General features: G+C 44.1%; 4 protein-coding genes across 4 annotated transcripts in view; all 4 read left to right on the top strand.

Moving 5' to 3' along the window:
- LOC129457087 (uncharacterized) overlaps window positions 1-2,331 on the top strand; it is a 6,271-nt gene extending 3,940 nt beyond the window's left edge. The window contains exons 4-5 of the mRNA XM_055228914.1: window positions 1-119; window positions 2,030-2,331. The exon at window positions 1-119 is cut by the window's left edge and continues 33 nt beyond it. Of these exons, the coding sequence (XP_055084889.1) occupies window positions 1-119; window positions 2,030-2,331 (421 nt within the window). The remainder of the gene's footprint in view (window positions 120-2,029) is intronic.
- A 77-nt stretch (window positions 2,332-2,408) lies between these two features.
- LOC129457119 (snaclec bitiscetin subunit alpha) lies at window positions 2,409-5,593 on the top strand. Its single transcript, XM_055229160.1, has 4 exons — window positions 2,409-2,536; window positions 3,394-3,640; window positions 4,404-4,573; window positions 5,524-5,593. Exons 1-4 carry the CDS (start codon window positions 2,452-2,454, stop codon window positions 5,580-5,582), a joined length of 561 nt encoding a protein of 186 aa, XP_055085135.1. The 5' UTR covers window positions 2,409-2,451; the 3' UTR covers window positions 5,583-5,593.
- Window positions 5,594-25,682: 20,089 nt separating this feature from the next.
- On the top strand, window positions 25,683-91,377 carry arhgef40 (Rho guanine nucleotide exchange factor (GEF) 40). Its single transcript, XM_055229135.1, has 27 exons — window positions 25,683-25,863; window positions 43,353-43,442; window positions 46,599-46,706; window positions 49,480-49,765; window positions 53,475-54,579; window positions 55,336-55,514; window positions 56,684-56,869; window positions 57,134-57,248; window positions 57,612-57,705; window positions 57,784-57,870; window positions 59,535-59,651; window positions 60,659-60,757; window positions 61,247-61,398; window positions 61,939-62,077; window positions 62,418-62,537; window positions 62,892-63,083; window positions 64,043-64,513; window positions 65,122-65,495; window positions 66,197-66,446; window positions 66,688-66,777; window positions 70,817-71,023; window positions 73,027-73,206; window positions 75,730-75,910; window positions 78,870-78,980; window positions 84,952-85,052; window positions 86,783-86,820; window positions 87,846-91,377. The coding sequence occupies exons 1-26, from the start codon at window positions 25,861-25,863 to the stop codon at window positions 86,801-86,803; spliced, it is 5,058 nt and encodes a 1,685-aa protein (XP_055085110.1). The 5' UTR covers window positions 25,683-25,860; the 3' UTR covers window positions 86,804-86,820; window positions 87,846-91,377.
- A 12,139-nt stretch (window positions 91,378-103,516) lies between these two features.
- On the top strand, window positions 103,517-137,682 carry znf219 (zinc finger protein 219). Its single transcript, XM_055229137.1, has 6 exons — window positions 103,517-103,637; window positions 128,130-128,205; window positions 128,945-131,174; window positions 131,931-132,074; window positions 135,771-135,951; window positions 136,375-137,682. The coding sequence occupies exons 3-6, from the start codon at window positions 128,948-128,950 to the stop codon at window positions 137,270-137,272; spliced, it is 3,450 nt and encodes a 1,149-aa protein (XP_055085112.1). The 5' UTR covers window positions 103,517-103,637; window positions 128,130-128,205; window positions 128,945-128,947; the 3' UTR covers window positions 137,273-137,682.
- Window positions 137,683-144,179: the final 6,497 nt, after the last annotated feature.

Raw genomic sequence — 144,179 nt, 5'->3', positions numbered from 1 at the left:
CACCTTTTCGTTTACCTGTGAGTCTGGCAAAATGACAGGCCGTTATGTGAACCTGGTCCTTCCTGGAGACAAGAAGATTCTGACCCTCTGCGAGGTGGAGGTGTACGCCAAGCCACCAGGTGAACGAAGAAAATATGAGCGAAAATACAGTCAGAGCTACTTTGAAAAGTTGGCCAAACACCTGCCCTGAACATTGATTAATAGACTAAAATTGGGAGAGAAGTTATGCTAGCAAAAGCTCTGAAAATGATTAGGCTATTGAGCACATTTGATCGACCAAGATTCCATCCCCATCCTAGGACTGCAGCCCTAGTAGTTATGAAACCTTTTTTCAATTCACTTCAGAATATAAATATATGTAAAGACCAAAATCAGAGCAGTTCCTCTTAGAGCTGAATGGCCTCACTGATTTAACCAACACACAGGGTGAATTGGTCAAACACAGACAGATTAACCAGCATTCATAGAAAACAATCGTTTGCAGATAAAGTTCAAATCTGTAGGGCCAGAGCCCGCTCAAGTCTAAGGGACAGAGTGAGGCTCATCCAGGATAGATAGGGCTCACCCAGGTGAGGGAAGGGAGGATCTGGGTCCACAGAACAGGATCAGGGCATCCTAAGGCAGTTTAGCTAAAACTGTGGGTTTATCAAGTTCATCTACTCAATCAGTCTGATCTGGTTTAATTGATAACAGATGTGTGTCATCAGCATAGCAATAGAAGCTAATGCCATGTTTTCTGATGATATTACCTTACGGCAACATATAAAGTGTGAACAGGATTGGACCAAGTACAGAACCCTGTGGTACACCATAGGCTACCTTAGAACACGGAGAGGAGCTCTGATTTACATTAACAAACTGGTGCCTATCAGATAAGTAGGATTTAAAACAGCTGAGGGCTGCCCCTCAGACACCGGTCACATTCTAACCTCTGCAGTAGAATGTTGTGATCGATGGTACTCTGAGGTCCAACAGAACCAGGACTGAGACCTGCTCTGAGGTCCAACAGAACCAGGACTGAGACCTGCTCTGAGGTCCAACAGAACCAGGACTGAGACCTGCTCTGAGGTCCAACAGAACCAGGATTGAGACCAGTCCATTGTCAGCAGCTACTAACAGGTCATGTGTGACCTTAAGTAGTGCAGTTTCTGTGGTGAGCTCTGAATCCTGATTGAAAACCTTCAAATAAATTATTAGCCTGTAAGTGGTGACAAAACTGCTTAACTAAAACTTTTTCAAGGATTTTTGAGAGAAAGGGAAGATCACAGATGGGTCTATAGTTGAAGGTCACAGATGGGTCTGTAGTTGAAGGTCACAGATGGGTCTACAGTTTGCTAAAAGATCATATTCAAGATTAGTTTTTTTCAGAAGCAGTTTAATCACTGCATATTTGAAAGACTGGGTGACAGAGCCAGTTTCTAATGAGGTATTTATTATAATAAGGATAGGATCTATAAGGATCTATAATTAGAGGGAGGATTTCTTTAAGAGTCTACTTGCAATAGGGTCTAAAATACAAGTTGATGTTTTTGAGGACATTATCACTTGATCGACAGCAGTAAATCTGTCTAGTATCACTGGCTTTTTGTGACAAAGACATAACTACACTTTTTTCTCCACACCATGGCCACACTAGTTGTCTGTATATGATAAAACTCATTCCACCTTATTCTAAAACCAGTTCAACATAAAACCAAATACTACATCTGTTTATCACCAATATCATCATCCAGTTATAAAAGTAGGATGAGCACAACTGACAAAAGCCTATTTGGACGTTATTTTGCATTATTTCAATAAAAACTGCATTTTAACAGCACTTCAGTGATGTACTAAAATGTTCTTGTAAAAATCTTGGTTGAGGTTCAAGTATCGCATGAAATGACCATGGACCATGAACTTGACCTCAAAATATCACTTTATACACATTATACTGTGTTTCTGTTCATTGTATTTGTAATCAGCTGTTATCTCTCGCCCCGTCTACTCCCCTGCTCCTATGTCTAAATTTAAGATATTGTTTTCATAGTGGTACCTCTGAAAGACGTGGCCAAATGGAAAACAGCGCATCAGTCGAGCAGCTGGGAGCCTGATGGGACTCCCGCAGGAGCATATAAAGCTGTGAAAAACTGTAATCGGTACAAGTTTACTCAGTACTGCTGCAGTCGGACTGAGGAGGAGTGGGACCCCTGGTGGAGAGTGGACCTGGGCGCTGTGTACAGAATCAGCGCCGTCGTCATCTACAATCGAAAAGACTGCTGCTCGGATTACATCACTGGAGCAAAGATCAAAATCGGAAAAAGTCTAAGTCACAAAGACAATCCGGTGTAATGTAAAGTTTCATTTTCTCTCATAAGTTCTGGTCTACTTTAGAAAATAACATTTATTTGTTCCACCAGGTGTGCCACAGTCCATTCTGCAGACCTTGACCAGGCCTTTTACTGCTCTGAGATGGAGGGCCAATATGTGTCTCTCAACATCCCCCAAAAAATAAATTTAACCATTTGTGGAGTGGAGGTGTTTGGTTCTCAAGTTGGTATGTCTTTCCAACACATTTAAAAATGACATATTTTATAACATGATGATCATTTTCCATTTAGTTCATTGTAATGGCCGATGTCGATTGAAAACTGCTAAATAACAGAAACGGATCTATTGACTTCCAGCAGAACTTTATAGTGGCATTTTAACACGGTTTATTTACATGTTTTCATTATTGAAAAAAAGGCTTTTAACCCAACATGTATGACCCAGAGTTGAATGTAAATAAAGCAGTGGGTGGAGATAGGAGGTAGGTGAAAACAGAAATTTTGTAGTGCTACACCAATCCAGCTTTTACTGTTCCAACACCGATGTCAGTACTTTGGCTTCAACTATCTGCCAACACCCGATATCAAACGATACCAGTGTAGAGACTGAATATATAATTTATTTACTTTAAACACAAAAAGCATGTGTAAAAATGATCCAAATGTGTTTTGTAACATTTATCATTTATAGCAACTACAGAACAGGTTTGTAAAACACGTTTTGGGGGTAACATTGTCCAGTAAATAGTCTTTTAAAAAAAAAAATAAACCAAAACGGGATATCGACTGAACCAATATCTTAGATAACATTTTGGTGTGTATTGCCTTCTATCTCATTTCACCTTCACGCTGGTGCATCCCTAAAATTTTCTGAGCATTCAAGCCGTAAATACCGGACAATACATAATTCGTCTTACATATGTGAATTAATTAAAATATCAGCTTATGGTCATGAAGCATTATAACATGGTGGAAAGCTCATTAAAGTTGATTTTATTGTGTCCTTTAAGCAAATATGACACAAAATCCAGCTGTTTACATTCTATAGAAACAAACTTATATTTTTTCATTTTTATGGAACCAGAGTCAGCTCCAGTCCCTCCACCAGCCCCCCGTTATAATTTTCCCAACGCGAGCGCACAGATTGGGGGCCGCACGGTGTGGTTGTTGGGGGGCCGGTTGTGCTGGTCGGATGCTCTGCTCTACTGCAGACGGCATCACTGGGACCTCCTCAGCATCCACAGCCAGGACGAGCAGATGCAGGTGGAGCAGCTGATCGCACACACCTCTCTCTCTCCTCTTTCTGACCATGTGTGGCTGGGACTGCGCAGGTACTTTAGCATGTCTGAATGATTTGGTTTTTGTTTTGTTTTTTTGGAAATGCTGTACGCATCTAAAAACACGATAAACAGAACTAGTTAATTTTAAATGGTTTGCACCAAAGTTACACCTCACTTATGCAATCTGAGGATCCTTATTATTCACCTGGTTTGGCGGTCCTAGTAGCATTAAGAAGCTTATCGATCTGTCCAATCGCAAAGCTGACATCCCTTAGAAAAACAAGAGAAAACCCTTCCTTTTTCCATTGCTAGAGCATGTTTATATCTATTAAATATGGGACAACACCATAGACTGTACAAAGAAGTGGACTAAGTGAGCGTGTCGTCACCCACAGCTCATCGAGGCTAGAGCAGGTATAGGGGCCAATACGGAGTTGAGTTTCGTATTTGGAATTCCGACTACGAGTATCACAGCAACTAAAGAGCCAATCAGAGCAAGGCTGTGAACATTTTAAGACCAAAATGACGAGTCTGACAGCAGCAGTTACAAAAAGAGGGGACACAGTTTTTCAATACAAAATGAGAGTCGAAGACCACAGCATAATTCATATAATTTTCAGGGACACTGCGTAATCAGTTTTCTCGTATTTGGCTGCTGACGAAGAGGAGAAACAAGCCCACACGGATTATTCAAATTTTAGTTTTTAAATTTACATCTCTGCCCTTCCAAAGTAGCATGTTGACAGTATTTTGCAAAGCCTAGGATTTAAATAGCAAACTACTGAATTATGAAGACTCTGTATGTGTTTGACAGAGAAGTGATGGGTATGCGGTGGTTCTGGATGTCAGGGGAAGCGGTGACTTTTGACAATTGGAGGATGCACCCCCCTGTGTTCCCAAACCCGTGTGGTGGCATGGAGAGGGACACTAGCCTGTGGAGCCCGCTGCCCTGTGGGGAAAACAACAACTTTCTCTGCCAATCAGGTGAGCCAAACATTCTGGTTTTAGTGTTTAGTGTTGTTTTTCCATGAATCCGTCTGGTGCACTTAGGTGGAGTGTGCGGGACATGATTGTTTCCAAGGAGAGTCATGCATCCAGTAGGAATGTTTTTTTAAAGACGCTGAAAACAACTAGTTCATTTTGAACAGTTTGCAGCGGTCCAAAGTTATTCCTCACTTGCCATATGCATTCAGAGCGTCCTAATTATTCACTACAATGAGTTTAAACGCACTCTCTCACAACTCTCACAGAGTCTCACCATCATGGCAGCTGATGAACACACAGCAGACTTATTTTGACCAAGAGCTGCTTGTACTGGGGCAAGACACAGTTTGCCAAAATAAATGGGGTTAAAATAATGTATAGGGGCTTTAAATATTATAATGTAAAATAAAATTGTAATTCAAAGTAGATGGGTAAAGTTTAACACCACACTCCATATCATTCCAGGTAAAGCAAGAACATCAATAATAATATCTGTATGTTTGTTTTTTGTTGACTTTTATGTGAAGCACTTTGGTCAGCTGAAGTCGTTTCAAATGTGCTATAGAAATAAAAACAATTTTAGATAAGCAGATGGCAGACCTATTAACAGAAACAGTTCTAGTGCACCTTTAAATAAATGCAGTTTCAAGAAGACTGTTCATATTCTTGTGTTGAGAGATTGTACGTTATCATTAAAAAAACATTTTGAAGGGTTTTTGTAGCAAACTCTAAATATGCTGCTGTGCCTCTAGAGGAAGTCTGGCCTTGTACTTTGGTTTAAGGTCAACATGATCTTGTTTCAGGATTGAACCAAAGTAATAAGTCATCCTTTTATATCTGAATATTTCAAATGAAGTCACATTTTGAGTCAATGTATCTGTATTTACACTGCAGTTATAACATGGGATATGCATAGTGAGGTAAACTAAGATCTGTTTTGTTGTTTCTAGCTCCAGCACAGAACACTACAAAAGTGTATTACTACAGCAGCAAGGACCCGATGCCATAACCAGCACTGACCTCACTTTTCAATGTCATTATTGTGTGTCTGTACTTCTTATTCATTTGGTCAGATGTAGCTTTTCAACTTTGTGCGCAATGCGGAATAAACCCATTGAGTTTGAATGAATGTCGCGTGTTCTTGTCATTACGATGGATAATAATAATGTGAGTTCACCCAGACACACCGTGGTGTAACGTTCTGGAAAACCCCAAGTTAAATCACATTTTAATGAGTGTTAAAGGTGTGGCACAACAACCACACATAATGACAGAGTGAATCATACTAGCTCAAGCAGGGCTAATTAATATAATCAAAACGTTAATTATGCCTGACACGTTATTAGTGAGACATACATTAGATAACTTTGGCTTGAAATTCTTGTTCAATTGCAAAAAATGTGTGACAAAAGTTATATTTGGGTGTTGATTCTGAAGCCGATTATCCAGTCCAAAAGCAGGAAGGCCATCTCACTTTTGACAGACATATGACTCATCATATGACTAAAACCAGTTTGTAATAAACTAATAGGACAGATACTGACTCCAGGGACAGACCTGATATTTGGGCCTTTTAATGTCGGCTATCGGCCTTAAATCTCCAGCATATTTCCATATTTGTTATGGTTGATCTGCTGCCTTGAACATTCACACAAGAATTAGGGAAAAGATTTGCAGCTAAAATATAATATGATTTGTGGCTCATTTGTGTAAAACTCAACTTAACAAAATAACCAAAGCATTACTTAGGCTTGTGCTTTGGCCATTTTGTTATTTTGTAAACTAGATTAATTTAAAACTATATATTTTATGCTCCAGTTTTTGTTTCATACATATTACAGAGATATAAACCACGTCAATAACAGTTAAACACCATAGACTTCTGTCCTGTCCTCAATTTGAAACTATGGTGATTCAATAATATTATGATGGATGCAAATCAAATGTGCTGTGATCTCTCAGTAAACACGCCGCGTGTCCTGGATGTTCATATGATCTGTGGATATCCTGCTCCACCCGTACTTCGCTACTGTTGACCTAAACTGTTTGTCTTGGGTTGAGGAACTCACTCATCTGTAATATTGTTAAAAAAAAACTCTAGAACAAGTAAAATGCACTAAACTAAATGGAAAAACACTGGTGGGTGAATAGTGTGTGTGACACATGAAACAGTAGAATTGTAAAAATACTAAATATGAATAAGTCAACCAAACAATATGGCATTAAACTTAACTAGTACTTTCACTACACGTTTTATTGCCCAAACATGCCTCAATGCCACCTGCCTGTCTCCATGGTGACAACTATGTTTACATGATAAATGGCAATTTTTAGAACCAATGAACCACTCTCCCATTGACACACACATTCATACACCAGTTTACACAGAGACGGGGGGAGGGTTTAAGTGTTTCAATAATATTCATTCAATAGCATTCATCTGTGTGAGCTGGAATTGCACCGCCAGTGGACACAAACTACCAACTGAGCTACTGTCACACAAGTTTAATGTCACTAAAGTTTAATGCTATACTGTGCAACATTCCAGGGGACAAGCTGGTGGCAGACACTACCAGACTCTTCTACAGAAGTTTACTTCATCTACATCACTCCATGAAGCGTTAGTCAGATATTAGTAATGAAATTTAATCTACAAGTCAAATAACAAGGATAAACATGTGATATCCATTACACTGAAGGGTTAGGGTATATAAGAAAAGAGTTTAGTCCAAGTGTTGCCCAGTGACAGCCCCAAAACATCACTGCTCTAGAGGAGATCTGCAGGAGGAATGGGCCAAACTACAGCAACAGTGAAAACCTCTGGAGACAGAAAACGACCTGTCACTGCCAACAAAGGGAATATAACAAAGTATTGAGATGAACTTTTGTTATTGACAAAATACTTATTTTCCATCATCATTTGCAAATAAATTCTTTAAAAATCAGACAATGTGATTTTCTGGATTCTTGTCTCTCATAGTTGAAGTGAAACTATGATGAAAATTACAGGCCTCTCTCATCTTTTTAAGTGGGAGAACATGAACAATTGGTGGCTGAATAAATACTTTTTTGCCCCACTGTACATCGTATTGACACTAAGTTGAAGTTCGTCTGCTGGCATCGCCGTGTTTGTTTTGGTTTATTTGAGCACTTCACCTTTGGCTTCTGCACAAACCTCAATGCTACTCTGTGATCGGTCCATCCGGTCGATTAACACAACTCACAAATATGGCGAGAGTCTGTTGCTTTACCTGAAATGTTCCACTGCATGATATTAAACTTATCCATCTTGCTTGGCTTACTGCCCAAAAACATGAACAAAATATGCATTATAGAAGTTATGCACTGACATTTTATTCATAAAATGCTCATCATTCCAACTGAGTGGCACTGAGGCAGAACTATGGGCAAAAATTTGTTTCTTGGCTTTTTACTGTCTCATTTCCATGGCACTCATTTTCAACACAATGGCTCAGAAACATGTTCTTTAACCCTATAGCGTCGGATCCTATCGTCGCCCATAGAGCGCGGTTGCGGACTTTCCAGCAACGTAAATCCGCAACCAGTCGTGCTTTCATGTAAATTCAAACGGCGTCTCAAAACGGAGGCACGGGCTATTTAAATATTTTACCCTCATTACAGTAATCTGCCTCTGTTGTCCCTCGAAGGTGACGAATGAGAGCGCGGGGCTGCGGAGATTTTCAGAGTCACTTTATTCGATGTGTAAAAGAAAAAATACGGATGGATATGTAAAAGAGAGGTAGTTGTGTGGAAAAATGCACTAAATTATGATACTTCCTTTAATGTGATTTTTATGGCTAAAAAAAGAATAAAAGTCTAGGTGAGCTGTACCGGTCCATAGTGTGCTCAGTCCTTGAGTTAAGGAAAGGCTCAGTGTCTTAGCCAAAAGTCTGTCAGTGATAAATGTGAGTGAGCTGTGTCCTTTTGGTTTCACTGTTCTCTGATTTTAATACATTTACTTGATTTTCTTGTTTGTCAGAGCTGTAGAACTTCGGATTTATTTAACTGCAACAACTCTTACACATTTTGGATTTAGCATTTTGAGCTTTTTCAGGTGAATATATTACTCACCATGGACTCTCATGTACCTTTGTCACTCACTGATAAAGTTCCAAAGGTTCCAAGTTATCGTGAGCAAGGTGGCTTCTTCATAGACCTGTTCTGTAACATGGCCTTGTGGTGGCACCTGCTCATCTCAGTCAATATTCAGTTTTCTACAAGATTCAAGTTTAACTTTATTGTTCCACGAGTAGAAACAGGTCTTGGACTATCCGCCCATGCAGCAATCAATGCTGTGCAATGCCATACTGCGGAACATCCCAGGAAAAGCACTAACATCTCCATGGAGACAAGATGATGGTGAACGCTCCACCAGAAGTTCTATAAATCACAACCAAGCACAAAATCACCAGTAACAAGCTCTGCTAAAAGGAGGACAAATAACACAACCAAACTTAAAATGGGTACAACTGTAATGGATCATTTTAGAAGAAAATGTGGTGTAGTGGCCTTTAGTGCAGGTCTTAAGAATATGTGGTAGTTGACAGGTAGAACCAATACGTTTGGAAACAGGTAGAATGCAGGAATTATTTTTGTGCAACGCCACCGTGAGGCCACTCTAAGACCTGCAGGTAAGGACTGAATGGACAAAATGTACATTCTTCATTACAAGATAAAAAAAATTAACGTTAAGACATTTAATTTAACTGATGTATTAAGTTAAACTAGATCAGAAGCCATTTTCTCATTCACATAAAAGTGGCCAGTTTCAGAAATCCATAAGGCAATTACAGAAATACACAGGAGCACACAAAATGAGTGCACAACGGCATCAACCCAAATAGTCCACAGTGGACACAAAGAGGGAAGAAGGAGAGCCCCATGCCAGTCCTGTAGCAGCAAATTTGAAATCGTTCCCTAAACTAAAATCGGTTAAGGTTTTTAGAGAAATACTGACCTGCAGCACTTCAGAGACATAACGCAGCACAGGAGAGGCTGAGATGATCCAAACAGCGATACTTTTTTATTATTTTTAACTCTGGCTATTATCAGGGTGACTGGCTTATGGATAATTAGTGGGGAGTGCATTTTTGTTTTTGTTTTTTTTGTTTGCATAAAGCCAGTTGTTGTGCTCCATAACCTTCCATTACAAAATGCCTATTTTGACAATCCTTTTTAAAAGCCAAAAAACATTATTGCTGTTTAGTGTTTTTCTGTTGGAAACTACACACATGAAAGAAACATTTAAGAATGTGATTTTTTTTAAAAACTAAATTACCACATTTTCCATGACTGCTTAAATCCATAGCTCTATTATTGCCACATACTGGCATAAACCAACTCCAAAAATGAAAATAAACGTGACTTTCCCTGATGTCCTTGAGATGTCTCGCCCACATGAACACTCAGAGGGAACATGGAGTTTGTTGTATTTTTTGTTTTGGTAAACAGTACAGAACATGCTGATTTATCCCATAGACTCCCATTATAAATGTATCATTTAACTCTGGTACAACTTATGGAGAAAAATCTCATTTAATGCACATTTTTAAGCAGCGTTACATTTTGTGACATTAGAGATACAAAGATACTACAAAGGTTTTTTTTTCAGCTTTAAATCTAATATTTGCTGTGGGTAATTAAATGAGTGGTGAAGCATTACTGGTGTGTTTTCATTTGTCATTTACTGCTGTTGTGTTTTTTGTTTACAAAAACAAATAGATTTTTATGAAAATCATTGTAATAAAACAATGTGCTTTACCCTTTAAATACAACAATCTAAAAGTGCTACAGTTTAAAGCCACTTTTTCATAGAATGTTCTGTGGCGCCCTCAGGTGGTGCAGTAATACACTGCACAGACACAAGAGGGTAGAAGCATCAGTCTTCCATAGTGCATGAGCTAAAGTGTGAAAAGTTCACAATGACATGAGTCTACATCTGGTTCATGTCAGGAGTTGGAAACTACCAACATTTCATGAAATTTATTTTGTCAAAAGAAAGAATTATTCCCATAAAATACGATTCAGAATGTTTCAGTCCAAATTAACAGAGGTTATTTTAATATTTGGATTAGGCAAGAGTTTGTCATAATGGAACATCTGTCTCAGACAAGGAACCTACCTCCAAATCTAAATTTCATAGAATTTTTATTTATTATTACTTTTGAAAGATTCAAGTTATTCCTGTGACCATTGTGAGTTTTTCTTTCATTAGCCAACAGGTACCAACATTTTGTGCACATGTATAAATGTTTATTTTTTTCACTGTTCTGATTACTCGTGAGGGGGCAATCCCTTTACTTAAATAAGGGGAGGGTGTCCTCATACCTGAGGAAGGTCAGAGGGGCCGAAACATCAACCAAGAGGTGATGAGACAGTGTGCAGGAGTTTTCTTAACCTTTCAGTCAGCCCTGTCAGGTGTGCAGAGTCTGCACAGAAACTAATATTAACATGATTAACATGATGATTAACATATTAACATGAGTTCGCCCAGGCAAATTGTGGTATAACGTTCAAAAATCCAAGTTAAATCACATTTTCATGAGCGTTAAAGGTGTGGCACAATAACCACCCATGTGAGTGAATGAATCATGCTAGCTAAAGCAGGGCTAATGTAAACTGACACACCCATACACATTATGAGACATACATCAGCTAACTCTGGCTTAAGTTTATATCAACTCTTCCTCAAAGGAAGCAGGAAGGCCACTTCACTTTTGCTTGACATCCCATGACTAAAACCAGTTTGTAATAAAACAATATCCAACATGACAGATACTGACTCCAGGGACAGACCTGATATTTGGGCCTTTTAGTGTCGGCTATATTTCCATATTTTGTTTTGGTCGATCTGCTGCCTTGAACATTCACACAAAATCTTATTTTAACACTTTGATAAGAAAGGAAAACTGCACTAAATGCAACACATAGTTCTCTTAACGCTTTGTGTAAAAAGGGTTTGGGGGTAGTTTGTAGTACATTTAACCCACAATATGGACCAGTACAGCTCACCTAGACTTCAATTCTTTTTTGTAGCCATAAAAATCATATTAAAGGAACTATCAGAATTTAGTGCATTTTGTCACACAACTACCTCTATTTTACACATCCATCCATATTTTTTCTTTTACGCATCGAGTAAGTGATTCTGAAAATCCCTGCAGCACCCGCGCTCTCATTTGTCACCTTCGAGGGACAAAAGAGGCAGATTACTGTAATGACGGTAGAATATTTAAGTAGCCCCATGCCTCCGCTTTGAGACGCCATTTGAATTTACATGAGAGCACGACTGGTCGCGGAGTTACGCTACTGGAAAGTCTATCGGCGACGATAGCATCTGACGCTATAGGGTTAAATGACGTAATTTGAGGAAAAGAACAAAAATCTGTCCAAAAATATTGTCAGAGCTTATCGGCCATCGGTTGGTCTGGGTTCTAAACAATCGGTATCAGCATCAGCCATGAAAAAAAAGTCAGTCGATCTCTAATGCATTTCGAAGTTCAGGTTCAGTTTTAAAACAGTTAAGGGTGTGGTAAAACGGTCATGGGCACTTACCACAAATACAACAGCTAAAGCCGGTCTAATATAAACTATGAACAGAGTCAGTAACACACACACACACACACACACACAGCATTACTGAGCCATTTCTCTAGTTCCTGTCCATGCTCTAGTTTTTACAAACACAAAACTAGCACTAAGCACTGGTGTCAAACTGTGGGGAGATATTTATTAAGTTCAAACCATAAACTGTATAAAGAAGTGGACTAAGGGAGAGTGACGTCACCCACAGCGCCCGACTCCAGTCAAATGAAGCTCCTGGAGGGTGGCAATTATACGGGAAGATTCTGGAGTCGAGTCTCATATCTGGAATTCAGACTGCGGGTATCATAGCAACCAAAGAGCCAATCCAGAGGGAGGCTGATGAAGGTAACGCCCCTTCCCACCTGCATTGATGTTTTTAGCGCGGAGCAGGTGTTTACAAACACTTGGGGAGAGAATTTACCTGATTCGTCTGTTAACGTTCATGACCTTAACTGGTCCCACCCATTTTTATTGTAAATGTGACTAACCCTCGCTTTCTTTGTGGTGGCACTTCCGTTTAGGTGGAAATCCTGTTCCTTTCAATAGAGAATTAGGGAAAAGTTTTGCAGCTAAAATATGATTTGTGTAAAATGTTCAATGTTCATGTGCAACAATAAGTCCACACTGCACCGATTCCCTGTGCAGCTTTAAAACGGATCTGTAGTCCATATAGAACTTATTCACTGTCAAGATCTGCCCCGTACAAAATAATACAACGTAGAGCGGGTTAATATGAGCCAATGATTGATATGGTTATGGATATGGTTAAAACAAGTCAATGGAGCCAGAGTAATGCAAATTATCACCTCTTATTTGGAACAAGCAGGTTAGTTATGTCCATTTATATATACAAGTCTATAGTTTAAACAAACACATTTTAATTAACTGTCCTGTGTCAGCCTTAGACCAGTTGTCTGAATATATTACGTTTTTTGGAAAAACACAAAATTAAACTGCCCGTGTTCATAAAATTAATAAAATGGATAATTAAATGATTGGAAGAGGACAGACCCAAAGGCATAGAGTGTGGAGAGTAGACAAACAGAAAACTCAACCAAACCATTACTTAGACTTGTGCTTTGGCTAATATGCTGCTATGTTATTAATTTGTATGCCAATTTAATTTTTTGAAATATTCTGGACGTTCATATGACCTGTGGATATCCTGCTCCACCCGGACTTTGCTACTGTTGAGCTAAACTGTCTTGGGTTAGATTGCTGAATTCTCTTGTTCTAGATTTTATTTTTAAGAAAACTATAGACAAACAAAAGACACTAAACGAAATGGAACAACACTGATGGGTTAAGAAATTAACAATTAGCTTTGCAAATAACCGCTTTATTTACAAACAATATGAATAGTGACTGACACAAACAGCAGAATAGTTGTAAAAATACAGAATATGAATGATAAATCAGCAAAACAATATGGCATTAAACTTAACTAGTACTTTCACTACACATTTTATTGCCCAAACATACCTCAATGTCACCTGCCTGTCTCCATGGCGACTGCACAAGCAGGAAACACACAATTGCTTCTGCAGCAGTTTACCTAATCTACATCACGCCATGGAACGTATTAATTAAAATATTAGTCAGATATTAGTAATGAAATTTAATCTACATGTCAAATAACAGGATAAACTTGTATCAGTTAAATGGAAGGGCTAGAGTATATAAGAAGAGAGTGTGGTCCAAGTCAGTACCACAGACGAGAAAGTGAAGGTTGGTCATTCTTATGTTCGAATACTGTAGATTTTATATATATATAATGTGTGTGTGTTTATCTGTTATTTCAGGATTTCATCTTTAGACTTCTGCAGCTTAAACTTCACCATGAAACTGCTGGTGCTGTTTCTCTTATGTGCCACAATGGCCCATGGAAAAGGTGAGTTTTTAGTCAAGATACTGTAACTGTAAAACTGAGAAAGATGTTTTTGATATGGAAGTTGACTGGTCAGAGACTTTTTATTGTACATGACGAGATAAAAGGTAAAATGTGCTGATTGTAGGCCTCTAGATATAGATTATTTGCGTATAATTGATCAATTTTTTTGCCATTTTGTTTTTTTTGTCTCTGGTGAAGTTTAACAAAATAAATGTCAATCTTTCATTTTTACATTGCAAACCTTTTATACAGAAGATCCCGAGGTGGAGGTGACTTCTGAAAAACTTGAAAAGCACAGTGAGTTGGGTGAGAGAGCGGCCAACATAACAGGTTTGCAAATGTATACTTTATCGTTTATGTACAGACCTATTTATGTCATACCATGAGTTTCCGCTGCACTCTGCCGCCTGCCTCGAAAGTGTCACATGATGTTGCTATGATGTGTCTACTCAGCTGAGTTTGAACAGAACAGTCTTCTTACCTGGAGTAGGATGACATCTGCAGTCCGACTTCTGACAAGTAGGAAAACTGCACCAAAATATGTTAAAATCAGCTGAGCCACCACGTCACAGAAACATCATGTGACACTTCTGAGGAAGGCAGCAGAATGCAGCCGAAACAAACAAGGTATGAAACAACTACAGGTTTGTAAGTAAGAATCTTAAGTACAATCAATACAGAAAACCTCATGAACCTAACCAGACTTTTGCAAATATAGTCCTAATAATAATTAATAATTTAACAGTCAATCTATAATTGTTGCATCATAAATGAGACTTAGAGTATTATGCAAAATCAACCTTTTGGAGGTTCTGTAATGTTCCCTCATCAAAAACATGCCTGGACAGGGTTTAGATGTCATCCATGTATGTTTGAGGAACCTAGCGATCTCTGCCCTATTCAAACCCTCCTTATGGTGACCAGTACCATTCTATCCAATGCTCAGCCCAAAAGCCTGCATTACCCACGCTCCCACACGACAATTCTCCATAAATATATAAAAGTACGAGACAAAAAAAAAAAAAAAAACCCAATACATTATGACTTCACAAATCTGATGAGATGTGCAGTTGTTCCTTTAACAGGATGCACGCCGATTGTAATATGATAGCGCTCTGAAGGAGGAGTGACTAAGTGAGGGGGGATTAAAAAACATGTTCATACGTTGTTTTTGGTGAATATAGCATTTTCAATAAAAGTAACCTGGTGATCTACATATGTAATGTTTTCAGTTAATACTCCATAGAAGTATAACACCCCCTCTTTCAATAACACTTTACAAAATGTCTTAAAATCCCGAGTTTCAGCAATCAGTCCCTAGCGACCATCATAAAACAAGAGAATGTTGCAAATACAGAAACCAAAAGAACAAGATTAACATGTTTATTTTACAGCTTTACGCAGACCAGAAGAAATGGATGACACTGAACTCTTTACAGGTCAGTTTCCAGATCAACACACATCTTCAAGACTTTTCAGCCACGTTAGCTTTGTTTTCCCTTAAGTGTCCCTCGTGACCATCATAAAACAAGAGGATTTTGCAAATACAGAAACCAAAACAAGATTAACGTGTTTATTTTACACTTTTAGTCAGACCAGAAGTAATGGATGACACTGAAGGCATTGAAGGTCAGTTTCCAGATCAACACACAACTTCGACTTTTCAGCCACGTCAGCTTTGTTTTCCCTTAAGTGTCCCTCGTGACCATCATAAAACAAGAGGATTTTGCAAATACAGAAGCCAAAACAAGAAGATTAACGTGTTTATTTTACAGTTTTAGGCAGACCAGAAGTAATGGATGACATTGAAGGCAGACCTATTGAAATAGATGACATTGAAATCTTTGAAGGTCAGTTTCCAGATCAACACACAACTTCAAGACATTTCAGCCACATTAGCTTTGTTTTCCCTTAACCCTTTAGGTGACCTATACTGGCCCATAATGTGCTCAGTCCTTAGACTTTTATATTTTTGTTAGCCATAAAAATCATATTAAAGGAAGTATCAGAATTTACAGCATTTTTTCACACATCTACTTCTATTTTACACATCCATCCGTATTTTTTCTTTTACGCATCAAATAAATGGCTCTCATTCGTCACCTTCAGGACAACAGAGGCAGATTACCGTAACTGACGGAAAAAAATATTTAAATAGTTCCGTGCCTTCGCTTTGAGACGCCGTTTGAATTTACTTGAGAGCACGACTGGTTGCGGAGTTACGCTGCTGGAAAGTCCGCATCCGCGCTCTATAGGCGACGATATCCTTCGACGCTATAGGGTTAAGTGTCATAGATTATAGCTCCATAACAGACAAAAGCATAATATACATTTAAACCAATCTGCACTTCGGCCTCTAGGGGTTTGGTCACAACACACATGCCAGGCTCTGTGAATGAATGTCTCTCCTTACTCTTCACACACCCCAATATCGGTCTTTTAGGTCCAATCCGTGTTCCAGTTCCTGAAGATGATTGCGGTAGGCTTTATTTCTGTACATATTTTGGTCTGCTGTAAAATCAACCACTGACCGATTTTCTTTTTAATTGTCAGCCAGTAAATGTCCTCCGCGAACATGGTGCACCAACAGGGGGATAAATTACATGTATGTGCCCACTGCTATGCACTGGGCTCAAGCTCAGGTAAAGTCAGTTTCATGTGATTGGTTTTATTATATGAAGTTTAATAATCTGATTTACTGTGGTCTTCCTCAGCGCTACTGCCAGGGCTATGGTGGAACTCTCGCCACAGTTCCTGACAGCCAAGTGAATCATTTTTTGAGCCTACTTAGCCAAGGAGCAGTGGCTTGGATTGGATTCTCTGATGCTCAATATGTTAGTAATAGCAACCTCAAAACTTTTTGGTTAAACATTCACCATGGGACTTTTCTGGTGTAGGAGTGTTGCACAATATGGCAATAAACATTTTTTCAATTACAGGTGTTTATACTATCAAATTATACATTTCTATGAGCGAGGTCACATCTGTAACTTGAGACATGCATGCAGATACACTACCCTCCACCAGAAAAGTTACATAGTACAACTTTGAAGTCAATCAATTATATTTTAACTTATTAATTCCTAATCCTAACCCCCAACCCTAATGTCTTTTATATTTTTAGGATAGGTTTTGGCTCTGGATAAATGGTCAACGTCTGGGCTATACAAACTGGTGCCGTGGAGAACCCAGCAACGCTGGTCGAAATGAGGCGTGCGCACTCATCAACTGGTCGGGTAAATATTCTTAACACAGCTGTAGGTTTGAAATGTTTGGGTCATTATTATAATACACAACTTTATCATTTACAGAGGCTAAGTGCTGGAACGACGGGAGATGCACCGACAGGTTCCCTTTTGTTTGTGAAAGAAACTACATTAGACGTCCTAACATAAGGCCCATGGTGTGACTCAAGAGCAGAGTGAATCGATCAGAAAGATGCTTTGACTTCACTGTTCTTTTCTGTAAAACATGATTAAAACGCTTAAGCATTTAAACATGGCTATACAACTGTAATGGATCATTTTAGAAGAAAATGTGGTGTAGTGGCCTTTAGTGCAGGTCTTAAGAATATGTGGTAGTTGACAGGTAGGATCGATATAACATTTGGAAACTAATACTTCCCCCCTAACCCACGTAGGATACAGGAATATTTTTTGTGCAACTCCGTGAGGCCACTCTAAGAACTACAGATAAGGACTGAATGAACAAGACATAGGAACTATAGGAAAATGTACATTCTTTAGTACAACATAAAAACCAAAGCATTAAGACATTTAATTTAACTGATGTATCAAGTTAAACTAGATCAAAACCCATGCATTCTCTCATTCACATAAAAGTGGCCAGTTTCAGAAATCCATAAGGCAATTACAGAAATACTGACCTGCAGCACTTCAGAGACATAACGCAGCACAGGAGAGGCTGAGATGATCCAAACAGCGATACTTTTTTATTTTTTAACTAGCTATTATCAGTGTGACTGACCTATCAGTGTATAATTAGTGGGGAGTGCTTTTTTTTTTTTTTTTTGCATAAAGCCAGTTGTGTTGTGCTCCATAAATTTCCATTACAAAATATGCCTATTTCGACAATCCTCTTTATTAAAAGCCTAAAATCTTTTTCTTTTTTTTTTGTTGTTGCCATTTTATTGTTTCCTTTTGAAAACTATATACATTTATCTAACATTTGAGAATTTATAGTTTTCTCCACTAAATTACCACATTTTCCATGAGTCCTTAAATCCATAGCTCTATTATTGCCACATACTGGCATAAACCAACTCCAAAAATGAAAATAAACGTGACTTTCCCTGATGTCCTTGTGATGTCTCACCCACATGAACACTCAGAGGGAACATGGAGTTTGTTGTATTTTTTGTTTTGGTAAACAGTACAGAACATTCTGATTTATCCCATAATAAATATATCGTTTAACTCTGGTACAACTTATGGAGAAAAATCTCATTTAATGCACATTTTCAAGCAGCATTAGATTTTGTGAGATTAGGAGATACAACAAAGATACTACAAAGTTTTTTTCTAATATTTGCTGTGGGTAATTAAATGAGTGGTGAAGCATTACTGGTGTGTTTTCATTTGTCATTTTACTTACTGCTGTTGTGATTTTGTTTACAAAAACAAATTGAATTTTATTAAAATCATTGTAATAAAACAATGTGCTTTACCCTTTTAATACAACAATCTAAAAGTGCTATAGTTTAAAGCCACTTTTTCATAGAATGTTCTGTGGCGCCCTCAGGTGGTGCAGTAATACACTGCACAGACACAAGAGGGTAGAAGCATCAGTCTTCCATAGTGCATGAGCTAAAGTATGAAAAGTTCACAATGACATGAGTCTACATCTGGTTCATGTCAGGAGTTGGAAACTACCAACATTTCATGAAATTTATTTTGTCAAAAGAAAGAATTATTCCCATAAAATACGATTCAGAATGTTTCAGTCCAAATTAACAGAGGTCATTTTAATATTTGGATTAGGCAAGAGTTTGTCATTATGGAACATCTGTCTCAGACAAGCAAAAAGGAACCTACCTCCAAATCTAAACCAGGTCAATAACTAGACTGTTCCAGGTCTAATTATAACTGAATCAGGTCTATAATTAGAATATGTTACATATTACACCAAGAAAAGCAAAAATGCAGCTCTCTTCATTGATATGAACAGGAGACTGAAGTCAGTCTGAGAGAAGGATTTGGAGACCACTGTCGCTGTGGACGAATGGGGTACAGTCATTAGATATATGTAGAAAACTATTACAGACACACGTTCAAAACCTATTCAATCTAAGATATTGAAGAGACAGTACTGGACACCTGAGAAGTTACACAGAGCAGGTGTCACTCAGTCTAACATCTGTTGGAGATGTAAATCAATTTGATCCAGTCTTGTATACGTATCCACTCTTTGTTTGTATACATGTACACGAGAATGTCTATGTTTTCATACTCTGGGATTGTGCAATCTACATGGATACATGTATGTAGAAGGAACAAATAAACATTTAAAAAAATAAAATGTCAAAACTAAAAGCAAACACCCAAACTGCAGTGCTGTCTCTTGACCACCAGAGGGAGGAGTCGTCCTAGTTTTGGACCTGCTGGTCTGTGCTGTCTCTGGGTCCCCTACAGGAGCAAACATACCTGTTAAGAAAAAAAGGTCTGGTGCCTCAATTGCCACCACTCCTTTAAAAAGGTCCTTTATTACACAAAATGGATTCTTGAGCGTTTAGTCATGTTATGTCGTTACTGCCTCCAAAGCTCAAAATGCTCATGAAGCATTAGTTTTCATGTTAACCTTTTACTTTTATTTCATTAAATTTTGTAAATTCCAGGGCTGAAATTATCCAAATGATTCTATTGAAGATTTAAAAATGCAGTGGAGCACTTCCTGAATTACTTGACATCACAAGGTGGAAAAAGCGTTTTCTGTTTGAGAGAAGAGCTCAGTGTAAATATGCAGGGTTAGTGTGTTAAACATTTGTAAATGAAACAAAACAACTTCATGGATCTAAACATAGATCAGAAAATAGTATAATATGGGCATTTTGTATAAGTCCCAAAACTCAAAAGCAAATGTCAGGGTTTAGCATGTTCATGTTTCAATGCAATAAAATGTTAATCATAATCAAAACTATTAATCGTGCAAAACTCAAACATAAATGCGTAGGCCTAATCATTCCCCATAAAAGCGATTGTTAACTCCTTTTAATTAATTTTTTACAACACAGAAATAGTGACCTAGGCCTAATGTTTAAGTACCTTAACAGTATGTAAATAGTAACACATTTGCCTACCTGAACGGACTTGGTACTTAAAACACAACAACACAATTATGTAATTAAATCAAACAATAGGGACAACTCATTTCTTTAATTGGCCAAGTATAAAAGTCTATCGAGTAAAACTCTTTAAAAGTAATACATTATTCCGTAGCCGAATAAATTAAGATCTAAAAGGAAAAATAACAATTGCGTTCATAGAGATATGGGGGTATTAGCACACACATTTAAAATAAAAGTACAAACAGACTAAACGAAAGCATGCAACGTCCCATAGAAATGAAAAAGTATTCTAAAAAGGTACAATACGAATCTGTTAGCGTTAGTGAGTTTATATAGCTTCACGTAGGCCCATGTGCACACTGAACGGACTTAAGAGTTGGTGTTAATTGATAGCTCTGATTACTCTATACCAGGGGTGTTCAGACTTTCAGTATGTGAGCTACTTCTAAAATGATCGTGTCTGAAAGATCTACCACCTAAAACAAAAATGTTAAACATTTATTTGTAAATGTATTATGAATTCTTACATGTACAGTGCATTTTCATGTACCTTGCACAACATCATGAGATAATACTGCACAACACAATTGAACTTCTTACATGTTCATAATTACTTGATTACTTTAGTTTGGGCAGTAGTTTCTGACAGCCAGCCTGGAGTAAAATTGCATTTTTCGTTTGAAAGCAATAACAAAGCTAATCATGTTGATTACGGTTTTGTCATTTTTTTATAGCCATAAAAATCATGTTCAACAAAGTATCAGAATTTACTGCATTTTTTCACACAACTACTTCTATTTTACACATCCATCCGTATTTTTTCTTTTACGCATCGAATAATTGATCCACAGCCCTCTCTCTCTCAGCCCCCGCGCTCTCATTCGTCGCCTTCGAGGGACAACAGAGGCAGATTTACCGTATTGACGGTAAAATATTTAGATAGCCCCATGTCTCCGCTTTGAGACGCCATTTGAATTTACATGAGAGCACGACTGGGCGCGGAGTTACGCTGCTGGAAAGTCCGCAACCCGCTCTATCAGCGACGATAGGATCCGACGCTATAGGGTTAAACTAACTCGTGCTTGTTTATGCGCGTGCAGCGCCCATGATGTGACCCAGGGTCAGGTGTAATCTGACTGTTGTCCTGTATATTAGTCATGTGACTGGATGGATGACGGGACGTGATCTACTCAAAATGCCTTCGCGATCGACTGGTAGATCGCGAGCGACGTAATGAACACCCCTGCTGTAGACACAATGTTTGTAATCGATTACAGTGATAATCATAATTGTAACTGAAATCAGATTAATTGCACAGCTCAACTTTGCGTACTGTCATACTTGGTGTTAATTCTACTACAAAGACATGACATATTCTCAAGTTTAAAAATTATTTAAGCCAATAAACCTACCTCTTACAGCGGCTTGATAAGAGAAATGAGAAAATACACTGCAAGTTCACATAAAACGAAAATATAACGCGCCAAAATGGTCGTGACGTCAGAAGACGGCCCCAAACATGTACCCAACAGCGCCACCTTAGGGTAATTGCATCACTATTTGTAGAGTCAAGTTATAAGTAAAACATGAAGCGTGATGCACTTTACCAGGAGGCAACAGAGAAGTGAGTAAAAAAAACGCAAAATACAACAAAAATAACCTTAGCTGTGACTTTTAGATTCTGGAAATAAAGAATCAACACGCATAGGTATCGGTTCAGTACGATCTTTTCCGGACAAGTTATTTACAAAAGACAATAAAAGCTAACTTACCTGGTTAGCATACTTACGCTAGCATGTTCGACGTAGCTGTAGCGTTGTCTCCGGTCTTTACACGGACAGCTCCACATCTTCGTCAATTTCAACACTTTATCTGTAAAATAACGAAACAAACACGACTGAAACAACGCAGATGACGTGTTTATGGACAAATGTGAAGATATGGACGTGTAAATTACGAGGATTATAGCGGATTTTCTGACCTTTTCCGAACCAGAAGCGGGAAATGGAGGATTCTACGGGAGCCGCACAGGTTCAAACCGCGGAGGCACAAAACCCGAGAGACGTTTAGCGCGACGTGAACAAACCACAACAGGTAAAAAAAACTATCAAATTAAACGACTATGTGCTCTGTTTAATGAGTTAAAGATAAATACATAGTGTAAACAAAACACTGCGGGTCAATTTCACTGTTTTTAACGACATGCTAAGCTAACTGGCTCTGAAGCTAGGCTAAAGCTGCGTTTGAGATGACGTCACAGCATTCTACACCAATCACATGAAGACACAGGAGACAGTTAAAATATTTGTTTTAAATGCAGATTTTTGTTGTAATACAGTGAGTTTTTTGGGGTCACTAAAGAAATGATCAGATTCAACATTTGTGAATTTACGTTTTGGATATTTTATGACAAAGTACAATGTAAAACAACAGAGAAGACTGGATGACGTTCAATTCTGTAATTTGAGTACAAGTACAGATACAGAGGTGACAAAATACTTAAGAAAAAGTAATCCATCACATGACAAAATCTACTTAGGTAAAAGTATTAAAAGTACTTTGTTGTCTATGCTCAGGGAAGTAACAAAAACAAGATGGAAAATGGTGAAATAAATAAGTAATTTTATGAACAGGGTTGTAAAAGGTCAAAGTAACAAAAGTGGACTAAAACATGTACGTAAATGTATAAAACAAAAGAATCTAACCTAAGAAACCAAAAGTAACACGACTACCAAATGACAAGTTTTGTGTCTTAAAAAATAAAATAAAATAAAAATTCACATGGTGTATTAAAAAACAAGTGACAAAACACAAGTCACAGGCTACAAACAGAATCAAATGACTAAATAAAAAGACACAAAACATACAGAATGGCAGACACACAGGCAGCAGCTCTGAACAGGTGAGCTGGATCTCGTTAAGTGGAGGAGGAGCTGCAGGTGAGACACAGGACTGACCCGGCAGGAAACAGTCGTCCAATCACCAGCGAGGGCTCACACAGACAGGATTTAAGGGGGAAAGGGACAGATTCAGCCACACGCACGAAAATAATATTCAAATACTAATAATGACAAGAACTGAAATACTTTTTACTCTTGAAGCAGTGACAATACAAACTGTTTTCTTAATTTTTCTTATGAGTTTTATGTATTTATTTAGCTGAAGCTTGAACTCAAATAATATGAAAACTACTTTTTACTTTTCAGTCCAGTTAAAAAATGTAGTGGAGTAGAACGTAAAATGTACTTAAGTAAAGTACAGATGCCTAAAAATACTACTTAACTACAATACTTTACTACTTGTACTTCGTTACCTTCCGCCCTTACTCTTGAACTCCATCTGGGAGTATGACATCATCACATTCCACGATCTGAAAACCACCAACAGGAAGTGGGTCACAAGTGGAAAAGGGGGAAATTAAACCTGCTCACTTATAACTTTCTCAAACTGTCAAACTAGAATGAACAACGTGACAGGATGAAGAGTCTAAATATGAACATGACAGTTATAATGTTCCTCTTATGTCCATCGTCCTCTCCTGTGTTGCCCTGTGAATGTTTATAGTATTCAAGGTTCAAGGTTCAAGGTTACTTTACCAACCACAAACTGTTTATATAAATGGACGTAGCTAACCTGCTAGCGCCACGTTATGAACAGGAAGTGGTCATTTTGCACTTCCTGCTCCATCGAACTCTGGCTCCAATTCACTTTCTGTGTATAAACTGTGTCCTCTCTCTGTACCTGCTGCTTCAGACTCATTTTGGTCTTAAATGTTCCAATGCGCTGGCTAGCAGGTTAGCTCTGTCCATTTATATATACAGTCTGTGCATGAGACGCTCAAAACTGGGACTGCCCCGGGTCAAAGGTGACGTCTGGTCACACTGGGCTCGTTAAATCTGCTTTATCTTTGGATGAAACCTCTTGGAAATCAGTGTTACAGCTGACAGAGTTTAACAGGCAGCATCCAGCGTTTTACATGATCAAACTCACATAAACACTGCGATATTTGAATGATCTTTTTACTCTTTTTCAGGTTTAAAGAGAAGAACATTTCAATGAATTTGCAACAAGAAGCGCACGACTGGACCAGGCACTGCCCTTCGCCCGAGATGTGGTCAGGACAATATTTATTTTATCACTGATGTCTAAGTTTGACTCACCAGGTATTTCACATTTTTATATAAGACTTTCCCACGTCAAGGCTCAAAGCGCCAAGGAACCACACACACATACACACACATGCATGCACGCACACACACATTTACACACATGCACGCACACACACACACCCCTACACACATGCACGCACACACACATTTACACACATACACACACATTTACACACATGCACACACATTTACACACATGCACACACATTTACACACATGAACATACACACATTTACACACATGCACGCACACACACATTTATGAACATACACACATTTACACACATGCACGCACACACACATTTACACACATACACACACATTTACACACATACACCTACACACATGCACACACACACACCTACACACATGCACACACACCCCCATGCACACACACCCCCACACACATTTACACACATGTTCTCACACACACATTCACACACACCCCCACACACATTCACTCACACATTCACACACATTCACTCACACCCACTCACACATTCACTCACACACCCCCACACACATTCACACACACATTCACACACATTCACTCACACCCACTCACACACATTCACACACACTCACACTCACACACAAACACTGGGGGTGAGTTGCCTAAGGACACAACAGCAGCCTTCATCTGTGGGAGAATCACACCTCCAACCTGTGGATCAGACGATCTAACAACTCGACCAGTGACATGATTTAAGTCGAGAGCAGGATTTGAACTGAACACTAATCATCCAAATACTGTGTTTAATCCGACTAAAACCCACAGGAACTGAGGAATATTTCTCTTTCTTTTCTTTCTTTTTTTCAAGTTTAAAAGACGAGAGCAACATTTGAATGAATTCGCAACAAGAAACGCAGAACTGGAGAAGCCTTGGCGCTGCTCTTCTCCCAGGGTGCGGTAAGTACGTTTTTATTGTGTATTCATTTATTCGACTCTGGGGGAAAAATGGAAAGTTTGAGAGTGCGAGCTGCAGCTAGACTCACTGTGGTGCTCTTGTTTGGGCCGTAGTGAGGGGAAGAGAAGAAGAGGAGGAGGAGGAGGAGGGGGAGAGCGGTAAGAGAGGAGGAGGGGCCGGGCAGAGAGAGGGGCAGAGGGTCGGAGTGTGTATGCAGGATTGTGTGCGTTCACTCGGAGGGAAAACACACCAGGAACGCAAAAAGTGTAGAGACGAGAAAAACTCTGCAGAGAAGTGGAAATGAAAGTGAGGACTGTGCGTTGGGACTATGTTTAGATTCAAGAATGAGGCGAGGAAGAAGCCAGCGCGCCAGCTTCAGTGACGACTATGTGAGAATCCCCGACTGAAGTCATGGTAAGACTTTTATCATGTGCCGTAGAAAAGGGAACGAGTTTGTGCGTTATGTTTTATGTGCGTTACGATCATCATACGGTCATTTAAAGAGCTGCACTAAGATACAAAAGGACATTGTGTTGAGCTGCACAGTTTAAATAAAAATGTGATATCAGTGGAAGGTAAAACGCCCACAAGTCAGAACTAAACCAGCCATTTAGCCACGTTAATCCATGTTACTGTTCAAGAAAAGTGACTGTTTTTTGTGATTTATGATTTAAAGATCTGATTTGTGTACTTTTTGTCACTTCTCTAGAGTTGTGCATTTGGCAGTTTTCACGTTTATTTTGTTTAGCGCATTTAAAACTTGATCAATGGACGAAAATGCTTCACGTAAAAGTCAACAATAACAAAAAACAAATATATAAAACTGTATAAATCGATTCAACCCTAACAGATGACGTTTAAGTTGACCTGCGTGTCCCGAAAGCCTCGTCAAGTTCAGATTAAAACTATTTTCTGATTGTGATTGGCGCCTCGATCAAAACAATACTGACTCTAGTATCAGAAACAAACTGAACAAGTGTTAATAAAAATACTTTTGACACATTTGAACCGAATATAATCACTGTTTTTTGTGTTGAAAGTTACATTCTTTGCTGCAAAAAGATGCAGATTTGTCTTTATTATTATTCTCGTGTATAAATTAGTGCAGAGAATCGAAATCGAGTTTGAAATTTGAACGTTGTGATTCTTCCCGAAGCCTCCGCTCCATATTCTGCTGTTAAAAGTACACATAGCGTCGTTTGCTAACCCCGCTCTGCTAACTCAGCTCTTACAAAGTCGTCAAATGCCATTAGCAGACAGATAATATGATTTATTCAGTGTGACGTCAGCGAGTTTAGTGGCTGGTTTGGAAAGACGCCCGGGGTCTGCAGGGGGGGGCGCTCTAGTGTGTGAACGGGCCGCTCTAGTGCGTGAACGGGCCGCTCTAGTGCGTGAACGGGCCGCTCTAGTGCGTGAACGGGCCGCTCTAGTGCGTGAACGGGCCGCTCTCTTGGGATGTTTACCCTCTGCCCCGCCCACAGTGTGAGCCTGATGTGCAGAGGCAGAGATTCAAGACCCGGGATGACACCAGCGCTCATTTACGACACATTCTCATGTTTTTGTAGATCTTTCTGTTCGGTGGGTCTGTACCTGTGGTGAATATCTGTTATAGTGTTAAATCAGTTAAGTGGCAGTTTGTGGGGGAAAAAGTTGAAAGGAAAAATACAAAAATATAAGAAATAGCAGAATCTCTACTTATGTCATCAGCACTGAAAATGAAAAAATCCAAACTCCAGACGGACATAATTCTGCAGATTAAACTAAATACTGATGTTTCCGTGTATTTTTATGTGTCTGATCATAACTACTGTGCAAGTTTTGGGCTTTGTTTACATTACTGTTGCTATTGGAAACAGAACAGAACAGGAACTAAATAACTTTACCAGAAAAAATAGACAAAACTGGGATATTTTTGTGTAAAATCTTAAATATGATGATGATGATGTTGTTTTCTTTCGCTGTATTAAGTAACAGAAGCAGATTTGAATCCTCTAAGTGTTTGTGGGCAGGGTGGGGCAGGCTGGCAGAGCGGGGCAGGCTGGCAGGACGGTTGTATAAAGACGAGGGTTGAGTTACTTTTATTTTAGGAGACTTGGAGCAGCAGCGTCGGCCGTGGTTTTGGTGATGCCGTATTTTCCATTTTGGACCAGGCAGAAAAGGGGAAAAAGAAATGATTGCAAGTAAAAGAGACAGAGGGATTGTTTTGCAGTCTGGGGTCTGTTCAAGACTTGAGAGTTGTGAGGTTTGTGAGGTTTGTGAGCGGGACTTCTGTTTTGTGATTGTTCTGTTTATCCTGATGTTATAAATCAGATGTTCGGTCCAGTTAAACCGCACACTGCAGGATAATCTGCCTCATTCAGGGCCTGATTTGCGTCTCTGGCTTCAGGGACTTTGTGACGCTGCAGATTAGAGACAGTGACTCTGCGTCCTGTGTGTTTATCTCCAGAATTCTGTGCATTAAAAACATTTATCTGAACCTTCACCACATTTCAGTAATAATAATAACACAGATTTGACTTTGAAACACTTTAGAGCACATATGTCAAACTCAGGCCCCGGGGACATATCTGGCCCGCAGTGTAATTATATTTGGCCCATGAGATCATTTCAGATGTGCATTAGAGCTGGCCCACTGTGTGTAGAGCGCGCATAATATCAAAGTTGAGTTGTTTCTATATGAAAAGGTTAAACATCACACATCAGGTGCACTCAGTTTTTTAGTAAACATGAAGTTTGGCCCATGAATTTGTCTCAGTTTTAATTTTGGCCCAGTGTAAGTTTGAGTTTGACACCACTACTTTAGAGTCTCAGAGTGAGTGGTTTTATGTCGAGAGAAAACAGCAGACACCAGGTGATCTGTGAGTTTAGCTTGTGGTGTGTGGGCTCTTCAGTCTTAAAACCTCCTCTGATTCTCCTCATGTCTGTGGTCTGATCTTTACTCTGACATCGCTCACACTGAAGTGGTAGTTTCTCCAAACACTTGGATCAATACTTTTATTTGTCCCTGATTATTGTTATTTTAAAGGTACAGTGACTTTGTGGAGGTGCACGTCACCTGCATGATTCTGTATAAACACTAAACTAAAACTCTACCTCTATAGAAATAGGTTTTATGTGATTATAGCCAAAGGAACATCATTTCCATGGAAACAAGCAGGATGAGGCCTCCTCTAGGCCAAATAAGAGTCGGGTTTGTGGGGAAGCAAGCCCGCTCAGAGTAAGGACACATGTTTATCAGAGCAAACCAAAATGAAAACAAAAAAAAACAAAACAGATGCTTTTATTTTAGTCACATTTTTGGCTAAAAGTTACATACTGTGGCTTTGAAATAATATTGCATAAACTCTGTCCACCTCTGATCATTTTAAAACAACAGTAACTCCACCTGAGACATGAACATCTCTGCTCTGAAAATGGACGTTTGTTTTGTGCCTTTTTTCAGAACCGTTTCTTTTATTCCAGAGAAGAATTCTTCATTTTTATTGTAATGTGAAATTATATGATGACATCAAACTGTACAGCTCCTTTAATGTGTGTACGTGTTTGTGTATCTGTGTGTCTATGTGTGTAGGTGTATCTGTGTGTGTATCTGTGTGCGTGTGCTGTTTGTGGTGAGCTCCAGTCCACTGCCGCTCCGTGCACTCAGGTGTGAGAATGTGTCATGGAGCAGATATGGGGATTCCACCCAGCGACCTCTGCTGGTAAACGGCTCAGGGTGTTTCCACTGACAGACACACACACACAGGCACACCCCCACAGACACACACACACACACAGACCCAGAGCCTGACGGAGCCGGAGTGAACTAAAGACTTTAAACTAAAAGGATGAGACTTTATCGTTTGCGTCGCTCTTGTTCTGACAGACACTTTGACCCTGAGCTGCTTTTACAGTCAGTTTATTATTATTTTTTTATTTATTACAAATACAACACATATAGACCAAATGTGTAATATTTCTAAAGCTTTTTATTGTCCACGAACCAGGAAGTAAGGCTGTTAGCATGCTAGTTATTGTCAAAAGTGTGAATAAACTCACTGAGGTGAAGAAACACATTTACAAACAGAGGAATAAATCTGCAAACTCAGACAAGACAGTTCTGTTTTTAAAAATCAGAACTTAGATCTTAAAGAGGAAATGATTTTTAGTCGTTGATAAATTTAAACCGTCGTCGCCGTGGAGATAAAGTGTTATTCAGAGGAGGGCTGTGGCTGTTAAACACACTGATTTAAATGACACTGGATTTATGTATTATTTATTTATTTATTTTGTATGTATTTTTGTATTTATTTATTTATTTTGTATTTATTTATTTTATATTTATTTACTTGTTTATTTTGTATTTATTAATTTATTTTATTTATTTATATATTTTTGTATTAATTTATTTATTCTGTATTTATTTTGTATTTATTTATTTCATATTTATTTTTTTATTCTGTATTTATTTATTTAATTATTTCGTATTTATTTTTTTATTTTGTATTATGTATTTTTTTTATTTTGTATTTATTTATTTATTTATTTTATTTATTTATTTTTGTATGAATTTATTTATTCTGTATTTATTTTGTATTTATTATGCATTTATTGATTGCAGGCATGTGCACATTGTCCCACAGAGCAGTTATATTAATATTCCAGAGTTAGAGACTTGTTTCCATCTGTTCCTCGATGTGCAGGAGACGCCCTGGAAAGACAAACCTCATATCTGTAGATCAGACATCAGCTTCGCTCCAGGTTTAGAGACGCTGACGGGTCGTCCACACTGAGGCTGTGCAAGTCACGGAATATTAATTAAGATTTAATAATAATCACTTAAACTGTCGGTGTTTTTCATGGAGAGGTTTAGAGTTCAGACTTTAGAGGAGGAAATGTGACTATTATTTTGTGTTAAATGGAAATGATTAAAAGTCTGTATTGTTTATATTCAGGAAACTAACACTGAGAGACATTTTAGTTGTGTTTAAGTATAAAATCTAATCATGATAAATTAGTGATTGAGTAAGAAGCATCGTAGACCAAAGACTAAAGGTCCTTTGCTCCTTTGCTCCTTTAATTCTTCACGTCTGTTTTTAAAATAGTTAGAAAGAGAAAACAGGTAAAACAGTAAAACCACAGACGTGTCCAGTCACAGGACACATGTATTTCCTGTGATTGTGGTGACGTCCGCATTGCTGTTTTTTTTCCCCACTGTGAAACTTATGAATCAGGAGTTCCTCTGAGCCGCGATGCGTTCAGGGACACGCTCTGACTCACCACCGCAGACCGTGTAAAGAGGTGGACCACAGCAGGGACGTCGCCCACAGCTTCAGCTCGAAATGAAGCTGATCCAGGTCAGAGCGGGTACAGCGGGAAAGAACACGCCTGATGTGTCTGTTATTCATGTTCATATGTTGATTTACAGACACAATTTAGTCAAAAAACCCCAGGATCATGTAGAGGGTTAATGCGATATCTTAAATTTATAGAAGGAAAACTCTTGTAAATATATAAAGCTGCACTATGTAACTTTTCTGGTGGCTCTTGATGAAAGGTTCAAACCCAGTATTTGCGTTGTGCTCTGGGGGAGGGGAGAGAGAGTGCATTCATCACTGACATGTTAACTCAATCTGCTCAATCAAATCAGACGTCTGAAGTGGGCCTCAGTGGTTCAGACCTCATCTGAAACTTCAGCCACCGTCTGCTCTCCGTCTGCTCTCTGTCTCCTCTCTGTCTGCTCCGTGTCTGCTCCGTGTCTGCTCCGTGTCTGCTCTATTTGCTCTCCGTCTCCTCCGTCAGCTCCTTCTGCCCCGTCTGCTCTGTCTGCTACGTCTGCTCTATTTGCTCTCTATCTCCTCTGTCTGCTCTGTGTCTGCTCTGCCTCCTATCTCTAATCCATCTCTTCCTTCTCCTCCGTCTCCTCCGTCTGCTGCATCTCGTCCGTCTGCTCCATCTTCTCCTCCTCCTCCGTCTGCTCTGTCAGCAGCGTCTCCTCCTTCTCCTCCACCTGCTCCGTCTGCTCTGTCTGCTCTGCCTCCTATCTCTAATCCATCTCTTCCTTCTCCTCCATCTGCTCCGTCTCCTCCGTCTGCTGCATCTCCTCCGTCTGCTCTGTCAGCTGCGTCTCCTCCGTCTGCTGCATCTCCTCCGTCTGCTCTGTCAGCTGCGTCTCCTCCGTCTGCTGCATCTCCTCCGTCTGCTGCGTCTCCTCCGCCTCCTCCGTCTGCTCTGTCTGACCGGCTGTATCTCAGGTCAGATTTAAGCCGTAGATCTCCTGGAGGAAGTGTGTGGTTCTTTTGTCTGTCTGTGTCTGGTCTGGGCCTCTTTTCCTCCTCCTCCTCTTCCTCCTCCTCCTCCTCCTCATCCTCCCATCTTCATGCATCTTTCTCATTCCCTCCTCCCTGACACTACAAACACATACAGTATTAGTAGTAGTATAGTAGTAGTAGTATTTTAGTTTAGTGGAGTTGTGTTCTTCTGTAGATGGTGGTGGCTCCGTGGCGTCTTCTCAAAGTCTTTTTTGAAGTTCAGCCCAAAACGGTGAAGAGTCTGAAGAGTCTGGTTCTTCAGACTCTTCACACCGAGTCGGGACGTCCTGATCTGATACTGAAACATTTACTGGATCAGATATCAGCTCCCAAATATCGGTTAATTCGATATCCTGGCTGGACACATAAACTGATGTAATAAGACGATTCACGGGTCGTACGGCCCAGAAAGTCTCAGAATGTTTGACCTTTTATTTACACAAAGTTGTTCTGTTGTTACTTCAGAGATAAGTAACAGAAACATAACATGTTTGGATCAGGTCACAGTGTCGGAATCGGTATCGGACCTGAAAAAGCTGGATCGGTGCACCCCTAACAGCGACTTAAACAGAACTATTCCACGTCTAAATATGACTCTACAGCTGCTGGAGTATTTCTAAACAAAGACAATCACAAAGAACAACACAAATGTGGATTAAACGGAAAATATTTGGAGTGCAGAGGAGTCGATGTACCTCCAGGGGGACGTGCACCTCAGTTTGAGAAGCACAGAGATAATTCTGCTCCTGACCAATCCCAGCTCCAGTACGATGACGTCCAGAGAGTACGATGATCAAAAACATTTCATTAAGTAATTTTCCGACAGACAGTGCACTTCTCTGATTGATTCACCTGTCAATCACACACCTGTCAATCACACACCTGTCAATCACACACCTGTCAATCACACACCTGTCAATCACATATTGGACATTTGAGACTTTGACACAGTCCCAGACTCTCTTGGCTGGTCTTGGCTGGTCAGAACATCTCAGAGCTGGTGTGGAGGGTTTATAAGGTGAACGGTTCTGTGTCGAATAACAAAGAACATTTAAAGCCGCCAAAAATGAAAATATTACAACAAGTGATTTTAAAGTGTAGATTTAGCCGTGTAGAGTTCCCCGTGTCTCATTTGGATTGTCTCCTTCCTCTGTCCTTCTGTCCTTCCTCTCACTGAGGTCTGCAAACATCTGGTTTCCATCCAGACTCTCCCTGCTCTACTTTCCCATCGATCCCACTCCTCCTCCTCCTCCTCCTCCTCCTCCTCCTCCTCCTGTGGCTTCCCCCTGTTCTCTGTTTTATAACGCCGCCTGCTCAGACCTCATGACTTACAACTGCAGCAGCGTTTGAGTCTGTAAAACATAAAATACAAAACTCTCCTTACATATTTCACAGGTTAAAGTGAAGCTGCTGCAGGTTTCAGTGTTTCCCAAAGGTTAAATCTACAACGTCAAATGTCCAAACACTGAACGTGGCACAAATCTGAATTTTTATGAATGTAACTCACTTTCTCGGGTGGAAGTTTTATATTTACTGAATAATATTCCTCTGGATAAACATTACAAAGTGAATTAAAAGTTGTAAACTGTAAAATGCAGCTCCATTCTGAACATCTTTATTATTCACTGTGATGAGTTTATAAGCACTTTTCACAACTCTCAGAGGCCACAACTACTAGCATGCTAACTACAGACTGTGGTAAGGTATAGCGGCTAATTTCTAACCGAGAGTATCATAGCAACCAAAGAGCCAATCAGGAGCGAGGCTGTGAATCAAACCTGTTGCTAATTATGTTTTCAATGTAAAGTGAATTGGAGCCAGAGTGGAGCCGTAGCCGCTAGCAGATTAGCGATGTCCTTATATATACAGTCTAAGATGCTAACGCAAACTTCCTGATTATCTGACAGTAAAACACTTAAACACATGTCTGGGACACGGCACATTTTGGTCAAATCCATGGAAACTTTGAGTTTTATAAGTTGTTGGGTAAGTCGTTTTCACACTGTAACCAGTTAACAAATGTAACTGTATTTGTGTGTGTTTGTGTGGTGTTTGTGTGTGTCTGTGTGTGTTTGTGTGTGTCCATGTGTGTCCATCTGCTTCACACGGGGCTCTGTGATTCAATAAAGTGCATAGTTGCTAAAGCAGAGGCCCTTAGAGCAGATAAGACGAGACAGAGGCTCAAACACACAATTATTTACAAACTGTGGAGTGTGGGAAAGCAGCCAGTGTCCAGAAGAAGATCTGTGTGTCCAGGTCACACAACAAGAAAGTCTGAGAGTAAAACACACAATAAAACACACACAACACAACAAGAAAGTCAGAGAATAAAACACACACACAACACAACAAGAAAGTCTGAGAATAAAACACACAATGAAACACACACAACACAACAAGAAAGTCAGAGAATAAAACACACAATAAAACACACACACAACACAACAAGAAAGTCAGAGAATAAAACACACAACACAACAACAAAGTCTGAGAATAGAACACATCTTATCAGACAGAGGTAATTCAGTTATTATTGTTGATGTCTTTTTGCTGTAGCATTGCTGTTGTTGCTGTGGTTGTTGATGTTGTGGTTGTTTCTGTTGTTATTGTTGCTGTTGTGGTTGGTGTTGTGGTTGTTTCTGTTGTGGCTGGCGTTGTTGGTGTGGTTCTTGTGGTTGTTGTTATGGTTGTTGTTGTTGTGGTTGATGTTTTAGTTGTTGCTGTTGTGGTTCTTGTTGTTGTAGTTGATGTTGTTGTGGTTATTATTATTGTTGTTGTTGTTGTTGGGGTTGATGTTGTTGTTGCGGTTGTTGTTGTTTTTGTTGTTTTTCTTGTACATTTACAGGTGAATAATTATTTGACCTCAGCCTCTTTTTGCTTTTCCTTTTTATTTTGAATATATTTTTACCATTTCCATTTTGCTTTGTTTGTTTTTTTATTTTATTGTGATGTGTGAAGCTGCTGTGTCCAAACCTTTTCCCTTTAGGATCAGTGAAGTTTGTGTAAGTTTAAGTGTAAGTCTGTGTCTGAATGTCTCCCCCAGCCCCTGACCTCTGACCCCTCGCTCACTCCACAGACCTGCTCTGTGTATCAGACTCTACAGGGACTCATTCAGAGATTCAGACTCATGTCATGTGACTCATGTCATGTGACTCATGTCATGTGACTCAGGTCATGTGACTCAGGTCATGTGACTCAGGTCATGTGACTCAGGTCATGTGACTCAGGTCATGTGACTCTGGGTGTAAAGTTTAAACTCTGATAAAAGTTGATTTGTGTGTTAAATTCTGATCAGACTGGACTTGTATGAATAAAAATGTCACGTGTTTATGTCAAACTCATGTAAACTGGATTTTTTCATTTTTGTCGTTCATTTTTTGTTTTTGTCTGAGATGTGGACATTCTCGCTCTTTTAACACTCGAGCTAAAGATACGCGGCTAATGCTAATGCTAATGCTAACACCTTTATACAGTAACGGTTTATTTCAAGTGTTTTATTCAGAATCAGATCCACAGCGACATAAACCAGAGCCTCAGCTTCAGTCGTGTTGTGTCCAGTTAAAGACCTGTCCCTGTCTCTGTCCCTGTCTCGGTCTTGGTCTCTGTCCCTGTCTCTGTCTCGGTCTTGGTCTCTGTCCCTGTCTCTGTCTCGGTCTCGGTCTTGGTCTCTGTCCCTGTCTCTGTCTCGGTCTTGGTCTCTGTCTCTGTCCCTGTCTCTGTCTCGGTCTCGGTCTTGGTCTCTGTCCCTGTCTCTGTCTCTGTCCCTGTCTCGGTCTTGGTCTCTGTCCCTGTCCCTGTCCCTGTCCCTGTCCACTGGGGTTTTCCAACTCTCCCAGTGCACTACTTTTCAAGATGCATTGTGGGAAATGTTTCGTGTTCTACTTTTTCACTCTTGGTCATTCAGACACCACCAAAATGACCTGTGTCTTAAACAGCGCCCCCTGTGGGCAGAGTGTGGTGACACAGTGTAAATCTGTTGGTTCATGTTCTTCTTTATTCCTTTTCTCTCTCTGGGTTGTGCTGTTTGTTTTTGGCAGAGTTTCATCTTTGATTCTCGAGGCTGTTGAACCAGGTGGGTCCAGATTCTTCACTTGTTCCACGGCTCAAACATTTTCCGTTCTCTGGTGTGGAACGTAAAGCTCTGACATTATCACACAAACATAATTTAAATGAGACGCTGCTCCTGAACCAAAGATCCTGAGAAAACACAGTAAAAGTCCTAATGTTTCTGTCACAGCTCGACTCACTGTACTCTGTAGTTCTGTAGTTTGTTCTGTAGTTTGTTCTGTAGTTTGTTCTGTAGTTTGTCCTTTAGTCTGTTCTGTAGTTTGTTTTGTAGTTTGTTCTGTAGTTTGTCCTTTAGTCTGTTCTGTAGTTTGTTTTGTAGTTTGTTCTGTAGTTTGTCCTTTAGTCTGTTCTGTAGTTTGTTTTGCAGTTTGTTCTGTAGTTTGTCCTTTAGTCTGTTCTGTAGTTTGTTCTGTAGTTTGTTCTGTAGTTTGTTCTGTAGTTTGTCCTTTGGTCTGTTCTGTAGTTTGTCCTTTAGTCTGTTCTGTAGTTTGCCCTTTAGTCTGTTCTGTAGTTTGTTTTGTAGTTTGTTCTGTAGTTTGTTTTGTAGTTTGTTCTGTAGTTTGTCCTTTAGTCTGTTCTGCAGTTTGTTCTGTAGTTTGTTCTGTAGTTTGTTCTGTAGTTTGTCCTTTAGTCTGTTCTGTAGTTTGTTCTGTAGTTTGTTCTGTAGTTTGTCCTTTAGTCTGTTCTGTAGTTTGTCCTTTAGTCTGTTCTGTAGTTTGCCCTTTAGTCTGTTCTGTAGTTTGTTTTGTAGTTTGTTCTGTAGTTTGTCCTTTAGTCTGTTCTGTAGTTTGTTCTGTAGTTTGTCCTTTAGTCTGTTCTGTAGTTTGTTCTGTAGTTTGCCCTTTAGTCTGTTCTGTAGTTTGTTCTGTAGTGCTAACTCTGGTCTTTAGTGAACCTTGGAGCTGTGGTTTGGTCCCAGAGGACGTCCCCGTCTGCTGTGGACCCTCCCGCTGTGAGGTGCAGTGTGTTCTGTCATTCAGCCACAGGGACTTTAAAGTATTTACAAGCACCACACCTTTAACTGCTCCGGGTCAGAGCCTTGTCACGATAATGAAATGAAAACTACAACAATGCATTCTGGGATTTTACTGTGAGCACTTGTATTTTGTAAAAGTGGGGGATTTCTGACATTTTTCTGTAATGAGGTAAGATTTGAGCTGTAGAGTAGAATAAACGTGTGTGATGACCAGGGGGCGTGGCTCTGAGGGCGTTTCAGACGACATCACCACATTCTACTGGCCAAACATGTTTAATACAGATGAAATTAATATTGTTCAGATGCAGATTTTTGGTGTAATAAAACAGACTTTATATATAAATGGACAGAGCTAACACGCTAACAGAGCTAACACGCTAACACGCTAACCACCCTGTTTCATGTAGCTCCATCGACTCACTTCACTTTCTGCTGCTTCAGACTTGACATTTTGGTCCTAAATGTTTGTGTTAAGTGTGAACTGTTTGACACTGATTCACACTGATGTTTGTTTTATATTTGTTTAGGATTTTTATGAAAAGAAACGAGAAACGAAAGACCCGTTTGTTTTCTTTTGTTTGTTGTTTTTACCTCTCCCTGCACCTGCTTGTGTTTGTTTTATCTGCTCTTGTCATAAAATACAATAAAATCATAAAATCAATCATAAAATATATATGTGTGTGTGTGTGTGTGTGTGTGTGTGCTGGGACTTAGCAAATGTACCTATTGTGCCTGTTTTTATCGTGTAATACGAAGCTTTTCACCATAAAATCAGTGAAAGTTCATGTGTTTTGCTGATCTGTAGGTGATGCTAGCAGCTGTCGTTAGCTTTGTAAACACTGTAAACTTTGGAAACACACCGCGTTCTATCGTCTAAACTGAGGCGTTCTATCTCACTCACTTAAATCCATCCTAATTTTTGACCCACATTAGTTTTTAATCTTCTCAAACTCTCAGACCAGTGGAGTTTTGCTGTGATGGTAAAGCTAACAACACCTGGCATGCTAACACACACTTCCTGATTCTCTGACAAGAAAATGCTTTACAATTCAACGCAGACGACCCCCTCAGCTCACACAGCTGACTTATTTTGACCTGAGCTGGACAATAACCCGGTGCAGGGCTTTAATGAGCTGCAGAAAAGGAAAAATCAAACTTGTTTAACTTGAGAGATTTACATTCTTTTCTATAGTTTCCCAAACAGACTGAAGTCATGGGTGAAGAATGCGTGTTAGCCTAGCCTAGCGTCAGGAGAGCAGATCGGAAACAGGAGCTAACGTCTCCTGTGAGTGACCCTGGGAGCCGGACCAGTAAAAACTCTAAAACGACCCAGTTTGGAGTTTTCATTTCGCCTTTTCCTGTGTTTTTTTCTGCACTTGTCTCAGATTTGACTTTGTGTTTTGAAAGTCCATGCATAACGTCTGTACATTCTTTCCTCTTTCTTTGCTCCGTGTGGTTAACCTCAAGCCCCCTCCTGCGCCTGAAAAACAAAACCAAAACTCATTTGAGTCAAACATTTGTCTCCTGGCCCCTCGTGTACTCGCCTTTTTCCTATTTCACTGTTCCACACGTTAATCTTTCTCCAGTCGTCCATCTTTGAGACAGAGCTGCGTCTTTATCACTACAGCGGCGCTCTGGTGTGAGGGAACGCGCCCAGGTTCTTCTAGATGTTTATTTTCTGAACACAAGGGGGTGCTGTACGCCGTAACCTGCGCCAAAACGAGAACGAAACAACAGCAGTGTCCACTCACTCGAGCCTCCACTTCCAACTTTCTACTAGCAAATAATAGAGAGCTGGGTCGGAGGCTGAGGTGTTCGTGCCGGTCGTGGAGAGCTGGGTCGGAGGCGGAGGTGCAGAGATGATGGAGGATAGACGGACGATCTGGAGGAGTTTGTAGGATCCTCAGTCCCTTCGTGCTCCCGAGGTGGAGGTCTGATCGCTCTTTGGCTGCAGGTGTGAAGTGGGCGGTACCAGAGTCTCCGTCCACCTCCAGACAAAGACGCAGAAGAAAGACAGAACAGAAACACAAGGACGAAGACGAAAGCGTGAATGTCGTTATGTGAAACTCTCGTGTGTGGAGCAGAGATAAGACGATAAATAATATAAAAGATAATAATCGTTTATGGGGCATTTTATTTAATCGTGAGAGTCGCCATCAAACATCAGCTCCATTATGTCTCCAGAATGAGCAGGACAAACTTCTCCTGATGATCTCCTCTGGATCTCTGCTGTACAGACCAGAAACATCAGAGTAACAGCTGCTCCAACATGGACCTGAGACTAAAATGATCATTATTCATGTCCAGAACATTTTAAACTGTGTATGTTTGGGTCTGAAGGTTGGTGGTTTGAATCCTGCTCTCGACATAAACATCATTAGTCGAGCGGTTTGACCCACAGGTTGGCGGTGCAGTTTCATTATCACGACCAAAATAACTGCGATTAATGGTTATATCATGATAATTATTGCTGCTGACAGTTTAAAAATGTTCTGGATATGAATAATTATTACAGTTTTAATATTAAAAATCAGCTCCATATTTAAAAAGCTGTTAAAGTTTTGTATTTTGTCATAAGTGAAAACAGCAGAGATCCAGAGGAGATCATCAGGAGAAGTCGTTTTTCTGCACGTTTTGGCGACACAACGGTGATTATCTTTGTTGGCGATTTCCACGATTATATAAAAAGTGCCGCGAATGATTATTATGAACCCTTTCACGATAAACGATATAATTATCTATCGTCTCTCGTGTGTGAGTTTGAGGTCGCTGCACTCGTCATGTTTGAGGTCTGTTGTAGTTCACACACGTCGTTTCGGTGGAAGCGTCTGGTGTAATTGTTGTCAGATGACATCGGAGGAGGCGGACGGATGAAAACAAAAGGAAAAAAAGGGAGAAAATGATGGAAGTTTTGGGGAAAAGACATCGTCATGACGACGGCTCATAACATAAACAGTGCGGCGCTGCATTGACCTGCTCTGGTGTCGACGCTTTTCACTCACTTTTTCCTTTGACTCGATTCAAAATGGAAGCTGCGGCTGCTCAATTAACCACAGTCGTCACAATCGAGATCAGAGCCGCAGTGATTAAACTAAATGAAAAAGATGTTTAAACCTAAAGGGACAAAAAAGTCAAATGTTTCCTACAAATAATAATAATAATAATAATCCTCTTTTATGTTTAAATCCTGTGTTGTGGAATTTTTAAATAGTAAACAGTAATAGTAAGTAGTAAAGAAGTAAAAATAATAAAAACCTTAAATATAAAATCAATAAAGTTGACTTGGATCAAAAAGTCTGATTTATTGAATCATTTGTGCAGTCGTCAAAGAGCTGAACATACAACATGAACGCACAACATGAACGCACAACATGAACGCACAACATGAACACACAACACCTGAAGAACGGCACAACACCCGAACAATAACATGACACCCGAACAATGTCACAACACCTGAAGAACGACACAACGTACAACATGAATGTACAACATGAACGTAGAACGACACAACACCTGAAGAACGACACAACACCTGAAGAACGACACAACACCTGAAGAACGACACAACACCTGAAGAACGACGTGTGTGACATGATCTGATGTGTGTGATTGTTGTTTTTAGTCATTCAGATTCCAGTTTGTCACACTCAGGCTCCTGTGTGTTTAAAATGTGAACTGTCACAATAAATCAGCTCAATTTTATTTTTCACAACGGTCAATGTAAGACACACACCCCCACTCGTTTATATACACACACACACACCCCCACTCGTTTACATACACACACACACACCCCCACTCGTTTACATACACACACACACACACACTCGTTTACATACACACACACACACACACTCGTTTACATACACACACACACACACACTCGTTTACATACACACACACACACACACTCGTTTACATACACACACACACACACACTCCTACATACACACGTGTGTACTCTACACATGTAACCTGTTCATACATATGGAGCTTTTGGTCTTGGTCCTCCAGACTCTTCTTCTGTGTTTTTTTCGTGTGATCTTCACCTTTGACCCTGGGATAAATTCTGGGTTTGACCTCTGCCTTTTCTCTTTACAGATCCAGTGTTGTCAGTCAGCTGTTGTGATCCAATATTTAAGTGTCATTATGTTTATTCTTTTATTTACATGTGTAATTGTATTTTACTTGTGTTAAATTGATATTGTGCTCATTTGTTGTTGTGTTGTTTTATTTTTTTCATGTAAACGAGTGGGAGGTCCTCACTTTGTCACATCTGTGTTTTCTCTCGACAAACTGAGGCTCATGTTCATACAGTTGTGTGTTTTTACTCCTAAAGTTCCCGCTGTGTCTTGTGGCTCTTTAGTGCCTTACAACACAACACAACACAACACAACGTCCACCGGTCACACACATATCTCTGTTTACACGTGTGTGCAGTTTATAAACGACACTGTGAAAAACATGGAACCTTAAGACGCTGCACAAGCTCCGCCCCCTGTGCAGAAAACACCTGTGAGGCTTTGGAGGTCGTTGTGTTTTACTTTTGTCATGAGAGTTTGACACTGTTTTATGAAAGCAGAATAAATAGACAAAAATAAAGTTATACAACAGGTCATCATTGACACATGACGGGACGATGGGCTTTGGGGTCGATATTAATCGTTTTCTGTCTGGACCAGTGAACATTTTTGGTTCTTCTTTTACGATACGATGAGATTCGAGCTTTTGAAGGTTGAATTATGAACTTTTATGACTCATTTTTGACACAAACTGAGTCCTTTTGCTCATTTCTGCTGTTTCTTTATATTTATATTTGTGTTTTATGCTTTATTTTCAGTGTTATCATTTATGGTGATGGCTCTTCAGATGTTTTTATCGTGGCAGATCCGCTGAATCCTCCCGTTGGAAGTACTTGCTGATCTAAACGCCTCACGTCGGGTCTGGATGTTTGAGTCCGAGCGCTGCCAGTCTCCTGTGACGTTTGGCTCTTTTGTTCTTTGCCCGTTCACATTCTCATGAGGAAATGTTTGGGCCTCTCCACTTTGTACAACAGGAAGTGAACTCGAGGCCTGTGTCAGCAAAAAGAGACGCAGATAAAATCACACGTGTCGTTTCATTTAAAGTGCGAGTGCGTCGGACGGATCAGGACGTCGTCTCACTGCGTCTTTTTATTTTACATCTTTATAGAAATCCTGTTTTTACAAGTTTGACTGTTTTTGGTGGTTTATAATTTGTCTTCCTGCTGGACACGAGCAGCAGATGTGACCGTGGATCTGTTAAAAAGAACAGGAGGGTCCTGCGGCTCAGAGCGCCTCGACACAGACTAGTGGTCAGTCACTGGTACTACGGCGAAAAAAAACCTCCTGCTCAGAAACGATTTTTATCAAAGAGCGAAGTGTGATCACAAACTGACAGAGACAAACGGGGACAGACAGAGACAGAGACAAACAGGGACAATCAGGGACAGACAGGGACAAACGGGGACAGACAGGGACAATCAGGGACAGACAGGGACAAACGGGGATAAACAAGGACAGACAGGGACAGACAGAGACCTACAACTTTCACAAAGGTACAATTTTGTGGCGATTTTGATCTAATTTCAGATCATAAACCTTTTCTCAGCACAGACTCTTTAATAAGTGCCTTCGTCTACGCTCTCTGTCGCTCTGGCTAATCTCCAGCTCTGATTGGCCAGAGCGGTCACATGGTACGACATGGACGAGCCGCAGGTTTAGAGCGTGGATCAGAAGCTCCTGAAGCACAAACATTAACATAAAAACAGACAAATCAGGTCCTTTATTCCCCGAGGTCGCTCCTGTTAGCATTAGCAACAGGTTTGATTGACAGCGTTGCTAAGCGCCCGCTCCCTGATAAACCAATGATGTGGGCGGGAAGGGGCGTTACCTTCAACAGCCTCTCTCCTGATTGGCTCTTTGGTTCTATGATACTCGCACTTGTCCACTTTAACTTCTAGCCTCATCCACGTCTTTACACAGAGGTAAATCTATAACTGTTACCTAGCAACCATAATGTACGCAACAATTATAACTGATAAATGTCTTTATCTTTATTTTAAGTTAAGGTTTAACCCTTTAATGACTGAGTACATTATAGACCAGTACTTTTGCATTTTTTCACACAACGTCCTCTATTTTACACATCCATCCTTATTTTTCCTTCGACACATCAAATAACTGCGCTCTGATTGGTCGTCTTTGAGGGCGACATGAGCACATCAGCGTAATAACAGTGACGTATTTAAAGAGACTCATGTCTCTGCTTTGAGACGACGTTTGAATTTACACCAGAGCGTGATTGGTCGCAGAGTTACAGTAATGAAAAGTCCACAACCGCGAGTCTATTAGCGACGATATCACCCGACGCTAAAGGAAACACAGAAAAATGTCTTCCTTGTTGCTTCTTTTTGGATGGAGTTTTCTGTTTTATTCAGCTCTACTTCCTGCGTTTTTGTTCTTCACTTTTCTTCACTGACACTTGACTCTGTCCTCTGAGTCATAAACCTGTCGTATCAAACTTTAACGTTCGTTTGTGTCCCACAGGGTTCAGAGGCCATGGAAGACTGTGTCCAGGGGGCGCTCTCGTCTCTGTACCCCCCGTTCGAGAGCACCGCCCCTCCTCTCCTCTCACAGGTAAAGAAAAAAACACTCGTATCTCCAGAAAGCAGCTACTGCAGATGCAATGAAACGATAAGGTGGGGTTGGGAGATGGCGATGGAGCGCGGCGGGAAAGTGACACTCCCAAGACGTAAACAACAGATAAAGCCAAAGAAAACAGAGTGGACCTGTAAACACACAGTCTGAGATGTTTAGGCTGGGAACAGGGCTGTGTCCTTCTGTACAATGACCCCCAAGTAAAACAGGCAAATATATTTAAGGCCACAACAACTGTTTCTGAGATCAGTTTGTTTTTTTACGGCTCTGATCTGATACTTGGCGTCATGAAGAAGTGAAGAAGAAACAGACAGACGCGTTTGTCACGGAGCAAAAATAACTGTGGTAAAAGTGTCTCTGAAGAACATCTGCAGAATACATGAGAGTAAATGTTTAACGCTCCTGATGATGAGCTGATTTAAGCACTTTCACTTTCACTTTCACTTTGTACCACAGAGCGAGGATCAAAACAGCAGTGAGGCCTGAAAAAAGACCTCATCCTCCGAGCACATGGTCCATTATGCAGAGGAAACAGAGTCTGTGTCAGCGCTGTTGTGGTGTTAGCGTTGTCGTTGTGTTAGCGCTGCTGTCATGTTAGCGCTCTGTCGTCGGGCTGCACTCTCCGTACTTATTTTCCTAAGCTCCTCGTCCGCTCCAGATGCTAAACAAACGGATCAAAGCGCTAACACACACGTCTTTTCTGTCATTATTCACGTGTTTAAGCGTCTGCAGAGCATAACTATATTCATGTATAAAGAAGCGGTTTATGGAGCTAAATTACTCCCTGATTGTGGGAAAGATGGACTGATGTGGGCAGAGTTGTGTTTTAGTTTTAGTTTTTGCTCGAGTGATGCATAAAAGATGGAGCTGCTGTCTGTGTGAATGTTCATGCGGGTTAGCAACGCCACTTATCCAAAACTCTAGGACAGAAGTTGAGTCTTTATGGTGGACAGTGCCTAGAATGTTGGTATAAACACAAAGCAATATTTATAGCATCTTTTCCACCTTATGCTTTAATACAACAAGAACGTAGCTCCAAACGTCCTCATGCAAAGAGTTGAGCCGAAAAACCATGAACTCTGCGTAAAACCGTAAACTTGACACTTAAAGTTGTTTAATTCCACCCGAACTTAAACGATAGATGTTCATAACTTAATAAAACCTGAGAAATTGCAGCCTCCACTGCCTCCCCATCCACACACAGTCTGTGTTTAACCTGCTCTGGGCGTTAGCGTTAGCATTAGCATTAGCATTAGCCACAGACGTAAACAGCAGCATCGCTCACATCTATGGATCCTCATTCTGGGAAATACAGAGCGGTATCAGATCGGTTTGGTCTGACAACTCACCGATACGATACCTCAAAAACGTGCGTAGCTTTTGTTGACTCCGGTATCGTATCAGAACAACGTAACAGCGACTCCAGATGCCCCGTCTCGTCTGATCTCTGAAGCAGATTTGAGGCTGGTTTGTTTGTTTGTTTTTGGGAAATCGCTGTAAACATCAGGAATCGTAGAAACTGTTGTTGTGTCGTTAGGCAAGACACTCCATCCTCTTTGTATGATTGTGCCGTGTGCGTGAGTGTTAGTGCTGGTTTCACGGATCAATGGCGCAGATTTGCAGCCTCGCTTTTGTCAGCGTGTCCCCGGGCAGCTCTGGCTACAACAGTATTTTACCATCATGAACAATTAGACCCAAAGCAAACAAATGGAGAGGAGACAAAGAGAACAATCACGCGAAACTGTAAACAAAAGCTGTTTACAGTTTTGGGGTCATTAGCGCCTCCTTCAGACAGATTTAAGGCAGTGTCCAGGAGTAATCTGACCAAAACTGAAGAAGCGTCTTGTAGCAGTGACTTTTTGTCCATTTGACAGATTTAACTTTGTTTTTTTCAGCGTTATAAAGCCGCTAAAAATGCTAATGTTGATTTTAGTCAGTGTCCAGTCAAAATGGCTCCAGCTTCTCGTCACAAACACGTCGTATTTTGCTGCGTTCTGCTCGTGCGACAGTTGACTTGCTCATTAATTCTCATCAGAATATTATAAACAAACCAGTGAAGTATTTTCTTTTTCGTTCTGATCACAATGGTCTGCACTGTACATTTTTCTGTGGAAGAGGAAGCATTTGTAAAACCTGCTGGACACGCTCAAAAATCTCCTGCCAGCTGCTAAACAATGGCTTCTTTTTGTTCACGCGAAAACACATTTTTATTGATAAAAGGTTTTCTCCGGCAGCAGAGAGAGCGAAAGGCGTCTGTGGTTAATTATCACAAACGCCTCATTTCACTGGTGTCGGTACAAGAAGTGTGTTTTATTTATTTTATTTATTTTTATATATTTATAAGTGTGTTTTTATTTATTTTTATACATTTATAAGTGTGGTTTTATTTATTTTTTACTTATTTTTATATATTTAAAAGTGTGTTTTTATTTATTTTTTATATATTTATAAGTCTGTTTTTATTTATTTATTTATTATTATTATTATTGGTTTTATTTTATTTTTGTTGTTGTATTATTATTTGTTTTATTTTTTGTTTTATTTTATTTTTTTCAATACAAACTAATATTTTCTTTAAAGGAGAGGGGTATTATGCAAATTGACTGATCTTTTAAATTCATTCATTCATGTTTCAGTTTTATTTATCCTCTTATCCAGATGTGATGAAAAATCCCGTTCCCCCTACCCCTCAGACACGCCCCCTGCTGCTGTTTAGCCTTTTTGAAATAGTTTTACATCAATATAATGATGAAAAATGGACTAAATTAAATATATTCATGTATTTTTCCAGTGTTGATGCAAAGTGGTGAAGGATTAATTTTGTTACTTGAGTAAAAGTACAGACACTGGAGCAAAAAATATATATACTTAAGTAAAAGTAAAAGTATTGCATGGTTAATTGTGTTTTTGTTTTGTTTTAATAAATGTGTTAAAATAAACCCTCAGCCTTTTCTGCAGGTCTCACTCCATGAGAAAAATACTTTTACTTTTCAGTCCAGTTCAAAAAAATGTAGTGGAGTAAAAGTACAAAGTACAGATACTGCTCTCAAATGTACTGAAGTAAAAGTAAAAGTACAGATACCCAAATATAAAGTGCAGTACTCTGTTTTCCTCTGACTCTGGTCTGTGCTTCAGGTTTTCTCGGTGCTGGAGTCGACGTATCAACACGACAGTCTGAGGTACCTCCTGGATTATTTTGTCCCGGCCAAACATCTATTAAACAAACTACAGCAGCACGCATGTGTAAGTCTCGCCCCCGCGCAGAGCTGACTGGGAACGACTGTGTGTGGAGGGTGTGTGGAGGGTCGGGTGTGTGGAGGGTCGGGTCTGTGGAGGGTCGGGTGTGTGTGTAGAGGGTCGGGTGTGTGTAGAGGGTCGGGTCTGTGGAGGGTCGGGTGTGTGTAGAGGGTCGGGTGTGTGTAGAGGGTCGGGTGTGTGTAGAGGGTCGGGTGTGTGTGTAAAGGGTCGGGTGTGTGTGTAAAGGGTCGGGTGTGTGTGTAGAGGGTCGTGTGTGTAGAGGGTTGTGTGTGTAAAGGGTCGGGTGTGTGTGTAAAGGGTCGGGTGTGTGTGTAGAGGGTCGGGTGTGTGATCCTCAGTGAAAGTGTCTGGTGAAACTTGAGATCCACTCGACCCCGTGACCCCAGACAGAAGAGGTGGTTTCCTGCCTCTGGAATGTGACACACAACATCTACACACAACATACACACACAACATCTACACACACATGAACATACACACAACATACACACACATGAACACACACAACATACACACACAACATCTACACACACATGAACATACACACACATGAACACACACAACATACACACACATGAACATACACACACAACATACACACAACATACACACACGTGACACGCTCCAGTTCACATGTTTAGACTCGTGTTTAACAGATGAACTGATCCAACTTTTTCAGGTCTGATCCTGATTCTGATACTGTGGATATGAACCGATATGAACCGATACCAGAGACTGAAACGGCTTCAATTTAATTTATACAAACAAAAATAAGACTAAACTGATCCAGATGTGTCTGTAAATGTGTTTATTTCTCAAATATCTACGGCTTTAGACAGAGTCAAAATTCAACGACCAGTAAAGTCTCAGATTATACAACCAGGATATCGACTGGACCGATATGTGCAACAGATATAAACCAGGACTAAACCAGGACTAAACCAGGACTAAACCAGGACTAAAACATGGATCCTCAGACTGGTCAATATGTTTTTTTATTTTTTAATATAAAGTATAAAGTTCTTAGAGTTCAGGGTCAGGACATTATTTAAAGCTCCAGTGTGTCACTTTGTGTCGTTGTCGTGTCTCCTGGACGACTCCATGCACATATTTTATTTTTTAAATGTTATTGCTCATATTTCCTCCTCGTCTCTCTCACGTCTCGTCGTCGTTGGTCAGGACATTCCTGACGTTTCTTGGAGTCATGTGACGTTTATCTCGCGCCGTGACGACAGACTCTTCTTTTCCCGCCGCCGCTCACGTGTCGACTCACGTGTCGACTCACGTGTCGACTCACGTGTCGACTCACGTGTCGACTCACGTGTCGACTCACGTGTCGACTCACGTGTCGACTCACGTGTCGACTCACGTGTCGACTCACGTGTCGACTCACGTGTCGACTCATCTGTGTTTTCATTGTCGCTGAGACTCAGGAGTCAGAATGTGAGTCACGATTCTGATTGGTTCCACATGTTTGTGATTTAAGTGTGAACACGTCTGTGGGCGGAGCTGAGTCCTGCACCAGAGCGACTCACCATGATGAGTTTATAAGCTCCTCACACACAACACACCAGAGTGACACAACTAGCATGCTAACGGACGCAAGGACTTAAGGAAAACATCCAAGTGTGACTCTTTTTTTAAAATAATACAATTCTTTTTAAAGGTTTGAGTGAAAAAAGACTTATGGACACACAGGGAGGGCATCTGACACACGGGGAGGGCATCTGACACACGGGGAGGGGATCTGACACACGGGGAGGGCATCTGACACACTTCAGATCATGTTTGCACAAATCTAAATCACAGAGTCAGTGTTTTTTTTGCAGAGTTTCATAAATTCTCGTGTTTGTGATTTGGATTGTGGCTCATTACAGCCTCATGCTAACGGAGCACTTCTGTATTTTCTCTTTTATCCGTGTTCTATCATTTAAATCGGCGCCGTGTTTGTGTCGAGTCGTGAGTCGGACTCTGAGTGGAACGATTGAGAAAGAACTGGCCAACGGAGGAGAGAACAGAGAACAGAGGAGAGTATTGAGAGAAGGAGGGAGGAGGAGAGAAAGAGGGAGGAGAGAGGAGAGAAAGAGGGAGGAGAGAGGAGAGAGAAAGAGAGAGGAGGGAGGAGAGAAAGAGGGAGGAGAGAGAGGAGTGACTCTTGGTTTTAGGCCAAACGTCACAAAAAAAGAGTTAAAATTAGAAAAGAAGAAACAGAATCAACAGGATCAGAAACTTAAAGAACAAAGTCACAACAAAACAAGAACTAGCACTGAACATGATATGATACGTGTGTGTTGTGTTTTATCTTGTGTGTTTGTGTGTGTGTTGTGTGTTTTATCGTGTGTGTTGTGTTTCATTGTGTGTTGTGTGTCATCTCTGGTTCCAGGCCCAGTATGTGTGTGTTGTGTGTTTAATCGTGTGTGTTGTGTGTTTCCAGGCCCAGTATGTGTTTGTGTGTGTTGTGTGTGTTGTGTGTTTCATTGTGTGTTGTGTGTTTCATTGTGTGTGTTGTGTGTTTTATCTTGTGTGTTTTATCGTGTGTTGTGTGTTTCATTGTGTTGTGTTGTGTGTTTCCAGGCCCAGTATGTGTTTGTGTGTGTTGTGTGTTTTATCTTGTGTGTTGTGTGTGTTGTGTGTTTAATCGTGTGTGTTGTGTGTTTGCAGGCCCAGTATGTGTTTGTGTGTGTTGTGTGTTGTGTGTTTTATCATGTGTGTTGTGTGTTTCACAGTGTGTTGTGTGTTGTGTGTTGTGTGTTTCCAGGCCCAGTACACCGGCTGCCTGTTCCTCCACTCGGGGTGGCCTCTGTGTCTGGGGGAGCAGGTTGTCGTCCAGTTGTCGACTCTGGACTGGAGGCTCCTGCGCAGTAACGACTTCTACCTGCAGGTGGTGCCGTTCTCCACCCGCTGCCCCCGACTGGCCCTGAAGTGTTTGGCCCCCGGGGGCCGCACGGTCCAGGAGATTCTGGTCCCCGAGTCGCAGCATCCGCTGGTTTTCACGTCCGAGTGGCTCCACAGCATCAACAAAGAACGAGGGCACAAGAGAGAAGGTACGGAACGAATAAAGAACGAGAGAAGGTACGGAACGAATAAAGAACGAGAGAAGGTACGGAACGAATAAAGAACGAGAGAGAAGGTACGGAACGAATAAAGAACGAGAGAAGGTACGGAACGAATAAAGAACGAGAGAGAAGGTACGGAACGAATAAAGAACAAGAGAAGGTACGGAACGAATAAAGAACGAGAGAAGGTACGGAACGAATAAAGAACGAGAGAGAAGGTACGGAACGAATAAAGAACGAGAGAAGGTACGGAACGAATAAAGAACGAGAGAGAAGGTACGGAACGAATAAAGAACGAGAGAAGGTACGGAACGAATAAAGAACGAGAGAGAAGGTACGGAACGAATAAAGAACGAGAGAGAAGGTACGGAACGAATAAAGAACGAGAGAAGGTACGGAACGAATAAAGAACGAGAGAGAAGGTACGGAACGAATAAAGAACGAGAGAGAAGGTACGGAACGAATAAAGAACGAGAGAGAAGGTACGGAACGAATAAAGAACGAGAGAGAAGGTACGGAACGAATAAAGAACGAGAGAGAAGGTACGGAACGAATAAAGAACGAGAGAGAAGGTACGGAACGAATAAAGAACGAGAGAGAAGGTACGGAACGAATAAAGAACGAGAGAGAAGGTACGGAACGAATAAAGAACGAGAGAGAAGGTACGGAACGAATAAAGAACGAGAGAGAGAAGGTACGGAACGAATAAAGAACGAGAGAAGGTACGGAACGAATAAAGAACGAGAGAGAAGGTACGGAACGAATAAAGAACGAGAGAACGAGAGAGAAGGTACGGAACGAATAAAGAACGAGAGAGAGAAGGTACGGAACGAATAAAGAACGAGAGAGAAGGTACGGAACGAATAAAGAACGAGAGAGAAGGTACAGAACGAATAAAGAACGAGAGAGAAGGTACAGAACGAATAAAGAACGAGAGAGAAGGTACGGAACGAATAAATAGCAGGTCAGTCTGAGCTCATGGTCGTGTTTAGAGTTTGATTTTAGACAAAAAGTTGAAAGTGACTCACTGAAAAACTGTTGGCTAATGCTAATGCTAATGCTAATGCTAATGCTAGCTCGTGACTGTAATGTGATTTGAGAGGGACTTGTTTCACCTGTTGGAGTTCAGATAAGTCAGTTCTTTATGTTCAGATTGTGTTAAAATAAAGCTAAAAAAAATGACTAACAAAAGCCTCAGACGGAGCAGTGCCTCCTGTTAGCATCAGCTGTAAAGTGTCAGTTGTTGTTTTCCAGACAGAGACAGAGATGAACATTCAGTGGAGATGGGAGCAGCTAAAATGTTCATATTAAAATGTCTCTTGTATGATTCTGTCTTATTTCCACAGTGATGGTTTTGTTTGGCTGAAATGTTACACAATACGTCTTTATATTTATAGAGACAATGAGGCAGAAGAGTCACATGACGCACGTTTAAGCGCACGGAGCAGTGTAGTTTTATAGTTTTAATTAGCTCAATCTGCTTCTATTTGTGCAACTCCCAAACCCCAAAACGACATTTACAGGATATTTATACAGAGGGTCAGACTTCCCACACACTATGGAAAGTTTGGGAAAAAATAGTCTGTTTTCATCCTGAACGCGTCACTGCCGTAGCAACCACTCGTCAAACGCTCGAGTAAAAAGTGTGAATCCTTTTAAGAGTTTGGCCCGAAGGTTCGAAACGCGGAGAAAACCCACAGGTGAAAATGTGTCGTTGAGTTTGTGCCAAAATGAAGAGTCTGAGAGTGAAGAGAAGGACGAGTGTGAGGAGAAGGACGAGTGTGAGGAGAAGGATGAGTGTGAGGAGAAGGACGAGTGTGAGGAGGACGAGTGTGAAGAGAAGGACGAGTGTGAAGAGAAGGACGAGTGTGAAGAGAAGGACGAGTGTGAAGAGAAGGATGAGTGTGAGGAGAAGGACGAGTGTGAAGAGAAGGACGAGTGTGAAGAGAAGGACGAGTGTGAAGAGAAGGACGAGTGTGAGGAGGACGAGTGTGAAGAGAAGGACGAGTGTGAAGAGAAGGACGAGTGTGAAGAGAAGGACGAGTGTGAAGAGAAGGACGAGTGTGAGGAGGACGAGTGTGAAGAGAAGGACGAGTGTGAAGAGAAGGACGAGTGTGAAGAGAAGGACGAGTGTGAAGAGAAGGACGAGTGTGAGGAGGACGAGTGTGAGGAGAAGGACGAGTGTGAAGAGAAGGACGAGTGTGAGGAGAAGGACGAGTGTGAGGAGAAGGACGAGTGTGAAGAGGACGAGTGTGAGGAGAAGGACGAGTGTGAGGAGAAGGACGAGTGTGAGGAGAAGGACGAGTGTGAGGAGAAGGACGAGTGTGAGGAGAAGGACGAGTGTGAGGAGAAGGATGAGTGTGAGGAGAAGGACGAGTGTGAGGAGGACGAGTGTGAAGAGAAGGACGAGTGTGAAGAGAAGGACGAGTGTGAAGAGAAGGACGAGTGTGAAGAGAAGGACGAGTGTGAAGAGAAGGACGAGTGTGAGGAGAAGGACGAGTGTGAGGAGAAGGATGAGTGTGAGGAGAAGGACGAGTGTGAGGAGGACGAGTGTGAAGAGAAGGACGAGTGTGAAGAGAAGGACGAGTGTGAAGAGAAGGACGAGTGTGAAGAGAAGGATGAGTGTGAGGAGAAGGACGAGTGTGAGGAGGACGAGTGTGAGGAGGAGGACGAGTGTGAAGAGAAGGATGAGTGTGAGGAGAAGGACGAGTGTGAAGAGAAGGACGAGTGTGAAGAGAAGGACGAGTGTGAAGAGAAGGACGAGTGTGAAGAGAAGGACGAGTGTGAGGAGGACGAGTGTGAAGAGAAGGACGAGTGTGAAGAGAAGGACGAGTGTGAAGAGAAGGACGAGTGTGAAGAGAAGGACGAGTGTGAGGAGGACGAGTGTGAAGAGAAGGACGAGTGTGAAGAGAAGGACGAGTGTGAAGAGAAGGACGAGTGTGAAGAGAAGGACGAGTGTGAGGAGAAGGACGAGTGTGAGGAGAAGGACGAGTGTGAGGAGAAGGATGAGTGTGAGGAGAAGGACGAGTGTGAGGAGGACGAGCGTGAGGAGGACGAGCGTGAGGAGAAGGACGAGCGTGAGGAGAAGGACGAGCGTGAGGAGAAGGACGAGTGTGAAGAGAAGGACGAGTGTGAGGAGAAGGACGAGTGTGAGGAGAAGGACGAGTGTGAAGAGGACGAGTGTGAGGAGAAGGACGAGTGTGAGGAGAAGGACGAGTGTGAGGAGAAGGACGAGTGTGAGGAGAAGGACGAGTGTGAAGAGAAGGACGAGTGTGAGGAGGACGAGTGTGAGGAGAAGGACGAGTGTGAAGAGAAGGACGAGTGTGAGGAGAAGGACGAGTGTGAGGAGAAGGACGAGTGTGAAGAGGACGAGTGTGAGGAGAAGGACGAGTGTGAGGAGAAGGACGAGTGTGAGGAGAAGGACGAGTGTGAAGAGAAGGACGAGTGTGAGGAGAAGGACGAGTGTGAGGAGAAGGACGAGTGTGAGGAGAAGGACGAGTGTGAGGAGAAGGACGAGTGTGAGGAGAAGGACGAGTGTGAGGAGAAGGACGAGGACGTAAAAATCTGCGAAACAACGAGATCACGAAATGAGAACCGCGATTCAGCGACGGACGACTCAACTTTTGAATCAAACTCATGTAAATGTTAAAATCTTGCACTTTTGTCTCTTCACTTTTACGTTTTGTCTGTTCCTCAGTTGGCGGCGGTCTGGACACATGCCTCGTCAGCACGTGCGACGGCGTGGTGCGTCTGCCTTGGAAGGAGGTCGTTTACCCCAAATTCATCCACGACCCCACCGCCGACCTCGTGTCCGACCCCGGCGCCTCCTTATCGGACCGACTCCCCAGCGACGGAGGCTGGGGCTGCTCCTCCTCCGGGGAAATCGACTCCTTCTCCTGGGACGAAGAGGACGACGACCACGCCTCCCTGGAGCTCGGGTCCGGCGTCGCGCGAAGACGGAGCAGCGAGGACGGACTCGGGAGAACGGCGAGGCCTCCGCACCTCGACGGGGACTACGTGGAACTGCTGGAGCCGAGACTAGGGCCGGACGGCGGGGTGGACAACAAACAGCGGTACCTGGAGATGCACGCCATTTCCAAAACCAAAACGCTGCCGTTGATCCGCAGAGGGAAAGCGATAAAACTGAAGAAAGGAAAAACGTACGGATCAGGGAGTTTTCGAGCGGCACGGAGTAAAGACACAACATCGTCTAAGGAAAATCTAACGCCGCGACTTCCGCTGCGACCGATTGAACACAGAGTTAAACCGTATTCGTCGTCCGTTCAGGATTCGGACGAGAGCGATCGAACGAGCAAAGACTCCGAAACTTTGGACAGAAACGGGATTAAGTTTGAAGCCGTTTATCGAGAAAGAAAACCAGGCGTCGGGAAAGAGAGAGACAGTAACGGAAGTGCGAACATGGACGGGAAAGACAAAACGAGCGAACTGCCAGACGTCAACGCCGCCGCAGAAGGACAATCGGACGTGTCGGACTCGGTGTTTGAGGAGACGGACAAACCGCTGACCGGAGAGAGCGACGCCACGACCACCACGACCACCACGCCCACGTCGGACACAACGGACGCCACGTTTACGACTCGCAACGACAAATCTACAAAGTGCAATAGTACAAAAACAAAAGGACTTTTACCGAAGAAACCTGGACTTAGCAGCAGCTCATGTGACGTGAAAGTGACAGAAGAAGAAGAGGAGGAGGAGGAGGAGGAGCAGAGGAGGAGGACAGAGGAGCGAGTGTGTCCGAGGGGGAAGGAGGTCAAAACGACAGGATTCAGAGCTCCGAGGTATTTATTATATTTGTTAACACATGTTTAAGAATGTCCAAGCGTCCTGAGCGAGACAACAGACTCACTGTGTCCTCATTTAAACGTCCACTCTGTCATTTTTCCTCTCGCTTGTCTCCATGGCGATGGAATGTTTCACAGTAAAACATTTACAGGTCACAAAAGGTAATACATAAAAAAGAGACTCGTGAGGGTTAATCCATGTCAATGTGATTAGTGCATCAAAAACACACTGGAGTTTTATGAGTCTGTGACATCTACAAAGATCAACATGGGACGTTCCACCTTGTGATGTCATCAAGTGGGAGTTTATAAGTGAACAGGTCAGACTAAAGAGGAGACAAGAGGAGGAGAGGAGACAAGAGGAGGAGAGGAGACAAGAGGAGGAGAGGAGACAAGAGGAGGAGAGGAGACAAGAGGAGGAGAGGAGACAAGAGGAGGAGAGGAGACAAGAGGAGGAGAGGAGACAAGAGGAGGAGAGGAGACAAGAGGAGGAGAGGAGTTTTCATGTTCCTCCTCCTTTTACCTTTAGTTCAGTCGAGATAAGTGACAACTCCAGGACTGAAATGATCCAAATGATTCTATAAATGAAGGTGTGTGGAGTTTAAAAACACAGTGGAGCACTTCCTGTATCACTTGATGACATCACAAGGTGGAACAGAGTGTTTCAGTTGTAAATGTGCAGACTTGTTTGTGTTAAACACGTCTAACTCTACAGAGACGTGGAGCTGAGGATTAACTCCTCTGTGTTTTTAGGAGGAAGAGGAGGGGCCGAGGGGCCAAAGCCCGGGGCCGGTCCGGGGGGCGGGGCCATCAGAGAGGAGTGAGAGCTCAGACTAGAGCCGCTGCTCGCTCCACTGCCCCGAGTGACAAGAACAGAACAGAGGAGAGGAAACCTGAGACAACAACAACAAACACGACTGAAACGAAGACGGGCAAGTCCACAAACACACAACACACACACAATCACAACACAAAGACACAATCACAACACACACAGAATCACAACACACACAGAGTTAAACCTGCAGAGGAGCCAGAGACAACAGCAACAAACACGACTGAAACGAAGACAGGCAAGTCCACAAACACACAACACACACACAATCACAACACAAAGACACAATCACAACACACACAGAATCACAACACACACAGAGTTAAACCTGCAGAGGAGCCAGAGACAACAGCAACAAACACGACTGAAACGAAGACAGGCAAGTCCACAAACACACAACACACACACAACACACAGAATCACAACACAAACACAATCACAACACAAAGACACAATCACAACACACACACACAATCACAACACACACACAGTCACAAACACACACACACACAATCACAACACACACACACAGAATCACAACACAAACACAATCACAACACAAAGACACAATCACAACACACACAGAATCACAACACAAACACAATCACAACACAAAGACACAATCACAACACACACACACAATCACAACACAAACACACACACAATCACAACACAAACACACACACACACAATCACAACACAAACACACACACACACAATCACAACACACACACATAGAATCACAACACAGGGACAAGGGGATTTTCTTGTGAAACATGACGTTGATCCAAGTTCACAAGTGGGAATTCCGAGTCCGAGCGGCGTTCCAGGCGGCGTTCCAGGGCTGTTTTTCCAGTTGGAGGTGGGAAATACTCCAGTTACACAGAGTCAGAAATGATGGAAACATGTAGAGGGTTAATACGAACATTTAAGACCAAAATGACGAGAGCGGATAGAACAGGAAGTGCGCTCATGATCACTTCCTGTTTATAACGTAGCGGCTAACAGGTTAGCTCTGTGCATTTATACAAACTGTGTGTGGTTATAACTCTCTTAGCTTTTATTTTCCATAGTATATTTTAATATTTTAGGTTGTGTTCGCTCTTCTCCAGGTTTGGTTCTAAATCTCAGCTCTGATGTGATGTAAACATGTTTATTTTTAATGTTTTATCTTCTGATTATGGTCTTTTTCTCCCTCTACTTTATCTCTTAAATGTCCTAAACACCTCAGCGCTCTCAGTGTCGCCCCCTTGTGTCTGTCCACAGATGACGAGGTTAAAGTTTTGTGTAATGGACAAGCTGCTTCTGTCTCGAGTCCTTCATCAAACCACTGCAAAGACGAGCACGGCCCGACCGACGCGGGGCAGATGAACGGCGTCTCGTCTAAAAACCCGCCCTCGCTTCAGGAGCTGGAGCCACAGCTGCTGCAGTCGGGAAAACTCAAACTCACAGGTACAAAGTCTGGAAGTGGAACTAACTTCATTTATCCTCCTGAGACCTGGCGTATATTCAATTTATATATATTTTTTAACTGTTTAGAATGTTTAGAATATAGTTATATATAAAATGATGTATGTAAAGGAGGTAATGTCATTTGGTGGCCTGCAGAGGGCGCATGATCTGTGTGAGACATGAGGGGACAGATCAGCAGAGACATGAGGGGACAGATCAGCAGACACGTCCTCATGTTTTTACTGTGTTTTGTCCATGGGGCAGGGACAGTGGACAGACTGGGACGAGCTCTGGTTTTCACCGACACAGAGACGTCAGAAGAAGGATTCACCGAAGAAGAGATGACCCGAGTCCTGCTCTGTTATCACCACATCACCAGGTGAGAGACAAGCCTTGGTTTAGTCCTGGTTCAGTCCTGGTTCAGTCCTGGTTCAGTCCTGGTTTAGTCCTGGTTCAGTCCCTGGTTTAGTCCTGGTTTAGTCCTGGTTTAGTTCTGGTTTAGTCCTGGTTTAGTCCTGGTCTTGTTCTTTGTTTTTGTGAACTGCACAGATTGCGTTTTCAGGACTTGCTCTTTAAATTGAATGATTCTTCAGTTTGTCTTAATGTTCCTTTGTTAATTAAAGATTCTTGTGTTTTCCTCTTCTTCTTCTTCTTCTTCTTCCTCTTCCTCTTCTTCCTCTTCTTCCTCTTCTTCTTTCTCTTCTTCCTCTTCTTCTTCTTCTGTGTTTCTTGTTGCTCTCAGCCCTGCAGCCAAAGAAAAGGGTCTCACGCTCATCATGGATAGCCGCCGCGCCCCGCCCTCCCCCGTCCTCCTCGCCGCGCTTAAACTCTTCCAGGTGACGAGCTAAACCGCTAAACGCTCGAGTCGTTAGCTTTAAGGTCAAAGTTCACAGTGATCCGCTTTATCGCCACAGGAGCAGGTTCCCGGGGGTCTGGGGTCGGTTCTGGTTTTGGTTGAGGAGAATCAGGAGCCGCTCGGTCTGAACCTGGAGGGAACGGAGGTGAGTTGAGTCTATATGGTTCTCATCTCTGTGATAATTTACACATTTTAAATCACAAAATTCATCTAAAACCACGTCATAAAATAAACTAAACGAAACTAAACGAAAACTGCGGTGTCCAATGGAGCTGACGTCGCCGTAAACGTCATCACGACAAAGCACCGTGTGGCTGTGGCGCCCCCTATGGACAGACGCACGTCACACTAGAGCAACACGTTTTTTAAAATTAATTTGCACCAAAATGACGACGCGACGCTGCAGAATCCTACGAGTATCAACGATTAAGAAAATAAAACTGGAGAAGGAAGAGCGGACGTCACAGTGGGCGTGTCACAGGGGGCGTGTCACAGTGGGCGTGTCAGAGTGAAGGTCGACAAAATGGCGTCTTGAAAATACATGGATAAACGTCGGAACAGATTGAACAGGGCCAATTTAAATATTTATTGAGTATTTTATCAGGGAAGTCACTTTTTCTCAATGGACGTTTTACACAACTGCAAATTACAGCGTCAGTATTTTTTTCTTTTCTGTATTAGTTTTTAAAAGTGAGGTCTGGGGCCCCCTGGTGGTAACAGTATTTTCAATCTAACGTCTCTCCAGGGCTGTAGCGCCACATTCTGGGCCTTTGGTAAAAATCACTTTAAGTAAAAAAAAAAGAGCATATTACAGAGTTTGTGCGGGGCCCCTCTGCGCTGGGCCCCTCTGCGCTGGGCCCCTCTGCACTGGGCCCCACTTCACCCCCCCGAGTGCGACGCCCCTGCTGCTTTCAGTTGTAAACCCCAAGTGTATCTTATCTCTGTAAATATGTTTATTTATAATCTGTGAATGAAACGATTTCGAGCAGAATTCCGACCGTGAGTATCATAGCAACCAAAGAGCCAATCAGGAGCGACCTCGGGGAAAGAAGGACCTGATTCGTCTGTTATTAATGTTCATATCTTGATTTACAGACACAATAGTGAAATAAAAACCCCAGGATCATGTAGAGGGTTAATACGAACATTTAAGAACAGAATTAAGTGATGTCGATGGAGCAGGAAGTGCGTCCGTGATCACTTCCTGTTTGGAGCGCGGCGCTAGCAGGTTAGCTCTGTCCATTTATATAAACAGTCTGTGATTTGGGTTTGCGTTTGGTTTCAGTGTCATGTGTCCAGTGGCTTCGCTCAAACATAATTACAGTCGTCGCAGCTGCTTCTTTCATTTAAACTCATGTTTCGAGTCGTTTTTTAACCACGTCGTCCTGTAATTTAATTTATCGTTTACCGTTAGCGCAATTTAGAAACAGTTTAAACGCGACTCTAAAAACCACTACTTTGATATTCCCATGTTTGGACTGAGACGTTTAAAGAAGCTCACGATGGACGAACAGAGCAGAAAAAAAGCGTCTGACGATTCCTTTAAACGCATGTATCTCCATGGAGACGAGCCGCGCTACAGCTCAGATCTGTGGAGATGACGCCCCACTCACAGTAAAGACATTTTAATTCAAAAGTCTCGGAACTGTTCTGTGTTTTATGTTGTACGTTTTTCCTGTAGGTCACACATTTGTTTGACATTTGTCGTTTCAACGCTGAAGCTGGGTTGCGTTGCAGTTGTGCGTCTGTTTTGCGTTGCAGTTGTGCGTCTGTTTTGCGTTGCAGTTGTGCGTCTGTTTTGCGTTGCAGCTCCACGCGGTCAGAGGCGTCGGCGTCCTGCAGCAGTACGTCGACAAACAGCAGCTCCTCAGAGAACTGCAGGGAGAGTTCACCCACAGCCACTCGGACTGGCTCAGCTTCAGACTGGTGAGCGCCGCTTCGACACTGAAACACACTCGTATTCTTTTGTTTTGTTGTGTTACTTAAACTCAGAAAAATAAATTGTGAAAATATCGACATCACAATATTTACTTGAGCAATAATCAGTTCAATTTTGGAACGTTAAAAGGACCAAACGTGTTAATTTGACTCGTCCCTGCTGCATTCTCACATCTCACCACTAGATGTGTCCTATGTTACTGCTGTCCACGAAAAATAAGTGTCTTGTTTTGATTCTAGTTTTAGTCTCGATTAATATCTGATTTTAGATACTTTTGACGACTCTAATTACCTCATAGTTTGGCCTGAAACGATATTGATTTTCTGTGTCAATTATCATCATCAAAATAATTAACAAACACAACACGACAATAATTAAAGTTTTTATGAATATGAATAATTATAATTTTAACTGAGAATATTCTTAATTAGCGGGGCCATCGACTGAATACATTTTGATTATAAGTGTCACATGGGCCCCCTGTAAATCAGATTAATATGAAGTGGGCCCCCTAAGACGCTGGGCCCCCGGACACAGGCCCCTTTGTCCCCCCCTGTTGACTCTCCCCTGGATGAGTCATTTTTTTCTGCTTTTTCTGGTGATTTGTTGAGCTGAAACACTTGAAAAGGTTTATTATAGCGGTAAATCTGTAGTTTTTCTCTCTGTTTTGGTGATTATGACTCTGTATAAAGGAGTTTACACAGGAGGAAGTGGAGATGAGGTGTTTTTGGCAGTGGTTTTTTTGATTAACTGTGTGAAAGATGCTTCTCTTTTATGAATGGCTCTGTTCACGTTCTCACCATAAATCTGATTATTATCTGATTTCCGGAGTAATCGGTTTATTGAAGTGTCACGTGGACAGTTCTGATCTGATTTATTTCTAATTGTCTGAGGGAAAATTATGCAAAAAAGAGCAAAGATTGGGTTTTCACACAAAGAACAGTGGAGGTCAGCGCTGCTCTGGACTCGTTTGTTTCTTCGGTTCGTTTTGCAGAGTCTGGAGAGTTTGACAGAGCGATGTGAGAGCGCCCTCGAGCTGCTGGGAGGAGCACTGCAGTCTATGGAAACACAGAGAATGCCCAATAACATTCAGGTACGAGTTTATACGGTGAAAATGTGAAAATGATCGACAGAAACGTTCAAATTAAAATGATTAAAGTGAAAGTTATAGAAAAAGAACATTTCAAATCTGTCAACTCCATTATCAGACGTAAACTTAAAGAAAGAAAACAATATTTGACCAGAGCTGAAGACGCCTCCTGGACGAGCAGCCAAACGTCTTCAATCTAAAACGTTTATTCCAGATTTGACAGATTTGGATTTTTCTTTTGCTGTGGATAATTTCTGGACGACTGAGAGACACCGACGTAAAGTAAAGCTCTAAAAGTCTGATCAAAACTGCACAAAAACAGTTTGAATGGTGCAAACAGCAGATTAGAGGCTGATTTAGGGGGTGATATTTACAAAAGTTTAGGTTCAAATATGAGTTACAGCTTCATATTCTGTGTAAAAGTTGTAGTTTAGACTCGACAAACTGGATTTAAAATGTAGCTAAGTCTGGTGTTTTAACATGTTCGTTCAGGCGGTTCCTCAGAGCATCTCTCAGCACAAGGAGCTCATGTCCAGCGTTCTGGCCGATCAGCGTCTCACAGAGCTGCAGCGGAGGGGCGGGGCTTGGCTCGCCGGGTTGGCCAATAGTTCGACGGGGATGGCACAGAGGTCACCAGACTGCAGGTTTGAGATTTAACACGGGGACTTTAGGGACGAGAAAAATCAGATACTAAAATATGAGGACACGGTGAAGGGCAGAGGCGCCAAACAGAGAAAACTGGGCTGATGTTTGATATTTATGTTATGGAGAAACTGACGGATATTTTAAGATTAGAAACAGAGAAATTTGAGAGTAAATGGAAAGACAGGCTGGATTTTGTAAAACCAGTAAGATCGGACTTCATTTAAATGTTATTGTTCCCCCATTTATTTATTTATTTATTTATTTTTTATTTTTTATTTATTTATTTTTATTTCTTTTATTATTTTTTTTTTATTATAATTTTTATAATTATTTTTTAATTAATTAATTTGATTTATATTTTATTTTAATATAAGAAATAAAAAGCATGTATGTCAGTTGTACACTATATGCATATTTTGTACTACTAAATTAATATAAATATAATAAAAATAAAATCAGATACTAAAGATGCTAAAACTAATATTAAACAGATATTGACGCTGAAAAAGTCCCGTTCTCTAATCTCTGTCCTGTTCTAGATCTGCTCTGGCGGCGACGTCCAAACTCTACGACAGCGTGGACGACGCCCTCCACCGCCTCGTCCAAGTGTCCAACCAGAGAGGCTGCGACCTGGACAAGCTGGGACGCCTCGCCGCGCTCGTCCACAAACTGGACAAAGTGTGTTTAGACTTTTATTAAACAGGAGTCAGTTTTACGTCGTGTTTAACAGTTTTATTCACACAGTCTCATTATTCTGACATTTAGCAAATACAAATAGTTTAGCTCTTTGAATCACATTATTTCAGACTCTGGACTCAAACCGTGTGTGTTTGTGTGTGTTTGTGTGTGTTGGGGTGTGTTTGTGTGTGTGTCTGTGTGTGTTTGTGTGTGTCTGTGTGTGTTCTGTGTGTGTTTGTGTGTGTCTGTGTGTGTTTGTGTGTGTTCTGTGTGTTCTGTGTGTGTCTGTGTGTGTTTGTGTGTGTTCTGTGTGTGTCTGTGTGTGTTTGTGTGTTCTCAGTGTGATAAGGACATCGAGAGTGTCCAGTCCCAGCTGCAGGACTTCAGAGACCCTCCTCTGTCCCTCAGCAGACTGTCCCTGAAGCAGCAGAAGTTCAAGACGTTCAGAGAGTCGGCCAACGTATGTCTCCACGAAACACACGTTTAAATGAACGGGTCACACTCTGTCTCACACTTTTGTTCGTCCCCTTTTCGTCCCTGTCTCATCCCTGTCCCTGTCCCCCTCTCATCCCTGTCTCACACTGTTCTCTTCTCGTCCCTGTCTTGTCCCTGTGTCCTTCCTGTCTCGTATCTGTCCCTGTCTCGTCCTCACCTCACACTCTTGTTCGTTCTCTTCTTGTCCCTGTTTTGTCCCTGTCTCATCCCCGTCCCCGTCCTCGTCTCACTCTCTTGTCCGTTCTCACCTCGTCCTCGTCTCACTCTCTTGTCCGTTCTCACTCTCTTGTCCCCGTCTCACTCTTGTCCCCTCCTCCAGGACCTGCACAGTGAGACTTTGTCCGTCCTGTCTGACCTGGAGACCTGGTCTGAGCTGGACTGGGCCGGACTGAACCAGGTCCAGATCCGACTGCCCCCGGTGCGAGAGAGACTGAGGGACATGTCCCACTGTCTGTCCGACTGTTGGACCACTCTGGACAACACTCAGAGGCTGCTGTCCACTCTGACCGAGGTACGAGACGCGAGACGTGTCCAGATAAAGTCCAGATGTCGGGACGTTTCTGTGGAGCTGGATTTAAGTCTGAGACGAATCAGAATCAAAATCTCAATTTAAACAAAGGCCTCGTGTGTCAGATGCCCTTCCTGTGTCTCCAGGGGGTTTTATTCTTATCTCCATGGAGACAATCAGGGGACAGGTCAGATCTGTGTAGAGGCGATCCCACTTAGTTTGTTTTTAGTCCAGTTTTAGTCCTGGTTTAGTCCAGTTTTAGTCCAGTTTTAGTCCAGTTTTAGTCCAGTTTTAGTCCTTGTTTAGTCCAGTTTTAGTCCTGGTTTAGTCCTGTTTTAGTCCAGTTTTAGTCCTGTTTTAGTCCAGTTTTATTCCTGTTTTAGTCCAGTTTTAGTCCTGGTTTAGTCCAGTTTTAGTCCAGTTTTAGTCCAGTTTTAGTCCAGTTTTAGTCCAGTTTTAGTCCAGTTTTAGTCCTGTTTTAGTCCAGTTTTAGTCCAGTTTTAGTCCAGTTTTAGTCCAGTTTTAGTCCAGTTTTAGTCCTTGTTTAGTCCAGTTTTAGTCCAGTTTTAGTCCAGTTTTAGTCCAGTTTTAGTCCAGTTTTAGTCCTTGTTTAGTCCAGTTTTAGTCCTGGTTTAGTCCTGTTTTAGTCCAGTTTTAGTCCAGTTTTAGTCCAGTTTTAGTCCAGTTTTAGTCCTGTTTTAGTCCAGTTTTAGTCCAGTTTTAGTCCAGTTTTAGTCCAGTTTTAGTCCAGTTTTAGTCCTTGTTTAGTCCAGTTTTAGTCCTGGTTTAGTCCTGTTTTAGTCCAGTTTTAGTCCAGTTTTAGTCCAGTTTTAGTCCTGTTTTAGTCCAGTTTTAGTCCAGTTTTAGTCCAGTTTTAGTCCTGTTTTAGTCCTGTTTTAGTCCCTTTATTCTGATCGTTTCTCTCGTCCCGTGGTTTGTACAAACTCTATTTTCTTCTCCAGGCGACTCAATGGTGCGACGCCGTGTCCTCGCCGTCCGCCGCCACCTGCCCCCTGGCGTCCCTGCCGCCGATCCCGCCCTCTCGTTTCCAGGACGCCCGCGCTCTGGCCCTGGAGCTGGGCGGGGGGCAGCTGCTCGACCTCTGGACCCAAACCGTGGAGCGATACCAGAGAACCGTCGCCCATGTCAAACCGCGCTTCCTCCAGTCGGACCGGAGCCACCACCAGAACCAGGGGAAGCCCAAGACGCCGTCGGCGAGCAGCGCGTGGGACCTGCTGGGGCCGGAGGGCGAGGGCGAGTGGGGCGGGGGCGACGGCGGGCTGCAGTCCTGGGGGTCCCTGGCGTCGCTCTTCAGGCCCCAGACGTGTTCGACGCTGAAGATCGGAGACGAGAAAGGAAACAGGAAAGAAGCGACGAACGCCGGAGCAGGAGGCGGGAACTTTCTGCACAATCTACTCAACCCGAAGAAGAGCGTGAGTCTGATCAGAGGAGGGGGAGGGGCCTGAAGAAGAGCGTGAGTCTGATCAGAGGAGGGGGAGGGGCCTGAAGAAGAGCGTGAGTCTGATCAGAGGAGGGGGAGGGGCCTGAAGAAGAGCGTGAGTCTGATCAGAGGAGGGGGAGGGGCCTGAAGAAGAGCGTGAGTCTGATCAGAGGAGGGGGAGGGGCCTGAAGAAGAGCGTGAGTCTGATCAGAGGAGGGGGAGGGGCCTGAAGAAGAGCAGGTTTAGACCTGGAGACAGAAAATATAAAATAATATTTAATAAAACATAATAATGTAGATCTAAAACTTTATTTAAAGCCACAGCAACTTTTTTGTTATTTTAATTAATTATTTTTGTTTTAGTTTTTATTTCTCTGATGTGTCTTTACTGTGAGCAGCTCGCATCTCCACAAACCTGACTCCTCCATGTAAATCTTGTTCTGTTGGCTGTAATCTTCCACATTGTGTCATAAAACATCACAGAGAATGTTCCGTAGTGTTGCTTTAGCTGTTACCATGGAGTCAGTTCCGTTGTTTTAAAGTCTTGTCTGTGTTTCCTCGTGTGTTTTAGTCTCTTCTTCTTCTTCTTCTTCTCTTTCAGCCGACAGAGTCGTCCGTTCCGCAGAAGCCGGTTCGAAAGCGTCACCCGAGCTTCGACCTCCAGGCGCTGCTCGCCCCGCGCCGCGGCGCCGCGTCCCCCAAACCCCTGGATTCCCCCGGGGGCGGGGCCAGCCGACACTCCCCCATGTCGTGGCTCGGGCGCAGGACGCCGGCGGACCCGGTCGTGGCGACGGCGATGGCGGCGGCCGTGCCCGGGTGGGGCGGCGCGGGGGGAGGCGGCGTGCTCATCAGGGGGGTGGAGGTCAGCAGTAAAGAGGTGGTGGATCACACGGGGTCACCGCGGCAACACGTCCTCCTGAGCCGAGCGGAGAGAGAGATGGGGTCAGCGGAGAGAGGAGGGGCCACGCCGCAGAGGTGAGGGACGGACGTCTGATGGGTCTGATGATGCTCTGCACTGATGTCACGCTGGGGGTGCTCCACGTGTTTCTCTATGGTGGAATATTCAGCTGTTACCATGGAAACACAATGCACATGAACACAGCCACAAAAGATTTAAGAAAGTCTGAAAACAACAAAATGTCAAAGAGTGAAAGTGATGAACACGAGGACGGTCCTGTTTAGAGACAAAACACTGTGAAAATGACTCACTGAAAAACTGTGGGCTAATGCTAATGCTAATGCTAATGCTAGTGCTAGTGCTAGCTTGTGGCTGTAGTGTTCTTTGAGAGCGACGTGTTTAACGGCTGAACTGCACCAGATGATGTGATCTGTGCTAAATCTGCTCTTTATGGTCAGATTGAAGTTTAACAGATTCAGACAGAGCAGTGCCTCCAGTTAGCATCACCCCCAGGGAATGTTGATGACATCAGCTGCAGAGTATCAGAACGGTCACATGACGTTTTAAAGGTTCACTATGTAACTTTTCTATTGATTACAGGGTTTAGTCCTGGTTTTTATTCTTCATATATTTGTTTTTCTTTTCTTTGGTAGTAAACTGTACCTGTTCTGTTTTTATTCTTATTTGTTTTTCTTTTCTTTCTTTTCTTTCGTAGTAAACTGTACCTGCTGTGTTTTTATTCTTATTTATTTTTATTTTATTTTATTTTATTTTGTAGTAAACTGTACCTGCTGTGGTGCCGGATGCTGAGCTCGGAGCGTCAGTACGTGGCGATGTTAAAGGGGGTGGAGGAGACGTACCTGCCCCTCCTCCATCTGTCCGACGCTCCCGCCTCCATCAGGGGCAAAGACGACGCCCTGTTCCCCTACTGGACCGCCCTCTGCAACTTCCACTCGCAGTACCTCCTCCCGGCCATGGAGGGCGCCCTGGTGCAGAGTCTGCTACAGCAGGACTGCTTCAGCAAATATGTGAGTCAGACTGAAACGGGTCAAATATGTGAGTCAGACTGAAACGGGTCAAATGTGTGAGTCAGACTGAAACCATAAAAACATCTGTACAGTGTTCTTCTGTTACTCTCCTGATGTTTTGTGTTGTTCTGTTGTGTTGTTGTGTTATTGTGTTGTTGTGTTGTGTTATTGTGTTATTGTGTTACTGTCGTGTCGTTGTGTTGTCCTGTTGTGTTGTCCTGACTGCTTGTGTGTTCCACAGAGGGATCAGTTCATGGATTATTCTCAGTTCATCAGATCTAAACCCGACCTGGACTCAGCTCTGGTGTCACAGGCTGCAGACTTTTTCAAGGTAAAAACAAACTACACACAACGACACACAACTACACACAACGACACACAACTACACACAACGACACATAACGACACACAACGACACACAACTACACACCTACACACAACGACACACAACTACACACAACAACACACAACTACACACAACGACACACGACACACAACTACACACAACTACACACAACTACACACAACGACACACAACTACACACAACGACACATAACGACACACAACGACACACGACACACAACTACACACAACTACACATAACTACACACGACACACAACTACACACAACACACAACTACACACAACTACATACAACTACACACAACACACAACTACACACACGTGTCAGATGCCCTCCCTGTGTGTCAGATGCTGATGATTTAGGCTGAGTTCTTCTCTCAAACTGAAAACACTCTGTTCCACCTTGTGATGTCATCATGTGATACAGGAAGTGCTCCATTGTGTTTTTAAACTCCACACACCTTCATTTATAGAATCATTTGGATCATTTCCTGGAGTTGTCTCTTATCTCGACTGAACTAAAGGTAAAAGGAGGAGTTAACATGAAAACTACCACTTGATGACATCATAAGGTGGGACAGAGTGTTTGATCTTTGTCAATGTTACAGACTCATAATAAAGTGACTCGTGGGGTCATAGGGGTCAGTTTGTGACACAGGAGCTTTAAACCTGTTCAGAATCACATTTCATAAAAGAGTGAAGCTCCTGTTCATTCACGTCTGAGTCTAAACTGCAGTTTGTTCATGTTCATATTTATTTGTAGTAAATGTATTTTCAGGATGTTTTTGGACTCGTCCTCGATGTCGCTGCACTCGACTGAGACAGAGTTTATAAAAATCACATGTTTGACACTGAAAGTCTGAACAGATCAGATCATGAAGAACAGTTTGTGTTTATAAAGTTTTATACATGAAGAACAGAAGAGAATGAAACAGAAGAGAAAAGTTTATGGAAGACGCAGTTCAGTGAAACTACCACAAGGAGGCAGTGTGTCCTCAGGCTTCACTCTGGGCCTTAGAATAAGACTTTAAAAATAGAACAACACAGACTTAAGTTTAATAATCTGAAATCTGTTACTCAAGTAAAGTTTGAAATTTAAGTCTCTCCTTTAGATTTTTTTATTTGAAGTAGTTTTGTTTTGATTATGAAAAGATTTATTTATTATTATTATTATTTTTATTTTTTTATTGTACAAAAGTCTTAAATACAATAAGATACAGAACACAACATAAAAACAAATATAATGCAGGAAGAGACAAACAGAAAAAAGAACAAAGACAAAAATAAAAAGACAAAGACGTTTAAAGACAAACATCCTTCAAATGTAAATGTGGTGTTTTTGTTTAAATATGTAGATTCTAATGATTTAAAACAGGAAAAAAACAAAGATGTACAAGAAAATTTACTTTATGAATCTAAAATTTGCCGAATATAATAATTAAATAATTGTCTTTTTTATTTGAGTCTAAATTCTTCATATTTTAGTCAAAGGTCAGTGACTTTTATAAATTAAAAGCAGAGTTTACAAAAACACTTTATCATTTCTGTATAAAAGTGCAGTTAGGGTCAAATGTTCTGATGTATTTGACCTTAAATTGACTCGTCGGGTAAATTCTTTTCATTTGTTTCAATCAAACGTCTCATTTTATTTTTTATCTTAAACTTTTGGTTCTGATTTTGTTTTTTTTTTCCAAATTGTGTCAGGGACAAATTTCCTCCAGTGAAAAAACTGAACGGCAGAAAAGATAAACAAATATGAGCTTTTGTGATGTCATCATAAAACAGGAAGTGCTCCAGTGTGTTTTTAAAGTCCACACACACACACGCCCCCCCCCCCCCCCCACACACACACACCCCCATACACACACACACACACACACACCCATACACATACACCCCCCCCCACACACACACACACACACACACTAGAATCAGCTGTTCACTTTAAAGCTCCCACCTGATGACATCACAGGGTGGAACAGAGTCATGTTCTTTTAAAGGAGCCGTTGTTTTCTTAAGTACAGTTGCCGTGTGTGCGTCTGTGTTTATGTTTGTGTCTGATTGTGTTGTTGTTTTTTGCTCCAGACACATTAAAGTTGTGATCTCTAAATGATTTAATTGGCTCATTAAGTGTCGTCTGAAGCACAAACACAACGGGACCAAAGAAAACACAACAGGACCAGAGCCGTGTGTTTGCTCCTGTGTTTGGACTGAAGTGTCGTCAGTGTGAGACGGAGGGGTCATGGGGTCAGAGGGTCACGGGGTCAGAGGGTCACGGGGTCAGAGGGTCAGAGGGTCAGAGGGTCAGAGGTCAATTTAGGGGTTAGTCATATTTTAAAAAATGAACTATATCACATTTATTTTTTATTTTTAGTCTTATTTAGATTTATTTAGACAATATTATGGCAAATTGAAATTCCTAATAAATGTTCCAGTTTAGATTTAAGTTTTGTACAGATTTAAATTCATGAACTCCACTAAAATTAACAAAAATAAATGAAAAAATTCAGATTTTTTCTCTGATTTGATCAATTTCACTCCAGGTTTATTTTGGAGTGTTGTGTTGCTGCTTTGGTTTTACCCCTTTAGGATTTGTTTTTACCATTTCCTTTCCAAAACGCTGCAGTATTATGACGTTTTCAATCATAGATGTTTATACAGAAGTGGGCGGGGATAGGGGGTAGGTGAAAACAGACATTTTGTGAGTCTCAAACGCAAAAGAAAACAGGATCAAACAAACATCTAAACAGCTGAAAGACGAGGGAACACTGTTATAACGGCTCACGTATCATTAAAGAGGCACTACGGAACTTTTCATCACTGCTGCCAAGGTGATGTCATGGCATTGGCTGAGATGTTCCACTGTATGGCATTAAACTGAGCTAACATGCATTCATTCATACTTTGACCACTCACCCTCCTCTCCACAGATCTGCCTGTCTCCATGTCGATACATAAGTTTAATGCTGTACTGTGGAACATTCCAGGTAAAGGAATAACATTTCCACAGACCGTGTTCCAGAGAAGTTCCACAGTGCTTCTTTAAAGTGTCATGTGCACATATGTCCACTTTAATGGTGTTTATTTGTGTTTCCTCTCATGTTTCCTCATGTTTCCTCTTGTGTTTCCTCATGTTTCCTCGTGTTTCCTTGTGTTTCCTCTTGTTTCCTCTCGTGTTTCCTCTCGTGTTTCCTCGTGTTTCCTCTCGTGTTTCCTCTTGTTTCCTCTCGTGTTTCCTCGTGTTTCCTCTCGTGTTTCCTCTCGTGTTTCCTCTCGTGTTTCCTCTCGTGTTTCCTCTTGTGTTTCCTCTTGTGTTTCCTCTTGTGTTTCCTCTCGTGTTTCCTCTCGTGTTTCCTCATGTTTCCTCTCGTGTTTCCTTGTGTTTCCTCTCGTGTTTCCTCGTGTTTCCTCTCGTGTTTCCTCTTGTTTCCTCTCGTGTTTCCTCGTGTTTCCTCTCGTGTTTCCTCTCGTGTTTCCTCTCGTGTTTCCTCTTGTGTTTCCTCTCGTGTTTCCTCTCGTGTTTCCTCATGTTTCCTCTCGTGTTTCCTTGTGTTTCCTCTCGTGTTTCCTCTTGTTTCCTCGTGTTTCCTCATGTTTCCTCTTGTCTCCTCATGTTTCCTCTTGTCTCCTCTCGTGTTTCCTCGTGTTTCCTCTTGTTTCCTCTTGTTTCCTCGTGTTTCCTCTCGTGTTTCCTCGTGTTTCCTCTCGTGTTTCCTTGTGTTTCCTCTTGTGTTTCCTCGTGTTTCCTCTCGTGTTTCCTCATGTTTCCTCTTGTCTCCTCATGTTTCCTCTTGTCTCCTCTCGTGTTTCCTCGTGTTTCCTCTTGTTTCCTCTTGTTTCCTCGTGTTTCCTCTCGTGTTTCCTCGTGTTTCCTCTCGTGTTTCCTTGTGTTTCCTCGTGTTTCCTCGTGTTTCCTCTCGTGTTTCCTTGTGTTTCCTCTTGTGTTTCCTCTCATGTTTCCTCTCGTGTTTCCTCGTGTTTCCTCTTGTTTCCTCTCCTGTTTCAGTCGAAGCTTCCTCTGGCTTCTCCCTTGTCTCCTCTGTCCTTCCCTCACTGCCTTCAGGCCCCGGTGCAGCGTTTGGAGCAGTACTGCGCCGCCCTAGAGGAGCTGGGAGGGATAAACCCCGCCTCCGACTCCGCCCTCTCCGTCCTGAGACACGCCCAGCGCCACGGAGACGACCTGCGCGCCAGTGACCTCATCGTGGGCTGCCCGGTGAGACGCCCGAGCGGAGACGAGGGAGACGCAGATATAGAGTTTTACGTGTTTATTTTAGTTTTTAAACGGCGGCTCGTTCAGGTTTTACATTCAGTGTTTGTTCCAGATCCAGGGGGCGCTGTCTGTGTGGAGCAGGTTTATCAGAAACACCAGAGGAAGAAAAACACAGGATTAGATGAACAGTTTTAAACGAGGTGGTGTTGGGCGGTGGAGGAGGTGGTGTTGTGTGGTGGAGGAGGTGGTGTTGTGTGGTGGTGGAGGAGGTGGTGTTGTGTGGTGGTGGAGGAGGTGGTGTTGTGTGGTGGTGGAGGAGGTGGTGTTGTGTGGTGGTGGTGGAGGAGGTGGTGTTGTGTGGTGGAGGAGGTGGTGTTGGCCTGGTGGAGGAGGTGGTGTTGTGTGGTGGAGGAGGTGGTGTTGTGTGGTGGAGGAGGTGGTGTTGTGTGGTGGTGGAGGAGGTGGTGTTGTGTGGTGGAGGAGGTGGTGTTGGGCGGTGGAGGAGGTGGTGTTGTGTGGTGGAGGAGATGGTGTTGGCCTGGTGGAGGAGGTGGTGTTGTGCGGTGGAGGAGGTGGTGTTGGGCGGTGGAGGAGGTGGTGTTGTGTGGTGGAGGAGGTGGTGTTGTGCGGTGGAGGTGGTGTTGTGCGGTGGAGGAGGTGTTGGTGGAGGAGGTGGTGTTGTGCGGTGGAGGAGGTGGTGTTGTGTGGTGGAGGAGGTGGTGTTGTGTGGTGGAGGAGGTGGTGTTGGGCGGTGGAGGAGGTGGTGTTGTGTGGTGGAGGAGATGGTGTTGGCCTGGTGGAGGAGGTGGTGTTGCCTGGTGGAGGAGGTGGTGTTGGGCGGTGGAGGAGGTGGTGTTGTGTGGTGGAGGAGGTGGTGTTGTGCGGTGGAGGAGGTGGTGTTGTGCGGTGGAGGAGGTGTTGGTGGAGGAGGTGGTGTTGTGCGGTGGAGGAGGTGTCGGTGGAGGAGGTGGTGTTGTGCGGTGGAGGAGGTGGTGTTGTGTGGTGGAGGAGGTGGTGTTGTGCGGTGGAGGAGGTGGTGTTGTGCGGTGGAGGAGGTGTTGGTGGAGGAGGTGGTGTTGTGCGGTGGAGGAGGTGTCGTGGAGGAGGTGGTGTTGTGCGGTGGAGGAGGTGGTGTTGTGCGGTGGAGGAGGTGGTGTTGTGCGGTGGAGGAGGTGGTGTTGTGCGGTGGAGGAGGTGGTGTTGTGCGGTGGAGGAGGTGGTGTTGTGCGGTGGAGGAGGTGTGGGTGGAGGAGGTGGAGTCTTGTCTCTTTAAATCCCTAAAATAACCTCAGGTGTCGTCTCACAGTTTTAAATTAAAAAAAAAAGAAAAAAAAGAGCTGCTGCTTTTCAAAAACACGTCTCCACCAAAACCACATCCACCCAGAGCCATGTCACTCACATGACCCTCTGACCCTCTGCTCCTCTGACCCCTGCTCCTCTGACCCCTGACCCTCTGACCCTCTGCTCCTCTGACCTGTCTCACACCAGATTTATATCTGTGTGACTCTGGAGTTATTCACATGATCAACCTGAGACTCACTGAAACCAACTGGTGAAAGGTTAAAGGTCATGACGAGTGTTTGACCTGGTCTTATTTGTTTTGTATTTGTTTGGGGCAGAACAGATGAACAAACAGACACAACATGAATATAAACACAGAGGAGACCAACACACATGTCCATCTGTCCCAAAGGGCAGGGGTCAGCGGGGGTCAGCGGGGGTCAGAAGGGGTCAGCAGAGGAACAAGACGAGAAATATGACTTTCACATCGAGCCGACACAAAGCTCTTCCCTCTGCACTGGTCTAAAATATATTTCCGCCATGTTTGTTTTGTTTGTTTTGACTCTTTACGTTTGGCTCCGCCCCAAACCACAATGCTGCTCTGTGATTGGTCTGAACACCTTTGAACCAGCCAATCGCAAGAGCAGTTTGTGACCTCAGAAACACGATGACGTTTGGACGTTTGTAAATGTCGACCTCTGACCGTCCCGTGTCGTGTCCGTCAGATGCCCGCGGCGGAGCGAGGGGAGCTGGTGCGTCACGGCGTCCTCACCGTTTGTGGAGGTCCTCGGAGGAAGTGGAGCGGCGTCAGAAACGTTTTCCTCTATCAGAACGTCCTGATCTTCACGAAACTCAAGAGCCCCGCCCCCGGACGCTCCGCCTACAGCTACAAACACAGCGTCAAGGTAAGACCCGCCCCTCGATCCCGTTCGCCTCCGTGTTTATCTCCAGAATCTGCAGAAAAAAACACTTATCCACAGGGGAGTCAATGGGGGGGACACGGGGGTCTGTTGTCGGGGGCCCCAGGGTCTTAGGGGGCCCCGGGGTCTTAGGGGGCCCTTATCCATATCCATAACATTTTTTAAACTATCAGCCGTTTTAATCGTTATCGTGATATAATCGTTAATTGCAGTTATTTACTAAGAACAGGCCGACACAGAATCCAGCTCTTACGCCTCGTCTGAGTCTGCGTCCTCATCAGGAAACGACCTCTGACCTCTGGGAGTCGCCTGATTCGTCGGTTTTTAATGTTTATATCTTTGATTTACAGACACAAAAATAAAACTTGTTCCTCTGACCTTTGGGTAAAGGGGCTTCTGCTCAAACCACTGAGCCACTCCCAGTTCATTAGTTCACAGTTGATCCTTCGTCCTCTCGTTTATGTTCTGTACATCTTTAAACGCTCTGTTCCACCTCGTGATGTCATCAAGTGGTAGTTTTCATGTTAACTCCTCCTTTTACCTTTAGTTCAGTCGAGATAAGGGACAACTCCAGGACTGAAATGATCCAGATGATTCTATAAATGAAGGTGTGTGGAGTTTAAAAACACAGTGGAGCACTTCCTGTATCACATGATGACATCACAAGGTGGAACAGAGTGTTTTCAGTCTAAATCTGCAGGTTTGTGTGTTAAACGTGTGAGAATTAAACAAAACACAGCTCCAGGTCTGTGTGTGATGAGCAAACATTAGAGCGGTGCATTATGGGACATTAAAGCACTTTTTGTTTGAGTTTGTCACTTTCACATTATCGTCTCCGGGGGGCGCTCTCTGTGTGAAAAGTTTTGAGATAATTAAATTTCACTATTGATTAATTCAAATGAAAAGAATCAGTGGAGCTTTTCAGAGCCTTTTTCTGACGTAGAATCTAAACATAATGAGCTCTGATGTAATGCCACAGGTCACCACTCGGCGGCGCTACTTAGTATCTACTGTTTTTATCTACTGAGTAAACCTCTATAAAGCAGCACTGTGGTACTTTCCTGGTGGAGGACTGCCCTGCGTCAAATGTTTCTTCCTTCAGTTCTATAACCAGTGTTTTATTGCTCAGGAATTTATGGGAAAACACGCTCGCCTCTCCACAGATATGATTAGTTTAGAGTTTAAAAGTCAGGGCAGTCACATCTCCATGGAGACGATCACGTGCATCTGTTGACTGTTTATATAAACGGGCGTAGCTAACCTACTAGCCGCCGCCGCGCTCCAAACAGGAAGTGATCATGGGGCACTTCCTGCTCCAGTTCACTTTCTGTGTGTAAACTGTGGCCCCTCCCCCTGCTCCTGATTGGCTCTTTGGTTGCTATGAGACTAAACTTCAGATTCCTTGAGTCTGGTGTCGCTCGTACCACAGTGAAAACTTTATATCTCACTCCTTTTACTCATGACATTTTTTAACAAATGTTCCAGTTTTGTTAAAAAATGGTCACCTGCACCTCACACTGGTTTGTATAAAACGTCACAGGTCAGATCTGTGGAGAGGACGCCCTGCTCACTGTTAGAACAGCAGTAAAAACAGATAGAACACAATGTGCTGGACATACGTTTAATGCCATAGTGCGGAACATTCCAGGCTGAGCGTTAACACTTCCATGGAGACGGTGGAATCTCCACAAGAAAAGTTACACAATGCACCTTTAACGTCTGACTCACACAGGTCTGAACAGAAAAAAACACAAAGTGACAGAAAAATCCATTTTTATTCCAGATCTTGTTAAATTTGTCTTTCTGTGTTTTTTCTTTTTCTCAGACAGATGTGTTTTTATTCCAGATCCTGTTTCATTTTGTGTTTTTGTTGTGTTTCTATTGTTTTTTTTCAGACACGGCAGATGTGTTTTTAACCTCAATCCTGTTCAATTTGACCTTTCTCTGTTGTGTTTTTAGTCTTTTTCCAGACGAGGGAGATGTGTTTTTATTCCAGATCTTGTTGAATTTGACTTTTCTCTTGTGTTTTTTTATTCTTTTTCTCAGACTGGGCAGATGTTTTTATTCCAAATCTCATTAAATTTTGTCTTTCTGTTGTGTTTTTATTGTTTTTCTCAGACGGGGCAAATGCATTTTTATCCTGAATCCTGTTAAATTTGACCTTTCTGTTGTGTTTTTATTCTTTTTTCAGACGGGAGAGATGTGTTTTTATTCTGAATCTTGTTCAATTTGACCTTTCTCTTCTGTTTTTATTGTTTTTCTCAGACGGGGCAGATGTGTTTTTAACCCATATCTTGTTAAATTTGACCTTTCTGTTGTGTTTTTATTCTTATTCTTTTTCAGACAGGGGAGTTGTGTTTTAACTCCACTCCTCTTGTTAAATTTGACATTTCTGTTGTGTGTGTTTTTGTTTTTGTTTTTTCCAGATGAGGGAGATGTGTTTTTATCCCAGATCTTGTTAAATTTACCTTTTCTCTTGTGTTTTTGTGTTTTTCTTCTTTTTCTCAGACGGGGGAGATGGGTTTGACTCAGAGCGTTGGAGACGACGGTTTGAAGTTCGAGGTTTGGGTTCGTTCGGTTCCTCGCTCCAAAGATTACGTCACTCTGCAGGCGCCAGACCGGGACAGTAAAGAGGCGTGGACCCGTGACCTGGCGCACCTGCTGTGGACGCACGCCATCAACAACACAGGTACAACACGAGGAAAGCTACACTCTGGAACTTTACTCATGTGGAGCTCAACACTGAGGTCTCCAGGTGTTTTCTACGTTGACTTTTTGCTAGCATAGACTGTTTATATAAATGGACAGAGCTAACCTGCTAGCATAGACTGTTTATATAAATGGACAGTGCTAACCTGCTAGCATAGACTGTTTATATAAATGGACAGAGCTAGCCTGTTAGCATAGACTGTTTATATAAATGTACAGAGCTAACCTGTTAGCATAGACTGTTTATATAAATGGACAGAGCTAGCCTGTTAGCATAGACTGTTTATATAAATGGACAGAGCTAACCTGTTAGCATAGACTGTTTATATAAATGGACAGAGCTAACCTGTTAGCATAGACTGTTTATATAAATGGACAGAGCTAACCTGTTAGCATAGACTGTTTATATAAATGGACAGAGCTAACCTGCTAGCATAGACTGTTTATATAAATGGACAGAGCTAACCTGCTAGCATAGACTGTTTATATAAATGGACAGAGCTAACCTGCTAGCATAGACTGTTTATATAAATGGACAGAGCTAGCCTGTTAGCCGCCGCCCGTGAGTATCTTTACACTTTTACAAACTGTTTGACATTTTAATCCCGTAAATCCCGGCGCAGCTCCTTTAATAATCTTAAATCTTACATAATGGTCGCTCTGTACGTGGCCACGCCCTGTTTGTGTAACGTCCTTGTGAACAGGTGCTTATCCCGCACATCCACCTACGTGTGTGTCCTTGTGCGGCGCTCTCTGGTCTCAGTTTCAGGAGTATAATGGCACACGGGGCTTGTGTAATACTCTCACAATAACACTCAGGTGTTTGACGTTTGAAAAGCTCTGTCCTCACCTCAGCTGCACCAAACAACACCACTAAAATAGGACAAGTGCATCTTTACAGAGAGAAATGTCCACGAAACAACGCTGCGTTTGGAAAAGAGAAAGAGAAAGAGAGGACGATATGAGGACGATATGAGGAAGAGATGAGGATGATATGAGGAGAATATGAGGAAGACATGGGGACGATATGAGACAGATATGAGGGCAAGATGAGGACGATATGAGGACGAGATGAGGACGATATGAGACCAAAATGAGGACAATATGAGGACGATATGAGGGAGAGATGAGGACGATATGAGACAGATATGAGGGCAAAATGAGGACGAAATGAGGACAATCTGAGACCGATATGAGGACAATATGAGAACAATATTAGGACGATATGAGAGTGATATGAGGACAATATGAGACCGATATGAGGACGATATGAAGAAAATATGAGGACTATATGGGGACGATATGACGATATGAGTACCATATGGGGACAATGTGAGGGGTACTACTGTAGAACTGGGAGGATTTTACTTAAGATGCACCGATACTGATACTGATACCAATACTAGAGTGGCTGATCTATTGGTCTAATATAAATTTTTTTATTCAGTTTTATAACTTCATAATATCACAGTATTTGATAAAAATGTCTTATTTCATATCTGCCAAAAATCTGCAATAAACATTTATTTTTACTACTTTTTACATTTTAAATACAAACAGTAGACATCAGATTTATGAAGTAAGATAAATGGAATTATGTAGTAAAGAAAAAAAGTTAAATAACTAGAGTTACATCTCCAAAGCTCAAAACGCTCTGTTCCACCTTGTGATGTCATCAAGTGGTAGTTTTTTAAGTGAACTCCTCCTTTTACCTTGAGTCGAGATTCAGAGCTGAAATGATCCAGATGATTCTATAAATGAAGGTGTGTGGAGTTTAAAAACACAGTGGAGCACTTCCTGTATCACCACATGATGACATCACAAGGTGGAACAGAGTGTTTTCAGTTTGAGAGAAGAACTCAGCCTAAATCTGCAGGTTTGTGTGTTAAACATGTGAGAATGAAACACAACACAACTCCAGGTCTGTGTGTGATGAAACGTTCAGATCAGGACACACAGTACAGACGCTCACATCCATCAGACCGTTACACACACACTTCACACACACACACACACACACACACTTGACTCTGCAGTGGCACATTCAGGCCTGTAGGGGGCGGTGGAGCGAGTCACGTGTCTGTTCTCTCACATGACTCGTGTCTTTGTGCGTTCACACTGCGCTCTGTGTGCGGTCCAAATACCACAATGTACAGTTTTGGATCGTCTGCTCCTCCTCTGCCCTGAGTCCTGACCCGAGCTCACCCTGTGTGTGTGTGTGTGTGTGTGTGTGTGTGTGTGTGTGTGTGAGGAGTGTGTATGTCTGTGTGTGTGTGTGTCGGGGTGTGTGTGAGTGTGCGTCGGGGTGTGTGTGTGTGAGGAATTCAGACACAACTGTGGGTTTAACTCTAAATACACAACAGGAGTATCGAAAATCAGAAACTAAAACAAGTATCGAAACAAGATCCTCATTTGAGCATCGATACTAAAACACAGACTAAACCAGGACTAAACCAGGACTAAACCAGGACTGAACCAGGACTGAACCAGGACTGAACCAGGACTGAACCAGGACTAAACCAGGACTAAACCAGGACTAAACCAGGACTGAACCAGGACTGAACCAGGACTGAACCAGGACTGAACCAGGACTAAACCAGGACTAAACCAGGACTAAACCAGGACTGAACCAGGACTAAACCAGGACTAAACCAGGACTAAACCAGGACTGAACCAGGACTAAACCAGGACTAAACCAGGACTAAACCAGGACTGAACCAGGACTAAACCAGGACTAAAACAGGTCTGTGTGTGTTGTGTGTTTCAGAACTGTGTGTTTCAGAGTTGTGTTGTGTGTTTCATAGTTGTGTTGTGTGTTTCATAGTTGTGTTGTGTGTTTCAGAGTTGTGTGTGTTGTGTTTCATAGTTGTGTTGTGTGTTTCATAGTTGTGTTGTGTGTTTCATAGTTGTGTGTTTCATAGTTGTGTTGTGTGTTTCAGAGTTGTGTCTGAAGGAGTCGTTGTGTATGGGTGTGTCCAGTAAACTGCTGCTGGACGCCACAGGGACACAGACCAACGAACTGGACACTATGAGCACCATGAGCGACAGAGGTAACACACACACACACACACACCCCCACACACACACACACACACCCATATACACACACACATATACACACACAGACACACACACATATATACACACATGCACAGACACCCCCCCCCCCCCCCACATATACACACACACACAGACCAACGAACTGGACACTATGAGCACCATGAGCGACAGAGGTAACACACACACACCCCCCCCCCCCTCACACACACACACACCCCTATACACACACACACACCCCCCCCACACACCCCCCCCACACACACACACCCCTACACACTCACACACACACACACACACACACACTCCTTTAAACTCTGACTTTAAACGTTCTTTACTCGTTTTTCTTCTTCTTCTTCTTTGTTCTTCTTTTCTTCACAGCAGATTTATTCTTTAAGGTCAAAACGTGGCCACTGTGTTTTGTCCGATGAGCTGGAAGTGCACTGTTAGCATGCTAGTCACTGTTAGCTTTATCATGGCGGTAAAACTGCGCTCTGGTCTGTGAGTTGTGCAAAGAGCTTATAAAGTCATCATGGTGAATCCTGAGGACGTTCTGTTCTGAAGTTCTTTCTGTTTTTTGTTTTTAAATCATGTACAGCTCATTTAAACGTGTCTGTGTCTCGTTTAAATGTTTTTGTGTCTCAAAATCACCACATTTGAAGTTTTATACGACGATATACGAGTACATGATAAATACTTTTACTTTTTACTCTTTAGATACATCTTTAAACGGGTACTTTTACTTAAGTACTTCCTCTTCCTCTGGTTTCTCTCTGGAGTATTTTGGGATTTTTCTTTTGTAAATTTCTCCAGAGGAACGAGGCCGGAGCAGTTAGATCTCCATGGAGACGAGCATGTGTCAAATCCTCCACCAGAAAAGCTCCACAGTGCTCCTTTAGTGAGGTGCACGGAGCTTTAAGAGTCAGAAAAGCTCCACAGTGCTCCTTTAGTGAGGTGCACGGAGCTTTAAGAGTCAGAAAAGCTCCACAGTGCTCCTTTAGTGAGGTGCACGGAGCTTTAAGAGTCAGAAAAGCTCCGCAGTGCTCCTTTAGTGAGGTGCACGGAGCTTTAAGAGTCAGAAAAGCTCCACAGTGCTCCTTTAGTGAGGTGCACGGAGCTTTAAGAGTCAGAAAAGCTCCGCAGTGCTCCTTTAGTGAGGTGCACGGAGCTTTAAGAGTCAGAAAAGCTCCGCAGTGCTCCTTTAGTGAGGTGCACGGAGCTTTAAGAGTCAGAAAAGCTCCGCAGTGCTCCTTTAGTGAGGTGCACGGAGCTTTATTTAAACGACTCAGGCTCAAGGTACAAAAACACGTTGTTATCCAAAGCAGATGCCACTCAAACATATTTTTCCATTGTGGCATTTACAAAAGAATATTTATTCAAAAATCGTTTTGGTTAATTGGAATTTTGTGCTTTTGTTTTGAAGAAGAAAAACAACACTGACATTTTTCTACTTCTTTGTCCTAAACCAACACACGCTGTAAATACCACAGATGGAAACGCTTAAAATAACAAGAACGAAGCAGAACGACGTTTGAATCTGACAAATGTTTCGACAGTTTGAACAGTTTGTACTTTCCATTTCCAAAAATGTGAATCCTGAGGTCAGAGGTTCATTTGCGGCGTCGTGTCCTTGAGCAAGACACTTCACCTCTGTGTGTGACTGCGGCGTGTGAGTGATGTGTCCAGGTGCATTCTGGGATCGTTTTAGGGCAGGTTTGATTTACAGCATTTAGTGCTTCATCTACTAAACGGGCAGTGTGAGCAGAAAGGGGCGTGACCTTCAACATCCTCGCTCCTGATTGGCTCTTTGGTTGCTATGATACTCGTGCTCATTATTCAGAATCTCAAACTCGTTCTTCGTTCATTAGGAGCTGAAGCTGGAAAAATTTTAAACTAATTTTTGATCCCAAGGAAAAAAGACTTGATCTGATTCTGACACCACAGTAATTATAAAAAAACAAAAACCAAACATTATTTTTCGATAATATAATGTGATTTTCCGCACAGATAATAGTGCGCTCTTTAATATTTGTTCTAGTTTAGTTTATTGGTTTATTTTAACAGAACCAGGTGCAAAAACATTAATCTCATCAAATAAAAGACACTTTACACCAGATTTATCTAAAACCCATCTACATCAGCAGTCGCCGGGCAGATTACACACAATTAAAACACACTTTAGTGTAGATACTCAAATGAGGTTTAAAGAGGAGGTATTTACTCCTGTGGGGTATTAAAGAGGAGGTATTTACTCCTGTGGGGTATAACTAACACATAACAGATTTAGCTCATGTTTCTTTTTATTGTTTTGAAAATGCTAAATTGGCTCAAACTGTGGCGTTAACGTGTTTTATAAGTTTGATTTTTATCCGTTTCCTTTCGTGTCTGTGCTGAGTTTGGAGGGACATGATTTTACTGAACACTTCCTCTTTAAGTCTCTAGTTTTGTCTTGTTTAGTTTGTGTTTTCTGCTTCTTTTTGGCAGCTGTTCCTGTGGTTAAATCTGAGATAGACACGAGACACAGACACAAAATGGAGTTATTATAATTTGTTAAATGTTTCCGTTTGTTCCAGAGCGCTGTACCTTTCTGCTTAACGCTGCTGCTCTGTTTTAATCACGTAACAGCCACTTCTTTTGTTGCCAGATCAGTTTAATAAAGCCGTGGCTCTCAGCGGTGCTCTTACTATTTAATTTAGCGCCATCGTCTCCACCTACACACATTACTGCAACAGGTGGAAAAATGTCTCCCAAACGAGCTGTTGGAGCGCGGCGGGATCACTCCAGAGGAAAACTGTGGGAGGAAGGATGGACACGAGAGGCGTTAGTTAAAATACACAGTGATTTAGCATCTGGAACGACTGAGGGAGAGGACGTGTCTGGGGAGGGGGAAGTCTGGGAGTCCCTGATGCCCCCGTGACCCGGAGAAGAGGAAGAACAGGAAATACACCTGAAAACATCACAACAGTCAAACACGAGTCTCTCATGACGATTTCAAACTGACGTCATCACACAGAGAGCGCCCCCTGCTGTGTGCTCAGGGTCATCACACAGAGAGCGCCCCCTGCTGTGTGCTCAGGGTCATCACACAGAGAGCGCCCCCTGCTGTGTGCTCAGGGTCATCACACAGAGCGCCCCCTGCTGTGTGCTCAGGGTCCTCACAGAGCGCCCCCTGCTGTGTGCTCAGGGTCATCACACAGAGCGCCCCCTGCTGTGTGCTCAGGGTCCTCAGAGAGCGCCCCCTGCTGTGTGCTCAGGGTCATCACACAGAGCGCCCCCTGCTGTGTGCTCAGGGTCATCACACAGAGCGCCCCCTGCTGTGTGCTCAGGGTCATCACACAGAGCGCCCCCTGCTGTGTGCTCAGGGTCATCACACAGAGCGCCCCCTGCTGTGTAATGTTCATCTTATATTTATGTTTGTTTAGTTTATTTTGTGTTTTTTGAGTCTGTGATGTGACTCTGTTCTGTGACTCTGTGTCTTTACTGTCACTGGGCTCGCCTCTCCACAAACCCGACTCTCACCTGGAGGAGGGGCTCTTTGTGCTCGTCTCCATGGGAATGTTGTTCCTTTGGCTGTAATGTTCCACAGTATGGTATAAAATGGAGAATGTTCTGACGTTTGGCTTTAACGTTCTGTCCGTGGCCTCGTGCAGGAGAAAGTTTCACAGTGTGGCTTTTTGCTGTTTGTTCTTTATGATCTACATGTGAACCCCGTGTGAGGCGTAACCTTGACGACCGTTAGCGACCGTTACCTTTCTTCTCCTGAGTGAGTGGAGCGTGTGCGGCTCGGCGTCTCACTGCACATGTGCAAAGGCCAGAGCTGCCCCCGAGTCATGTGACCTTCAGGAGCAGCTGCAATGCCCTGTGAGCCCACCAGGGGGCGCAGTGAACCCCACCACACAAGGGAGAGTCTGAGCCTGAGCCAGAGCCAGAGTCAGATAATCACCCAGCAGACAGAAAAAGCCTCTCTCTCTCTCTACCCTCCTCCCTCTCTCTCTCTTTCCTCTCTCTCCTCCCTTTCTCTCTTCCTCCTCTCTCTTCCTCTCTTTCTCCTCTCTCTCTCTCTCCTCCCTTTCTCTCTTCCTCCTCTCTCTTCCTCTCTTTCTCTTCCTCCCTCTCTCCTCTCTCTCTCTTTCTCTCCTCCCCCTCTCCTCTCTCTCTCTCGTCTCATTCGTTCACCTTCGTCTCATGAATCACTTGTTCATTTAAATGTGTGTGTGTTTGTAGCTGTAGAAGCTCTGTCTGAAATGTTCCAGAGTGTGGCATTAAACGTGTGTATGTTGTGTTGTTGTGTGTACATGATGTGTGTGTATCGCACAGTCACAGATCTGACCCGTGACTCGGTCTCAGCCGCTCGTCTCTGTGGAGCTACATGAGTTTAATGCTTCACTGAGGAACTTTCCAGACAAATAAACATCACCATGGCGACGAGCAGGCGGCAGACTCAGGGCGGAGTCAGTCAAGCCACGCCTTGTCCTGATGTTTGTGTGTTATGTTGTGTGTTATGTTGTGCGTTTGTGTGTTATGTTGTGTGTTTGTGTGTTATGTTGTTTGTTTGTGTGTTATGTTGTGTGTTATGTTGTGCGTTTGTGTGTTATGTTGTGTGTTTGTGTGTTATGTTGTGTGTTTGTGTGTTATGTTGTGTGTTATGTTGTGCGTTACGTTGTGTGTTTGTGTGTTATGTTGTGTGTTATGTTGTGTGTTTGTGTGTTATGTTGTTTGTTTGTGTGTTATGTTGTGTGTTATGTTGTGCGTTTGTGTGTTATGTTGTGTGTTTGTGTGTTATGTTGTGTGTTTGTGTGTTATGTTGTGTGTTATGTTGTGCGTTTGTGTGTTATGTTGTGTGTTTGTGTGTTATGTTGTGTGTTTGTGTGTTATGTTGTGTGTTTGTGTGTTATGTTGTGTGTTATGTTGTGCGTTACGTTGTGTGTTTGTGTGTTATGTTGTGTGTTATGTTGTGTGTTTGTGTGTTATGTTGTGTGTTATGTTGTGCGTTACGTTGTGTGTTTGTGTGTTATGTTGTGTGTTTGTGTGTTATGTTGTGTGTTTGTGTGTTATGTTGTGTGTTATGTTGTGTGTTTGTGTGTTATGTTGTGTGTTTGTGTGTTACGTTGTGTGTTTGTGTGTTATATTGTGTGTTTGTGTGTTATATTGTGTGTTTGTGTGTTATGTTGTGTGTTATATTTGTGTGTTACGTTGTGTGTTTGTGTGTTATATTGTGTGTTTGTGTGTTATGTTGTGTGTTATGTTGTGCGTTACGTTGTGTGTTACGTTGTGTGTTTGTGTGTTATGTTGTGTGTTATGTTGTGTGTTTGTGTGTTATGTTGTGTGTTATGTTGTGCGTTACATTGTGTGTTTGTGTGTTATGTTGTGTGTTATATTTGTGTGTTACGTTGTGTGTTTGTGTGTTATATTGTGTGTTTGTGTGTTATGTTGTGTGTTATGTTGTGCGTTACGTTGTGTGTTACGTTGTGTGTTTGTGTGTTATGTTGTGTGTTATGTTGTGTGTTTGTGTGTTATGTTGTGTGTTATGTTGTGTGTTTGTGTGTTATGTTGTGTGTTATGTTGTGCGTTACATTGTGTGTTTGTGTGTTATGTTGTGTGTTATATTTGTGTGTTACGTTGTGTGTTTGTGTGTTATATTGTGTGTTTGTGTGTTATGTTGTGCGTTACGTTGTGTGTTACGTTGTGTGTTTGTGTGTTATGTTGTGTGTTATGTTGTGTGTTTGTGTGTTATGTTGTGTGTTATGTTGTGCGTTACGTTGTGTGTTTGTGTGTTATGTTGTGTGTTATATTGTGTGTTTGTGTGTTATGTTGTGTGTTTGTGTGTTATGTTGTGTGTTTGTGTGTTATGTTGTGTGTTTGTGTGTTACGTTGTGTGTTTGTGTGTTATGTTGTGTGTTACGTTGTGTGTTTGTGTGTTATGTTGTGTGTTTGTGTGTTACGTTGTGTGTTTGTGTGTTCCAGTGCACAGCAGCTGCTCCGACTCCTCGTCCGTGGGGAGTCAGATGGACGGAGACGCAGGACGAGACCACAGGGGGCGCTGTGGGTCCACGGGCTGCTCACAGGTGAGACACACACACTTTACTGTCAGAGGATCAGGAGGTGTGCGTTAGCATGCTAGGTGTCTCTGTGGGCTCTTATAAACTCATCTCTGTGAGTCGTGAGGATGTTCACTGAGGACACACTTCATCTAAAGAGCAAATGTGTTTCACAATTTAAAAGTATTTAGTGACGATGAATATGAAGAGTCAGTTTGAAAAAGGTAAAAGAACAAAAACTAGAGAAACACCAGAGGCTGAAAAAAGAACTGGAAGAAGAACTGGAAGGAGGTGAAGACCTCAGCCCCATAGAGCACAGAGGAGTGAGTGTGTGTGGGGGGGGGGGGGGTGTATATATATATATATATATATATACATACATATATACACATATGTATGTATATATATATATCTGTCTGCGCTGAATCGTTCACCTCCGTCTCCGTCTCTCTCTCTCTCTCTCTCTCTCTCTCTCTCTGTTGGAGTTTAAATGAATTTGCTTTTCACAAACTGAGTGTATTCTCTCCATCTTCTTATCGAGCAAACACAAAATGACAGATCTGCAAACAGAGAGCGGACACAGCGACGCACAAATACACACACACACACACACACAGACACACACACACCCAGACACACACACAGACACACACACAGACACACACCTGAGTCACAGTCTGTGAGATGTGGGACATTTAAAGCTCCACTACGGAACTTTCCTGCTTGTTTTCATGGAGTGGTTAATGCTTTACCTGGAATGTTCCACAGAGACGAGCAGGCCACGCCCCCAGGCCCAAAACAGATAAACTCCGCCCACAACCAAATTTCAAATAGAGCTGCTAAACTGGGTGGAGTCTGGAGGAGGGGTGGAGTCTGGAGGAGGGGCGGAGTCTGGAGGTATAAGGAGCAGGGTGATTGGTCTAACAGGTATCCAGAAACTCCGCCCCCTATACTCAGGTGTGTCAGAGTCAGGGTTCATGCTCTGGGTTAAACTGCATTTGACCCATTGACACAGTCACATCTCCACAGAGACCAGCAGGGGGCAGACCCTCTGAGAAATGCTCCGTAGTGCAGCTTTATGTTGTGTGTTTGTGTGTATATTTGTGTATATTTGTGTGTTTGTGTGTGTATTTGTGTATATTTGTGTTTGTGTGTATATTTGTATATTTGTGTGTTTGTGTGTATATTTGTGTTTAATTGTGTGTTTGTGTGTATAATTGTGTGTTTGTGTGTATATTTGTGCGTGTTTGTGTATGTTTGTGTGTATATTTGTGTGTTTGTGTGTATACTTGTGCGTGTTTGTGTATATTTGTGTGTATATTTGTGTGTATATTTGTGTGTTTGTGTGTATTTGTGTGTATATTTGTGTGTTTGTGTGTATATTTGTGTGTATATTTGTGTGTTTGCATGTTTGTGTGTATATTTGTGTGTTTGTGTGTATAATTGTGTGTTTGTGTGTATATTTGTATGTTTGTGTGTATAGTTGTGTGTTTGTGTGTATATTTGTGTGTATATTTGTGCGTGTTTGTGTATATTTGTGTATATTTGTGCGTGTTTGTGTATATTTGTGTATATTTGTATATTTGTGTGTATATTTGTGCGTTTGTGTGTATATTTGTGCGTTTGTGTATATTTGTATATTTGTATATTTGTGTGTATATTTGTGTGTTTGTGTATATTTGTGTATATTTGTGCGTTTGTGTATATTTGTGTATATTTGTGCGTTTGTGGACACTGACTCTTCTCTTCGTTCACAGTCTCCTTCCACGGCCGTATAACTGTCGCCTCAATAACTGTAAGTCACGCCCTTTATCACACAACACTCCATCTCACTCCATCTCTCACTCTTTATCTCCTGTTTGCTCATTTCTCTCTTCTCTGACTCCCTCCTCCCTTCATCTCTCCTTTCCCTCTTCCTCCCTCTGCTCTTCTTCTCTCTTTCTCCTCCTCTCTTCTTTCCTCTTGCCTCCATTTCTCTGTCTCCCTCTCTTTCTCCTTTTCTTCTCTCTGCTCTCCTCTTCCTCTCCTCTTCCTTTCCTCTCCCTCCCCTCTTCCTCTCCTCTGTCATTCCTGATGTCATCTCACTCTGTTATTTTCTCTTTGTTAATTTACACTTTTTTTTTTTTGTTTCATTTAAACGTCACAAACGTCAAACCTCCAGAGACTTTAACCATGATCTAATGTCACACAAACACACACTGGAGTTGTGTTTTGTTTCATTCACACATGTTTGAGTCACTTTATTATTAGTCTGTTACATCTACAAAGATCAAAACGCTCTGTTCCACCTTGTGATGTCATCAAGTGGTAGTTTTCAAGTGAACTCCTCCTTTTACCTTTAGTTCAGTCGAGATAAGAGACAACTCCAGGACTGAAATGATCCAAATGATTCTAGAAATGTGTGTGTGTGGAGTTTAAAGCCCCTTTTACCCTCCTGTAGACCCTTTTACCCTCCTGTAGACCCTTTTACCCTCGTATAGACCCTTTTACCCTCCTGTAGACCCTTTTACCCTCCTGTACACCCTTTTACCCTCCTGTAGACCCTTTTACCCTCCTGTAGAGTAGATGGTAAAATATTAATTAAATGGGCAAAACTTGTGGCTGAACTTTGAGGACAGACCTGACCCTTGACCTCTGTCCTGCACAAACATCAGCCTTAAATTGACCTCGTTTATAATTGACCTCGTTAAATTTGTGAGTTTGAAACAGTGAAATCAAGGACCTTCTGTTCGTGGATGTACTGAACTCTGACCCGCCCGGACCAATCAGAGCACGACTTTCACGCGGTAATTCTCTTTTTCTTTTCTCTTCATGATCCAGATCTGTTCCTCGAGTGTCGCACCTGAAAACTCCAACGACGCGGTTCAAGAACTCATTTTCATCTCAGAATGGAACCAAATACCACCCGACGTAGTTTGAACTCTGACTTTGGACATGTCTCGTCCATCAGCGTCGTGTCCACGGGGAGTTTGGGATTAACCAGAAGCAGAAGCAGAATGTATAAACTGGATGAACATTTGTGGCACTTACAGACTCTAAACAGACTCCAGAGTTTTGGGAATTTCCTCCAAATGACCAAAAACTCTTTTATTATTTCCCCAAATCTCCAAAGAAAAGCTGCCTCCAAAAACACAAGTGCTCAGATGCTCCTGTTTAGCCTGTGTCAAACGCCAGCGGGGCTCTCCTCCTCCTCCTCCTCCTCCTCTTCTTCCTCTTTCTCCGCTCCTTCTCTCCGCCGTCCGCCATCTTGGATCTTCCGTCTCAGTTTCCCGCAGAGTCACGGACACCAAAGGCACTCGAGGAGCACAGAGCGGCCATTGTTTGCCCCGCGGATCCGCCTCTAAAGCCAAACCACTCTCCACGGGCCAATGATGGAGCGACGCCTTCACTGCACACGTCACATGACCCCAAACAGGAAGTAAACAGGAAGTAAACAGGAAGTAAACATATGAATAATGCACTTGTCACATTAACACATTATGAAGCTCAACAGTCCCAGTGATATTTAACCCTGTCACGCTCCAAAAGTCCATTTTTATTTTCATTTTCCCATTAAAAAACTCAGATATTAAGAGTTTAAACAGAGACGGACCAACCGGACGGCGCCACGTTAGAAAAACATGTGATTAACGATGTTTCCGGACGGTGATAATGACATTCTCACAATATTTTAATACACTTTTATTTATAGTTCAGCTCAATTAAAACAAAACATGTACACGCTCTGAGTTACTGATCAAAAAACTGTGCCAAAAATAAAAATGTAATAGGCTCTGTACACTTTAGCACGCTAGCTAGCTCACTGCGTCTCAAAGCTAACACTCACTTTTATTAAACTCTGAAAAAAGAAAATAAACAACTGATTAACATTCACATAAAGGCTACAATGATCTTATATGTGGAATACTTCAGTTTGTGGTGTCGTAATATTTATGATGCCTTAAAATTAGCATTAGCATTAGCGTTAGCATTGAGACACAAACACGTCTCTTTCTAAACACAGAAATGTCTTTGGTGAAGTGTTAATTTAATTTGTGTTTAACATGTGACAGTGACATCCACCTGTCTGACCCTGACCCCCGAACCCTCCGACCTCTGACCCCTGACCCACCTGCAGCTCCCTGTCCACTGTCTGACCTTTAAGTATTTATTCATTTTAGCGTGACTCGGCAAAAAGATACAGGGAGTAGTGACGCTAAAAGAAAATAGTGACGCTAACAGGAAGTAGTGACGCTAACAGGAAGTAGTGACGCTAACAGGAAGTAGTGGCCTGTGAGTGCTGTTGTGTACAGAGCCTATAGAAACTAAATAAAGCCCAAAGAAGTCAAATGTCGCCCAATAAGGAAACGTGGGATTAAAGTTTGTGATGATCATGTTTATATCATAATGTGCAGCTCTGGTCACTGCTCTGGTCACGTCTGTGGTCACTCCTGTGGTCACTGCTCTGGTCACTCCTGTGGTCACTCCCGTGGTCACTCCTGTGGTCACTCCTGTGGTCACTCCTGTGGTCACTCCTGTGGTCACTCCTGTGGTCACTCCTGTGGTCACTCCTGTGGTCCAGAGCTCACAGCTGACCAGACTTCAGTGTTCTAAAAGCCCCAGTAAACCCCAGAGTCTCCACACAGTGAGTCCTGTGTGCAGTGGTATGCTAGCACTAGCACGCGCGTGCGCTCGTATGCTAGTCATGTTTGATTAAGCTAATGCTATTACGCAGGATTAACCAGTGTGTGCCAAAGTGATTATGCTGCTGTGGAAGTGAACAAACTGTAAATAAAACTCCAGTTTATGAAAGTCAGAACAATTCAACAGAAACATCCACGTTTCCCTCACGATTTACTCACAACCTTTAAAATAAAAGACACCTGCTCGTCTCCATGGAGATGTTTTTGCTTTGCCTGTAATTTTCCTCAGAGTGGCATTAAAGAGGAGCTGCCACCGGGTCAAGTGACATGTCAGGTGTGTGGAGCGGCGTCCTCACAGAACAGGATCCTCAAAGGTTTGTTTTGGGTTTTTTGCAATAGAAAATACTTGTGAGATATACAAGTTTAATGCCATACTGTGGAACATTCCAGACAAAGCAATGACGGGTCCTTGTGTTTGTTCTGGAGTTTGACGCGTCTCGTTCAGGGTTGAGTTTGTGTCAGACGTTTAAAGTTTAAACCTCACACACTCCAGAGATGGAGGGATGAGGAAGGACTGAGTGTGCGCTGTGTTTCTGTTGTGTTTCTGTTGTGTTTTTACTGTGTTTCTGTTGTGTTTCTGTTGTGTTTCTGTTGTGTTTTTACTGTGTTTCTGTTGTGTTTTTGTTGTGTTTTTGTTGTGTTTCTGTTGTGTTTGCTCAGTCAACACAAAGCTCATCCAAAGAACTTTTCAATCAAACATACGGCACTAGACACGGCTCACAGTAGAACATTTAGAAGAACATTTAAAAGAACAATCAGAAGAACAATCAGAAGAACCTCTCAGGTGTTCAGTCCTGGTTTAGTCCTGGTTCAGTCCTGGTCTAGTCCTGGTTTAGTCCTGGTTCAGTCCTGGTTCAGTCCTGGTCTAGTCCTGGTTTAGTCCTGGTTCAGTCCTGGTCTAGTCCTGGTTCAGTCCTGGTTCAGTCCTGGTTCAGTCCTGGTTTAGTCCTGGTTTATGTTTCATATCTCGTCTTCCTTTTTACTGAACTAAAGTGGCATCTGTTTCATTAGGGTCAAAATCACAGTCTGTTTATATAAATGCACATAGCTAACATGCTAACGCCGCGATACAAACAGGAAGTGATCATGTGCGACTTCCTGCTCCATCGACTCATTCTGGTCTTAAATGTTCGTATTAACCCTCGACATGATCCTGGGGTTTTTATTTCACTCTTGTGTCTGTAAATCTTTAATCACAGACACGTCAGGCGTTGTTAGCTTTAGCCACAGGTTTGATTTGACGAGGTTAAACTTTTGTGGATCATGAATTTGAAGATTTATTTCAAAAACGGCGACTCTCAGATGATCCACACCAGTTGTTTCCACACAGTCCTCATACAGTGCTCCTTGTGGTTGCTTCTTAATGGTTCTCATCCAACATAAATGCGTTTAAAGCTGGACTGTGTAACTTTTCTGCTGGGTCTGCCGCCTGCTGTTCCCCACGGAGCTGCGTCTGGAATGTTCCACAATAGGGCTTCGCTCTTAATCCGTTTCCATGGAGATAAGCAGGTCCTGCCGTTACATTTCTGATGTATTCAGGAGAAATACAAACCCCGAGACAAAGTCAAAGCTTTACTGTGGAACATTCCAGAGAAAGTAAAAAACGTTTCCACGGAGACGAGCAGCTGGTGAACCTCCCATCATAAAAGTTACACAGTGCAGCTTTACATGTTGATTTGACTGTAAATGAAGTCGTGTTTGGAGAATTAAAGTAAATGAAAGTCTGACTTTGGTCAAAATGAGGATGATTTAAATGTGTCGTTTATAAAAACCTCTGACCTCTGACCTCTGACCTCACCGTCTGCTTTAGAGAATGTACGACGAGGATCTGAGCGAGAGTCACACTAAAACTTTATTTCTTTTATAACAGACACAATGAAACATGTTTTCTGTTTATTCTTTTGTCTGTTTATGTGGCTGAGTTTTACAGTGGAATTTACTTTTAGATTTTAAAACCGTCCTGTTCTTCAAACTGTTCAGATGTTTCTCCACGTTTCAGTCGTTTCTTCTCATTTTTCTTCTGAAGTTTTATTTTTAGTTTAATCTTTAATATTTTCAAGACGCCATTTTGTTTTCACCTCCTGTGACGTCTGCACTTCTGTCTCCAGTTTTATTTTCTTAACCACAAAGAGAAAACTGCGGTGCCCGATAGGAGCCGACGTCGCCGTAAACGTCATGTTAATAAAGAGTCGTGTTGCTGTAGCGCCCCCTGTGGACAGAGGCACGTCACACTAGAGCAGCACTTTTTAAAAATATTTGTACCAAAATGACGACGCGACGCTGCAGAATCTATGAGTATCAACGATTAAGAAAATAAAACTGGAGAAGGAAGAGCCGACGTCACAGGGGGCGTGTCCCAGTGGGCGTGTCACGGGGCGTGTCACAGTGGGCGTGTCACAGTGGGCGTGTCACAGGGGGCGAAAACAAAATGGCGTCTTAAAAATAGTGGATTAAAGATTAAACTCAAACATGATTCAGTCCAAATAAAACTTCAGAGGCTCAACAAAAAGAAACGACCAGAACATGAGAAACATCTGAACAGACTGAAGGGTTTAAAGCTTCACTGTGGAACATGGTTAAAGATTTGAACACAACAGTTTGAAGAACAGGGCGGAGTTAAAAACAGCGTCACCACAAGGTATATGAAGTTTAAAGTATTTACCAAAGAAAACCAGGAAATATATAATCACAAAATGAAAATAAACAGGTCTAGAGATGTTTGTGTCTGTGCAGTGACCAGACTCGGACCAGACTCGGACCAGACTCGGACCAGACTTGGACCAGACTCGGACCAGACTCAGACCAGATTAGGACCAGACTCAGACCAGACTAGGACCAGACCAGACTCAGACCAGACTCGGACCAGACTCAGACCAGACCAGACTCGGACCAGTCTCAGACCAGATTCAGACCAGACTCGGACCAGACTCGGACTAGACTCGGACCAGACTAGGACCAGACTCAGACCAGACTCGGACCAGACTAGGACCAGACTAGGACCAGACTCAGACCAGATTAGGACCAGACCAGGACCAGACTCAGACCAGACTCGGACCAGACTAGGACCAGACTCGGACCAGACTCGGACCAGACTGGCCCGCTCTCCTCTGGTTTGTGGCGTTGAGCGTCTCCTTCTCGCCGGTCGCGGGGCTGCGGTCGTAAATCGACATCTGAGCGGTGAATATTGCATAGGAGGAAGTCGTTAATATTTGATGGTCTGCGCGTTCGTGTGGGTGAAACCAATCAGAACGCCGTGATTGGAAAACGGGGACAAAACCTGAGACGAGACGCAGATCTTAAAAAGTGTTGGGGATCCGTGCGGCGGGAGGTCACGTCACCGCCACATTCAAATTCACAAATTGCAAATTGCTATTGAGCCGTTAGTGAATCGATATGTAATCTGTTTGGTCGGAGGAGCGTGCTCGGCGCGGCGCTCGGCGCGGCGCCCGTAGCTGTTTGGTACATTGCATTATATCGGCCTCGCTGTAATGAAGTCCATGTTTCATTCTTACGCGGCTCGTGTCATATTCAGATCGCTGAGGTGGAACGCCGCAGCGTTAATGAACAAACTTTGAGCTTTTTCATCTTTTTCTTCATGTTTACATTTTTATAGCAAATGTTGGAAATGCATGAAAAGAATTGTAATGTTTTTGTACTGTTCAAATAAAACTGGATCATATTTTCAGAAGGTTTCACTCTGTGTTTTGTGTTTATTTGTAGAGTGTAGAGTTTGGGACACCGCAGGGAAACGGCCACACGGGGGCAGCAGTGGGTCAAGTCCAGGGGTCGTGACATTTAACCCCTAAAAGAGACAAATGAACCTCCACAGAAAAAGAAACACTGGAGCTGCAGACTCTTTTCTAAAATGAAGATAACTCTGAATATACTGGATTTTTAACATTTACACTTTGTTTAAACTGTAGTGTTTGTAAAATCTCTGCTTAAATGTTTCTTGTTCTTCTGGTTAAAGTGCCGTCTGCTCCTGACGGTCTGCGTCTGCTCAGCGTCTGCGTCTGCTCTGCGTCTGCTCTGTGTCTGCATCTGCTCATTGTCTGCGTCTGTCGGGGCTGAAGTTTCATGTTTCAGGACTGAAGCTGTGTCTGTGAGGCTGAGGTTTGTTTTTCTCATAGTTCATGGTGGAGAAAAGCTGCTCAGACAAATGTGGATCTGAACATCGACTCCACGTGAAGATTTCTCCATAAATGCAGCGTTTTGGTGGTGAGTGCGACGCTTATTTTGAACAATTAAAAATAATAAAATAGCGTCTTATTTTAATATTTCAAGATCACAATAATCCTCCAATTTAAACGACAATTAAAAAAAAAGAACTAACACAAATAAAAACACTTGAGTTAAATATTTATCATTTATTGTTGTAAGTCACATGGAGCCTCAGTGTCTCTGCTCTACTGGAGTCTGCGGTTGTGTCCTTTGGCAAGACACTTGTCCAATACTCAGTCGGTCGAGTGTTTGCCCCCTCATCTGAAGGTTGTCGGTTCAACTCTCAGTCTGATCTGAAGGTTGTCGGTGTGATTCCTGCTCTGACGTTGAACATTTACAAACGCTGGTGGACATTTCTGTGAAAAGTCCTGTTTTATCTCATGTTTTAAATGGAAAGTCCTCAAAATGGCGCCTTCATCAGAAAACTGAATCCACCAATAGTTTGAAGAAGAAACTGATTCATTTGACGAATAATTTTCTCTCTAAATGTTGAGTTTTTAAATGTTCATATTTAAACTGTAAAGGCCTCTGCGACAAATCGAACAAACAAAATAAATAAAAAAATAAAATGAATAAACCCGCCTGGACCGTCGGAGCGTGGATCTGTTCGGGACATAAATATATTTGCGTTTCGTCGAGGGGCCGCGCTCGGACGCTCGGACTCACGCTGGACGATGATATAACTCCAGACAAACACATTTTCAAACAGTTTGAGTCGGGATCAAATTGTGGGAGTGAGAGAAGGTCCAGGACAGATAAAAGACGAGAGGAGGAGGGGGCAGGAACTCGAGGGGGGGGGGGACAGTAGGTGGGAATTATGGGAAATACGGGGCAGACAGACAGAGAGGCACATTCTAGGGAGCGAGGGGAAAAAAAGACGACAAGAATAGAGAGAGGCTTATATAGAACAGAAAGTGGAGTTAGATTTTTTTTTGGATGGAGAGACTCGGGGCGAGCGGCGGCGGAGGAGCGGTCGGGGAGAGAGAGCGGGGTAAAAAGGGGGCCGTGTTGACAAAGCAGCGAGACGGAGCGGAACAAAGGGAACGTGAAGAGAATGAGACGGGGGGAACATCAAAGGGATTTTTCAGCCCTGGTTACCGGGACAACACGCATTTGCATACGATTAGCTTTTTACATCATATTAAGAAGAGAGGGATGGAGGGAGGGAGGGAGGAGAGGAACATAGATCATACAGTTAGACACACACAGATTGAGAGAAAAAGAGAGCGGAAGAACGAGGGAGAGCGACATGGGGAGAGAGGGAGGAGAAAGGAGGGAGACCGGAACTTAAGAGAGAGAGAGAGAGAGAGAGAGAGATGATGAAACGGGGAAGGAGAGAGAGAGACAGAGTAACAAAGATGAGCAAATGATAAATTTGGAGAAAAGAGAGAGTGATGATGAGGATAAAGAGAGAATGAGAGAAAGGGGGGAAGAGCAGAGAGGAGGAGAGAGAGACAGAGAGAATGATGATGGAAATAAAGAGGGAGAATAAGTAACAAAGATGAACAAAGGATAGATTTGGAGAAAAGAGAGTGATGATGAGAATAATGAGAAAGAAGAGGAAGAGCAGAGAGGAGAGAGAAAGAAAGGAGAAAATGAAGGGGAGAAAGAGTGATGATGAGAATAAAGAGGAAGAATGAGAGTAACAAAGATGAGACGATAGATTTGGAGAAAGAGAAGATGAGAATAAAGAGAAAGAGAGAGAAGGGGAAGAGCAGAGAGAGGAGGAAGGGAGAGGAGGGAAAGAGAAAGAGTGTGAGAGAAGATGAGAAAAAGAGGGAGAATGAGAGATGAGGAAGAGTAGAAAGAGGAGGGAGGGAGAGATGATGAGAATAAAAAGGAGAATGAGAGAAAGGGAAAGAGGGAGAGAGTGATGAAGAGGAGAGTAAAGCAGGTGCGCTGTCAGGTCACCTCAGGGTCAGACTCTGGGTCACTGTCGTTCACTGACCTTTGGCCGAGTCTGGACACTGGTGTCTGTGTCTCTGACCCTTTGACCCTTTAAGACGGGCCGGGGTCAGTCCCTGAGAGGTCAAAGGTCTGGACACGCCCCCTCAGTCTGTTTCATGTCACGTTTATGAAGTGACACACGGAGTTAGAAGAAAAAAGTGAATTATTTTTCAATAAAGAAAAAGGCAAAGAATTTGAATAAAAATAATCAAATATTTACATCGAATGAATCTGAGGTCGTGTTTATAAAATGTACATTCAGACACATGAGTCTCTGGATTTGACAGTTTACATTTGATTTTTGACGTTTTTAGATGTAAAAAGCTGCAGATGTTACTGATCTGATGTGTCTGTTAAAGTTCATTTTTACCTCTAGATTTCTGTCCTGAGTTGAAGGTTTTAGAGAGACACTGGAGGAGACTGACACTTTCTCTGTGACACATTATTGTTGTGTATTAACTGTCCTAACAGCAGCATGTAGAGACTGAACAACAGGGGCCCCAGGACTGACCCCTGGGGCACCCCACAGGTCAGGGACATTTTATCTGAGACACATTCTCCAATTTCAACAAAGTACTGTTTTCTAGACAGGACTTGAACCTTTTTTTTTTTGTTTTTGTATTTGTTTTTTTCAGCAGGTCCTCAAAGACGAGAGTGAAAAGATTTAAACCAGAAGAAGAATGTGACGATTCTGTGGAGCCGATACTCCACAGACTCATGATCTGTAGAGTATCATGTGTAGTATCGTGCGTAGTATCGTGCGTAGTATCGTGCGTAGTATCGTGCGTAGTATCGTGCGTAGTATCGGTCCTGTGTATTGGTGTAGTATCGGTCCTGTGTGTTGGTGTAGTATCGGTCCTGTGTATTGGTGTAGTATCGGTCCTGTGTATTGGTGTAGTATCGGTCCTGTGTGTTGGTGTAGTATCGGTCCTGTGTATTGGTGTAGTATCGGTCCTGTGTATTGGTGTAGTATCGGTCCTGTGTGTTGGTGTAGTATCGGTCCTGTGTATTGGTGTAGTATCGGTCCTGTGTATTGGTGTAGTATCGGTCCTGTGTATTGGTGTATATGGAGTCTGACCGTTGAGCCGGGCCTCATTATGGTGAGGTCCTCGGGGCCTGGGCCTCAGTTCTGTGGATTAAACATCATCAGAAAAACACGACCATCATAAAAACCATTACACCTGTTACTATGGACACACAGCCCCCGGCAACGCACAACGTGGAACATTATCCTCTGTGTGTGACACTCCACCCTCCACCCTCCACCCCTGCACCAACGCTCCATCCCTCCATCCCTCTATCCCTCCATCCCTCTATCCCTCCATCTCTCTTCCCCTCCATCCCTCCTCCTCTCCTCCCGTCTCCATCCCTCCATCCTTCACCTCCACTTCTGTGAAACATAAATCCAAACACATTTTCATAAACGTCGTGTTTTTTTCTTATGTTTCTGTTTTATTTTCCTCCTAAATGTAAAAGTAAAAATCAACTGAAACTGTCCTGCCCCGAATGAAAGAAACACAAATGTGTAACCTCAAAACTCATCATCCTCGTTTAGTCCTGGTTCAGTCCTGGTTTAGTCCTGGTTCAGTCCTGGTTTAGTCCTGGTTTATTTCTCTGACGTCTTTAGGCTTCACTTTATGAATAAACTGTGAAAAAAAATCATGTGACATTTGTTAATTTAAACTGACAGAGACAATCAGGAATAAACCAGGTCTAAACCAGGTCTAAACCAGGACTAGACCAGGACTAAACCAGGACTAAACCAGGACTAAACCAGGACTAAACCAGGTCTATGTTGTTCAGATGTTGGTTTTGCTCTGGCTCCATTTTCACCTTTAACAGATTTACACATAAACATAAACCAGTTTAAGTTCATGTAAAATGACTTTTCTTCACTGTGAATTTGCCCTTTATCCCTCCTCCTCTCCTCCTCCTCTCCTCCTCCTCTCTCTCTTTTCCTCCTCTCTTCCTCCTCTTCTTCTCTCCGTTCTGCCATTCCATTGTCGTCCATGAATGATATTTTCAATTCAAATTCCATATCCATCTTTCATTGTTCCCTTTCTTTGCTCACTTCCCTCTCCTCTTTTCACCTCCTCACATCCCTCCCTCCTCTCTCTCTCTCTCTCCATCCCTCCCTCTCTCCTTTGTCTGATTGCTTGTTGTCTGTTAATGATCTTTTCAATCTGCCCCATCCATCCATCCACGCTGTTCTACCTTTTCGCTTTTGCCCCCTCCCTTTCTTTTCCCCCCCTGTTTCTTCACCTCCCCCCTCTCTCCCTCTCTCCCTCCTCCCCCTCCCCCCTCCTCCCTCTCTCCCTCTCTCTCTCGTTGATTGTAAGTGTGACGCTCCGCTGCCCTCAGTATTGTACCGATAGGCGTCGTGGTATTAGCCGTTGTCTGGGCGCTTTTGGGTGAAGAGAGGAGAGAGAGGGGAAGGGTGGGGGCGGGCGGGGCGGGTGGAGGCGGGCGGCGGCGGCGAGGGGCGGCGAGGGGGGCGGGGCCTGGGCCTTGTCTGTGCATATATGTCTGTGTGGGGGGGTCGGGGGGTTGGTTTTTACAGTATCAATACTGTGTGACACTGCGACAAAAAGGACAGAGAGAGCCATGCATCCCTCCATCACCCCCTCCATCACCCCCTCCTCCCCCTCTTTCTCCCTCTTCTCCCCCTCTCCCTCCCTCCTCTCCCTCATCCCCCTCTCATTCCCCCATCTCCCCCTCTCGCCTTCGTTCTCTCCCTCCTCCGTTTAGCCCCAAAATCAATGACTCCCTCTCTCTCTCCTCCCCCCCTTCTTCCTCTCTCCCTCTTCTCCTCCTCCTTCTCTTTTTCCCCCATTTCCCCCTCGCCTTTGTTTTCTCCCTCTGCTCCCCCCACTCCCCCCTCTGTCCCTCCTCCGTTTACCCCAAAATCAATGCCTCCCTCCTCCTCCTCCTCCTCTCCCTCTTCTCCCTCTCTCTCCTCCCTCTCTCTCCTCTCTCTCCTCCCCCTCTCTCTCCCCTCTCTCCTCCCCCTCTCCTCGCTCCTCCATTGATCTGATCCATATCTGGTGCACATGTCCGTATCGATCCGCCCCCACCCTCGCCTCCACCCGTCTCCTCTCCTCCTCTTTCACTCAGGTTTGATCAGATTTCTCTCTCCGTGCCATCTCTCCGTCCTCACCCCTCCGTCCCTCCGTCTCTTCCTCCTCTTCTTTTCTTCCTCTCGTGTTGTTCGTCTCACTCACTCTCTGCATATTAATTGGTGCATTTCTACTGCGGAGGAGAAAACAATCAAAGAGCGAGGGGAGGGTGGAGACGCGGCCGCGGCGGAGCTGATGCCAAAGGCCCGTGGGCACATGTGTGGCACGGGCACATACACACACACACAACGCACACAGACACACAACGCACACAGACACACACACAGACACACAACGCACACACACACACACACACACAACGCACACATACACACAGGGGCAGACACAGTGACATATGGAGACACAGACAAAGCGTTTGAGAGAGAGAGAGAGAGAGAGAGAGAGAGAGAGAGAGAGAGTGCTGACATGAAGAAAACACGTCTACAACACACACACAACACACACACACAACACACACATACACACACATATACACACATATTTATATGAACACACACACAGATGTTCCAGATAAAACAGGACCAATCACATCTGGACGTGAAACAGGAACAACAAAATAATGAAACCTGCAGAAACAGATCACCTGTGTGTCAGATGCCCTCCCCGTGTGTCAGATGCCCTCCCTGTGTGTCAGATGCCCTCCCCGTGTGTCAGATGCCCTCCCTGTGTGTCAGATGCCCTCCCCGTGTGTCAGATGCCCTCCCTGTGTGTCAGATGCCCTCCCTGTGTGTCAGATGCCCTCCCTGTGTGTCAGATGCCCTCCCTGTGTGTCAGATGCCCTCCCTGTGTGTCAGATGCCCTCCCTCTCTTTTCACATGTCACTTTTCACGTTTCTCTTAAAACCTCAGTTTCTTCTGAATAATTCATATTTTCCAAAGTGTTAAAGCTGCATTATGTAACTTTTCTTGTGGAGATTCCTCCGTCTCCATGGAAGTGTTAACGCTCGGCCTGGAATGTTCCACACTCTGGCATTAAACACATATCTGTTTTCACTGCTGTTCTAACAGTGAGCAGAGCCTCCTCTCCACAGATCTGACCTGTGACCTGACACGTCCATGGAGGGACATCTGTTTAACACCAAAGTGCAGTTTTATACAAACCACAGCCCTGTAGTGTTCAGTCCACAAAACAGAGGGAAACTCTCACAAAAGTCCCACACTGCTGCTTTAAAACAGAGAGAAGTGACAGTGAAGTGCACAAGAACACACACACACACACACACACACCCCGACACACACACACACACACACACACACAGACACCCCGACACGTGTGTGTGTCTGACCTCTGACCTGCTGATGGTGAAACTGTGGAACATTATGATCAAAGAAACCGTCGCTGTGGCAACGAGCAGAAAAGTGACATAGTGCAGCTTTAAGAGCGACCTTTAAAGGGCCTGTATCTAATTTTTACTGTAACACACACTCACTCACTCACACACACACACACACACACACACACACACACACACACACACACACACACACACACACACACCAAAGACCCAGACCTACACCAGGTCCAGGGCAGGTCCACATCACTGAACCTCAGGTCTGTGTGTGTCACTCTGTGTGTGTCACTCTGTGTGTGTCACTCTGTGTGTGTCACTGTGTGTGTCACTCTGTGTGTGTGTCACACTGTGTGTGTCACTCTGTGTGTGTCACACTGTGTGTGTCACACTGTGTGTGTCACTCTGTGTGTGTCATATAAAGTTGTTGGTCTGATTTCAGACACATGTTGCTCTGTTGTTGTGCCCTGGAGCCTCACACTTGTCTGTTTGTACATGTGTTTGTGAGCAGCTCTTGAGGAAATCCCAAAGTGCACGATAGCATGCTAGTTGTTGTTTTACAGTGAAAGTAAAAGTGTAAAGTTTTGATCCTGGTGAATGTGAGGAGTGACCTCTGACCTCTGCAGAAATGAACCAGGCGTGTGAATAAATGTCGTGTTTATGGTTGAGTTTTTATGTTTGGATTTGATGTTTTTCAGATTTTGTCTCATGTTTTTAAATCAGTGAAGCTGCAGGATGTGGACAAGTAAAAAAAAGTTTATAGATCACAGGAAGTAGAGTCTGTCATCAGGACAAAGTCCGTCTGAAATGCATTGTGGGTATTAAAGACACAGGGTAGTGTCGCCCGCTCGTCTCCATGGAGACAGACCTGTTTAATGGAATAATGTGGAACTTTGTAGATAAAGTAAAAATATCTGACCTTAAATATCCCAGATGACACGCCAGATATGTGACATAATCATCCTGGTCCTGAGGGCGCACCACCTGCACCACCCGCACCACCTGCACCACCCGCACCACCCGCACCACCCGCACCACCTGCACCACCCGCACCACATGCACCACATGCACCACCTGCACCACCCCCACCACATGCACCACCTGCACCACATGCACCACCTGCTCCAAATGTGATTCAACTTTGTCTAAACTCACAAATATGTGAGTTTAGACAAAGTTGACATCACATATACATCACATATGTTATCACATGTCAGATCACATATATGATATCATATATTGCAGATATAACATCACATATAAGATCACATATGTTATCACATATATAACATTACATGTATGACATCACATGTCAGATCACATATATGTTATCACATATGACATCACATGTATAACATCACTAAAACTGCACCATCTTTAACCTAAAACTATACCATTTTTAAACTAAATTCCTCCATATTTACTCCATCAGTGTTCCTGTGTCAGGTGGAGCGTTGGTTCAGGTGGAGCGTTGCTTCGGGTGGAGCGTTGCTTCGGGTGGAGCGTTGCTTCGGGTGGAGCGTTGCTTCGGGTGGAGCGTTGCTTCGGGTGGAGCGTTGCTTCAGGTGGAGCGTTGCTTGTATACTTTACTGCACTTTTCTTACACTAGTATAAAGCTGCACTATGTCACTTTTTACTGGAGGGTGCACCACCTGCTTGTCTCTGTGGAGAGATGTTGCTCTGGAATGTTCCATAGTGTGGCATTAAACTCCATGGAGATAAGCACCAGGCCAAGTTACAGATCAGATCTGTGGAGAGTAAGAACACTTCATTATGAAATGTTTCACCACAAAACTTTATCAGAATCAGAATCAGACTTTTATTTCACTGAACGAGTCACAAACTGAACTTTGTCCAGTGAGAAAGAGAAACACAAAACTCTGAAGAATAAAATATAAACTTAAAAAGATAAAATACAGAGTCAGATACAAACAGAACAACAGAAGAGGACATCAGAACATCTGTGCAAACATGACTTATTAAAGTGTCCAGTTTTATAAAGTGTCATGAGACAAACTGCAGAGGAACAAACTCTTATGACCAGAGGTTCTGCTCCTGAAGGAGGAAGAGGCTCAAAACGTCCATGTCCAGAGTGAGACGTGTCAACTGCCCCTGAGTCCAGGAGACGCACAGTCCTGCAGATGTAGAAGTCGACCACCTTCTTATTTGATAAAGGAAAGACAGACAAGTTATTGAGGAACATTCCAGGCAGAACAACCTCATCTCCATGGAAACGAGCAGGTGCTGGACCAGAGTGTGGAGTTTGTGTTTCATGAAGAACAAACGGCTCAGGAGTCGATCTGTAGATTTTTATTGTCAGTTACAGTTAAAGCAGCGTCCAGAGACATTTAAAACAGAGACTGAACCGGGGCTTTTTATAGAAGAGTTAAAGTTAAACCCGATAAAGACAAGAAATTTACAGCAAAGTTGAACAAGGTGAGAGTTTTATGACCTTCTCAGAGCGAGGGTCAGATGTTACTGAGACGAGAGAAACAAACAGAGAAACAAACAGAGAAACAAACAGAGAAACAGAGAAACTTAGAACTAAAATGAACAGATCTCAGCCGTTTTCTTCTCTTAGTGTGACATTTCTCCTGCTGCACATTTTAATAAAGTAATAATGTGTGTGTATTTGTACGTGTGTGTGTACTGTCCACAGGAGCATCGTGACCTTTGACTTTTCCATCCACAGCTTCAGTTTCATCCCTGTTTTTCAGTCTGACGCTTTTATCACAGACACGTCCTCAATGTTCCTCACTGTTTCTTTTGTGTTTGATTTAAACTTTGCACCTCACACACACACACACACACACACACCCACCCCCACACACGCACAGGACTGACATGTGTGACATAAAGTGCCCGGATGTGTGTGTCTTTGCTCCTCTGAGTCAAACGAGGCCAAACTTTTCTCCAAACCGTCTCCGCGCGCGTCCATTTTTAGCCCCAAACGCGCAGAGACGTCACCGCAGCAAAATGAACCCGCGCTGCGATTATAATTAACATTTTCAACCTACATCACTCTCCCTCCTCCTCCTCCTCCTCCTCCTCCTCCTCCTCCTCCTTCACCCTATTCTCTCTCTCCTGTGCAATAAATGGGAAAAATGCAAGTGTGAGAGAAAAGAGGAGGAGGAGGAGGAGGAGTGTGAGAGAGAGAGGCAGAGGAGAGTGGCCGGAGGGAGGGAGAGGAGGGAGAGGAGGGAGGAGGAGGAGGGGGGATCGGCGTATGCTTGTATACAACCCTGATTTCCATTTTTTTCTCAACTCGTAATGTATTTAATTCTGGAGAGACGTAATCATGACGTGTCGTGTCATTAATCTGCTCGCCGCCTCTCCCGTAAGTACTGAGCTTTACTTTAGCCACAGCCCGAATCTGCGTTTATCCAACTCTATTTCACACTATTCTGTTTACATGTGCACTTTTACGCATGGGCGCGTCACGCACGGCGCGGTTTGGCTCTGGTTTGGCTCTGGTTTGGCTCTGGTCTGGTTTGGTTCGGTTTGGTTCGGTTCAGACGCGGGGGCAGACTGAGGCTGTGGTTCTACTTGTACTTGTATTTGTACTTGTACTTGTACTTGATTTTTCAGGACTTTGCAGTTCGGTGCGTGTGCGTGAGTGATTGGCGTGTCGCATGTGGCCGTGCGTGTGTCGTGCGTGTGTCGTGCGTGTTCCTGTGTCATGTATGTGGCGCGTGCACGGCGCAGCCCGGAGCCCGCGCGGCGGAGACAAAAAACCGGATAAAATGAGACATTTGTCACAAAATCCCCCCGCGAGGCTCGAGCCGAGACTCGGGACTCGACGCGGGTCCGTGGCTCGGGTCCGTGCGCGGGTCTGTGCGCGGGTCCGTGCTCGGGGCGTGTGTAAGTGCGTAAAAGTCTCCTGAAGTGGAAAAACGCGGATTATTCCTCAAATGGAGAAACTTTCACGCAGTTGTAGCGGCTCGTGTGTTTGTGGAGTCACGTGTTTGTGGAAAATGTCACAGAAAAACTCGCTTCAGCTTCAGAGAAACACGAAGAACACGAAGCTGCTTCAGAAAAGTGTCTGTACAAAGAGAGAGAGAGTTTAAAATGAGGCAGAGCCGCGCGGTCGACGCGTAAAAGTGGATTTTTCCGCGTGAGAAGTTGATTCTGTGGTCGCAGGTAGATGCGCCTCACTGTGGCTTTTGTGTCTTTTGTGTCCGCGTTTGAGCCGCAGGACACGCGCTCCACGCACACTTCACCTCGTTTTACTCCAACTACTACTGTCCTAACATCACCTCCTCCTGAGAGACCAGAGGAGCAAGTGTCGCCCCGCGCGCTGTCCCTGTCCCTCTCCTGTCTCTGTCTCTGTCCCTGTCCCTGTCCCTGTCTCCTGTCCCTCTCCACACACACATTAACTGCTCTGTGGAGTGTGATTCTGTGTTTTGTGTCGTTCGGAGATTGGAGACAGATTCAAGATGAGCCCTGTTCCTCCTCCTCCCGCGCCTCCTCCCTCCTTCATCTTTGTATAGAAAATTTAAGAACAAAATGGAGCAGGAGACGCGTGACATGACACGGACAACAGCACCTCCTCCACCCGCGCCCCGGCGGCTCTGAGGCGGCTCTGAGGCGGCTCTCTGGCGGCTCTCTGGCGGCTCTCTGGCGGGTTGTGCCCGGGGTTGTGCGCCTGGTCGCGGGGCGCACACTGGGCTCGTGCCGCTGTTTGGGGCTTTGTTTGCGGGTGATTATTTATTTCATTAGCGCGAGTCTGATTGAGATGGCCGCGAGAGGAAGAGGAGGGAGAGGAGGGAGAGGAGGAAGAGGGAGAGGAGGGAGAAGAGGGAGAGGAGGGAGAGGAGGGAGAGGGAGAGGAGGGAGAGGAGGAAGAGGGAGAGGAGGAAGAGGGAGAAGAGGAGGGAGAGCGACTGAAAATGGAAGCACGTCACTGACGCACATCACAGGGCGAGGAGGAAATTCCACTCGAGATAAGAGCAGACGTGTCCCACTGGCCCCGTGTTTAAGGACTAAAGCCCCGAGTCTGAGTCTGTCACAATGTCAGGCTCTTCCGGCTCTTCTGGCTCTTTTCTGACTCTTCTCCGGCTCTTCTCTGGCTCTTCTCTGGCTCTTCTCTGGCTCTTCTCCGGCTCTTCTCCGGCTCTTCTCCGGCTCTTCTCCGGCTCTTCTCCGGCTCTTCTCCGGCTCTTCTCTGGCTCCTCTGGCTCCTCTGGCTCTTCTCTGGCTCCTCTGGCTCTTCTCTGGCTCTTCTCCGGCTCTTCTCTGGCTCCTCTGGCTCTTCTCTGGCTCTTCTCTGGCTCTTCTGGCTCTTCTCTGGCTCTTTTCTGGCTCTTCTCTGGCTCTTCTGGCTCTTCTTGTGTTGACTCTGGTGGAGTCAAGTCCCATTTGAGCTGAACTTGAGATATTTTTAGACATTTACAGATAAATGTGATTTAAGAAAAAGAGCAGTGTCCACAGTGTCCACAGTGTCCACAGTGTCCACAGTGTCCACAGTGTCCACAGTGTCCACTGTGTCCACAGTGTCCACTGTGTCCACAGTGTCCACTGTGTCCACAGCTAAAATACATAAAACATAAATATAACTTCAGACTGTCTTCTTCTTCTTCTTCTTCTTCTTCTTCTTCTTCTTCTTCTTCTTCTTCTTCTTCTTCTTCTTCTTCTTCTTCTTCTTCTTCTTCTTCTTCTTCTTCTTCTTCTTCTTCTTCTTCTTCTTCTCTGGGGTCGGGGGGCGGGGCATCAGTCTGAGCTGTCCCAGACTTCCCTCACCCCAGACACTTCCTCCAGCTCCTCCAGTGGGACCCCAGGGTCAGAGACATAGTCTCTCCAGTGTGTCCTGGGTCTTCCCTGGGGTCTCCTCCAGGTGGGACATGAACACCTCCCCAGGAGGAGACCAGGAGGAGTCCTGAGCCTCCTCTGCTCCTCTATCAGATGTAACATCAGAGCCTCCTGTGTGGCTTGTGGCAGGGCATCTGGGTGTTTCACTGTGTTATATTTTATATTTTTGATTCAGTTTAATTTGACTGAAGTGAATCTGCAGGTTCATGTTTAAAGAAACAGTGAGTCACATTTCACTGTTTTAGTCCATGAAAAACATGAAAAACATGAAAAACATGAGTCACTTTCATTTTCACACGAGTTTGATTCAGTCAAAAATACAACAACTGAACACAGAGTACTACACAGTACTACAGAGTACTACACAGTACTACACAGTACTACACTGTACTACAGAGTACTACACAGTACTACACTGTACTACACAGTACTACACAGTACTACACTGTACTACTCGCTGTTCGAGTCTTTTCTGTTTTAACTTTTAACTTTGTGTCTGAAGAAAATACAAATACAAACAGAACAGTCCAGTTACTTCACTCGACTTTACTCTTGTTTTGTTTGTGTCCTGAGGTCAAAGGTCACTGATTCATTTGTAAAACAACAAAAATCACTTAAAGCTGCTCTGTGGAACTTTCCAGGCTCCCTTTACCAGCCTCACTCTGCCGTGTCTCTGCTCGTAATACTCCACAGTGTGGCATTAAAGATGTGTATCCTCACAGAGTCAGATCTGTGGAGAGGCGACTCCACTCACAGGAAAAGCACAGGCTCCTCAGAAAAAACAAACAAAAACACTTAACTGTTGATTAAATGTATTTTACATTTAATGCCCCAGTGTGGAATATTACAGGCAAAGCAATAACATCTCCATGGAGACAGAAAAGTTACACTGTGCATCTTTAAAGCTCCTGTATCACAAACTGAATCCATGTTATAATGTGACCTTTAACCTTTAGGTCAGAGATAAGAGACGACTCCAGGAAATGACCCACATGATTCTAGAGAAGGTGGAGTTTAAAACACAGCGGAGCACTTCCTGTATCACATGATGACATCACAAGGTGGAACAGAGTGTGCAGTTTGTTAAACACGTGAGAATCAAACAGATCAGAGCACACGAGTAAAAAGTCAAGAACATTTAAAGTGAAAATGAGTCGAGTTTTGCTCAGATCAAAGTCGTGATTCTGTTGAGTTCAAGTTTTCAGTCGATGTTTCAGTCGATGTTTCGGTCAATGTTTCAGTTGTTGTTTCAGTCGTTTCAGTCGATGTTTCAGTCGATGTTTCGGTCAATGTTTCAGTTGTTGTTTCAGTCGTTTCAGTCGATGTTTCAGTCGATGTTTCGGTCAATGTTTCAGTCGTTGTTTCAGTCGATGTTTCGGTCAATGTTTCAGTTGTTGTTTCAGTCGTTTCAGTCGATGTTTCAGTCGATGTTTCGGTCAATGTTTCAGTCGTTGTTTCAGTCGATGTTTCGGTCAATGTTTCAGTTGTTGTTTCAGTCGTTTCAGTCGATGTTTCAGTCAATGTTTCGGTCAATGTTTCAGTCGATGTTTCAGTCGTTTCAGTCGATGTTTCAGTCGATGTTTCAGTTGATGTTTCAGTCGATGTTTCAGTTGATGTTTCAGTCGATGTTTCAGTTGATGTTTCAGTCGATGTTTCAGTTGATGTTTCAGTCGATGTTTCAGTTGATGTTTCAGTCGATGTTTCAGTTGATGTTTCATTCGATGTTTCAGTCGTTTCTTGTGTCGAGGCTGGAGATGTTGATGACTTTAGACCGAGCTGTCGTCCTCAGAGACAAACGTCCAGAACAGGAGCACAGACGTGTGCGACCTCCAGGGGTCAGCACTGAACACACAGGAGGAGGAGCTCTGACCTCTGACCTGGACACACTCTGACCTCTGACCTCGGCTCAGGTCACATGTATGGGGCAGATGTTCCAGTGTAGATGTTCCAGTGTAGATCAGCCACTCGCTCGTGTCCAGATAAGAAGAGTGTTGGAATGTTACACAGTGTGGCATTAAAGTCTCCACAGAGACGAGTGAGGACGGTCTGTTTACAGAAATGTGTCTGTGATGATCTGTCGTGCAGACAGATCATCACATGTCCATCCTTCAGTATTTCTCTCTCTCTCCCTCCCTCCCTCTCCCTCTCTCCCTCTCTCTCTCTCTCCCTCCCTCTCCCCCCCTCCCTCCCTCCCTCCCTCCCTCCCTCCCTCTCTCTCTCTCTTTCACACTTTCTCTTTGTGAACAGTCTTAGGACATAAAGGACATAAAGTGTAAAGTTTTAATCTGGAGCTTGTGTATTCATCAGAATGTTACAGAGTGTGGCATTAAAGTGATGGACGGGTCAAACGCACGACCTGTCAATCACTCTCTCTCTCTTTCTCTCTCATCTATCTCTCCATTTTTCACTATTCACGTCTCTCACTTCTCCTCCTCTCCCTCCTCTCTCTCCTTCATTCCTCTCTCTCTCTGCCCCTCCTTTATGTCTCCCCTTCTCTCTCTCGCCCCCCTCTTCTCTCTCTCTCTCTCTCTCCTCTCTTCTTCTCCCACAGTGCACCTCCAGTCTCTCCTCTTTCTCTTCTCTCTCTCGCTCTTCACTCTTTCTCTCTCGGCTCATTCCATTTTCTCTGTCTCTTGTTTTTTTCTCCTCTTTTTACCGTCGTTCTCACAGTGCGCCCGACACACATCTCTTTACCCTCCTCCCTCAGTACTTCACTTGCCCTCTACCCCCTCCCTCCCTCCTCTCCTCCTCCTCCTCCTCCTCCTCCTCTTCTTCTCTCTTTACATTTGTAGAATAAAACCACATGGAGCAGGTGCCACTTGGACCTTACACAGTTACAGCGGCTCATGGAGTTTAGAGTTACACCCCTCCCTCCATCCCTCCATCCCTCCATCCCTCCATCCCTCCTCTAATTTGTTCATATATATCTCTTGTTCTCTCTTTCTACTTTCTCCCTCCTTTACTACTTCTCTCTCTCTCATACCTAACACTTTTCTCTCATTTCTTGAATTCTTTTTCACTCTTTCTCTCTCTTTGTTCTCTCTCTTTTCATATACCTCTTCTTCTTCTCCGTCTCTCTCCCCCTGTACGTCCCTATATGATTCTCTCTCTCTATTGTCTGTTCCCCTCTTCTCTCTCACGGTGCATCCCCCTCTCCTCCCTCGTTCTTTACACTCTATTAAGAGTCTACATCCAGGTGCCACTTAGCCTCCAGTCGAGGGGCAGATAAAGAGAGAGACGGAGAGACGGAGAGAGAGAGAGAGGGAGGAATAAAGGAGAAGAGCGCTGCACCAATCAAGGTTTTGCTGATTGATATAATTGGGTCGTTAGCGCTCAGCGGGAGAGACACCTGCTCGGCCTCACTCTGCACAATCTGCTCCATTGTGACGCGCGGAGACGCTAACGCTCACGCTAATGTTCACGCTAAAGATTAGCCTTAGCGTTAGCCGCTAGCTGAGGTGACGATATCGATACTGAGACGAGGGATTTAAGTGAGTCAGACGATACCAGAAAGACGGAAAAGAACAAAATGAGACAGAAAAGAGAAGAAAACGAGACAAAACAAAAATAAAAGTGTCCAGACGTGTTTGTGTTGAGGAAATAAAAGTTTAAATATGAGACTTTCTGGGCCAAACGTGGTCACACTTTTATTACATCAGCTCATGTTTCCAGTCGTAACATTGGAGACGTTTCAGTTGTGTGGATATCTGATGCTAGTATCTGTGCGTCGTAGCGTTAGCGTTAGCTCGCGGGCGCAGAGGGAGGGGCTGTTGAGCGTTGGTCAGATTTTGAGCGTTTTGTGATATTTATAAATCTCAGACGTTTCACTCCGGCCCCGGGGCTGAAACATGAGCTCATAAAGTCACACTCAGTGATTTAGAGACGCACAAATGTGACGCACAACAAGGACAAAACTGTCTCACATATGCATTTTGTCACTGTCGCCCCCTCCTGGCCGGAGTCTGAACAAATAAACCTGAGAATCACAGACAAAAGGTTCACACACAGACTTTATGTGAACGACTCATCTGCCTCGCTCTGATTGGCTCTTTGGTTGCTATGATACTGGAGGTCGTATTTCCAAATATGAAACTCATGTCCAGATTCACCGCTTCAGCCTCGAGGAGCTTCGTTTGACGTTTGTTTAGATTTTGTTGCTCTAATAATAAATCGTCTCATTTTAAACTGAACTTTATGAATATCAGTCCTTTTTTTTAAAAGTTGAAATAAACTTTATCGTCCCCATTTTTTGACCCCAAAATCGCCGCATTGTAATGATTCTCTGCATTTGACCCGTCTGTCGTACACTGGTCTGTGTGAGCAGGGTCTGAAATGTTCCACTGTGCAGCATTAAATCAGTTATGAAAAATACAATGAGAAACATCCATCTGTCCTGTCCACAGTCTGTCCTGTCCAGAGTCTGTCCTGTCCAGAGTCTGTCCTGTCCACAGTCTGTCCTGTCCACAGTCTGTCCTGTCCACAGTCTGTCCTGTGCAGAGTCTGTCCTGTGCAGAGTCTGTCCTGTCCAGAGTCTGTCCTGTCCACAGTCTGTCCTGTCCACAGTCTGTCCTGTCCACAGTCTGTCCTGTGCAGAGTCTGTCCTGTGCAGAGTCTGTCCTGTCCAGAGTCTGTCCTGTCCACAGTCTGTCCTGTCCACAGTCTGTCCTGTCCACAGTCTGTCCTGTCCACAGTCTGTCCTGTCCACAGTCTGTCCTGTCCAGAGTCTGTCCTGTCCACAGTCTGTCCTGTCCACAGTCTGTCCTGTCCACAGTCTGTCCTGTCCACAGTCTGTCCTGTGCAGAGACACATGCAGCACCTTGTCCCACACGTGTCTTCAGGTCATGTGACGCTCTGAGGGGACACGAGTCCCAGGGGCTTAAGTCAAATCAAGTGTCTTCTATATTAAGTCTTATATGATTCTCATGTCTGTGTGAGGCTCTCGCGGCTCTCGCGGCTCTCGCGGCTCTCGCGGCTCTCGCGGCTCTCGCGGCTCTCGGGTTTTGGATCAGCTCAAGGTTGAATCTTATACTGAAAATATCCTTAAAATGAGAAGAAGATGATGATGGCTCCGGTTTAGAGCGAAAAACAGAAGGAGTCAGAGGTCAGAGGTCAGGGGTCTACAGTTTGATGATGTGATGAGGCAGAGGTCTGTGGAACAGCTCCATTATTCTGCATAAAAACGTCTAAATCTGTAGTTTAGATCTGTACAGACATGATCTCTGTGTGTCAGATGCCCTCCCTGTGTGTCAGATGCCCTCCCTGTGTGTCAGATGCCCTCCCAGTGTGTCTTTCTCTGAAGAGTGATCCTTGTTCTTCATATTTCTGTCTGTTTTTGTCGTTTTTTCTGGACGTGTTTGAACAGAATCAAACTCTTAAAACTAAATAAATCTTCCTCAGACGTTCTCCTCCTCCTCCTCCTCCTCCTCCTCCTCCTCCTCCTCGTCCTGCTCCTTAAACCAGAGGAGGAGTTAAAGTCCTCGTCTTCTGCCCCCTCTGGTGACCCCGGGGCGCCGCACGTTTAAACCCTGAAGGATCCGTTCGCCTCCTCGGCCCCGCCCCCTTTCCTGCGCGTCACGGCGCGTCGCGATTGGCCGGGTCGGGAGCCAGAGCGCCGTCTGTCGAGCCGTGATGATGTTTGAGCGTCGGGTTTGTGCAGTTGGACGGTTCCTCTGTGTGTGGAGCTTCATTCATAAAACGCAGGCTGCAGATGGAGGCAGTGGGCAGAGAGTCGGGGGGATGTGAGGATACGGAGGAGAGGAGCATCATGGGAAACACATTCAGAGAGTAGTCACGTGACCAGCGCCGCTTTGGAACGGTTCCTTAACGTAAACGGTTGGAATCGGATCTCAGTTGATCTCTTTTTATGTCAAATTTGTGTCAATTTTTACGCTGAAAAATGAAAAACAAACCTGGCGACGCACAAAGACACAGATTTAACGTCGTAAAATCAGATTTAACTCGCGTCTTTGTGGATAAAACGAGCCTTTTCTCGTATAAACAGATTAAAAAAGAGCCACGCGTTTGAACGGCTCTTTCAAATGAACCGATCCAAAAAAGAGCCGAAAGTCCCGTCGCCGTCAGACAAACCTGGGAATCGCATGAACCGTCACGATACGATTCACGATACCTGGCTCAAAAATCTGATACTAATCGATACTAAAACTAGAACCGGATCCAGATACTCAGATACTCGTTTGAGCTGGTATCGATACTGAAAGAATCGCAACTCAATCTTCTTTTTTTTTTTTTTTTTTATGAGAACAGTGTGAGATTTAATGTAAAATAAACAGACACTTTTTTTTTGTGTCTAATGATCAAACACGTCTGAGCTGTAGGAAGTGTGTGATTAGCATGCTAGTTGTCGCTCTGGTCTCGTTTAAGCTCATCGTGGTGAGTCTTCAGGGTGTTCTGAGCGCGTGAAGTGAATCAGGAGGAACTAAAACCACTGAAAACTTTAAATGACACGTTGCTGTCGGAGGAGGAGCGGTGCACCTCCTGTGGCCACAGGAGGTGCACCGCTCCTCCTCCGACAGCTTCAGACTCTACTTATTTTAAACGAGTAAAAAGTCCAAAGATGAGTCAGAGCAGAAGAGTTCAGGCCGAGGTGAAGAGGAGGAACCGGAGAAAGTAGCATTTAAAAAACCACAAACCCAAATGACACACACCACACACAGAGACAGAAGAGGGCGCCAAAGAGACAGAAGAGGGCGCCACAGAGACAGAAGAGGGCGCCAAAGAGACAGAAGAGGGCGCCAAAGAGACAGAAGAGGGCGCCACAGAGACAGAAGAGGGCGCCACAGAGACAGAAGAGGGCGTCACAGAGACAGAAGAGGGCGCCAAAGAGACAGAAGAGGGCGCCACAGAGACAGAAGAGGGCGCCGCAGAGACAGAAGAGGGCGCCGCAGAGACAGAAGAGGGCGCCGCAGAGACAGAAGAGGGCGCCAAAGAGACAGAAGAGGGCGCCAAAGAGACAGAAGAGGGCGCCAAAGAGACAGAAGAGGGCGCCAAAGAGACAGAAGAGGGCGTCACAGAGACAGAAGAGGGCGCCGCAGAGACAGAAGAGGGCGCCGCAGAGACAGAAGAGGGCGCCACAGAGACAGAAGAGGGCGCCGCAGAGACAGGGGTCACTGTGATCAGAGAACTTTGTAGAAACGCAATGATGTTACTATTGAGAACAGAGTCATTCAGAAAACTGTGAGGTAGAAAAGTGAAACAAACAGGAGCAGGGCGAGGTTCTGATGTTCTAGTGTGAGGTTCTGATGTTCTAGTGTGAGGTTCTGATGTTCTAATCTTCTGGATGTTCTAATGTTCTAGTGTGATGTTCTGGATGTTCTGGTGTCAGATCGTTGTGAAGTGGAGCCTCTCGTTCCTCTGGCTTAAACTCTTGTGTTTTTGTGGATCTGGTGGAGAGCTTCAGGAGCTTCAGGAGCTTCAGGAGCTTCAGGAGCTGTTCTTTGTCGAGTTGCTTCAGATCTGCTGCATTTGCACTTTTCTTTTATTCAGTTTCATTTTGTTTGGAGCAGTAAAAACTACGATGTATGCGACAAAACAAACTCAAAAATACATCAAACTCATTTTTACATTGAAATTGTAATTTAACTTTGACCATAAACACAAACACATTTATCACTTTATATCCACAGAGTTCTGTTGGGCGCTTAGCAACACTATCAATCAAACCTGTTGCTAACGCTAACGCTAACAGGAGCGACCTCGGGGAAAGAAGGACCTGATTTGTCTGTTATTAATGTTCATATCTTGATTTACAGACACAATAGTGAAATAAAAACCCCAGGATCATGTAGAGGGTTAATACGAACATTTAAGACCAGAATGACAAGAGCGGATGGAACAGGAAGTGCGCTCATGATCACTTCCTGTTTGCGGCGCTAGCAGGTTAGCTCTGTGCATTTATATAAACAGTCTGTGGTTCAGTAGGACGAGCTCTGAGGCGCTGAGGCCCACGTGGCTCAGGTGGCGGTGGCGGTGATTGCGGCGTGCCTTGGAGGGGGTTCTTCATAAACGTGTTGGCTCCGATCGTGTTTGATTCGTGTCGTGAGTCTCAGTTTGACTCTGGAGCTGCGAGTCCAGACCTGTAACAAAACGCCGCAGATATTTACAAAACGACATAAAAAAAACACCCAAAATAAACCTGCCTCAACGGATTTAACGACCTGACTCAGATTTAGATCACACCTCACAACAAAAGAGCCAGAAGTGTCAAAAAAGAGCCAGAAGAGTTTAAAAAAAAGAGCCAGAAGAGTAAAAAAAGAGCCAGAAGAGTTTAAAAAAAAGAGCCAGAAGAGTAAAAAAAGAGCCAGAAGAGACAAAAAAAAGAGCCAGAAGAGACAAAAAGAGCCAGAAGAGACAAAAAAGAGCCAGAAGAGTCAAAAAAGTCAGAAGAGACAAAAAAAAGAGCCAGAAGAGACAAAAAAGAGCCAGAAGAGACAAAAAAAGAGCTAGAAGTGTCAACAAAGAGCCAGAAGAGTCAAAAAAAGAGCCACTAAACCAGGTCTAAACTGGTAAACTGGTAAGCTCCTGTAAGACCCTCCCTCTTCTGGCCTTTGACCTCTGGTCTTCTTCTATGAAACAGCAGTGGTGTAGGTTCCCTCTAGTGGTGACATTACAGACGACAGCTTTAACCTGATGCATCTGAACATCCTCTTTATTCACCAGGATGAGTTTATAAGCACTTTTCACATCTCTCAGAGCAGAGCGGAGTTTTACCGTCACAGTAACACAGCAACAGCTAGCATACTAACAGCACACCTCCTGATTCAGCAGTTGCTTTTACAGATATTTGTACTGAGTTTACTCACAGGGGAAATGCCCAGATGTTTGAATCCTCCTGAATCGTCTTAATAAACCATTAGTTGATGATGATTTAAATCTTTGTTCATGTTTTATAAAGTTTTTTATTCAAGTATCACGAGTTAACCGTGTGCTTAGCTTTAGCGTAGCCACAGTCGTCTCTAAATGCGTCGTCTGAGCCGCCCACATGTTCCAGCATAATTACACCGGTGACAGCATCATTATGGGAGTGTGTGTATGAGAGTGCAGGGCTGGAAGTGCTGCGCCTCTAATTGGTGTTTTACTGTACTGTGTTTAAGGGTCAGCGCGCCAACAACCGGCACAACATCATCTGCGCCGCGACGTAGAAGTAAACACGAGTAAACAAGGGGAAAGACGCGAGGGCCGTTTATCTGCGGCGGAACGATCCATCTGGAGATTTACACTCGGGAACTTTTGGAACAATTTAAATATTCAGAGTTCAACGACATCGCGGAGGCTAACCAGCTACATGCTAACCAGCTACATGCTAACCAGCTACATGCTAACCAGCTACATGCTAACTAATGTGCAGAATGAGGCCGCTTTAAGTCCAAAAAGCTCATTTAAAACAAGATTCTGTGATGTATTTTAAGCGTCAGAGAAAGATTTGAGATAAAAGTTCAGGTCTGTGTCTTTATTTCCTCAGACCTGAGCTTTTAAAATGTTTAACTCACATTTTTTTGGAAAGTTTATGGGAAAAATGAATGAGAAATGTACTTTATTTATGTGGACAGGGCGAGTCTCAGTGTGACTCTGGGCCCACACTCGGCCCGGTCCGACAGCACAGTGAGGAAATGTGGGCTACACTTTAGGGTTTGGGCCAAGACTCGGGCCTGTCTCAGTGTAGGACAGACCCAGGAGATGAGACGGCCCGGTTTACCCCACACTGATGGCCCAGTTTACCCTCACACTAAACACAGGGGATGAGATGGCCCAGTTTACCCTCACACTAATGGCCCAGTTTACCCTCACATTAAACCTATGACATGAGACGGCCCAGTTTACCTCGCACTGATGGCCCAATTTACCCTTACACTAAACCCAGGGGATGAGACGGCCCAGTTTACCTCACATTAATGGCCCAGTTCACCTCGCTGACGGCCCAGTTCTCCTCACATTAGTGGCCCAGTTTACCCTTACACTAAACCTGTGACATGGGACGGCCCAGTTCACCTCACACTGACGGCCCATTTTCCCTCACATTAGCGGCCCGTGCTCTTCTTCTTCTTCTTCGTCGCATATTTCATTTTTGGGCCGTTTCCACCTGGCCTCTGTGTTTCTTTCCTTTCCACCTGATTTCGGTCTCATTTGTGGAGTCAAAAATGCTCCACCTCCGTCTCCTCCACCCCTCTCCCTCCCTCCCTCTCTCTTCCGTGGTCTTATCTGTCTCCATCTCTCCATATTTGCGTGTTATTGGCGTGACGGGGCTGGGCTGGTTGGCAACAGAGCACGTCACGCCTGAACATGAGGCTGTATTCATATGATAATGCTCCACATCCTCCACCAATGCCATTCTTTATCTGTGACTTTTATGGCTCTGATGCTATGCCCTCTCTCTCTCTCCGTCTGTCTCTCTCTCCGTCTGTCTCTCTCTCCGTCTCTCCGTCTCTCTCTCTCTTTTACCGCTGTCTTCTTCTCTTCAGGTCGTTTAAACTTGTGGCGACAAAACCTCATTCTGACAGTAATCGATGAACTAAAACCACAAGACAAAATGTGACAGTTTATATAAATGCACAGAGCTAACCTGCTAGCGCCGCGCTACAAACAGGAAGTGATCATGAGCGCACTTCCTGTTCCGTCCACTCTCGTCATTTTGTTCTTAAATGTTTGTATTAACCCTCTACATGATCCTGGGGTTTTTATTTCACTATTGTGTCTGTAAATCAAGATCTGAACATTAATAACAGACAAATCAGGTCCTTCTGTCCCCGAGGTCGCTCCTGTTAGCGTTAGCAACAGGTTTGATTGACAGTGTTGCTAAGGGCCCTTCAATAGTCTCGCTCCTGATTGGCTCTTTGGTTGTGACGATACTCGTGGTTTGAATTCAAAATATCGAACTTTGCTTCAAATTATTGTACAAAAACAGACAGTTCACATTTGTCCTGGTTTAGTCCTGGTTTAGTCCTGGTTTAGTCCTGGTTTAGTCCTGGTTTAGTCCCGGTTTAGTCCTGGTTTAGACCTGGTTTAGTCCCGGTTTAGTCCCGGTTTAGTCCCGGTTCAGTCCCGGTTTAGACCCGGTTTAGTCCTGTCTTAGTCCTGGTTTAGTCCTGGATTAGTCCCGGTTTAGTCCCGGTTTAGTCCTGGTTTAGTCCTGGTTTAGTTCTGGTTTAGTCCATGTTTGGTCCTGGTTTAGTCCTGGTTTAGTCCCGGTTCAGTCCCGGTTTAGTGCCGGTTCAGTCCCGGTTTAGTTCCGGTTTAGTCCCGGTTCAGTCCCGGTTTAGTCCCGGTTTAGTCCCGGTTCAGTCCCGGTTTAGTCCCGGTTTAGTCCTGGTTTAGTCCCGGTTTAGTCCTGGTTTAGACCTGGTTTAGTCCTGGTTTAGTCCTGGTTTAGTCCTGGTTTAGTCCTGGTTTAGTCCCGGTTTAGTCCCGGTTTAGTCCCGGTTTAGTCCCGGTTCAGTCCCGGTTTAGTCCTGTCTTAGTCCTGGTTTAGTCCTGGATTAGTCCCGGTTTAGTCCCGGTTTAGTCCCGGTTTAGTCCTGGTTTAGTCCTGGTTTAGTTCTGGTTTAGTCCATGTTTGGTCCTGGTTTAGTCCTGGTTTAGTCCCGGTTCAGTCCCGGTTTAGTGCCGGTTCAGTCCCGGTTCAGTCCCGGTTTAGTTCCGGTTTAGTCCCGGTTCAGTCCCGGTTTAGTCCCGGTTTAGTCCCGGTTCAGTCCCGGTTTAGTCCCGGTTTAGTCCTGGTTTAGACCTGGTTTAGTCCTGGTTTAGTCCTGGTTTAGTCCTGGTTTAGTCCTGGTTTAGTCCCGGTTTAGTCCTGGTTTAGACCTGGTTTAGTCCCGGTTTAGTCCCGGTTTAGTCCCGGTTTAGTCCCGGTTCAGTCCCGGTTTAGACCTGGTTTAGTCCTGGTTTAGTCCTGGTTTAGTCCTGGTTTAGTCCCGGTTTAGTCCTGGTTAAGACCTGGTTTAGTCCCGGTTTAGTCCCGGTTTAGTCCCGGTTTAGTCCCGGTTCAGTCCCGGTTTAGTCCTGTCTTAGTCCTGGTTTAGTCCTGGATTAGTCCCGGTTTAGTCCCGGTTTAGTCCCGGTTTAGTCCTGGTTTAGTCCTGGTTTAGTTCTGGTTTAGTCCATGTTTGGTCCTGGTTTAGTCCTGGTTTAGTCCCGGTTCAGTCCCGGTTTAGTGCCGGTTCAGTCCCGGTTCAGTCCCGGTTTAGTTCCGGTTTAGTCCCGGTTCAGTCCCGGTTTAGTCCCGGTTTAGTCCCGGTTCAGTCCCGGTTTAGTCCCGGTTTAGTCCCGGTTTAGACCTGGTTTAGTCCTGGTTTAGTCCTGGTTTAGTCCTGGTTTAGTCCTTGTTTAGTCCCGGTTTAGTCCTGGTTTAGACCTGGTTTAGTCCCGGTTTAGTCCCGGTTTAGTCCCGGTTTAGTCCCGGTTCAGTCCCGGTTTAGACCCGGTTTAGTCCTGTCTTAGTCCTGGTTTAGTCCTGGATTAGTCCCGGTTTAGTCCCGGTTTAGTCCTGGTTTAGTCCTGGTTTAGTTCTGGTTTAGTCCCGGTTCAGTCCCGGTTTAGTGCCGGTTCAGTCCCGGTTCAGTCCCGGTTTAGTTCCGGTTTAGTCCCGGTTCAGTCCCGGTTTAGTCCCGGTTTAGTCCCGGTTCAGTCCCGGTTTAGTCCTGGTTTAGTCCTGGTTTAGACCTGGTTTAGTCCTGGTTTAGTCCTGGTTTAGTCCTGGTTTAGTCCCGGTTTAGTCCTGGTTTAGACCTGGTTTAGTCCCGGTTTAGTCCCGGTTTAGTCCCGGTTCAGTCCCGGTTTAGTCCCGGTTCAGTCCTGTCTTAGTCCTGGTTTAGTCCTGGATTAGTCCCGGTTTAGTCCCGGTTTAGTCCCGGTTTAGTCCTGGTTTAGTCCTGGTTTAGTTCTGGTTTAGTCCATGTTTGGTCCTGGTTTAGTCCTGGTTTAGTCCCGGTTCAGTCCCGGTTTAGTCCTGTCTTAGTCCTGGTTTAGTCCTGGATTAGTCCCGGTTTAGTCCCGGTTTAGTCCTGGTTTAGTCCTGGTTTAGTTCTGGTTTAGTCCATGTTTGGTCCTGGTTTAGTCCTGGTTTAGTCCCGGTTCAGTCCCGGTTTAGTGCCGGTTCAGTCCCGGTTCAGTCCCGGTTTAGTTCCGGTTTAGTCCTGGTTCAGTCCCGGTTTAGACCTGGTTTAGTCCTGGTTTAGTCCTGGTTTAGTCCTGGTTTAGTCCCGGTTTAGACCCGGTTTAGTCCTGGTTTAGTCCTGGTTTAGTCCCGGTTTAGTCCCGGTTTAGTCCCGGTTTAGTCCCGGTTCAGTCCCGGTTTAGTCCCGGTTTAGACCCGGTTTAGTCCTGTCTTAGTCCTGGTTTAGTCCTGGATTAGTCCCGGTTTAGTCCTGGTTTAGACCTGGTTTAGTCCTGGTTTAGTCCCGGTTTAGTCCCGGTTCAGTCCCGGTTTAGACCCGGTTTAGACCCGGTTTAGTCCTGTCTTAGTCCTGGTTTAGTCCCGGTTTAGTCCCGGTTTAGTCCCGGTTTAGTCCCGGTTTAGACCTGGTTTAGTCCTGGTTTGGTCCTGGTTTAGTCCTGGTTTAGTCCTGGTTTAGTTCTGGTTTAGTCCATGTTTGGTCCTGGTTTAGTCCTGGTTTAGTCCCTGGTTTAGTCCTGGTTCAGTCCCGGTTTAGTCCCGGTTCAGTCCCGGTTTAGTCCCGGTTCAGTCCCGGTTTAGTCCCGGTTTAGACCCGGTTTAGTCCTGTCTTAGTCCTGGTTTAGTCCTGGATTAGTCCCGGTTTAGTCCTGGTGTAGTCCTGGTTTAGACCTGGTTCAGTCCTGGTTTAGACCTGGTTTAGTCCTGGTTTAGTCCTGGTTTAGTCCTGGTTTAGACCTGGTTTAGTCCTGGTTTAGTCCTGGTTTAGTCCTGGTTTAGTCCTGGTTTAGTCCTGGTTTAGTCCTGGTTTAGACCTGGTTTAGTCCTGGTTTAGTCCTGGTTTAGTCCCGGTTTAGTCCTGGTTTAGACCCGGTTTAGTCCTGGTTTAGTCCTGGTTTAGACCCGGTTTAGTCCTGGTTTAGTCCTGGTTTAGTCCTGGTTTAGTCCTGGTTTAGTCCCGGTTTAGTCCTGGTTTAGACCCGGTTTAGTCCTGGTTTAGTCCTGGTTTAGTCCTGGTTTAGTCCTGGTTTAGTCCTGGTTTAGTCCTGGTTTAGTCCTGGTTTAGTCCTGGTTTAGTCCTGGTTTAGTTCTGTCTGTCACACAGCTCCAGTTCTAGTTTATTGTTATTTCTTTCATTTTTTTCAGTCTTTTTTTGGTTCCCATCCCCCTCTTTCTCTTTCTCTCTTTCTGTCGCCCGCCCCGCTCCTGTTCCTCCGTCTATTATTCACTAATTTTCTTTCATTCTCTCACTCTCGTCCTCTCGGCGCTCCCTCTCTCTCCTCTCTCATTCTCTGTCCCTCTCTCTCCTCTCTCTGTCTCTCTCCTCTCTCCCTTCTCCTCTCTCCCTCTCTCCGTCTCTCTCCCTCCCTCCTCTCTCTTCTCTCTCCTCCCTCTCCTCCCTCTCCTTCCTCCCTCCCTCCCTCCCTCCTCCCTCTCTCTCTCTCCTGCGGTGGTGCCAGTTGGCCCGGTGCCAGGGGAATGCTGGTATCAGCTGGTGGACTGAGCCCTGCCAACAACGAACGAAAGACAAATGGAGTGAAAAGAGAGAGAGAATGAGAGAGGGAGCGACTGAGAGAGAAAGAGGAGAGAGAGAGAGAGAGAGAGAGAGAGAGAGTGATACCAAAGGCCAGAGCAAAAACAGATGAATGAAAGCGACAGAATGTGAAACAAACAGAGACTTTAGATAAACGACAAGATCAACTGGACCAACATGACACAACCTAAACCAGGACTAAACCAGGACTAAACCAGGACTAAACCAGGACTGAACCAGGACTAAACCAGGACTAAACCGGGACTAAACCAGGACTGAACCGGGACTAAACCGGGACTAAACCGGGACTGAACCGGGACTGAACCGGGACTGAACCGGGACTAAACCGGGACTAAACCGGGACTGAACCGGGACTAAACCGGGACTAAACCGGGACTGAACCGGGACTGAACCGGGACTAAACCGGGACTAAACCGGGACTAAACCGGGACTGAACCGGGACTGAACCGGGACTGAACCGGGACTGAACCGGGACTAAACCGGGACTGAACCGGGACTGAACCGGGACTAAACCGGGACTAAACCGGGTCTAAACCAGGTCTAAACCAGGACTAAACCGGGTCTAAACCGGGACTAAACCGGGACTAAACCGGGACTAAACCGGGACTAAACCGGGACTGAACCGGGACTGAACCGGGACTAAACCGGGACTAAACCGGGACTAAACCGGGACTGAACCGGGACTGAACCGGGACTGAACCGGGACTAAACCGGGACTAAACCGGGACTAAACCGGGTCTAAACCGGGACTAAACCGGGTCTAAACCGGGTCTAAACCGGGTCTAAACCAGGTCTAAACCGGGACTAAACCGGGACTGAACCGGGACTAAACCGGGACTGAACCGGGACTGAACCGGGACTAAACCGGGACTAAACCGGGACTAAACCGGGACTAAACCGGGACTAAACCAGGACTGAACCGGGACTAAACCGGGACTAAACCGGGACTGAACCGGGACTGAACCGGGACTGAACCGGGACTAAACCGGGACTAAACCGGGACTGAACCGGGACTAAACCGGGACTAAACCGGGACTGAACCGGGACTGAACCGGGACTAAACCGGGACTAAACCGGGACTAAACCGGGACTGAACCGGGACTGAACCGGGACTGAACCGGGACTGAACCGGGACTGAACCGGGACTGAACCGGGACTGAACCGGGACTGAACCGGGACTGAACCGGGACTAAACCGGGACTAAACCGGGACTAAACCGGGTCTAAACCGGGACTAAACCGGGTCTAAACCAGGTCTAAACCAGGTCTAAACCGGGACTAAACCGGGACTGAACCGGGACTAAACCGGGACTGAACCGGGACTAAACCGGGACTAAACCGGGACTAAACTGGGACTAAACTGGGACTAAACCGGGACTGAACCAGGACTAAACCCGGACTAAACCTGGACTTTGTAAACAGATAAACTGATTTGTCTAAATGTCAGTCCGTCCCAGGCTCCGCCTCCTCGTCGTCATGTGACTCGATTGTTCCAGTGACTCAAATGTCAAGACGGAGGAGAGTCCAGTGTGAGTCTGCTCCTCTCGTCTGCTCCTCTCGTCTGCTCCTCTCGTCCGCTCCTCACGTCTGCTCCTCTCGCCTGCTCCTCTCGCCTGCTCCTCTCGTCTGCTCCTCTCCTCTGCTCCTCTCGTCTGCTCCTCCTGTCCGCTCCTCTCGTCTGCTCCTCCTGTCCGCTCCTCTCGCCTGCTCCTCTCGTCTGCTCCTCTCGTCTGCTCCTCTCGTCCGCTCCTCTCGTCCGCTCCTCTCGTTTGCCGCACACTCGTCTGCTCCTCTCGTCTGCTCCTCTCGTCTGCTCCTCCTGTCTGCTCCTCTCGTCTGCTCCTCTCGTTTACTCCTCTCGTCTGCTCCTCTCGTTTGCTCCTCACGTCTGCTCCTCACGTCTGCTCCTCTCGTCTGCTCCTCTCGTCTGCTCCTCTCGTCTGCTCCTCACGTCTGCTCCTCACATCTGCTCCTCTCGTCTGCTCCTCTCGTTTGCTCCTCACGTCTGCTCCTCACGTCTGCTCCTCTCGTCTGCTCCTCTCGTCCGCTCCTCCTGTCCGCTCCTCTCGTCTGCTCCTCTCGTCTGCTCCTCCTGTCTGCTCCTCTCGTCTGCTCCTCTCGTTTACTCCTCACGTCTGCTCCTCACGTCTGCTCCTCTCGTCTGCTCCTCTCGTCTGCTCCTCTCCTCTGCTCCTCACGTCTGCTCCTCTCGTCTGCTCCTCTCGTCTGCTCCTCTCGTCTGCTCCTCTCGTCTGCTCCTCTCGTTTGCCGCACACTCGTCTGCTCCATTGTTGCCACGGTGATTGATGACCTTTTGTTGTTGTTGTGTCTCAAAACAAAATGGCAGATGAGGAAATAATGAGATAAAACTGATGATCACGAAGAGACGTTTTCACGACTTTAATCAATTTATTTAATAATCCACACCACCAATCAGGACTAAACCGGGACTAAACCGGGACTAAACCGGGTCTAAACCGGGACTAAACCAGGACTAAACCGGGACTAAATCAGGACTAAACCGGGACTAAACCGGGACTAAACCGGGACTAAACCGGGACTAAACCGGGACTAAACCGGGACTAAACCGGGACTAAACCGGGACTAAACCGGGACTAAACCGGGACTAAACCGGGACTAAACGGGGACTAAACCGGGACTAAATCGGGACTAAACCGGGACTAAACCGGGACTAAACCGGGACTAAATCGGGACTAAACCGGGACTAAACCGGGACTAAACCGGGACTAAACCGGGACTAAACCGGGACTAAACCGGGACTAAACGGGGACTAAATCAGGACTAAACCAGGACTAACTCAGGACTAAACCAGGACTAAACCGGGACTAAACCAGGTCTAAACCGGGACTAAACCAGGACTAACTCAGGACTAAACCGGGTCTAAAGCAGGACTGAACCAGGACTAAACAAAAGACTGAACCGGGTCTCAATCAGGACTGGACCTGCAGACAAACACGTGGGTCTGAAGTTCCTCCCCCAGAAATATTTTAAATTCTACACATTTTTTCCTGTTTCTGGAGGATTTTAATGTGCTCCAGTTTTTATATTATTTTATTCACAACATACAGTTAAACCAGAAATGTACTTACAATATATAAAAATACACATACACTTTTATTTCTCACTGACATAAAATCAGACTAAACTTTTCCTGTTTTGGGTCAATTAGGATTAAAATTATTTCTATTTGCAAAATGTCAGAATAAAGAGAAGGATTTTATTTTTTAAAAGTCAGAAGTTTACACACATTTCATTAGTATTCATTTCATTGTCTTTAAACTGTGTGACTTGGGTCAAATGTTTTGGATTTCCTTCCTCAAGCTTCTCACAATAGTTGTTAGGAATTTTGTCCCATTCGTCCAGACAGAGCTGGTGTAACTGAGCCCAGTTTGTGTCCGTCTCACTCACACAGGCCTTTTCAGGTCTGTTCATACATTTTCAATAGGACTGAGATCAGGACTTTGTGATGGACACTCCAAAACACTGACTTTGTTATCTTTAAACCTCTTTGTTATCCTTAAGCCTCTTTGTTATCCTTGAGCCTCTTTGTCACCAGTTTGGCCATATGCTTCAGGTCATTTTCCATTTGAAGACACATTTGTTTAACTTCCTGCTGATGTGTTGAGATGTTGCTTCAGTTTTTCCACATAATGTTCTTTCCTCCTGATGCGTCTGTTTTGTCTCTGTGCATTTACAAACTGTCCTCTGTGTTTCTTCTGTTTCTTTTGGAGTCATGTCTTCTTCCTGCAGAGTGTCCTTTCAGTCCATGTCCTCAGTCCTCGTTTCACTGTGGATAATGACACCAGGACTGAACCAGGACTGAACCAGGACTGGACCAGGACTGGACCAGGACTGGACCAGATCACTACAGTAAAACTCGACCTACACTTTGAAAATACCAGATTTTTATTATTTGTTTTATGCATCATTTCATTAGAAAGAACGAGTGTCTCTGTGTGTTCTGCTCTACAGACACTGAGTCGTTTGTCTGTGTGGCGCCCCCGTGTGGTGAATGTGTGAGTCGTTTGTTGGTGTGGCGCCCCCGTGTGGTGAATGTGTGAGTCGTTTGTTGGTGTGGCGCCCCCGTGTGGTGAATGTGTGAGCCGTTTGTCTGTGTGGCGCCCCCGTGTGGTGAATGTGTGAGTCTGTGGTTTGTATAGATCACGTTTGGTGCTGACACGGCCCTCAGCGCTCACAACACAAACAACAGGAAAAGAGGAGAGAGAGAACGGGGAAAAGAGGAGAGGAGAGAGAACGAGAGAAGAGAGGAGAGAACTGAAAAAAGAGGAGAAAGTGAACGAGAGAAGAGAGGAGAGACATGAAGTGTAAAAGAGTTTTCTTCTGTATTTATATAAAATGTAGTAATTATAAAAAAAAAAACACTGAGTGAGAGGGGGCGTGTCCAAAGGGGGCGTGTCCAAAGGGGGCGTGTCCAAAGGGGGCGTGTCCAAAGGGGGCGTGTCCAAACCTCAGACTGAGTGAATAAACAAATCCCATTGCTTTTATTTGAGTGTCTTTTTGGATAAAAGTTCCACACTGTGGCTTTAACGTGGCCTGGCTCTCGTGTGTGATTTTGGTGAAACATTTCAAATTCAAAAACATTGTCCCCATGATTTTAAAACTTTCAAAAACACTGGTCAAAAAGTCAAAGTGTTTTTTCTAACCTGACTTTAAAGACGCTCGTTGCCTTGGATTCCTCTCGCTTTGGCTGAAATATCCCACAGTGCGGCATTAAACATTTAGCTTGTGTGTGATGCCTGTAGTGTGCGTGTACTGTGAGCTCCTCTGCACAGATCTGACCTGACACTGGCCTGTCTCCATGGTTACCTGCAGGTCACTCTGTGTGTGTTTCAGCTTCAGGTGGAGTTTCACAAGGAGCTGGTTTTGTTTTGTCCTGTACAGCAGTGTCCCCAACGTTTTTATCACCGCCGACCAGCCATGGTCCATGGACCATGGACCGGGGTGCCTCTTCACTGGTACTGGCCCGGTGGCCCGGTACCAATTGATCCACAGACCGGTACTGGTCCACGGCCCAGTGGTTGGGGACCACTGCTGTACAGCACTGAACTGTTAGCATGTCTGTTAGTGTCTCAATTAGCATGTCGGATAGCGTATCTATTAGCGTGTCTGTTCTTGTGTCTGTTAGCGTCTCCGTTAGCGTGTCTGTTAGCGTCTCCGTTAGCGCACAGGAAGGGTGTGTGGGAAGTCCAAACATCTCGCCCATCCTGTCGTGGGACACATGAGGATTAAAGGCCTTCAAAGTCTAAACAAACAAAGACCAGAGCTGCCACTATTACAGCTACTACTACTACTATTACTACTACTACAAATACTACTACTACTGCAGGTATGTTCAGACAGAAGGTCCTCCTCCTCCTCCTCCTCCTCCTCCTCGTCGTTCCTCGTTCTCAGTGTGATGAGTCCATATGTTCAGAGGCAGGTGGTGGGACAGGTGTGCTCCTCACACACACACACGAGCTCCAGTACACACAGGTACTGTTACTACTGCTACAACTACTACAACTACTACAAGTACTGTACTGCCCGGGGGTGTGTGGCTCTGTGGTTTAGTCCTGTCTCTCTGCAGGTGTGTGGTTCCACTTCCATGGGTCAAATGCACAGGTTGTTGGTGTGATTCTAGATGAGTACTGTCGTTGTGCCCTTGGGCCTGTAACATCTGTGTGTGTGTGTACTCTGGTGTAGTGTGTGTGTGTGTAGGGGTGTGTGTGGGGGTGTACTGGGGTGTGTGTGTGTACTCTGGTGTGTGTGTGTGCGGGGGTGTGTGTGTGAATGGGGGAGCAGGTCGTTGTCGTTTAAACCACTTTGAGCCTTGAAGGGAGAAAAAAAAAATACTACAACTACTACAATGTATTTGATATCAGTACTACTATGGCTATTACTACTACTTTTACTACTATGAGTACTACAACTACAAATATTGTTATTGTTACTACTATTACTACTACTTCACTTCTACTAGTTGATCCCAGGGCAGCTATTCATTGTTTTACTACCATGACTACTACTACAACAACTACAACTACTACGACTACTGCTACTACTACTACTACTACAACTACTACTACTACTACTGCTGTTTTGTGTGGACGTTACATAAACTTTAACCATAATCACCGCTCTCTCACCTGAACACCCACCTTAAAGAGCCTTAAAGGGCCGATACTCTTAAAGGGCCGGTACTCTTAAAGGGCCGGTACACTTAAAGGGGCGGTACACCACTTTCTCCCCTGTACCTGAGCAGAATGCGTCTCATCCCAGTCACACGTGTGTTATATAATCAGCTCAAAATAAGGCTGCTGTGTGATTATAAAGCGTTCTATTGCTCCATAATCAGGGAGTGCATGTTAGCATACTAGTTGTTTAACTTTACTCCGCTCTGATCTGTGAAAGTTGTGTAAAGAGCTTATAAACTCATCGTGGTGAGTCATTAGGAGAAAGAACTTTGGACCAAACTGTTTAAAATGAACTAAATCTGATACAGCCTTTAACCTACTTTGAACTTTGACCTTTGAACCCTGTTGTTGATGTAATAATAACAATAATAATTTTACGTCAGGTCCCCGTGATGTGTGTGTGTGCAGAGTTCAGTCCTCACAGACGCTCGCCGATGATCCGCAGCGTCGTCGTAGTCGTCGATCCCTCGTCGCTCACACGTGTTCAGGGCTGTGATCATGTGATGCGTGTGATCATGTGATGTGTGTGATCATGTGATGCGTGTGATCATGTGATATGTGTGATCATGTGATGCGTGTGATCATGTGATGCGTTCAAGGCCCCTCCCAGTGTCAGACGTTCGTTAAAGTCGTGTCGCCACTAAAATCTATCACATAATTATCACTTCATTATTTCTGTCGGAACATTTTTATAAAAGTTCACAATATAAAAAAAAAAAAGTTGTGTTTTGTCTAATGAGTTTCTGCAGAATAGAACTTTTATATAAGCGTCACTTCATCAGGCCTCCTCTCCACAGAGCTGACCTGTAACCTGGTCTGTTTAAATCCATCTCCTCATCTAAAACAAGACCACAGTCTGTTTATATAAATGGACGTCGCTAACCTGCTAGCACCACGTTCCAAACAGGAAGTGATCATGTCGCACTTCCTGCTCCATCGGCTCTGGCTCCAATTCACTTTCTATTGAAAAACCACGTCCCCTCTCTCTAAAACTGCTGCTCTCAGACTCGTCATGTTGGTCTTAAATGTTCGTATTACCTCCAACAGCCTCGCTCCTGATTGGCTCTTTGGTTGCTATGATACTCATCTGTCAGACTTTAAATACACAGATCTGTGTTTGTTTCCACAGGAGACTGAAGGAGGCAGCAGTGAGTCCGTCCAGAGCCGAGCCTCAGAAGAATGGCATAACACCACACACACTCACGGTCAGTTTACACACACACACACTCACACCTACACACACACCCCCACATACACACACCCTCACGGTCAGTCTGTTTAAACACACACACCCTCGTGGTCAGTCTGTGTTTTGACCGCTCTCTCTGTATTTGGCGCTCGTAACAAAAGCTTTAATTAGTCTGGTTTTATTCGTTTTCTTGACGATCTTCCATCTTGGTCAAGGTCGTTGAAGATGGCGTCTAATTAGGCTCATGCAAATATCACCTTTCCACAGATATAAAGCCTCCATTTTATGCTAAACTGGATGTTTTGATATTTAAATCCCCTGATAATGTTGTTTTCCCATCAAAACAACAGCAACACACCAGTCTGTGTTTGTAAAGCTGCACTGTGGAACTTTTCTGGTGGAGCGTAGACCGTCTACTTTTTCTCTCGACGCCTCCAGACGCGCTCAGGCCTCAGCGCACACACGTTTTTATCCTTGTTGTGGTAAAACATGAGGCAAAAACAATACCTGAGTTAAAGCTCCACTGTGTAACTTTTCTGGAGAGGATCCGCCGTGTCCAGACGTGGAAGAAGTACTCCATTCTGTCAAGTAAAAGTACAGATACAGAAGCAAAAAATACTCCAGTAAAAGTAAAAGTATCACATGAAAAAATCTACTGAAGTAAAAGTATTAAAGTACCTGTTAAAAATGTATTTGTAAATGTATTTCACGCAGTACTTTATATTTGAGTAACAGTTTTTTGTTTGTTTTGTCAGAGGATGGATTCTCCGCCAGAGTGTCTTCTGTCTCTGTCTCATGACGTCCCCCAGTCTCCCCCCGCTCTCCCGTCTCTGGACCACAGCCCCCGACCTCAGCCCTCTCCCCCCGAGAGCCCCGGGGTCCTCCCCCTGCACAGCCCGGAGCCCTCCCCCCGGAGCCCCAGCACCACGCCCTCCTTCCCCCTCTCCCCCTACGCCCTCGACGCCGACGACGCCCCCCCGGAATGTATCGACAACGACCACGAAGAAAGTCTGGACGGCATCCCCGCCTCTCCCACTCCGGCCGTGGCGCTGTTTCCCGGAGGAGGAGGCGGGCAGGAGACGGCGCACAGCCCCATCCTGGACTCCTCTCCCCCGGCCACTCCGTCCGCACCTCCCCTCGGCTTCGGCGCTCTGGAGGTCGCGCTCGCTTCCGGGCAAAAGATCAGCGACGAACTGGACCTCCAGCTTTTCCAGAAGGAGAGTATCACAACCAAACCTCACCCGGGAGCGAGCGCGTCCACTGCAGGTCCGGCGCTGAGGTTCCCCTGTAACGTCTGTGGAAAAAGGTTTCGTTTTCAAAGTATTTTATCGCTCCACGCTCGGGCCCACACTTTGGACAGGAGGGCTTCAGCGATCTACAGGACGAGTTTACCCTCTGCGCCGCTAAAACAGCATCTCAAACAAAACCTCAAAGAATCGATTCACCGAAGTCACTCAAACCAGCGCGTTGTACCCGCCAATTTGATCCATTTGACCCAAGAGGACGAGTCAGACATTAAGGAGCTCGATGGGCTACAGTCGGATCCAAATCCAAACTTTCTGTTGGACGTTAGCACGGCGCTAACACCCCCGCTGACCGAAGACCCCATAACCTCCCCGTACGCCTCTATTCAAATCGGAGAGGCCGCTTCAACGCCGACCGCGCCCACGTTCCGATGCCACGCCTGCAAAGGGAAATTCCGCACCGCTTCCGAGTTGGCGCGTCATGTCCGAATCCTCCACAACCCCTATAAATGCACTCTCTGCCCCTTCTCAGCTAGCCAAGAAGAAATCTTAGCGTCGCATTTGCAGGAGAGCCACCCGATCCGTGAAGCTCCGCCGCTGTACATGTCCAGACCGATCGTAGCGAGCCCGGAAACGCCCGTCCCAACGCCGTCGCACACCCCTGCTCCTAGCCAAACGGTAGCTTCGCCAGGCGCGGCAGGAGCGAACTCATCCGCGGTGCCGGCTTTCCGCTGCGACACGTGCGGGCAGCGCTTCACCCAGTCCTGGTTCTTAAAGGGACACATGCGGAAACACAAAGACTCCTTGGATCACAAATGCCAGGTGTGCGGGCGCGGTTTCAAAGAGCCGTGGTTCCTTAAGAATCACATGAAAGTCCACCTCAACAAGCTCGGACTGAAATCTGCGCTGTCTGCGTCGCCTGGTGCGGTTGCTAACGCCGAACAACAAGCTAAAAGTGCTCAGAGTAACCAGCTAAACACGTTATATTCGAGTTTGCTTCTTGCGCAGCGTGGAGGAGGGAGAGGGCGAACGGATCGGGAGAGCAGACTGGGCATGGGTACGAGCAAGTCGGCCATTTTGGGGTATTTGGGGTTGCCTAGCGATGGCAGCGGGGGCAGCTGTATGGAAAGGCTACAGGCGGTTGCGCAGGTGGCAGAAATGGGGAACGGTAGCAGTATTAGCGGACAAGGAGCGGAGCAGAGAAAGACTAGCAATAGCGACAATCCTGGCGTGATTTCAGAGGCTAACGACCAAGCGGCGTGGTGGCAGCTCGTCGCGAGGAGCATCGCTGTAGCGCAACAACAACAACAACAACAGCAAACAAGACCCCAGCCTCGAAGTCAAAGAGCCCCGGGACGGAGCTCTGCCATCGGGGAAGCCAATCAAGTCAGGGGGGGCTATCTGGGAGGAGTGAACCAGAGGGACGAGGCCGGAGGCGCCCTGCGGAACGGAGGGTCCTGGGAATGTCCCGATTGCGGAAAACTGTTCGCGAGTCTGCAGCAGGTGGTGGTCCACGCCCGGGTCCACGCTCACAGAGGGCAGAAAACGAGCAACGACGAAGAAGGGATGGGGAAAAGTCACGGAGGAGGAGTGGGAGGAGGAATAGCAGGACACGGGATGAGCGAGACGAGCAGACGGCAGGATCACGGCGGAGGCGGAGACGCGAGACACGAAGCCAAACTCGGACCTCAACAAACGGCGATGACGGCAGGATTCCACTCCACCGTGTCCAGCTTTAAAGGTACAGCACAGACGAGTGAACAGTGTAAATGTGTCGATTATGGCTCATCACATTTATTTTCGTCGTGTTAATCGTGAGTTCAGATTGGCAGCCACACTTCTGCTGTCAGCCCCAGGGCAGCTAAGACCTTACACTTTTATAATACTTTACAAAGAGGATGTAGATGCTTTACGGTGACGTCACACATAAAAAACAGCTCAGGTCGTATTAAATCAAATCTCAGTTTAAACTTGAGTAACAGAGCGTCAGACAGAGCAGTGCCTCCGGTTAGCATCACAAAAGATAAGACATAAACAATCGATCATAAGACTGAGGAGGACAGAGGACCTCAGACCTCACACAGGTACAGAGGACAGGGCTGTTTCTCATTGGCCTTTCTCTTCAGGGGGCGGGGCTAATTCTGACCAATCAGAGCGGCTCCCTGCAGCGTTTCCTGGTTGTTACTGAAATAGTTTGCGTTATTTTGGGCCTTGGCATCTTGGATCTTTTCTACAAACATTTTCACTGTGAATTTTACACTTTTTTTTATTATTCAAAATCTGTTGAATTAAAAAAAAAAAAAACTGTCCTCCACGTTTCAGCGTCTGGTGAATCTTTTATGTCCTCGTTTCAGTGGCTCAGATATAAACACGTTCGGCCAAACTGACCTCCTTCAACTTTCAAGTTTATTTTTACTTCACATCTGTTCCTGTTCCGACTCTCCTCTCGTGGCTCCTTCTGCAGCTGCTGGATTTACATCGTTCTTTATATTTTCAGGCGAGAATGGCGTCGGCGCGGTGTCGTCCATGGCGTCCGTGCCCAGGGAGAGAGTCCGGGGCCGCGGCATCAAGGACTGTCCCTACTGCGGCAAAGCGTTTCGATCTTCTCACCACCTGAAAGTCCACCTCAGAGTCCACACAGGTACGACACGAACCTCAGAGTCCACACGGGTACGACACAAACCTCAGAGTCCACACGGGTACGACACGAACCTCAGAGTCCACACGGGTACGACACAAACCTCAGAGTCCACACGGGTACGACACAAACCTCAGAGTCCACACAGGTACGACACAAACCTCAGAGTCCACACGGGTACGACACGAACCTCTAGAATATTTACGGCAAGACATCACACCGCCAAACGCACGAATATCAGAAATGTTCACTGTGGGATCGCTCACGTCTTTTTATCGATCCATAAACTCCTGCTCTAGTTGTCTGTTTGTTCTCCCGTCACAAAAAGTCGCCAAATAACGACGTTTATCCATAAAATCCACCAAAAACTAAACCTCGTCTTCTGTCCTACAACAATTTGTCCAGTGGTTTGTCCAGAATTTTGTCTTTTGCGTTGGATCAGACCTGGACGATTGAGGGATCACACAAAACACGAAAACGTAAACCAAAGAAATGCCGGGAAAGTCTTTACGTCCGACTAGCGCCGCTTCTGATTGGTCACGTTTACGGTCATTCTCTGTTTTAGCCAATCACTGTGTCTAATCCCTCGACTCGGTTTTGTTGACGTCTCAAAACGTCGTTAGTTTGTTTACTCATTACCGATAAAAACTATGTTATCTGCAGCTCTGGTCTCCTCTCCTCTTGCGCTAACAGTTAAGCTAAAAGTTAAGCTAACAGATAAGCTAACAGATAACGACAGCGTAATAACAGTCTAAAGTTCATAAAGTCAGTTTTTCATTTGTACGTTCACGTTTAGAGTGAATCCGTTCAAACGTACAGATGTGCTGCTCCTTTTTCTTCTTCTTTTTCTTCTTCTTCTTCTTCTTCTCTCGTTCCGTGCAGCAGAATCATGATCTTGTGGTCAGAGCTGGACCCCAGAGACGCGTCCGGCGCTAATCTTAGCCTCGCTCGTATCACAGGGACTCTCTTTAAGTGGCTCGCCTCAGGGTGTGTTAAATGCACTTCAGCCACGAAAACCTACTTTACATCGCCCTGTAGGATTATGGGTAAAACGCCACGCTGTACAATACAAATCTCTAAAGGTAAAGGTTCCGTATGAGGCTTTAAACTTGAGTCCGTTCTGCTGCTGTGTCCTCGGGCAAGACACTTCACACTTTGTCTATAGTGTTTACGTTTGTGGAGGCGATTAAATCCATTTTGACCTAGTTTTGATGTTTTTCTTCTCACTAATTCTGTGCAGTTCAAAGCTGAATCTGCAGATGAAAACCCGCCATGTTTTTATTTATTTATTTCTTCCCGACGCGGAGATCAAACCTTTAACTGCGAAAGAATCGGCCCATTTCAAATCAAATCAAAATCAGAAAGAGCCGCACGTTTTTTTTACGAGTAACGAGACAAAGTGAAATTAATTTAAAATGAGTCAATAGTATTAGAACTTTATAAAAAGTATGTGACATTTTGTATTTTTTTGTGATTTTATGTGTGGGATTTGACAAAAAAGTAAAAGAAAAACATTTATATAAAACAGTAAATCGGTAAATCGTCAGTGAATCGTCCTTTTACAAATATTTTATACCAAAACGTGACATCGACTGGACCGATATGTATCAGTTTAAAGCCCTACAGTGGAACATTCCAGGCAAAGCAGCACAAAGACAAACGAGGACAGAAAAGTGACATAGTGTGTCTTTAATTTGAGCTACAGTAAAATTTAAATCAGCTTCATCCAGATCAAGACAAACGTTATTATTGAGGTCGAATAAATGTGTCAGATGCCCTCCCTGTGTGTCAGATGCCCTCCCCGTGTGTCAGATGCCCTCCCCGTGTGTCAGATGCCCTCCCTGTGTGTCAGATGCCCTCCCTGTGTGTCAGATGCCCTCCCTGTCTTTCTGAAGCTCATATTCGTTCGTTTATCGGTTCATGTTTCAGTCTGAAACATTAACTGTCCCGGTTGTGGTTTAAAACGTGAAATAAACCACAAATCTCGTTACAATGGGACAAATTGCTCAGACTTCTATCTCTCGTTTTGTTCTCTGTGAAAGAATGTGTTTTCTTTTCTTTTTTCCCGTCGTTCGTGGCCCTCGAGACCGGCCCGGCGTCAAATCACATTATTTTCCTTAGAGGGCACTTTTATTCTGAATAGACTCATTAATGCTTTTCATATGGAACACAATCTGTGATACTAATGCAGCGCCCCCCCCTCCTGTGTGTGTGTGTGGGGTCACACTGCCACCTGCCTGTCACATGTGGAACTGCAGCTCAAACACGGCTCTGGAATGTGTGTCATAACCTAAATGTGGTGTGTGATTTAAAGGGGACGTGTTTTATGTCACGTTACATGATTATAACGGACTTTTATGAGAGTTTAACCGTGTTTTAACCGTGTTTTAACCGTGTTTAAACCGTGCTTCCTCGTTGTTGTGTTTTGTTCGAGTGATTCGATATTGTCCTGCGTTTGAGGCTTGACTGACACAAAAAAATCTCTTCTCAAACATGTAGAGTCGCAGCCATTTTAACAAAACAAACCCCGTAAATGTCACGTTCCACTGGAGGTTTTTGATCGTGAGCAAAGCCTAAAACTCAAACTGCTCCTGGAGGTTGTGTTTCTGTTTCGTTGTGGCGTTAAAGTCGCACTGAGGCTCTTCTTTAGCATCAGAAGAGTTTGAATTAGTTTTGTGAGTACGACTTCACAATCAACAAACAAGTCTCTCTAGAGCAAGGGTCTCAAACTCGCGGCCCGGGGGCCAATTGCGGCCCGCGAGACGATATTTTGTGGCCCGCAGGACAATATGAAAGTTTAATGTTAGTGTGGCATTACCATGTTGCGTGTAGAAGGTTCCAGACACACGTGTCACTCACGCTGTGTACTCCTGTTGCAAAAGATTCAACAAATAACAATGTATATCCATAAAATCCACAAGAATTGGCATATTTCCTCATGTGTGTTGAAAACAGCGATGACGTTTTAGATTTTAACAAAGCTTTTTTGTGGAATACCTGATGTGGCCCAGCTTCACCCAGACTCTGCCTCCTGTGGCCCCCAGATAGTTTGAGTTTGAGACCCCTGCTCTAGAGTAACATTACAGTCACAAGCTAGCATTAGCATTAGTGTGTGTGTGTGTGAGTGTGTGTGTGTGGGGGTGTGTGTGTGGGTGTGTGTGTGTGGGGGTGTGTGTGTGTGTGTGAGGGGGTGTGTGTGTGTGTGTGTGAGTGTGAGGGGGTGTGTGTGAGTGTGTGTGTGTGGGGGTGTGTGTGTGGGGGTGTGTGGGTGTGTGTATGTGTGTGTGTGTGTGTGTGTGTGTGTGAGGGTGTGTGTGTGTGTGTGTGTGAGTGTGAGGGGGTGTGTGTGAGTGTGTGTGTGTGGGGGTGTGTGTGTGGGGGTGTGTGGGTGTGTATGTGTGTGTGTGTGTGTGTGAGGGGGTGTGTGTGTGTGTGTGTGAGTGTGAGGGGGTGTGTGTGAGTGTGTGTGTGTGGGGGTGTGTGTGGGTGTTTGTGTGTGTTTGGTTCTTGATGTAAATAGTTTTGAGTCTTGAAGGTGGAAAAGTGCTGTATAAAAATATGACCTTTGACCTATCTGAACCCCCCAGTGTAAAGCATTAGTGGACTCTAGAGTGTGACGTCACATGACCCCAGGCTCCGCCTCCTGCTTCACTCCCTCGTCGTCTTCGCTGTTACATCATGTGTGTGTCTTGTGTCCAGGTGAGCGTCCGTACAAATGTCCTCACTGTGACTACGCGGGGACGCAGTCCGGCTCTCTCAAGTACCACCTGCAGAGGCACCACCGAGAGCAGAGGAACGCCGCCGCCAACGCCGCCGCCAACGCAGCTAATGCAGCCAGCGCAGCCTCGTCTGGACTCGGAGCCGCGCTCGGCAACCACGGGTCAGACGTGTTAGTGTTTACATCAGCACACACACATAAAGGACTAAACCAGAACTAAACCAGGACCATAGAAGGACTAGAACTGGACCAAACCAGTGCAACGTGAGTTTGAACGCCACTCTGCACTAGGGCTGACCCGATCCCAAAAGAACCGATACCGCACATTTTTCAGGTATCGTATCGGTGAGTACTCAGACTCACTGAGCCGATACCACTCTGTGTTTTACAGAATGACGACCTGTCGATGTGAGCACTGTGGCTAATGCTAACGCTAACACTCAGAGCAGGTCACACAGACTGTGGACGCTCTGCACACATTTTATTTATGTTTTTCTTATGTAAATAGAGGGACATTTTATCTGACACACACATGGACATGTACAAAGGTCAAAGTGACTCACTGCCGCCCTCTTCTGTCCACAGTCTTTCCTCGGGGACGTCTCTGCTCCTGAAACAACGTCGATCTCAGCAAAGCCACGGACCAATCAACCGCGCGGCTGCCGACACGCCCACCTCCAGGTCAACAGCCAATCAGCAGCAGGCGTTTGGGCTCCTGACGCTTCCTGACCAGGACCACCACAAAACCATGTCCGCCCTGCGAGACGCGGATCTGGAAAGCCAGTACCGGTATCTGTCTGGAATGATGGGCACGCTGTATCAGGAGGGAAACTGGATACGGGAATCTCCACCTCCAAAAGTGGCCAAAGTGTCGAGACGCAAACCCTTAACCACAAGTCGAATGGTTCAACCCCAAAAAGACGGCGGTGGCGGCGGCGCTGCTTCAGACGGCAAATTTGAACCACTGGATTTGTCCAGACGCACCTCTCCTGGTTTGGGAGGATCTGAAGAAGACGGGATGGGAACTTTTGGCGAAATCGAAAACGAGCAAAACGCCGTTAAACTTAGCGAATGCGTTTTTTGCCCATTCCGCACGTCTTCGGCCGAGCTCATGACGATGCACCTCCAGGTCAACCACACCAGTAAGTCCAGACGCAAAAGGAGTTTAGCCACCGCTCCGGACGACGATGCTAACGCCAGGTTCTCCCAGTTTGATGCCAATCCGGATTCTCCAGGATTATGGAAAAAAATGAGCAGTTTGGACCAACAAGAGTGGTCCACAAACGGAGAATTATCCGAAAACGCAGGAGTGGATTTTAAAGAAATGGAAGATGAAAACCAAGAAGACGAATTCGGTGAAAATTTGGATGAAACGAGTTTGGAAAATTCCCCTGAACGTGATCAGGATCAGGAGGCGGGAGCGTCCGCTAGCTTGTCGCCTGCGCCGATGTCCAACGCCGACGAAGATGAAGAAATGGATTAAACTGATTTGGGGATGGCCTTTTTTTTAAATTCTCCACTTTGTAAAGAGGAAGTGGTTGAATTGAATCAAGATTTTGCCGTTTGGCTGTTTCCGCTAGAGCACAAAACATCAACGATGCTACTTATGAGGAATTTCTGGACCAGTTTTTTATATTTTAACATAAAATAGTGACAAGAGAAACGCGAGAGGCATTCATGGACATCGTTTAACGGAACATGGCTGTGAACGTATACGCCGAGATCTTCCTGAAAGGCGCGAGTCTGGGGAGTCGCCAAGTTGTCAATCATTTACGTCATTTAGCTTAGCGACGATTTCCTCAGCTGAAACTCACTGCCTGCGTGAAATTACAAATGAAATTGTAGAAGTTTATTTTGAAAGTGCATATGACAGGACTCTCTCGAAACGCAACAGCATCAGGAGATTTCAAATTTCAGATTTCTCAAAGTATTAGCTCGTTTTTTATAGTTTTTGAATATAGGTCAAGTTTTTTTTTATATTTTTACTTCCTAGTTGGACACAGCGGTGGAAGAAGTACTCAGTTTTGTACAGACCAAAAAAATACTCAAGTAAAAGTATCACATGAAAAAATCAACTTAAAAGTATTAACGTATTAAGTATTTTACGCAGAAACAACTGAATCTATCGTTTTTTTCTGTTTCTGGTTGTGTATTTTTGTTTTGTTCAAATTGCAAACGTAAATAACTACATCTTTACTCACGATAAATACTGTAGTACTTTTACTTTGTTATGTTCCACCTATTTACAAAACCTTTACCTACGTTTTACCTCGAAATCATGACGTAAACAAGGACCAAAACAGACATTTTTATCCAGTTAAATGAAGGTTTAAAGGTCAGAAAATGGCGTCCTCCCTGACCCTTTGGATGGACTGAATTTTTTAACTTTAAGTCTCAACTTTTTTACCGCAAACTGCCCCAGAACTGATGTAAAATAACGCTAACGGTACGTGACAAACATGGCGTCCTGTCGTATGCACTTTGTCAGGTTAAACTGTGTGACGTCGCTACGTTCTGTCGTTAGCTAGCTCCTTCCTTTACATCAGAAGCGCTTTTCGTTTTATTTTCAGAGGTCCGCGCGCGTTTAGCTGTAGCCCGGCGCGCGCGTGAAACGTCCGCGTAAAGATGAAAAACAAAACAGCCGAATCAAGTGTTTACAAAGCACCGTCGTCGAGGAAACAGGAGCCCGCGAGCGCTTTCATCCGACGGAGAGAGAGAGAGAGCGGCTCGTCGGAAGGAAGTCGTAGGAACATTCCAACAAGACGGAAAGACGGAAAAGCTCAAAGTGTGTCTAAAAAACTTGTGTCTTTGTACGAGGAAAAGACAAGGTAAAACTGCCCCCTGTGTCCACCAGGGGGCACTGTGTTCTAGCTGCGTAGACCCCTCCCTCTTTTGTATAAGGAAAGACATTGGTAGAACTATTATTATTATTATTATTATTATTACGATTATTATTATTATTATGATTATTATTATTATTATTATTAAAACACTAACAAATGCTTAGACATCCCAGTAGAAAATGTGTAGCTTTTGTAAAGACGAGACAGAAAAAAATCAGACTTTTGTTTTATTTGAAGAATCGTACGAAAATCTTATGAACATAGCTGATATGGATTATAATGTTTGTGAGGTCAGACTAGTTGGAATGTTTAAAACAGAGCACTGTGCAAGGTCTCCAAAGTAGCTGTTTTTTTTGTTTTTTCTTTAAAGCCGCATTACGTGCCTTTCCTGGTGGAGGGTCAGACACCTGCTTGTTTCCGTGGAGATGTCATCGCGTCGCCAGTAAAGCATTAAATGTACCTCTCTCGCGTTTACAAGTGTTTTTTTGTTTGTTTTTTTTAACGTTAAAAAGAGACGCAGACAAACTAAAACTAAAACAGGGTCCAGCATTCTTTTCCTGGAATGTTCCGCAGTGCTGCTTTAAACTCATTAGCTCACACTTGAGTTTTTATGGCTCAAAAACGCCTCGGAAAACTAAAAAAAACCAGACACTTTAAGGCCGTACTGTGTAAAACTCCAGGCTTAGCGCTCACATCTCCACGGAGACATAACGCTCCCAAACCCTCCGCCTGAAAAGTCCCACAGCGCGGCTTTAAATGTATGGATAGACCAAACGTTTTCGATGGAACTGTCTTTGAGTTTTTTGGCTGTTTTTTCTGTGATGACGCTGTGTCTAGAAGCATTTAACCCCTCGGACGACAGCGACGTGTCCAACCACTGAACAGGTTGTTAAAGAACGTTCAGACTTTGTTTACTGCCGGAAAGAGCAAACGTATGTAAGGTATTTTAAACAAAGTGCTACATGCTAACCCCACTCTGCTCAACGGGCTAGCATACCCCCGTGTGACGAGGGCGGCACAATTTACCGCACAGATCCATAGACTGTTTATGTGAATGGACGTAGCACGATTGTGTCTGTAAATCAAAATATGAACATTAATAACAGACAAATCAGGCGCCGTCTTATCCCGAGGTCGCTCCCGTTAGCGTTAGCAACAGGTTTGATTGACAGCGTTTTTAATTGGCTCTTTGGTATAACCGCTAGCCTCGATGAGCTTCATTTGGCGCCGAACGCTGTGGGTGAAATCACATTTAATTTTCATTTTTCTGATGCGTAATAAGATTCACGATGTACCGTATTTTCCGGACTATACGTCGCTCTGGAGTATAAGTCACACCGGTGGAAAAAAAAAAGCATAATAATGAAGAAAAAAACCTATATAAGTCACATTTTTTTGGAGGAAATTTATTTGACTAAATCTGAGACCAAGAACAGACATTTTATCTTTAAAGTCAAGTTATAAAAATAAAAATAAAATGGAGAACAACAGGGTAAATATCAGGACAGCACGCTAACGCTAACGCTAATGTAACACAAGTCAATGAACGTCTGGCATGTTTACGTAAGATATTAACAGTTAATCAGATACGCTACGCTAACATAACATATGCCGAGACACACAGGTCTTTTCACTGATGTTTACGGTGGTTTTACTTCTTCGTCTCAGTTTACGCCGTAGAACAAACACGTAAAATATAACGTAAGAGTAAAAGTCACGCCCTCGGACAAACTATGAAAAAAAGTGCGACTTATAATCTGGAAAATACAGTTTATGTTCAAACACTTTAAACCCGTCTGGGAGACATTAGACAAACTGAAATATTAAACGCGCTGTAGCGATTTTGACGTAAAAACAGAAATAATTCATTTTAAACAGTTTGGTCCAAAGTGACTCTTTAATGTATTTAAAACATCCTAATTATTCACCACGATGAGTTTATAAGCTCTTCTCACGACTTTCAGAGACCAGTCATGTCGCCACGCTAATGCTAACAACAACTGCTAGCATGCTAACGGTGCACTTCCTGATTCGCAGACAGTGAAAAGCTTCTGAATTACACGTTTTATCTGCGGCGGAGCAGGACGAGCTCAAATACACGACAAAAAACTCGACTTTAATGTTTTTTTTGCGATTCTAAAGTTGCGTAAATTGAGATTTGGACGGGGCCAAATTGTGCGGCCCTCCGTGTGACTACTGTTGGGGTGGTGTTTGCTCGCAGCCCTGTTGGTTTTGTGCATTATTGTGTTTTTAAAGTTCTTTTGGCACTTTTTTCTGAGTTGGTTTTACTCGTGTCTGTTTGTGGTGTGTCCTTTACAACTACTGTAAATGCCACTGTGCCTTCAGTTCACACCTCTGCTGTTACACCACAAGCTCTTAGCTCAAGGAGACGTCCAGCACCTCTCATTTAGGCTGGAAAGGTCAAGGGTCAAAGGGTCACAAGCTCTTAGCTCAAGGAGACGTCCAGCATCTCTCATTTAGGCTGGAAAGGTCAAGGGTCAAAGGGTCGAAGGGTAAATGTGATTATACAGGTCACAGTGTAACGGTAAAGACGATGTGTGTGTGCTGGAGTGTCAGATTATAGACCTGGTTTAGACCTGGTTTAGACCTGGTTTAGACCTGGTTTAGACCTGGTTTAGACCTGGTTTAGACCTGGTTTAGACCCTGGTTTAGACCTGGTTTAGTCCCGGTTTAGACCCGGTTTAGTCCCGGTTTAGACCCGGTTTAGTCCCGGTTTAGACCCGGTTTAGTCCTGGTTTAGACCCGGTTTAGTCCTGGTTTAGTCCTGGTTTAGTCCTGGTTTAGTCCTGGTTTAGACCTGGTTTAGTCCTGGTTTAGTCCTGGTTTAGTCCTGGTTTAGTCCTGGTTTAGTCCTGGTTTACACCTGGTTTAGTCCTGGTTTAGTCCTGGTTTAGTCCTGGTTTAGTCCTGGTTTAGTCCTGGTTTAGACCTGGTTTAGTCCTGGTTTAGACCTGGTTTAGACCTGGTTTAGTCCTGGTTTAGACCTGGTTTAGTCCTGGTTTAGTCCTGGTTTAGTCCTGGTTTAGACCTGGTTTAGACCTGGTTTAGTCCTGGTTTAGTCCTGGTTTAGTCCTGGTTTTAGGTGAATATTGTGATTTAAATGTTTAAATTAACAGAATGATCCAGAGATGAGAACCATACAGACTCAAGCACATTAGTCTGTTTATATTTATATATTTTGTTAAACTGATTCTGTGACCTGTAAACTCACATTTGTCCTTTAATCGTCTGTTGTGTTTCTGTTTCTGTATCTGCTGTTCGCTCCTGGACGACGAGTTTGAATCGACGAGAAAAGTTCAGACTAAAACTTTAAAACTCCAGATTTGAGACGAACACGTGAAACCCAAAGGTCCAAAAGTGAAAGTGAAAACCTCGGCCTCTTTAAATACTTGAAAAACTTTTGGAAGCGTCTTAAAACATGCACAATAATCCTCCACGGCTCACACAATCATCACCAGCGTCGCCATGACAACTAACCATTTAAACCGAACATCCCCCCGTGTGTCGTTTTCACCGCCCGGAATGTTTCTCAGTATCTTTAATGCGCTGATTACACTTCGATTTGAGTTTGTTTTAAATCGAAACATCTTGAAAAAAAAACGTGTTCTTACTGTGAGCGAGGTCGCCTCTCCGCAGATCTGACCTGTAACTCCATCGGGTTGAGTCGCCCTCTTATCTCCGAAGGATTCAGACGGAGTTTAATGCCGTACTGAGGAACACTCCAGACAAACAGCGATAACATCTCACAACTAGAAACGTTACATAACTTCAGCTGCACGTCCCCTTTAGGACTGTAGACAATCAGCCGCTAACTGGAGGCACTGCTCTGTCTGAGGCTCTGCTACTCAACTTTGATCTGAGTTTAAACACAAGAGCTGAACTGCAACAGGTGAGATGTGCTGTTAAATAAGTCCCTCTCAAATAACACTACTGTCACGAGCTAGCATTAGCATTAGCGTTAGCATTAGCGTTAGCCAACAGTCACTCTCATTTTTTGTGTAAAATTTAAATCACTTTTGGATTTTTTTTCAAGGCTTTTCAAACTTAAAATTTTCAAACTTTCGTGGCAGTGTTTGCTGATGTGCACATTACGTCACCATGGTAACTGCTGAACATTCCGCCATAGACATACATGTAGAACCCCCCCCTCTGCGCGATGTCGTGGTGAAGTTTCTGTTGTGCATGTTTTAGGCAGTAAAAGCCTCCAGACTCGTCCCAAACTCGTCCAAAACTCGTCCAGGATGCCCCGCCCCCTCCTCTGCTTCCTGCTTTTGTCAAACTCCATCACTCTCCAGCGCCACCCAAGGTAACAAACTGGTATTGAGGCCTTTTGGATGGTTCCGTTTCAGTTTCAGTTTGGTGTTGTGTGTCCGATGCCGTTGAGATGGAAAAATGCTCTTCTGTGGATTCTTGTTTTGGCATTATGTTTAAAACAAAAAAAGAAAAAAACAAAACGTGTTGTTGAATGTTGTACAGAGATAGCACTAGAAATGTTTTTGTGTTTATATTTTTTTGAGCGCCCAAACTTAAGCCACGCCCCCCTCTCCTCCTCGTCCCGGGGCAGACGGGACTGAAAACATCTGCCCAAATGTAACGGTCACATGACTAAAAACTAACGAACCATCAACTAATCCTCCTTATGTAAAGGTGCACTGTGGAACTTTCTGACGAGGGTCTGACATGCGCTTGTTTCCATGGAGACGTTAGCTCTTTGCCTGGAAAGTTCCACAGTATGGCATTATTTGTATCTGTGTTTCTTGTTTTTATTCAACCACATTTTTTGTTCAAGTTTATCTGGAAAAAACATTTTTCTCCACAGATCTGACTCTAACTTAGCCTGGTAGAGAGAGAAGTTTAATGCCATACTGTGGAACATTACAGGCAAAGCAATGTCATCTCCATAGAGACGAGTGCGTGGCGTGCATTTTACCAGAAAAGTGACGTAGAGCGTCTTTAATATGAGTGAACTTTGCACCTTTGAATCGAGTCCAAACTTTAAGTTTCATTTTGACAAATATTGCACTTATGTTTTTAGGAGAAGTGACTTTGGGTCTAAACCTGGAACTGAACTAGGACTAAAACAGGACCAAACCAAGTCCAGGACCAAACCAGATCTATAGTGTAACTGCTCTCCCTGGGACCCAGTCCAGACCACAGACTGTTTAGATAAATGGACGTAGCTAACCCGCTAGCCACCGCCAAACAGGAAGTGATGTCATGTTGCACTTCCTGCTCCATCGAGTTCACTTTCACTCGTCATTTTGTCTTAAATGATGAATCTTCTTTCCGCTCTCAGTAGCGTCAGCAACAGGTTTGATTGACAGCGTTGCTAAGCACTGGTGTTACCTTCAACAGCCTCGCTCCTGATTGGCTCTTTGGTTGCTATGACACTCGTGGTCAGAGTTTCAGATGTGTAACGCGGCTCACGCTCGCTCAGTCACTTCTTCACAGTCTGTGGTCTGGACCTGGGGGTCAGTGAGGGTCAGTGGGGGTCAGTGAGGGTCAGTGAGGGTCAGTGAGGGTCAG

Source organism: Periophthalmus magnuspinnatus, chromosome 18, assembly GCF_009829125.3.
Source record: "Periophthalmus magnuspinnatus isolate fPerMag1 chromosome 18, fPerMag1.2.pri, whole genome shotgun sequence".
Lineage (NCBI taxonomy): Eukaryota > Metazoa > Chordata > Actinopteri > Gobiiformes > Gobiidae > Periophthalmus > Periophthalmus magnuspinnatus.
The sequence above is the reverse complement of the archived record's forward strand: the minus strand, read 5'-3'. Positions and strand labels throughout refer to the sequence as shown.

Bases quoted from the DNA above. Each gene is read 5' to 3' on its own strand.
- LOC129457119 (XM_055229160.1), top strand. From the start codon at position 2,452: ATGGAGGGCCAATATGTGTCTCTCAACATCCCCCAAAAAATAAATTTA. The intron at 2,537-3,393 runs GTATGTCTTTCC...TTATGGAACCAG, and splicing joins GGTGTTTGGTTCTCAAGTTG to AGTCAGCTCCAGTCCCTCCA. The intron at 4,574-5,523 runs GTGAGCCAAACA...TGTTGTTTCTAG, and splicing joins CAACTTTCTCTGCCAATCAG to CTCCAGCACAGAACACTACA.
- znf219 (XM_055229137.1), top strand. From the start codon at position 128,948: ATGGATTCTCCGCCAGAGTGTCTTCTGTCTCTGTCTCATGACGTCCCC. The intron at 131,175-131,930 runs GTACAGCACAGA...TTATATTTTCAG, and splicing joins CACCGTGTCCAGCTTTAAAG to GCGAGAATGGCGTCGGCGCG. The intron at 132,075-135,770 runs GTACGACACGAA...TCTTGTGTCCAG, and splicing joins CCACCTCAGAGTCCACACAG to GTGAGCGTCCGTACAAATGT.
- arhgef40 (XM_055229135.1), top strand. The intron at 57,706-57,783 runs GTGACGAGCTAA...TTATCGCCACAG, and splicing joins CCGCGCTTAAACTCTTCCAG to GAGCAGGTTCCCGGGGGTCT. The intron at 61,399-61,938 runs GTTTGAGATTTA...GTCCTGTTCTAG, and splicing joins CAGAGGTCACCAGACTGCAG to ATCTGCTCTGGCGGCGACGT.